The 128653-nt window shown below is 38.1% G+C and overlaps 4 protein-coding genes across 4 annotated transcripts; 2 read left to right on the forward strand and 2 right to left on the reverse strand.

Annotated features, from left to right (window-relative positions):
- Window positions 1-10908: 10908 nt before the first annotated feature.
- hoga1 (4-hydroxy-2-oxoglutarate aldolase 1) lies at window positions 10909-33971 on the reverse strand. The gene is made up of 7 exons (XM_028018712.1): window positions 33510-33971; window positions 32770-32898; window positions 29152-29279; window positions 27607-27741; window positions 15969-16065; window positions 12682-12815; window positions 10909-11180 (listed from the first exon to the last, which is right to left on the reverse strand). The coding sequence occupies exons 1-7, from the start codon at window positions 33706-33708 to the stop codon at window positions 11031-11033; spliced, it is 972 nt and encodes a 323-aa protein (XP_027874513.1). The 5' UTR covers window positions 33709-33971; the 3' UTR covers window positions 10909-11030.
- A 1939-nt stretch (window positions 33972-35910) lies between these two features.
- Window positions 35911-55849, forward strand: LOC114145237 (metal transporter CNNM1-like). The gene is made up of 10 exons (XM_028018711.1): window positions 35911-38812; window positions 44591-44734; window positions 44857-44997; window positions 45453-45622; window positions 45705-45795; window positions 46891-47021; window positions 49751-50030; window positions 51159-51263; window positions 52766-52870; window positions 54269-55849. Exons 1-10 carry the CDS (start codon window positions 37372-37374, stop codon window positions 54346-54348), a joined length of 2688 nt encoding a protein of 895 aa, XP_027874512.1. The 5' UTR covers window positions 35911-37371; the 3' UTR covers window positions 54349-55849.
- A 3182-nt stretch (window positions 55850-59031) lies between these two features.
- On the reverse strand, window positions 59032-69623 carry LOC114145092 (aspartate aminotransferase, cytoplasmic-like). The gene is made up of 9 exons (XM_028018479.1): window positions 69402-69623; window positions 65994-66175; window positions 64372-64495; window positions 63358-63470; window positions 62261-62365; window positions 62027-62177; window positions 61785-61950; window positions 60914-61056; window positions 59032-60073 (listed from the first exon to the last, which is right to left on the reverse strand). The coding sequence occupies exons 1-9, from the start codon at window positions 69508-69510 to the stop codon at window positions 59934-59936; spliced, it is 1233 nt and encodes a 410-aa protein (XP_027874280.1). The 5' UTR covers window positions 69511-69623; the 3' UTR covers window positions 59032-59933.
- A 40604-nt stretch (window positions 69624-110227) lies between these two features.
- On the forward strand, window positions 110228-114778 carry LOC114144016 (homeobox protein Nkx-2.5-like). The gene is made up of 2 exons (XM_028016445.1): window positions 110228-111208; window positions 113720-114778. Exons 1-2 carry the CDS (start codon window positions 110782-110784, stop codon window positions 114367-114369), a joined length of 1077 nt encoding a protein of 358 aa, XP_027872246.1. The 5' UTR covers window positions 110228-110781; the 3' UTR covers window positions 114370-114778.
- The last annotated feature ends 13875 nt before the right edge of the window (window positions 114779-128653 follow it).

A 128653-nucleotide genomic window follows, 5' to 3' on the forward strand; every position in this document is an offset into this window, starting at 1 on the left:
AGCAATGAACAACAAAGCTGCAGAGATACAGAGATATGCATTTCTCATAAAATAACAACACACAAGGAGAGACAAAAAACAAACACGAAACACACAGACAGACAAAGGCGCCCAACGTGGAGAAAAGATGGAAAAAAACTCTCTCGCGTGCTCCGTGTAGTAATCTTATATCAAAGAGGAGTTTCCGTATTTTAATATATGCAAAGAAGGCGTTCTGTTGTTCAACCAATCAGAGACCTGTTTTCGGCCCCAGAAAAACCCCGGAAACTCCCCTATACAGCTCAGAGGTCTGGTTTTTATCTCAGTAAGAGGGCCACTTCGTGCTCATCTCTGTCTGGCACGGGGAGAGGCGCCAAGAAGTCTCTTGCCCCCTATCGGAATGTAAATTTATTACTCTGTCTTCAGCGGGGGAGGAAAAAGCCCTGCTTGTTTAAATGTCTGCTATTGTCAGCTCCCACATGCTCAACAGAAAACTGTTCCAAATAAAAGTGTTGGCTATACCTTTACACATGTTGTAAGTATTTTAGCACTTAAATAATCATTTTCCTTTACACCCCGTTACCGAGTCCTTCAGGAAGGTACATAGCCGAGGTACATAGCAGGAAATGAAAACACTAAAGTTATAGCCAGATTTTCATAGATTACTCGATTAACGTCCTTCCAGAAGGTCTTCAACTGCGGACAGTCCCAAAATATTTGAAAGCAGCCTGCAGAGACCACACCGCACTCCCTCCAGGAACAGAACTGTGACCCACCCAGCTTCGATCTCTGCTTTGGCATAATAAAAAATCTGATTAGATTCTTCCAGCAGAAATTGCGCCATGTTAAAGAATTTGTGGTGGACAGAGTGTTCCTCCAAATCTGCATCCAAGCCTCAAGTAAAATCTTTACATTTGTTTCGTTTCCCATCCATTCTTATACATATATGCTACATTTCTGCAATATTTGCCAATGCTGCCTTTTGTATTTTTGCCAGCATATGAATCCATAAATATTTGTACTATTCCTAGCTCTGCATCCAAGTCAGGGATTTTGATTTCCTTCCTAAAGAAACTTCGGACATGCAAATAACGGTAGAAATCTTCTCTGCCCATCTCATAAGTCCGGCACAAATCCTCAAATTTTGCTAACTCCCCATTTTTAATTATCTTACATAATGCAGTGATCCCTGTTTCGCCCATCTTCTATATTTGTGGTCTATCGATGCTGGGAGGAAACGCGGGTGGTACGCAGGCCAACTCAATACTCCTATCTATTTGTGGAGATTAAACTTTTTAACCACCTGGGGCAACCCATCCAGGCATCCCAGAACAGACTGTATGGAAAAGTCCAACAAAGAAAGCTCAATGTCCTTCCATTTAGCCTCATAGGCTGGATTACACCAGCACACCAGAGGTCTAATCTGGGCAGACAAGCAATAATCCACCAGACAAGGCAGACCCATTTCCCCCCAATCCCCAGACAGCTGCAGGGTCGAGTATCTTACTCTAGGCCTTTTATTGCTCCATATGAACCTTGAAAAATGCTTATCCCACTCCCTAAATTGTCTTGCTGGAACCTCTACTGGAAGTGCTGCAAATATGTACAACAGTCTTGGAACATTTATCTTTATTGTTCAGATTCTGGTCAAGGGGAAGCAGGCTCCACCTGCCCAGGTCCTCATATATTTTCTTATTTATTCGTTTGTAATTAATTTCATATAATTGAGCCAAATTGTTTTGTTAAACCCAAATGCTCTATTTCTACTTGATGCCAATTAAATTGGTATCTATTTATTAACTGTTTGACGGAACAAAATTTGAGTTTTTTGTATGTTGAGTTTATAACCTGCCATATGTTTCCAGGATGTTCATAAGCGATGGAATACCAGATTCAGGATTTTAAATTACTACTAGAACATCATCTGCATACAATTTTGTTTTCCACATTCCCTATTGTCACCCCCTCCAACCCAGACTCCTCTCTAATAACCTGAGCCAATGGTTCGATAAAAGGATTAAACAGTAGTGGGCTTAATGGGCAGCCCTGCCTACATCCTCATTGTAATGTTATTTGATTCGAAAGGCTTCCATTAATTTTAATTCTTGCTTTTGGCGAGGAATACATAGTTTTTATACATTGAATAAAACTATCACAAAACTCAAATCTCTTCATTACTTCAAACAAAAACTCCCACCCTACAGTATCATATGCCTTCTCGGCATCTAAGCAGAGAAGGACTGCACTTGATTTTTCTTTAATTATATGATCAATAACATGAACGGCCCTTCTTATACTGTCATGTGTTTGTCTATTACCAATGAAACCTGTCTGGTCCTCATCTATCAGGAAAAGCATTAGGGTAATTAATCTCTTAGCTAATATTGCAGCAAATAGTTTGTAGTCTATATTTAATACACTAATTGGTCTATACCCTTTAGGATCCGTTTTGTCCTTCCCCACCTTTGGTATGACCGATATAAACGCCTCGGGCCATGATGGCGGAAGAGCGCCCCCTGCCAGGGTGTAGTTGAAAGGAGGCCTTAATAGTGGGAGAACAGATTCCTTCATGGCCTTATACCACTCAGGAGGGAACCATCACAGCCCGGTGATTTGCTGGTCTTAAGATCTGATATTCCACGGTCAACTTCCTCTGCTGATATTTCTGCCATTAACTTGTCGTTTTGGTTTGTCAGCTCGCTCAATAGGATTTTAATTTCCTCCTTTAAGCTCATTCTCACTTGCGACAACTCCTTCCTCATTTCTGATTGGAGGTCCCGCATGCCCTCCGCCATTACTTCACCCACCACCTTTCTTAGTAGGCTACCTGTAGCAGGCAAAGCCTCATCCGCCATCTTCTCTCCTTCCTCGACCGAGTTGTTCCGCAAGCTTTGCTTTCGTGTCGCATTTCCGAGTCCCGAGACTGGACTCGTCCCTTCTTGTTTTTATCCCCACTCATTCTTCTTGATAGAGAGCAACACTTAACACGTTAACACCTTGGATTAGGGGGGTTTTATATCTAGCGATGCAGGACCTCTTTTCTATGCTGCCATACTAATCGCCATGACACCGGAAATCTGGTTTTATCATTTTGAAATCAAAACACACATTTTTTTTCAAATTTAAAATACAGAATTCAGTCTTTATTGGAGGTTTATAGCGACATGAATCAAAATTTCAACGAGAGAAAGAAAAAAACGGATAGAGGCAGGAGATGAAAGGCTTTCATTTCTGAAAGGACGTCTCTGCAAGGATAGCTATGAAAGATCTCAGCCTCTAGGAGTCACATAGTAACGACATGGGTCTTCAAAAAACATCTTATTAGAGATTTAATTATTTGTACTTTTTAGTTAGAAGAGAAAAGAAAGAAAAAATCAGTGGCGCTTTGACCCCACTTACTAAGATCTTCCAGAGAAGGAATGAAAAGCGTCCTCCTCATAGTATCAGACAACCTTGGATAGGTTAATTAAGATGAACACGCGGCTCGAATGTTTTCAAACTCAGCAAGGTCACAGCCTCAAACCACAGTTGTGATCTCAGGAACAAAATAAATAACATGCCTGTTGAATCATCTTTTCATGGAAGCGTCCCATTTTGCAGAAGGACAGGTGGAATTAATAACATCAGAGCCCTTGGTGTGTTTTATGCATTCATACCGAGTCCATTACACATGTGTGGGGTCAGAGGTCGCTTATAGAAGAGTACGCAGTCATCTGCTGTCCATTGAAGCCTCTTCTAGATTAAAGTTTCGTCTCGTTCTTCACACTTCAGCTCGAAGGTTTAGTTTATAATCAACCTTACCCTGGGCTCTAAATTACAATAAAAACTGAAGTAATATTTCTAAACTTCAGAGTTGGGTGACCAAAAGAAGTGGCCACACCTGGGGGAAAAGACCAGCTGCTTGTGATTTTCAATCCAGCTAGAAAAACAAGGGCAGGAGAGCTGCAACTGAATCAAGAGTTGCTTCAATAAAGTGTTAGCTTAAGGTTGTTGACATTTAGTCATGACTCGACCACAAACCTCACTTAGTTTTGTTGGGATTGCACGTTACAGAAGGCAGGGCATAATTATGAAATAAAAGGCAAATGATCCACGACTTTCACTAAATATTTTACAATTCAAAATCTGAAAAGTGTGGTGTGCCTTTGTGTTCAGCCCAGCTGAGTAAATAGGTTTTAGAAACGCCCTTTTTGCTGCAGTTCCAACTGTAAGTCTGTGGCGGCTTTGCATGTCCAAAACCTGACATTTCTAACCAGTCTTTGCTGTAAAATAGAACGAAATCAATCAGATTACATGGAGAATATTCATTTTTAATTCTTGCAACAAATTCTCAGTCGGTATGGACTTTGGCTGGACCATTTTAAACCGTGAGCATGCTTGATCTACAGCTCTGGCTCCAGGTTGAGGAGCGCTGTCCTGCTGAAAGGTGAACCTCTGCCTCAGTGTCTAACCTTTAGCCTTAGGGATTAAGACGTTTCCCTTTCAAAACCAAAAAGTGATTTGGCTTTTAAAAACCAGATTTACTTTTTCTATCATTCCCTTCAGCTGTCCTATAATTCCCAATAAAACAAAGGAGTTTCTAGCAGTGACATGACACAATGACAAAGTTCGAAAAGTGAGGCCATTCAGCGAAGCGCTGCATGGTCTCATGTTTTTTTATATCCATGAAACCGACCATTTATGTTTTCCTTCCTTTCTTCAGATTAATTCCTTGGAAGTAGTGGAAGCTTCACATACTGATTCAATCAAGTAAGACGATTAACTTATAAGTAGTTAAATGAAGATTGGATGTGAATATGAAGAAAAAAGAAAATTAAAGGTGGTGTTTTATGCAAAATTCACTTTTTGCATGTTTCTATACTTCCATTTGGGTCTCTGCTGCTTCTAAGATCAAATAAAAAACCCAGTTTATTTTTGCCAATAAGTTAATGCTATTTGGTATCTGAAAAAAAATGAGCCACTTCAAATCCCTCCCGATTGTTGAGTTGCACTGCGCCGTTACCTAGCAAACCAAGCTGAGTTCAGCCTGTAACCTAGCAACAAAAGTGAGGCCCCAGCACATTTGATCAGCTGGTTTTACCACCATATAAGCTGTACAATGGCTGCTGGAGTGTTTTGTTGTTGTCTTATCATTCAGAAACCACTTGCTGCGTTCTTGTTGATTACACAGGAGTCTCCACTTCTGCTTTTCAAAGATGTACGATTATATAATTGCACATCTGTTTGCAGCCATTTTTACATGTGCGTGTAAATGTACAGTATAGTTGGCCAGCAGCAGATTATTTCAATTTAAAGAGACACCAGACCCTAAAACAGCCCAAAATAGGCAGAGCTGAACAGACTAAAACTTCATTATCTAGAATATAATCAACATGTTTTGTTTACCTTAGCCTGTTTTGGGAAGCATAATAGGTTACCTTCAATATTTGTTGTAAAATTAACAGAAGAACATAAATGCAAGTTAAGCAGTCTATGCTTGTAGATGATATTTAAGGGTGAACCACATTAAAATAAATAATATTAGGTCTTACTTCTCCACAGGAAATAGAAAACCGCAGCTCAGGTCTGGATGTATGAAACTGACTCGTCCCTTTTGTCCTAATATTTAAACACTTGCAGCTTAAACACATCCAGTGTGTTTAAATGTCTCCTCATAAACAGGATGTGACCTCAGAGTCCTGAATGCCAGCTCTGGTTCTGAACACAGACAGCATTTGCAGCGTCTGACGACCCAATGATCGCCCAATAACGCTGAAGTGAATTAGGTGTTAATTCAAAAACAAATCTAAAACATCTCAAATCACGGAACATTTAACTTTGAGGGCAAAGGACATTTCTGGCAGGAATTGTTCGTATAAACACGAGCTGTCCTTGACGGGCAGTAATACAGGCGGTTAGTGACTTCAAACTGAATGGTTCCTCCAACTGTTAGTGCTGAGAGCTTTCCTCCACTGATGCGTCCTTGTCGCACAAGAACAGAGCAAAATACATCACATCCTTTCTTTATGATCCAGTAGGCAGTTCTGAAAATATCTCCAGCTAAGAAAGGTGCTAATTGGACTCTTGGTAAGATAAAAGCAAAGCAACTGTTGTGTGGAAAAAGCCAAAGGCTCCTATTGCCATGGCTACCTGCTACACTTGGCTTTAATTACTGTAATTATGGTTTTTAACTTTTTCACATCAAAGAGTGCTCTGGCATTCTGCAGCAAACTGCAGCGGTGACCTACAGCCCTGCCTCCCACTGAACTGTGGCTGATCTGAAGTCTCTCTGAGAACCTTCATCATGTCTGTGTTTGAGGTCTGAAAAACGTCCAACCTTTACTGTTGAGCAGATAGCCAGTTAATAAGTGACACACACATAAAGGCGACGCACACAAGAATATGTCTGTGCAGTCAAAGATAAACAAATTACAGAGAAAAAGCTTTCAGGGATATTGGCTCAGGCTCATAGTTGTGTCTCAGCAGCACCTGTTAATGAATTGGCCTCAATAATTACTAGCAGTCCTGGAAACATAACATAAAATCTATATTTTATTGCTGTAACAATCTCAAAATATTCATTAACATAATTACAGATATGCCCTCTTTCGCCAAATTGATGTCCTGGCTCATTGACGGTTTGAAATCTGCAGCTGTATGGCTATACGCACTCTGCATACCTTGAGATTTTCCTTTAAGTAAAAAAAAACAAAACAATGTTATGTTTTGTTTATTATCCAGCCCTCTTTACTAGCCCTCACAATTAACAAAATTGTGGAGAAAAATGTGTTTTGTGTCAAAACATCTTGTACTTAGCTCACATCTGTGTGAGTCTAAACGATGTGTGTCCTAAACCTAAATGTTATTAGTGATTTTTCTGGCTATTTGGTGGTTTTTCTGCTCTTTCTTCTAAATATAACAGCTGTGAAGCTAGCTAAAAATGAATACGTGGAGTTTTAGCCCTCCAGAAGTCCTACGAGGAATCGAGTAAACCCTGCCTGAACTTTTTACAATGTCTGGTGGGTTGCCGATTACAAGTTGGGTTTTTTTGTGGTTTAGTGAACTGAAGTGCTGACCAGTCTTCTGGTTGGTCGACCGTGACATCTGCTGCGATTTTGCAGAGCGTCGCACTAAGACTGCGGGTTAAACACTTACATCTAGTTTAAACTTTGCCAAAAACAGTAGAATTTAGGCAAACAGTGTTACTTCATCCCCTCATTCTCTGGGAGGTCTGACACATCACCTGAACCTGTGCGACACACACGATGTGTGCTGGAGTTGTGGATTTGTTCTTATGGGTAAGGTGCAGTGACAGTTTTGTGCATACCCTCCGATAACAACCTGCAGACGCCCCTGTACACAGACGCTCCTCATCTAATCTGTCATTTTACAAAATGTTTCAGGATCTACACATCCAAAGCTGGTTGAGATGTAGCAGCTGCCAACACAACAAAATATTGTTGTGCAAAATATTGAATGCAATAGCACAATAAACTTTTATTTGAAATATAAATTTGAGAAGTAAGCATTCCTTTGCTCCCTGTAATAATTAGACCCAATGGTGTGCTGCACTGTGTAATGAAATCCCTATTTAATACACTGAAGTCTGCTGCTGCGACAAAAATGTGGAAAACCTGAATACATTTACAAATCACTGTATCATAGTCTGCATGTAGCAGGAAAGTCATTTGCATGGAAAACGGAAAAGGTGTACGATAAAAAACTTAAAGGTCTACTATTATGTTTCCTTGAACAAGCTATAAGTCTGTGGTCTATACAAAACATGTTCATTACATTTAATACAAAAAGTCATTCTCAGATATTGAAATTTCACCCGATCAGTTTTGAGCTCATTAAGGAATGCGCCGTTTTAGTGTTAAGTAACGATTATGCAAATGAGCTGCTGCTGGCCAAATCCTACTAGCTCAGTGTTTACAGTATTAGCACCTCAGACACAAACATAAGTACAATGGGACAAACATACGTCTTTGACCCCGAAGAAGATTAAGTCAAGCCACAAACACTGAAAGGTTAAACTGATGCAAATGTATATGCTATTAATTCAAACTCCGAGGACTGAGCTTCGCCTCGTGTCTGAGCCTTGATGTGAAGTCAAGGTGAAATCAGCACAATAATTAACCAAAGACTGTTTTTATCTGCAAATGCGTCTTAAAAAACATATTTGTGAGGTTAGAGGAGAAACACCTCTCTCAACATGTAAAAAACAAACAAAACTCAGACAATCTCGGTGTTTTCATAAACACTGAACGCAATCAGTTGAACTGCGACAGTAAATGCGTAGCTTCACTTGAGCTACAGGACAAGCAGAGGCTAGCATTCAGCGTTAGCTTATGCTACCTGACAAATCAGGCTCAAACCGAACAACACAAAACACACATTATGTACTTACACCGCCATCATGGAGCAGAACCTTCCTTCAGTCCAGGTATTTTGGTAAATCCCGCCTTGTCCTGCTGGTAGTTTTCAGAGGAATCCTTCCTAAACTGATTTCACAAACTAAAACTTACAAACTACAATTTGCGCAAAAATAAAACGAAGCCAAGCAGCTCTGTACTATTCTTCGTGTCTGGGAGAAAATCCTGCGTACTCTGTGTTGCAGCCGATAACAATTTATTTTTTCCCCCATTTCATTTCCAACCGCCGTTACATCGGAAACTGAGCGACTCTTGAAATGAAGTGGGAGCTCCAGTTGGGTTGCCAGGCGAGGGGCTGGGCGGGGCTTGGTTTGGGGTTGCTAGGTAACAAATTGTGCAACAATTTAGAAGTTTTTGACAAGGGTCATTTTGCAGACACCAGCACATTTACTCATTCCCAAAAAAACATCTGGGTGTTTTTTAGTATTATCATTGTTGTTTTGCTCTTGGAGTACTTCTAGAAGCAGGAGATACCCAAACGGAAGGACAGAAACATGCAATTATGTTCAATAAATTGATAACCGATTAAGCTCTAATGGCTATTAAGACTTCAGACTTTCAGAAACCTTTAGGGAAAAGATTTCTGATATAATCTGATTATTGTCTGTTTAAGTATCCCAAGCTCCTGTTGATCATGGTGTAACCGAGTTTTGAGATTAACATATCTCAGCTACTTCCTGCTGAGATATATTAATCTCTCGACATAGAGCAGTACAATTTATTGTAATTTATTAAGAAACCCCGTTTTTAAACGCTGCGTTTTGTTCCAGCAGCAGCATTTGCAAAGCTACTCCAAGACGAACATGTTGAGTCACAATTATTGTATTTAAGTTGAATCTGTTGCATCATTTTATCCATTTTATAATTAAGTCGATACTTTTTTCTTTTTTTACTTTGTATTGCCATTAGTGTATCTCTCAACATATTGTACTGCTCTATGTTGAGAGATAACGTGCTGATTGAGTCTCTTTTCATGCAATGCGAGGAAACGCAGGACTATATTAAGCAAAGCTTTACTCAAGTTAAACACAGCAAGTTGCTGGGAACATTCAATCAGGTCTACCAAGCTACAGTGAAATTGCTAACCATGGTAAAAACCTGTTATTTAACTTAAAATAGAACATTATGATGGTTGAATGGACCCGCTAAATCGCTGGTTAGTGTTTGTGCAGGTCTGGACTACAACAAGAGAGAAAAGTCCAACAATCAACTGCAGGCCTTGTGAATTACAACATAATGAAGGGGTGATATTACTTAGCATCCATCATAGCTTTCCATCATGTGGAAAATTACAGTGTGCATCTTTGAGCTGGGTTTCCATCAGGGGTGACGAGGTTCTGGAGTTACTCGGCTCAGAAACCTGGAGGCTAACTTTTTACGGGCTTAGCTAGAAAGGCACACCGTTTCTTTTTTTCATAATAAATCCGATTTATTTATTCAGTTATTGCTCACTTTCTTTTCTAAAGAAGTAAATTACAGCAATATTGTCAAAAAGTGTTTTTTTGTTTTTTTTTTCATCCAACCTCCTGTGAGTTGTACAGCAGACAATTTGCAACAAATTACAAGAATCTTTGACTAGTGCGAAAAAATAGTCTGAATATTAGCAGAAAAATTATGCAATTTTACCCAAAAAATGCCTTAAAGTAAGAAAAAAGTTGTTTAATGAAATAAAAGTTTCAAAATCTTGCTATTGATAATTTGATGCTAATATGTCAAGAGAAGTACTACATTTTTTATTATCTCTAAACTTACACATTTTAAATTTGTTATTTTTCATGTTGGAGTTTCATAAAATTATGACTTTATTCTCTTATTTTTTTTCCGGCTCTATTGTCATACAACTGTGTTCTTGCAATACCATGACTTTATTCTTGTAATTAAAAAAATAAATAAATCTTAGACTGGCCCCAACATTCCACCATACAGTTGGTCTGAATTCAAAGTTCAGATAAATCACATAAATCACAAACAAGATGGCCGCCCTGAACTATGAAAACCAATAGGAGTGAATTGATTTTAAAAAATCCTGATTTTCCAAACATTAAATCTTCAAAACCAAAAATTCAATTATAGTGTAAATATCTTAGCATACTTGAAATAAGACAAAATTAACATACAAGTAATTTTTCAGCAAGAAATAGGAGCTTCTTTTAAGTCAATTTTTTTTTAGATTGAAAAAGTAATAGTTATAAGCGAACTATAACTTTTTCATTCAATGTTAAAGGAATCATTGACTAAAATCAAGTTCATATTTCTAGCTGAAAAATGACTAATAAGTTAATTTTGTCTTATTTCAAGTATGCTAAGATATTTAGAAACTAAATCAAAAATATTTGCTGAGATTTAGTGTTTGTGCAGTGTACAGCCTTTGGCACATTTTCCATTTTCAGATACTATAATGTATTGATCAGAGCTCTGTGAGGCGTTCAAAGCCTAACAATGTGCAGTACGTTCCAGAGCCCTGTAAAAGCAAGAAGTTCAATTTTAGGGTTTTCCAATAAAATGGACAAAGATGGTATCTGTGTGATCAAATTTTATTTATTGCCGTTTTGATTCCCACCCAGACTCACACAGATGAAACGTCCACTTGCCCATGCGACGCCCGCCCCATGCACACAGGCTCCGCCCACCTCCCCGTCACAGCCATCCATTGGTGGAGAAGTCCCGCCTCAGCAGCTGAGTCTCTGCTTCTGTGAGCGGCTGTAGAGGAGACCGGCAGGCGCCGCCGTGGTAACCAAACCACTCCATCGCCTGCTTCAGGGCAGGAACTCCCAATTTTCTGGTCACCTAGCAACACGGAGTTTCAGTCAATTTCTACACATCCCCATCATTATATGGACTGCATATGGAAACAGTGGCAGTAAAAAAGAAACATGTGAAGGCCTGATATTTGAAGCGGTGGGAGAGCGAGTCTGCCTGGGCCGTGACAGTTAACACTCCTTAATGAACCTGTTTGTAGCCTTAAGCACACTTAGCAGCCAAATCAGCCGGTCCCAGAGCATCTCTGATCAGAGCTCAGCACACACCTCTGACATTCACCACAGAGCTCAAAACAGTTTTTAACTGAACCCATTCTGTTTTTACTCACTTCTACTGGTGAAGCTCATCACTTAGGAACATGATTTGATAAAATGATGTAATTAAACTTAAAGGTGACCGTTTGTGCTTCTTTGGACTAGTTAGGAAAGATCATTGGTCTATGCAAAACTTGATCATTACATGTTTTGCACAGAAATCGTCCTTAGATAATGAGATTTTAACCTGCTCAGTTCTGACTGCTTTGAGTTCCTTACAGATTGAGCTGTTGTATTGAGTCTTGTCACTTTAAATCCAAATTAGCTGCTGCTGGCCATGCCCCCAAATCAATGTTTACACTCGCGCACAAAAATGGCTGCTAACAGATGCGTAATTATGGAACCGTACATCTTTGAAAAGCAGAAGTAGAGCCTCCTGCACAACCAACAAAAATGCAGCAAGTGGCTTTTGGATGGTAAGTCAACAACAAAACACTTTTTCAGCAGCCATTGTACAGCTTATACAGCAGTAAAACCAGTTGACTAGACGTGGTAGAGCTTCGCTGGGGTTGCTAGGTGACGATGCAGCTCCCGTTTGTGACTTAATCGGGAGGTTTTTGAAACGCCTCATTTTACAGACACCAATAAACATTAAGTTATTTACCATAAATTGACAACAGCTTGTTAGTTTTTTAAAAGCTGTTTTCAGAAATAGTAGAAACCCAAATATATAGCAACAAAACATAAAAAATCCAGATTTTGCACATTTTGTCTGCAGCTCCTCCAGAGTAACAATGGTTTTATTGGCTTTTTTTTTTGTTTGATAAAAAAAATCTTTGAAGCAATGTATAACTATGCACCACTTTGGTTTGGTTTGGTTTATAATATCCCAATAAAATTGACTGAAGTCTGCAGTTGTAGTTTGAAAAATGTAGGGAAGTCCAATGGATACTAAAACACTTGTGCAAGCCACTGTTCGTGATAGAAAATAAACATTAGCAATGTTGTGACATGGCAATCTGTAATAATCAGCAGAACTTTTGAAAATTATTTTCTTGTTGCTGTAAATTCTTACAGTTATTTTACTGTAATAACCTCTTCTTTTCTTGTGGTAAATATTTTGTCATATGTTCTGACAGGAGTGAATATTTCACCCTATAGATTCAGCCTTAAAGTGATAAAATGTGATGAAGCTCAGTCTGACACGGTTTGTGGTGGTGTTGGTGCCGGTTTCCTGAACCGGTGGCTCAAGCAGCGCAGCAGATGGTACTCACGGCTGCGTTGGGTTCGATGAGCCGCTGCTGCAGGACTTTGGCTTCCTCCCAGCGCCCAGACCGACACAGACGCTCCAATTCACACAGCTCCTGGCCCAGAACGTTAGCCAGCGCACACACTCCACCGACAGCACCTACACACACACACACACACACACGCCGACACACACACAGGAACCAGTGAGAGTTCAATATAAAATGCTGTCTGCGCACAACATTTGCTTAAATTTCTATATTCAATTAAGATATAATTAAATGAATTTAATTAAATCAACTGGTCTTTTTGACAACTTGACATTCATAAATTTCAAATTAAAACTTACAAAAATGTCCTGTTAGAGTTTGACAGTAACTTATTGCATTTAATTACAGTTAAAGTAATTAAATGAAACTTTTCTGAAAACATTTACTTTTAGGAGTATTTTTGCTATGCTGTACTTTTTATTTTTACTTGAGTAATTTTATTATGAAGTATCTCTACTCTTACCCGAGTAACAATCCTGGTTTTTCTACCCACTGAATGAAAAACAAACATGTTTTAACCAAAGGGTCACCAGACACACACCTGCAGTTTTTGTTAAAAGTTTCATAAGTTTTTTACTAACAGAAAATGATTGACATTTTTTTGCCTGATTTTGTAATTTTTTGTTACTCAAATTAATTGCTATTATTTGTGTCCTTAAAATAACAAAATTTCCCCTCAACTTTATATTTTGGTCTGTCTGATTATGTCATTATTGATAATTTGATCAGTTACTCAGTACTGGAGTAGACTTTCAAACAAACACTTTTTATTGTCTTAGATGGCTACTTTTACTTAAGTAAAAGTATGTTCAATTAGTGCCATTATTACTTGAGTACAATTTCTAGGACTAAGAGTCTGTTCTTCTTTATGATATCAAATAATGACAGTGATTGGAAAATCCCCGAAAACAAAAACTACACCTTTATTTCTGGAACTAGCCATGCTGACATCAAACTGTAAAAAAACATGTGACGTTCCAAAGGAAGGTTGATTTGATCAAATTAAAAAAGACTTGAAAAAGCTTTGAACTGACAAGTCAGCAAACCAGATCTGGGAAGCCGCTAAGTGCCGCAGCGTGTCAGCAGTTTTCATTTCCCATCAAAGCTGCAAGATTTTTATAAGACCTCAACACACAGTCTGCAACATGATGATCATGAGGATGAACTTGGTAATCAGAGCAGCAACACACACACACACACACACACACACACACCCACATTGACCGCATGGATATATGAACCTGTCTGTGCCAACTTGCTAGCTGTGCTAAACTCTGAGCTATTTGTATAATTTTTTTTGGACTCTGTAGGTTTCCGCAGGATTTAAAAAAAGGTTTCATTTGTGATTGCTGAAACATTTCTGTGAATTGGCTGAATGTTTTTGATCATTATCCAGCTCAAAGACCCAATAATTATCTTTTCCAGTTTACTGAATGTTCGTCCTCTTACGTCTTTCCCTAAAATGTCCTGGGATTTCTCTAACAAGGTTTATTTGTTTATTTAAAGATCAGCATTAATCTCTGAAGGCCATTCTTCCAAACATTACAATAAAAATAATTTAGACATTTTGTTTGTGTCCTTCAGACACAAACAAGATCATATTAAAAGCAAGTCAAATGAACTGCTTCAACGACTTACAAACATTATAAAAATACCTTACCACACACAGATTCAATCATATCAGAACTAAGTTCAGTAATAATTATTAAAGTAATGTGCTATTTAAAACTACTCATTTCATTCATTTGATTGTATAGGGATGTTTACATTTTACATTCCCAGGGTTTGTGGAAGGTAAACAAGCCCACAGCATCACAGATCCTCCACTATGCTTAACAGTGAGGTGCTTCTCCACACTTTCATGCTTTTCTTACGGATGCGAGTGGACTGGAGACGATCCAGAAACAGGAAGTGGACTATTGACCCTTTGCAACTACGTCACTAAATCATTCGAGGCGTCATGATGTGAAGTGAGGGATGGGAGGATTGAACAGAGCGACTGAAATTGTTTCCCAAATTTGTTTTTGTCAGTTTATTCATGGCTTCTACATGTTCGAGTCGAGCTAATTTGTAGCACACCTGGTTGGGGCTCATAGACGGCGGTAGGCTACATGACTGTACCGCACTGTTTCCATGGTTACTAACGGTTACATACCTTCTGCATTCTATGATATTTGATATCTTTTCTAATCATATTTACTTATAAAGTACATGAACGTTAATATTCTTACCTTGTAAAAAGTCGGCAAATCGGCGATAACACTGACAGCTGCCCGCCGTCGCTGCCGTATCTTTCCTCATTAACACTTATAAAATAAAGTTTGGTCTTCACCCTTACCTATTTGTGCAGCCGACCGCGCAGCACCCGGTGACAATTTTAAAAGTGAAATCAACTATAAATAGAAGCGATCATAGGTTAATAGGTTACATGTCTGTTTTCAGATTAACTTTAAAGGAGCGCATTGTTTGTTTTGACAACCGTTATGGAGGAATGGGCGGAGTTCTGGAGAGTGTGACGTCAGGTGTAAAGGGTCAATAGTGCAGTGCATTCTGGGTAATTACAACCAAAAAAATGCGTCTTGCACTACAGGGAGAAATGGCTCTTTTTTTTAACCAGGAACAAAAGAGTAATCCCACAACTGCTAAAATTTGATTTACATTTTGTGAAGTAAGTTGCGCTCAGTGTCTTCTTCAGAGGTTTTTGTGTCGTTTCCTTCAGTGGTTTCTGGTGCAGCGCCACCACAGGCGAGGGGGTGGAATAGGTTTTCCAATTTGGATCGTTTGACTCAGAGACAATGAACAACACCAACTGAACATGTAACAAAAGTTGCAATTTTGGTCCGAAATCAAACCAGGTCTACCGGACTATCAGAGCAATGTTTTCAAATTAAATGCTTGGTTTTTCTAGATTTTCTTGTGGGAAATTTTGCTACTGGAATATAAAAGTTTTATATATTCTTGCCAAAGGTACCAACAAATGTTTCATGCGCATCTGAAAACAGACGCCATGGATGTGTGTTTGTTTGAAATCTAAAACTGTGTTTATCCTGACATCTTCTACGCTGATTGGAGAGAGAAAAAACCCCAGATTAATTAGATTCAATAAGAAATGTCTTCACATGTATGGCTGTAGTGTAAATGCCTCTTGTTACATGAAATCTTAAAACAATTAGATATAGTTATTCACCCGGGCTCTGGTTGAAAGGAAGTACAGCTGATGGTTCCCCGTTGAGGAACAACAGCTCCCCTTTGGGGTTTCTTACCAACACAATAAGCAGCCATCAGAAACCCCGCTGAGCCCGCTAAAACCTGGAAATCCTGCGCCTTGGTTTTGTGAACAATCAGGCCAATCCGTGTGATCTGTGGAAACATGAAAAAAGAAAACGAGAAGAAAAAAGTCAAAAGCAGCGTTTCAACGTCAGTTCCTCCCAGCTGCCAGAGTAAATATCTGCCGGTGTATTTAAATCCCAGGAGAGGTTCCCACCGGGGACTGAGACATGCCTAACATCTCACAGGGTAAACAAATCGCTCAGCAAGAGACAAGCATCATCTCCTCTCAGAGCCAAGGTTTTTTTCTTCTTTTTTGTTTTGGAGGAGGGGATCGTTCAAGATTCAAATCAAAAGGAGGAGGAGAACAAATGGAGGAAAGCAGATCGTTCCCAAGCGAGCCAAAAAAAGAGGATTTAACTTCAAACGGTGGTGAGTAGAGGACTGGAGACGCTCATGAATATCATCTCATGAATATCGGCTCCATGTTTTGTTTTGTCTCTTTCAACTTTCTTTTGTCAATCTACAAACTGAAACCCACAATCCAAGTAAACCTGAAATGTTCAAAGGGAGGCCGCGCGCTCCGCAGGGAAAACCTGCTGAATCCTGCCTCAGCCTCCATTAGCGTTCCCACTGACAGAGTATTTATAACCACAGCCTGTCAGTCACTTTCCTCATATTAGTCATTTAAAACATGCAGGACTGTAATTGATCAGTCAGTCAATCAGGTTACAGGAGCTCCTGCTGGTCGCCTGAAAGCTGGAGCACTCTGGTTCTGCAGATAAAGCTCTAATGGGGAAAATAATACCGCAGGAAGACGACCGTTTCCCCAGGTGTCAGGAAGACTTATTAGCTTTTATTTTCTTTGTAGTCTAATTACTGCTGCTAGCATGTAATGTGCAGCTTAAGGGCCTGAGAAAACATACCTGCTAGATTCATGAATTAAGCATTTATTATGCTGTTCAATTAAAAATGCAGTTTATGTTACACCGAAGCCGAAAGCAGATGTTTTATACGTAGACTTTATCTTGATGGTTTTCTAGAGATAACGAGTTTACTTCCTGTTTTCTAAAGATAATGAGTTTACTTCCTGTTTTCTAGAAATAACGAGTTAACTTCCTGTTTTCTAGAAATAACAAGTTAACTTCCTGTTTTCTAGAAATAACGGGTTAACTTCCTGTTTTCTAGAAATAACGAGTTAACTTCCTGTTTTCTAGAGATAACGGGTTAACTTCCTGTTTTCTAGAAATAACGAGTAAACTTCCTGTTTTCTAGAGATAACGAGTCAACTTCCTGTTTTCTAAAGATAATGAGTTTACTTCCTGTTTTCTAGAAATAACGAGTCAACTTCCTGTTTTCTAAAGATAATGAGTTTACTTCCTGTTTTCTAGAAATAACGAGTTAACTTCCTGTTTTCTAGAAATAACAAGTTAACTTCCTGTTTTCTAGAAATAACGGGTTAACTTCCTGTTTTCTAGAAATAACGAGTTAACTTCCTGTTTTCTAGAGATAACGGGTTAACTTCCTGTTTTCTAGAAATAACGAGTAAACTTCCTGTTTTCTAGAGATAACGAGTCAACTTCCTGTTTTCTAGAAATAACGGGTTAACTTCCTGTTTTCTAGAAATAACGAGTTAACTTCCTGTTTTCTAGAGATAACGGGTTAACTTCCTGTTTTCTAGAAATAACGAGTAAACTTCCTGTTTTCTAGAGATAACGAGTCAACTTCCTGTTTTCTAAAGATAATGAGTTTACTTCCTGTTTTCTAGAAATAACGAGTCAACTTCCTGTTTTCTAAAGATAATGAGTTTACTTCCTGTTTTCTAGAAATAACGAGTTAACTTCCTGTTTTCTAGAAATAACAAGTTAACTTCCTGTTTTCTAGAAATAACGGGTTAACTTCCTGTTTTCTAGAAATAACGAGTTAACTTCCTGTTTTCTAGAGATAACGGGTTAACTTCCTGTTTTCTAGAAATAACGAGTAAACTTCCTGTTTTCTAGAGATAACGAGTCAACTTCCTGTTTTCTAGAAATAACGAGTAAACTTCCTGTTTTCTAGAGATAACGAGTCAACTTCCTGTTTTCTAGAAATAACGGGTTAACTTCCTGTTTTCTAGAAATAACGAGTTAACTTCCTGTTTTCTAGAGATAACGGGTTAACGTCCTGTTTTCTAGAAATAACGAGTAAACTTCCTGTTTTCTAGAGATAACGAGTCAACTTCCTGTTTTCTAAAGATAATGAGTTTACTTCCTGTTTTCTAGAAATAACGAGTTAACTTCCTGTTTTCTAGAAATAACGAGTTAACTTCCTGTTTTCTAGAAATAACGGGTTAACTTCCTGTTTTCTAGAAATAACGAGTTAACTTCCTGTTTTCTAGAGATAACGGGTTAACTTCCTGTTTTCTAGAAATAACGAGTAAACTTCCTGTTTTCTAGAGATAACGAGTCAACTTCCTGTTTTCTAGAAATAACGAGTTAACTTCCTGTTTTCTAGAGATAACGAGTCAACTTCCTGTTTTCTAGAAATAACGGGTTAACTTCCTGTTTTCTAGAGATCATAAGCTATTTTCTCGTTTCAGATAACGGGTTAATTACCTGTTTTCCACATATCCTTTTTGCTACTGGTTTTCTCGAGTTAACGAGTTATTTCCCATTTTCTAGAGATAGAGGTAATTTTCCGTTTGAGATGACTATCGATTTTCCAGTATTCCACAAAAACCTTTTCCCAATGATTTTTTTGAGATAAGTTAATTTCCATGATGGCTTTCTTGTGAAAATCAGTTCCACAATAGCCTGCATTTTAAGGGTAGATTCAAGTTTTACAAACACAACAATATATTTTTTTATAAATTTATAGAGGAATTGATTAAAGTCAAAATCGGCAGGTCAAAGTTTTACAAAAACATTGCATTGCATAGTATTTTCTAGTACACTTGAAATAAGACAAAACTAAGTTACAAGTAACTTTTCAGAATGACAAAGGAGCTTAATTAAAACGTTTTAGTTCCACTGGCAGATTATTGTTTCACTTATTATATGGAAAAATTGTTTTGCTTTAAGAGAAATAATCTGCCAGTAAAACTCTTACTTCTTAACGAATATTAGACAATTATTGATTGAAATACATCTTGATGAAAAGATACTTGTAAGTTAGTTTTGTCTTATTTCAAGTGTCCACTGGCAACTAGACAAAAATACTTGGCAACGTTTTGTGTTTTTGCAGAGTAGGCCAAAAATTGGTCACAAATTTTGAATCTTTTCTCCTGTAATAAAAACAAAACAAACAGGAGAGTCTTGGTGTGCCATTCAGGTGCAGAACAATACAAACCCAATGGGAGCGCTCAGGCAGTTTCATGGTTTGGTTTGGTAAATTGGCACTGAGAAGGACAGACCTGCAACGAAGGAGGAGAAACACAAGTATTGTGTTCTTTTTCACTATAAACACTCCAGCGTTCAAAGAACTTAATCAATAATACCAGAGTAAATACTTATTATGTTGTTTTGTTTACATTTTAGACTGACACTGAACTGACTGTCAAACAGGGAGGCAAGGTTTATTTTGTAGATAGTGTTTCATTTTCCCTTTAAATACATTTATTAGTGCATTTATTGTTGTTATTCATCATTGTAAACATTTAAATGTTTAATCCAAAGAATCCCTAAAAAGAAATTCACACACATTGCTACATCATTTGTGTCATTGAATCTGGGGTTTTGAGGTGTAATATGAATTTTATGCAGGTGTTTTAAGGTATGAATACTGTTTAAAGTTGAAGGTAAAGCGAATTCAAAAGCAATTTCTATTGGAAAGGATACATGAGGGTTTTGATCATTTCACAGAAAGAAAATCTTAAATTCATTGCAAGTATTTTCTTCTCGTTGCCATTTCTACCTTTCTTCCAGGAATACATGCTCAAAAGATAAAAAAAGAAGCAGCAAGTAAAATCATTGTGATTCCTTCAGTGAGACAGTTTTGATTGTCTTGAAAGAGAATAGAGGCTTATTTTGCATTATGTTTTCTTAGAATTACGTTCTGTGGATCTTAGTTTTCAGACCTTGGGTTCATTCACCTACAACATCTGCAGCAGAGGAGAAAAGCAGAAGAAGAAACAGTTCAATATGTCCTAAAGTGTCAGAAGCTTTACTACGGAGAATTAATGTTGGGTTAAATGTTGATCTCTCAGTTCAGACTGAAGTCAGATAGAAAAAAATGGGAGAATGAAAAGGCATGACACCTTGTAAAATGTTTCAGTTTTACTTTATTTTTGTCTTCTTTTCATATATATATATATATATATATGTTTTTACTTTAATAGCAAAAGTCTGAAAAGTGTGGTGTGCATTTGGATTCAATCCTCCTTAGTCTGACACAACAAAATAAAAATGTAGTTCAAACAATTTCCTTTGAAATTACTGTAACTAAAAAGTGAACAGAGTTCACGTGTGTCATTTCAATACATGCCACACTTTTCAGTTCTATATTTATTAAAATGTAGAAAACCAAGTATCAATTTCTTTCCACTTTACATTGATGCACTACTCTGTGTCAGTAAATCAAAGTTTGTGGACATCTTCAGTTCTTTACACCAGCTGAAGATGTTTTCCAGTAATTCTGACTAAAAACAATAAGACAAACAAATTAAAGTAAAGTAAAATTTTAAAGCAAGCAGAGATGGTTGAACATCTGAGGCTGCTGGTTATTATGTTTTGGTTAAAAGTTTTCATAAAAGATGTAGGTTGAGAGATTTAATCTATGCTAAGACCATTTAAAAAAAATAAATAGAAACTGTTATCCAGCAGAACTTATCAGACATTAGGAAATAATTTATGTCTGCTGATCTACATAATCTTTCTGCAACTTTCTTTGTTCTCTGACACCAGAAGTGGGAAGAGTACCCAAAAAATACTCTAGTACAAGTAGCACTACTTTAACATATTTTTACTCAAGTAAAAGTAAAAAAATATTTGGTAAAAGGTCTACTCTAGTACTGAGTAACTAATCAAATTATCAATCATTTAATATTTAAATATCATAATATCAGGTGGATCAAAATATAAAGTTAAGAAGAAATTTTGATATTTTAAGGACCAAAATGGCAATAATTAATTTAAGTGACAAAAAATTAATAAATTAGACCAAAGAAAATGTTTCAAAATCAGTTTCCTTCAATAAAAACTTTATGAAACTTTAACATAAACTGCAGCTGTGTGTCTGTCTGGTGAATTTTTGGTTTAAACATGTTTGTTTTTCATTCAGTGGGTAGAAAATCCAGACATTTGACTCAAGTAAGAGTAGAAATACTTCCTAATGAAATTATAAAAGTAAAAGTAAAAAGTACAGCATCGTAAAAATACTACTAAAAGTATTTTTAAAATTTTTTTACTTACTCAAGTGAATGTAATAGAGTAAATGTAACTACTCACTGCCCGTCTCTACCGGCGTTGTTCTTCCTCACGCTGAACCGTCCTGCTCTGTATTAAAGCAGCGCCACTCTGCCATCTCCCAGCAAGTTCACAAACATGTCATTTCCCAAACCAGAAATCCATTTGCAACTTCTTGCAAACACTCCCCACACGGACAAAAAGGCATGAAGAGCCTGACAAGAGCAAGGCGTTCTTCCTCCTTCCGGCACGCAACCCTGCAATCAGACAGCATCAGAGAGCTGGATGCACTTTGGTTTCAGGCTCTTCAGCCGTCACGACTCCTTCAAACGTGAAGAAGCTGCTGACAATCAGTCCGTCTTTTCATAAACACAACAGCAAATTGCTCATTTTTAAACAGGAAGACGATTCAAACCCGTCTGTTTGGTCCTTGGCCAGTTAGTTCCAGAGTTCATGCCCACTTGTTGCATCATGTCTTCCTGCTTCTAGTTTAAACAAGCTGTTTTATACCATGTAACAGCAGTGAATTTCTTTTGGTAGTGGGGAAATATTTGATGATAAAAAGACTCTGAATTTACCTGTTAAAATACAAGGATAATGTAATGTAAACAATATTTTGAATATACTTCTTTAGCAAACAAAGGAAGTTTGATTTGTTCTACTAAACTGCATACAGTAGCTTCAAATTCAAAAACACTTTATTGATCCCAAAGGTGAATTAAATGTAACTCATTGATTCAGATTCTTCAGAAGAGTTATTGTAGATAGTGATGACTGTTGGCAGGAAAGATCTCCCGTAGTGGTCTGTGTTACAGCAAATGTGAAGAAACCTCTGACTGAAAATATTCTGTCTTCTCATAAACAGGATGGACAGGATTGTCCATAATTTTCTTGATTTTATGAAGAATGCTGCATTTTATCATATTTTAAAATTTATTGGGCTGCCACCTTATCGTGGTGGAGGGGTTTGAGTGCCCCAATGATCCTAGGAGCTATGCTGTCTGGGGCTTCATGCCCCTGGTAGGGTCACCCAAGGCAGACAGGTCCTAGGTGAGGGACCAGACAAAGTGCAGCCCGAAGACCCCAATGATGAAGGAAAACCTTGGACTTGGTGTTCCCTCGCCCGGACGCGGGTCACCGGGGCCCCACTCTGGAGCCAGGCCTGGAGGGGGGGCACGATGGCGAGCGTCTGGTGGCCGGGCTTTTACCCATGGAGCCCGGCCGGGCTCAGCCCGAAGAGGAAACATGGGCCCCCCCTCCCATGGGCCCACCACCCGTGGGAGGGGCCAAAGGGGTCGGGTGCACTGTGTGATGGGTGGCGGCCAAGGGAGGGGACCCTGGCGGTCCGATCCTCGGTTGCAGAAACTGGCTCTTGGGACGTGGAATGTCACCTCTCTGGTGGGGAAGGAGCCGGAGCTAGTGCGTGAGGTCGAGAGGTTCCGGCTAGAAATAGTCGGTCTCACCTCGACGCATGGCTCTGGTTCTGGAACCAGTCTCCTTGAGAGGGGCTGGACATACTTCCACTCTGGAGTTGCCCAGGGAGAGAGACGTCGGGCAGGAGTGGGCATACTTGTTGCTCCCCATCTCGGCGCCTGTACGTTGGGGTTTACCCCGGTGAACGAGAGGGTAGCATCCCTCCGCCTACGGGTGGGGGGACGGGTTCTGACTGTCGTTTGTGCTTACGGGCCGAACGACAGTTCAGATTACCCACCCTTTTTGGAGTCCTTAGAGGGGGTACTGGAGAGTGCTCCTCCTGGGGACTCCCTTGTTCTGCTGGGGGACTTCAACGCTCACGTGGGCAACGACAGTGAGACCTGGAGGGGCGTGGTTGGGAGGAACGGCCCACCCGACCTGAACTCGAGCGGTGTTCTGTTGCTGGACTTCTGTGCTCGCCATGGATTGTCCATAACGAACACCATGTTCAAGCATAAGGGTGTCCATATGTGCACTTGGCACCGGGACACCCTAGGCCGCAGTTCGATGATCGACTTTGTCATCGTTTCATCGGATCTGCGGCCGTATGTCTTGGACACTCGGGTGAAGAGAGGTGCGGAGCTGTCCACTGACCACTACCTGGTGGTGAGTTGGCTCCGGTGGTGGGGGCGAAAGCCGGTCAGACCTGGCAGGCCCAAACGTGTTGTGAGGGTCTGCTGGGAACGTCTGGCGGAATCCCCTGTGAGACGGAGCTTTAACTCCCATCTCCGGCAAAACTTCGAACACGTCCCGGGGGAGGTGGGGGACATGGAGTCTGAGTGGACCGTGTTCCGTGCCTCCATTGTCGAGGCGGCCGATCGGAGCTGTGGCCGCAAGGTTGTCGGTGCCTGTCGCGGCGGCAACCCTCGAACCCGTTGGTGGACACCTCCGGTGAGGGATGCCGTCAGGCTGAAGAAGGAGTCCTATCGAGCCTTTTTGGCCTGTGGGACTCCGGAAGCAGCTGATGGGTACCGGCGGGCGAAGCGGCATGCGGCTCGGGCGGTTGCTGAGGCAAAAACTCGGGCGTGGGAGGAGTTTGGAGAGGCCATGGAGAAAGACTTCCGCACGGCTTCGAGGCGATTCTGGTCCACCATCCGGCGTCTCAGGGGGGGGAAGCGGTGCAGCACCAACACTGTTTATAGTGGGGATGGTGTGCTGCTGACCTCTACTCGGGACGTTGTGGGCCGGTGGGCAGAGTACTTCGAAGACCTCCTCAATCCCACCAACATGCCTTCCACTGAGGAAGCAGAGCCTGGGGACTCTGGGTTGGGCTCTCCAATCTCTGGGGGCGAGGTTGCCGAGGTGGTTAAAAAGCTCCTCGGTGGCAGGGCCCCGGGGGTGGATGAGATCCGCCCGGAGTTCCTTAAGGCTCTGGATGTTGTAGGGTTGTGTTGGTTGACGCGACTCTGCAATATCGCATGAACATCGGGGGCAGTTCCCCTGGATTGGCAGACTGGGGTGGTGGTCCCCCTGTTCAAAAAGGGGGACCGGAGGGTGTGCTCCAATTATAGAGGGGTCACACTCTTAAGCCTCCCTGGCAAGGTCTATTCAGGGGTCCTGGAGAGGAGGGTCCGTCGGATAGTCGAACCTCGGATTCAGGAAGAGCAGTGTGGTTTTCGTCCTGGTCGTGGAACACTGGACCAGCTCTACACCCTCAGCAGGGTCCTGGAGGGTGCATGGGAGTTCGCCCAACCAGTCTACATGTGTTTTGTGGACTTGGAGAAGGCGTTCGACCGTGTCCCTCGGGGAGCCCTGTGGGGGGTTCTCTGGGAGTATGGGGTACCGGGCCCTTTGATACGGGCTGTCAGGTCCCTGTATGACCGGTGTCAGAGTCTGGTCCGCATTGCCGGCAGTAAGTCGGGCTCGTTTCCGGTGAGAGTTGGACTCCGCCAGGGCTGCCCTTTGTCACCGATTCTGTTCATCACTTTCATGGACAGAATTTCTAGGCGCAGCCAAGGTGTTGAGGGGATCCGATTTGGTGGCCTTAGGATCTCATCTCTGCTTTTCGCAGACGATGTGGTCCTTTTGGCTTCATCAGATCGTGATCTGCAGCTCTCGCTGGATCGGTTCGCAGCCGAGTGTGAAGCGGCCGGGATGGGGATCAGTGCCTCCAAATCCGAGGCCATGGTCTTGAGCCGGAAAAGGGTAGAGTGCCTTCTCCGGGTCAGGGGGGGTGTCCTGCCCCAAGTGGAGGAGTTTAAGTATCTCGGGATCTTGTTCACGAATGGGGGAAGAAGGGAGCGGGAGATCGACAGGCGGATTGGCGCAGCGTCTGCTGTCAAGCGGGCGCTGTACCGGTCCGTCGTGGTGAAGAGAGAGCTGAGCCAAAAAGCGAAGCTCTCGATTTACCGGTCGATCTACGTTCCCACCCTCATCTATGGTCATGAGCTTTGGGTCATGACCGAAAGAACGAGATCGCGGATACAAGCGGCCGAAATGGGTTTTCTCCGTAGGGTGGCTGGGCTCTCCCTTAGAGATAGGGTGAGAAGCTCAGTCATCCGGGAGGGACTCAGAGTAGAGCCGCTGCTCCTTCACATCGAGAGGAGCCAGTTGAGGTGGCTTGGGCATCTGGTCAGGATGCCTCCTGGACGCCTCCCTGGTGAGGTGTTCCGGGCACGTCCCACCGGGAGGAGGCCCCGGGGAAGACCCAGGACACGCTGGAGGGACTATGTCTCTCGGCTGGCCTGGGAACGCCTCGGGATTCCCCCGGAGGAGCTAGCAGAAGTGGCTGGGGAGAGGGAAGTCTGGGCCTCCCTTCTGAAGCTGCTACCCCCGCGACCCGACCTCGGATAAGCGGAAGAAGATGGATGGATGGATGGATCAGTAATTTATAGGTGTACATTGATGAGGAGTTGATAATTTTTCTGATGATGCACAAGTGCTGGTCAAAAAATTAAATATCATGAAAAAGTTGATTTAACTCAGTAATTCCTTCAAAAAGTAAAATTTGTACGTTATATTCATTCGTTACATACAGATTAACGTTCATATACTTTACAAGAAAGCATAATTAGAAAGGTATTAAATATCACATTATGGAGAAGGTGTGCCCTGCGACAGACTGGCGACCTGTCCAGGGTGTACCCCGCCTCCCGCCTGGAACGTAGCTGGAGATAGGCACCAGCAACCCTCCCGACCCCATTAGGGACAAGGGTGAACAGAAAATGGATGGATGGATGGATGGATGGAGAAGGTGCATGTCTAACCGTTGGTAACCATGGAAACAGTGCCACGCCGTCATGTAGCATAGCATGTATGGAAAAAACTGGTTAGCATCTCGTCTTCTGTACGTTTTTAATCCCGCTCCGGTGTAAAGGGAAACGCTGTTTATGACATAGTGACATAAATCATGTGGTGTGAATTCAGGCAAAGTCTGTAATTTGATCAACACGTCAGGATGGAGGAAATACGGGTCGGTTTCTAAGCTAGCTGTTTCAGGCTTCTGTGAATACCGCCGTCTATGAGCCCCAACCAGGTGTGCTACAAATTAGCTCGACTCGAACAAGTAGAAGCCATGAATAAACTGACAAAAACAAATTTGGGAAACAATTTCAGTCGCTCAGTTCAATCCTCCCATCCCTCACTTCACATCATGGCGCCTCGAATGATTTAGTGACGTCGTTGCAAAGGGTCAATAGCTGAATAAAACCTATTTAACGTCGACGGTGTTGATATAATGAATACTAAGCATCAAATCTCGTTCATTAATTTTGCTCTCTTTTCATTAAAGGGAAATAAACTGGTTAACTTTCATGGTTTCTTGTTTTGTGTAACATAAGCGTGTCAGTTTGTACTGTAAGAAAAACTAAGGCTAGGTGAGGAAAAGATGCTTTATGAAGTTCATTTTGTTTAAATCTGGAAATTAAGTGGATAAGCAAAGGAACAGGAGAAAAAGTGTCTGCAGGTGAAAGGTCAAACCTAAAGGTTAGTTCAAGTTAAAGTGTGATACAACATTTGACCTTGTGTGATGAATAAATGTTATCTTCACTGTAAAGATCAAGTGTGATAACTTTTTCCATCCAGCTTCACTGAAAGCCTCTGCGGTCCTGCACCTCCGTCCATTCATGTGCACATAATTACTTCTTTCAATTCAGTCTTAAAAAACATCGGCCAGCTATTGAATTTAAAAAGTAAGAATCTATACAAAGTCTGAGATATTTAAATTTCTGGGACGCTGAACTGATAAGTAAAATACTGTGCATTCACTCAAACAGAAAGAAAACACAAAGCAACCTTTGCAACCTTTCTCCAACTTTGAAGCAATTGTAATTCTGTTTTAGAGCCAACGTTGAAATCTGGTCTATTCAGCTCCTATTAAACAAAGCGGATTGGTCAAAATTCAGACGGGTTGCAGTGACTGGTCAGAAAAAATCCAAATGGTTACGGTGATTGGTCAGATTTGAGGAAAACTCACAATGACTGATGCAAACTGGGAAAAATGTGTGAATGATGAGTAAATTTGCATTAATAGATCGCAACATTGTGACTTCCTGAAGGGACGGATTGTTGCTCACTGGGTCGAGTCCCATCACTGCAGCAGCAGATGTACGTTCAGTCAGAATGAAAATGGTGTTTTTGTTTGCGTGTTTTATGATCATTCCTGCTGAATGACATTTTGATGTTTCCTGAAAATGAGAACTTGTTTCCAATCAACTTATGTGGTAAAATAAAGATCAAACAAAATGTAAAAAATAAAAACAACAACAAAAAACCCCAAAGATGACCAGAATTTCCTCCTGAAAAACTAAACTAAAATTTAAAAAAAGTATCCTCAGCTTACGTCTCCTCTGCTGTCCTTGAGGCCCAGGATGTTTGGGTGCTGAGACAGCGCCACCACAGCGTCCACCGGCAGGTCCAGGCCCGTGTTGGCCGGGACGCTGTACAGAACCACTGGCACCGGGCTGCTGTCTGCCACCTGCAGGCCGGAGGAGGAATGACATGTCTAAACCTGAGAGCTTTACTTTATTCTCTCAACATGATTTCACTCCTAGTCAACATTTGGTTAACTATTCCAATAAAACTCTTTTGACCCCAATGTATAATGTTAATTATTAAAACTGTAAATTTGGTTTTAAGTAAAATAGAAAAACAAGCCAATTTTTTTTTCATTTTCTGAAAGCATAACAGGCCTTGAACAAATTAATATATTTTAAAAGCTAAAATGTATGAACTCGGTTCTGCTTTTAATGTTTCTGTTGCAAAAGTTTTTAATATGTCCGCAACATTCAGCGTCACACATTTATTTAAAAAAATATCTCCGGGTTTTTTAAGGTTTTATAGCGCCACCAACTGGACTTAGCCTGACAAATCACTGATAAGGCATAACATTATGACCACCTGGTCTGAGAATACACATCCCCACAAGCTTCAAATCTCAATGCAGTGCGTATTCTAACATAATTTTGTATCTGAAACAGGATTATCTCCAGAGATTAAACCCCTTAAAGGCGACCTATTATGTAAAATTCACAATTTGTACACATTTATACTTCTATTTGGATCTCAACTTCTTCTAAAAACAGCCAAAGCACTTAAAAAAAAAAAGAAAACACCTAGATGTTTTTTGGGAATATGATCATGTTTATTGATTTTCTGAAGATGACCCTTTTTAAAAATTATCAGAATGTAACATTACAAATCAGCAGGCACTGCGTTACCTAGCAACGCCAGTGAAGCCCAGCCTGTTACCTAGCAACCCCAGCAGAGCTCCAGCACGTTTGGTCAGCTGGTTTAACCTCTGCATGTGCTGTACAATGGCTGCTGGAAAAAGACAAATGTTTCATTGTTGACTTACCATCCAGAAACCATTTGCTGCATTCTTGCTTATTGTGCAGGAGGCTCTACTTCTACTTTTCAAAGATGTACGGTTGTAGAATTGAACATTTGCTTGCAGCCATTTTTACACATTAGTGTAAACATTGAGCTTATTTGAATTTAAAGTGACAGGAGGCCTTAAAACAGCTCAAAATAGGCAGAACTGAGCAGAGTTGTGGAAAAATGTAATGAACATATTTTGATCTATCCTAACCTGTTCAGGAAAGCGTAATAAGTCACCTTTAACATGTCTATTTTTTATGTAATGCTTAAAATTTAGTCTAATTGCTTAATATTTAATCATTTAATTAAATTCCAATTATCTCTCTATCTCATCTGGCCAACAAAATTGGAGCTTTACTCACTGATATCATGCACTCACCCAAATTTCCTCTTTCTGGCAAACTTCCAGAGGCATAATATTCACTTCTAGTCTATTACTCAATGAGGTACGAATCAATCTTATGTCAGAAGTCCTGATTACGTTTCTGCAGTAAAAGTGCCAGCTAACCTTTGTGAAGTGATGAATGAGCGCCCAGATGTCCATCTTGCCCTTGTAGAAGCACGGGTTCACCACGAGGACGGCGTCCGCTCCGACTGCCGCCATCTTGGCTGTGAGCTGGACGGTGGCTCTGGTGGCTGGATGGAAAAAACACAGAAATAATACAACAGAGTCAGTGGCAGAGGTGGGCAGAGTGCCCCAAAAAACTTTTACTATAGTAAAAGTAGCACTACAACATATTTTTACTGAAGTAAGAGAAGAAAGTAGCCGTCCAAGAAATTACTCGAGTAAGAGTAAAGAAGTATTTGGTAAAAAGTTTACTCAAGTTCTGAGTGACTGATCAAATTATCAATTAATATTAAAAAATTTAATAATTTGACAGACCAATACATAAAGTTAAGTTTAGCATATTTTGGCATTTTAAGGTAAAAATAATAATTCATATAAGAAACAAAAAATAACAAAATCAGACAAAAGAAAAAAAATCCCAAATCAGTTTCTTTCAATTAAAAACGTATTAAACTTTAATAAAAACTGCAGGTGTGTGTTTGTTTCTGGGGAGTTTTGGGTTAAAACATGTTTGCTTTTCATTCAGTGGGTAGAAAATTCAGAAAATTTACTCACGTAAGAGTAGAAATACTTTGTAATAAAAATTCTCAAGTAAAAATAAAAAGTACAGTGTAGTAAAAATAACCTAAAAGTATTTTTTTTTTCAAAATACTTACTCAAGTAAATGCAATTGAGTAAATGTAACTAGTTACTATCCAACTCTGGTTGTTGCTGAAGGATATTCAGTCTATAAGGTTCAAAAACCTTCGGATATAACGTCACAAATCAGCAGGAACTGAGTTACCTAGCAACCCCAGTGAAGCCTGGCCGTTACCTAGCAACGGGCCTGGCTTCAAACACGGTCAAAGCTAAGCCACGAAAACACCTTCATCGTCTTTCATGGATGGTCAAAATTCCTCACAGAACAAAATTCACATTTTGCAACTTTTCTAAAAGACTAAAAACAAAACGAAACTAAAAGCTCTGCAGCGGGGAAACGTTTCCCCTCAACAAGGTAAGAAACTCAGTGAAAATTATTTTAAAACCTTGGTAAGAGTTTATGCTGCTGCTGCAAAGCATGGCACAACCAGTCATTAGGGGTAAATTAATGCCTAATAGAGCAAGGTTGGCTTTTTGTCCTACATAAAATCACCTAAAAGCTGTAAACTGTAAATGTTATATTTACTCAAGCTATCTTTATATGATATTAAAATGTGTTTGATGATCTGAAACATTTAAGTGTGGCAAGAACAGAAAAAAAAGATAAATGCTTAATTAGCTTTTACCTACAAATTAAAGAAAGAAATTTGGATTTCATCAGTTCAGTTTGAGCTAAAGGTGAGAAAACATTTTAAGGTTTCAGACTCTAAATACGATTCATCGTTTCCCATCAGTGAGTCTTTGATTCCAGAGGATGCTATTTGGGTACTGGTGAATTATTAATACAAATATTAATATATCCCTTTTTGAGTTATTTAAGCACAACAAAATCTAATGTGCGTCTTAAACGCATCATGAAGATTTTAAAAAGTGTAAAAAGCTGTTCAGAAGCACAGAAATGTCAAAATATGAAAATCTTGTGCAATTTAAACTTCCTGTTCTTCTCACACGATTCCATAATCACACAATTTCCTTTCAATTTAACTGAAACACTAAAGCTTTAAATAAAAACATGTCTGATTAAAAATGAACAAAATATGTCTTATTGTAATTGTTCTTAATTACTGACCCTCTGTGACTCCAAAGATTGGATGTAACCGAACCAATAATTAACGTCATCAAGAGTTTATGCTGTTTTTGAAAGGATAAAACATTTGCATGTTTCATTTGAACATCTGTGAGGGCGTTTGTGGTAAAAACTGAAAAGCATTTTAAAACTTAAGAAAAGCCTTTTCCTAATGAGATCAACCTAACCGTAAAAAAATTTTTTCACTCTTAAATTAAACTGTAATATGTTTGAAAATGAGAAAAAAACTTTTAAAAGTTGAAAAGTTTGGAATAAAAGCCTGAACATAAACAGAACATGTAAAAAAATGCACATTGTTTTTACTTTGCAGTCAAATTTTTTTCTCTAATTAAAGTCGAACATTAATTTACTAATTATTCAAAACGCTGGATGGAGAGAGTTTGTTTCTTATGTCTTATAATAGAATCTAAATCTAATTGTTTTTAATTATTATTCTGGATGTACAAAGCATTCTGTGAAAAGGAGAGAAACTTCATGATTTGATTATGATTCAGAAAGCAACAACTTGATAAAAAATGTATTGTAAATGTATTATTTCCTCACTCAGCCACTCTGTCACACACATGCAAACATAAACTAAATTAGCGAAACGAAAACAGACTAAATATGAAACAAAACTGCCAAAAAGAAAGAATATAATATTTAATGAATCTATCCATCCATATGAAGAAAATACTTGTGTTTCTGCATTTAATGACCTTCCAAGCAGCCGACCTTGTTTTCACAGGTAAATAAATAAAGAGATTTCTGCCATTCCTGATACGATTTTATAATTCATATTTACACCTGTCTTACTCTAAGGTGGAGCACATTAGCTGCCACACAGTTACAGCACATTTAGTTAATTAAAAAAGCAGTAGATTTCGTTGCACAAAAACCATAAAGCATTACCCAAAAGGCGCCGCACACACAGGGAGGAAATGTGTTACTATTTCAGATCATTTCAGACTTAAATCCACATTGAAACTCAGTTTAAAGGCACTGAAATAAAACTTCACAGTGCTAAAAATCAAATAACCAACACACATGATAATGTCACAGCCATTTCGCCAAACAAGCATATTTAGAGGCAGAGGATAATTTTGGGATCAGGTCATTGCTGCAACATTTAAGTACCAAAATAATAATAATAAAAAAGACTCAATTTAGTTGTTTTTTTTTAATCTACAGTCAGAGGAATCATATAAAATAGTCATATATACCAGGCAATAAATGATAGAAAACTGTAAAAAAAACAGCAACAGAAGAAAATATTGGGCAACATTGACATTCCCCAGAACTTGGACATCATCGAGAATATATGGAAAGCAATTCCTGGCAAATGTTGCCTTGCTGGTTGATCGTTGCCTTGTTTCATTTTCCTCCTAAAATATTTATTTCATACATGTTATATAGTCCCATTAAAGGGGCAGCAAGGTCTGAAATGATTTCTATTCACTTTATTATCATTATTATTATTATTTTGACATGGGTGTGACGGCTTTATGCTACAGTAACAAATGATTAGAAAATGTTGTTACTGGGTCACCGGTTAATTAAAGCTGCCTGTCTGCATTCCCTCTGCTACTGTAGAAAAATTACAAAACTTTATCTGTTACATTTTATGCTATTTACCAGGAATTAAAAATGAGATTAAACGTAACAACCACATTTCTTAAAATGAACATTTTTCATAAATCCTTCACTATTCCAAGTAAATCAGAGATTGATCAAATGCAGATTTTGAAGGGTTTTTTTCTTGTTGTATTTAACGCATCTGAAAAGCGTCTGTTTATTGTTAATGTGTGTATTTATGTCTATTAAATGTCTAAACAGAGTCCAATCCCACCTACATTCACAGCCTGATCCAGCCAGCAGCAGCTTCCCCAGTGGCAGGGATCGTCTGACCTCCTTCACCACCTCCACTCGCTCCTCCTCCGTCAGGTAGGGATACTCACCGTTGGAGCCTTGAACCACCAGACCTGCAGCAACAAAAACTCTTTCAGCGTTAAGCTGGGATTCACACAATGACATCTGAGTCACATTTAGTTGTGTCTACTATCTTCTACTCTTTAAGTCAAATAAAATGAGCAAGTTTTAGATTTTATTAATTTTGTCAAACCTCCAAGAGTTGAATAAACTGGAGTTTTTAGGTTAAAGGCATTCTGATTCTAATTCTAATTTGCATCGTTTTTGTTTTGTTATATTTCTAAATCTGGGCTATTGTTTTATCTATATGTGTTTTTACTATTGCACATTAAATAAATAAAAACTAATTAACTGACAAAAATAGGTTTAGGGTTTGTGAAAATGTTACTGAGATTACGAACAATTTCCTGCACAATAAAACGTAGTACCAACTCAAGAACGGTAGGGGGCGACAGACAAGAGTTTGTGTGTTTCTTTAACGTTGAACTTTGTCTCATTTTTAGGGTAGAAAACAAACAAACTTATTGCAATACTAAAAAACAACATGTATTTAATGCAGACTTCCTGATCCAGTGTTTAACATGTGAAGGATCATTATTGAAGCATTGCGTATGTTGCGGTTCGGTTCGGTTTATCTGAGCTGACTGTGAAGCTGAGCTCCAACCTTTAAAGGGTATCTTGTCATATTTCTGCAGGTTCTCCTCCAGCTTCTGGTAGTCTACGTCCTCCTTGGCGGTGAACGGAGTGGCAATAGGGGGGTAAATGCCGCTGAGATCCAGCCTGGCGGCGCCCACGTGGCTCGCGTTTCGTCTCCACGGTCGGTACCGGACGCCACAGCGTGTCCAGACCCGGACACAGAGCATGCTGAGGCGGTCAGAGAGGCTCGATCCGCCCGGTATCTGTGCAGCTGCTGCAACCAACAATCCTTATCCAGCCCAGTTAATCACTAACTGTCCTTTAAACATTAGTCAGATTCAGGTTGGAACAGCTTTCAAACCCACAAGAAGCCACTCAACTTAAAAAAAAATAAATTGGAGCCGTTTCGCTGCAGAGGTCATGTGACAGAGATTACCTTTGCACTAAAAGCAACCTGCTTACTTAAAACTACCGCCAACACTTTAAAGATTACATTTCTGCATATTAATGCATATTAATGCTCGTCCATGTAGACAAAGCGCCCCCTACTGACGGGTTTGGCAATGAACCAAAACTGACTTCAGCCTGCAGTCACACATTTCTAGGGGCAAAGAGGCATTTTTATTTATTTTTATCCTCAGTTTAGCTAAATTAAAATGGTGAAGACTTTTGGAAATTTTTTTGTTGATGAAATACATTATATATAATAAATTTTTTTAAAAATAGATAGATAGATAGATAGATAGATAGATAGATAGATAGATAGATAGATAGATAGATAGATAGATAGATAGATAGAAAGTCTTATAATGTAAAAATGAATAATTGTATTTTTATGGTTAAGTTTGTAAACAATGACAAAATACATAACATTTTTGAGAAAGAAAAACAGGAGGATGGATATGTTTTCTTCTCTGAGATGTTCAGACAACAAACTTCATATTTGTAGGCTGAAAATGTTCTGCATTTTAATCTTTACACTGCAAACTCCTATTTCAGAAAACAATAAGGGCCCGTTTTGAGTTTAGAAACAAAGCAACCTATTTTTCAAAGTCTTTGTCTGAAAATCTTTGACGGATTCCCCGTCGTGCAGACAAAGAAGCGTAGAAAGAATAAAAATAGTGACAGGAACATTAACGTCCAATTGAACTTTGATTGGCAGGCAGAAAAACTGGGCCATTGCTAATTTACGAAATTACATATAAATTAAATCCTCCCCTAATTACTCCGTTAGTACAGGTGACCCATTTAATGAGCAAAAACATAACCTGGGCTCTGCTTGGAGAAGCGCCGGTAGCCTTTGCGCTACTGCCACCGTGTGGACAAACTTTGAAACATATTTAGTTAATTAAAAAATCAGTAGATTTCCTGAAGTTTGTGCCAGTAATTTGATTGTTCACCGTGGCTCTCACCTCATGCTAGCTCTGTCTTGTCCCATGGATGCAACTTATCCATTTCTGCTCATGAATTTAACACACGCAGTTCAGTAGCTTCCTCCCTTCATATCCACATTTAGACTGGCTTCATGTTTTATTGAATAACAAGAAGATGGAAAGAGGAACGAAATGATTCTTCTCCATAAAAAGTGAAGAACTCCTGGCAAAAGATTTTTCTGCACCTCTAAGGTTTCAATGAACACAAGTCGTCTTTTTTTCTATTTGATCAATCAACAAGAAAAAGAAAAAAGGTTTGAAGCCTAAGAAAGAAGCAGCTCTGGGTAAATACTCCGACATATTGGGTTTGTAACTTAGCAGCAGCTGAGCTGATGGTGTTATTAGTCCAACACTGCTGATCGACATTAGGGTTAACCAATAAATAACAATAATCATCATAAATAAATAATAATAAATACATGAATTGGATAGAATTTTACTACATCAGTTCAGGTGTGCCTCAGGGCTCCGCTATTGGTCCCCAATGCTAATAAAAAATGTTTTTGCTTCTTTTGTCTCTTAATTTTTTTTTGGTACAAATATGTTTCTTATTATTACACAATCTGCTAGTGCCAGCTCTTTGGCTGTTTTAAGAAATCTCATGCATAAATTTATTTGCCCATTAAACGAGTCTAATAATAGAAATAATCTTATTGTTGACTAACGTTAAATATAGTTCAGTAAGAGAAACATCTGTGTTCTGGAAACATTGGTATGTTTAGGAGTGTTTTTATGTAATTTTTATTCTTTTTATTGTTTTTGTTATCGTTCTTTTATGTAATTTGGACTATGAGTCTGTAAAAATTTTTTTATCTGAAACTGTTTTTAGTTGATTATTTCACTGAGGAATAAAACTTGTCTTCTGTTCATCTGTTTAAAGCAGAGACTCGTTTCCAATCACTCATTGCTCCATTTTACCCAGATTGATACATTTTGTATGTTTATGTTAAAATATTTGTCCCAATTGCTTAGAGCAGAAAGATCTTAATATTTTAGTGCTTAATAAAAACATTTATTAGGTTACACTGAAACAAAGGAGACAGAACTATGCATAAAACCACAACAGGAAAATATTGCTTCATTTTTTTAAATCATTGAAACAATGCTACATTTGGTCTGAAGGTTAAATGATCTGATATCTGCCCAGGAACATTTAGTAATACTTTTGTTCAGGCTCACTGAAAGGAAATGATTTGATGTTTGATGTGATTAAATAGTGTGAACGTTTTGTTGGGACCCATAAAGCAGGACAGAGATGCGTTTCTGCATAAATAAACCTGAATAAATAAAAGACTTTAATCAACTTTCCCAGAGAAACATCTAAACAGCGCCCTCATGTGGCCACAAATTCCAATTAAATACACATTAAATAGAGAATATTAACAGCACATTCAATTCCAGGACACTTTGTAAAACTATTAAGTCCAGTTTATATTAAAAAAATATATATCGTCATTTTAACCCAAACAAAGTTACTTACATGCATGCCTATAAAACAATACATATTACTATGCTAGTTTTCTTTCTTCCTTTTCCTCTTTCTGTCTTTATTCTTTCTTTTGGATTATTCTAGAAGAAACACATCAATTTTAATTCAAATTTTGTAAAGTTCTTCACTGTGTGGCCAGAAAATTGGTATAACTCGTGTCTGAGGGTTCAGTTTGTAGTGAAAAAGAACAGATCCGTCATGCCGTGTAAATATGGGCTCATCATAAAAGCAAGAACTCCTCCAAAATACTGTTACTTTGAGCTTTTAAATCACTGAAAACAAGATGGCTAACTTCAAACACCTGCAATTTTCGGATCTGTCAAACATGAATTACCGTCTCTGTGGTTGTTCCAACACTTTTGTTGTTGAATCTGATCACGAGAAGCTACAGTTAAAACTCAAAAAAATACTTTCACGTGGAGAGGATTTTTTTTTTACAATTTTATCGGAAGATAAAGAGAACAAAAAGATGAACATATATAACAAAGAAAGGTAACTGCAGCAGCTTTAGTGCGATAAAAACAATTAAAGATGTTTGAAAAGAATTGAAATCCCCAACAGCAGCAGAAATTATCAGTAAATTAAGTCTGTCCCACTACGGAAAGCCTTGAAAACTTTTGCTCATCAAAAGTCTTGTTTCTGGTAAACTATCCAAGGAAAAGACAACTTTTCCTCTCTGACAGCTGTAAAAAGTGCTGCTGTTTAATCCGCCGTTTGCCTGCAGGATGTCATCATAAAAAGGCGCAGAGATTTTGAAAAGAGCAAAATATCAACTCCTGAGCTCGCGCCTATTATTAGAAAGTGACCTAATGGCGCTGATGGCGCATCTCCTCCGCTGTTTTGCATCGCCGGAATCAGCGCCGTTAAAACGGATTGCTGATTGTCCCTCCTTTTCCCACATGGACCGGAACCAGGCGGCACCACGTGACTCCGGATCCCCGGACTGAGCCAGTTCATCACACCGCATCATGGCTGCGGAGGATGAGGCCGCGCGGTGCTGCCTCAGGTCCCCGCAGTCCCGCGGGGCTCCGCTCTCTCCGTCCCGCTGCCTGTGGCTCCTGCTCGGCCTCTGCTGGCTGCTGCCCACCCCGGCTCTCTGCCTGCTCGGCTTCCGTCCGGAGGAGACCGGAGCGGAGCTGTCCGTGGACGACGGGGTGCTGAAAGCCACGGAGGGAACCCGCTTCATGCTGCGGGTGTACTACTCCACCTCCCCGCAGAGGCTCAACCGCACCGCGGGGACCCGCGCCAACAATGCCGCGCCCTGGATCGCCTTCATCGAGGAGCCGAGTCCCGGCAGAGAGGGACAGGTTCACCCCAAGAGGAACATGTGCATGGACAAGAACGCCAGGACGTCCGACATCGAGGTTTTAGGTTCCTTCAAGTCTGCTTCCAGTCAGAACTCAGTGCTGGTCGAGCTGCTGGCCAAAGACTTGCGAAGAGGGGAGAAGATTAAGTATTACTCCATGTGCGCCTTCGACGGGTCCAAGTGGGAACACTACCGGACAAGAGACTTCTGGGTCGCCGTGACAGAGCGCTCTGCTGTCCCGGAGCTCTGGCTGCAGGTCCTGGTCTCCGTCCTGCTGCTCGGCTTATCGGCTCTTTTCAGCGGACTGAACCTCAGCCTGCTGGCGCTCGACCCGGTGGAGCTACAAGTCCTGCAGAACAGCGGCACCGACAAGGAGCAGAACTACGCGCGAAAGATTGAATCTGTGCGTCGGCATGGGAACTACGTCCTGTGCACGCTGCTGCTGGGCAACGCGATCATCAACGCGTCTTTGGCGGTGTGGATGTGCCAGATCCTGGGCATGACCTGGCTCTCCACGGTCATTTGCGCCTTTGGCATCTTCTTCATCGGGGAGATTCTTCCTCACTCCGTGGCATCGCGTCACGGCCTGGCTATCGCGTCCAAAACCATCTGGGTGACGCGGCTGCTGATGGTGCTCTCCTTCCCCATCTCCTACCCCATCAGCAAACTGCTGGACCTCATTCTCAACCAGGAGATCTCCAACTTCTACACCAGAGAGAAACTGCTGGAGATGCTGCGCGTCTCAGACCCGTACCACGATCTGGTGAAAGAGGAGCTGAACATCATCCAGGGCGCGCTGGAGCTGCGCACCAAGACGGTGGAGGACGTCCTGACGCCGCTGAGCGACTGCTTCATGCTGGCGTCGGACGTGGTGCTGGACTTCAACACCATGTCAGAGATCATGGAGAGCGGGTACACCAGGATACCGGTGTTCGAGAACGACAGGTCCAACATATTGGACATCCTGTTTGTCAAGGACTTGGCCTTCGTGGACCCGGACGACTGCACTCCGCTGAAAACCATAACGCAGTTCTACAAACACCCGCTGCACTGCGTCTTCAACGACACCAAGCTGGACGCGATGCTGGAGGAGTTTAAAAAAGGTGAGGAGCGTCTACAGGACGTAAACCAAAAATCTTTATCAACACACAGCAAAAACATTAAACTTCCAGTCAAGTACATGTATTAGTAATTGAAATAAGACCAAACTAACTTATAAATAACTTTTCAGCAAGAGATAGGATCTTGTTTAGTCAATAATTCCTTAATACCCATGAAAAAGTACCACTTCCATAGGTAGATTATTTTATTTATATTTCAGTTTAAGTAAAATATAAGTTCTAAGTTAAATATTATTAATATTAAGGAATTATTGACTTAAAACAATCTCCTACATCTTGCTGAAAAGTTGCTTATAAGTTCGTTTTGTCTTAATTCAAGTACTATGACATTTGCACTAGAAACCACACACAAAAAAACTCATTTACTGTAAAATTTTATGTAAATTAAGAGACGGTTTTTGACCGGCAGCTAAATTAGAGACCTTTTTTTCTTACAGTGTAGACTGAAAAAACTTGGTAAGATTTTGTGTTTTTGCAGTGCACTCATTCATGTCAACAAAATAAATTCTTTACACTGGCCCTTTATCAGTGCGATATGTAATAATTTAACTGGATGAACACAGTTATGAGTTCAGTAACAATGTTTTTGGGGATGTGAATTAAAACGAGCTGCCAAGGAATCTTAGCCAAATGTGTTTCTATAACCAAACTGCAGTTTTGTGACAGATAATTATTTGCTGACATCTATTTGTAAACAAACCAAGTTGAAACACAAAAAGTTTACACTTTTAGACTGTAACTTGTTTAAAACAACAAACAATGACGATTATTGTTTGTACTTTTACAACGTAAACCTGCTTATTCTATTAAATCTTAAATAATAATTATAAATTGCTACATTTTAATTTATCTATGAGGTCATCAATTCATATTTAATAATATTCACATTCAATCAAATATTAGATGTATGATTTGTGTAAAACTCAAGGCCACTGTTGGTTTGTGTTAAGTAAACTGAGCACAGGCTTTGTTTACTTATGCCTTGGGCCGGCTCTGTGTGCAGGCACAGTTCAGCTGCTCATATTTGCAGATGTGACCGTATTTGCACTGACAACATGTTCTGGTAGTTTGCAATCAGAGGGATGATCCAAATGAATCTCAATAACCTGTTAAAACCTGAATAAATTTGTGTTTTGCAAAGGTTTTCGCACAACTTGAACGTTTTCCCAACTTTGTCACGTTGCAAACACAAACTGCATCGTCGTTTTCTTGGGATTTTTAAAAACAAATTAGTGCATCGCTGCGTCGTGTAGCAAACATGATGCTCGGTGTTGAAAATGTTTTACAGATACAAATCTGAAAAGTGTGGCATGCATTTGTGTTTGTTTTAAACTCCTTTGATTTAAAAGCCCTTGAAGTTTAAGGCAAGTTAAAAACTTTGAACTGACATACGCAAAGGAAGATGTGTGGCAGAAGACAAAACTGCAAATCCCACTGAACTGTCATTTTCCATATTAAAGGCGACTCTAACAACCCTAAACAGAGATATAATGGAGGGTTTAGAAGACTATTCATGTGTTTGAATGGTCTAGTCAAAGTCCAGTTATAAGCCCAATAGGAATCTGGGCCAAGATTTAAAAACTGAATATTTACTACTAAGTACTACTTAGGCAAAATATTAAATATTTCAGTCTGTGCTATATACAAATGCATCCCACATTTTCCAAGTTTTATTTGTTAAAAGTTTGGAAAACCTTTTATCCTTTTTTCCCCACTTCACAATGAGGTCCATAGTTTTTTTATCTGTCACATAAAATCCTTGTAAAATAGACTGAAGTTTGTGGATCTTAATGACAAAATGTGAAAGAGTTTAAAGGGTGGGAAGAGTTTTGCCAGGCAAGGTTCTGGTGAAGCTTTGGATTTGCTTTTTAGGTTTTAATCCAGGGTGGGCCATAAGTTTCCATACATAGAAAAAATAAAACAGTTTATATTCGACAACTGTTTTTATTTTTGTGGGACTCTGTGTAATCGCTGCCCGTCTTGGACCACTTCATGGTTGATCTGCAACATTTCCAGTTTTCTGAAACTTGCAAATAAGTTTTGCCACAGTGTCGTGTGTGATGCTGGTTCCATGTTTTCTGTTAAAGTTTCGTGTGACTGCTTCCCGATCCAGTCATCAGTATAATTTCAATTCTTTGCTTTTTTGTCAAACGCATCTTCTTGAGCATCTGAAATAAACATTTTGCATTCTCCTATGTATGGAAACTTATGGCCCACCCTGTAGTTTTAATGCAACTTTGGTAAAAAAAAAAAAAAATATCTGAACATTTGTATTAATTTCTTTTCTTGTAAAGTGCAGGAATAATTTTGCGAGGTAAAGTAGCCCAACTAACTCCAGATGTTTGATTTGTAATTGTTGGTGTTTTTATCCCATGTTACAAGTGAAATGATCTGGTAACCAATCTAAAACGTTTTCATCAATATGACGGAATTATTTATTTATTACACACCTCTGTATGTTGCTGAAAAGTTGCTTTTAAGTTAGTTTGTCTTATTTCAAGTGTACAAAGATATTTGCACTAGAAATTAGACCAACATTACTTGGTAAGATTTTGTGTTTTTGCAGTGCATGCACATCATTTGTTGCCATGGCAACACAGTGAAATATCCCAAAACGACCCCAGAAAACATTCAGCTCAGCTCTGTCCCAAACAAATGAGTCACTTTATTGAGTAATGCTGCAACCAGGCGACGTTTGGAGGTCGATCAGATTTTTTTATTCCATAATCTTCCTCAGATTAAGTGGATAAATGAGCAAAACAGAAAGCTGCGTGTGTGTTTCAGCAGCACTGAGTCGAGCCGGCCTCTTGCTTCAGAAAGTGTGAGAACCTGCAGCCTGAGCAGGCACAGCCCGCCCTGCACCAAAACGAAGAGTCATGCCCAGTTTGCAGAGGCTCTGCGGTCTCAGTCCGTATTTTTCTGTGGGTGGGGTCCGCTCCAGCCAATCACAGAGCTCCCTGCTTTCCACCGCCTTCCCGCATGCCCATGAATGCTGCAGACTCGGCACTTTTCTTTCTGTTGGGCTTGTGGTGAGGACAGCAGTAAACGGAGGAGGCAGATTCTGTCTACAGGAGACATCAAACAGATTATTAGTCTTTTTATTTTATTTTATTTTTTTAACAATGCAGAGACTTTGCCAATCTGCTAAACCTGCAGTGATTTTTTTAGGAGCTCCAGAAGTTGAATAAATATTGAACCAGCCACATAATCACAATTGTTCCTTTTAAAAGTAACCAGGCTTTCTGCATGTAGATGACCTGGATGAGATAATCTACATAGAGGATTATCTCTTTTACCCTCTGCAGGAATGCTTCCTGCCACTGCAGCAGAAAATGCAGCCAGTTTTTCCTCTTTACTATGAGAATCCTGCAGAAGCAGAAGAAAAAACAAAACAAAAATGACTGAAAGCTCCTTCAATGGTCTTGTTCTCACAATGATTTAGTCTAAACTTCATCAAAAGACAGGAGTGGGAACTATTTCCCAGAATGCTTAGCGGCTTGTTTCTGTATCCTGAGGTGGAAGAGCGTTACATTGATCTGACTCTTGTGTTTTATTAAGGCAAATGTTTATTTTAAAGCTTGAGGATATTGTCCTGTTCACACTAAATGTTTCTGAGCTGCATTCATTGTGATGTTTGATGAAATTTATTATCATATCAGAAATTTTGTTCATGCAATTTGAAACAAGAATTTAAATTGTACTAAAGTAAAAGTTATTTTAACTTGATATTGTGAGTAAAATAATAGAGAAATGTGGCTCTTTAACCAGGTGAGGACAGTTTTTTTCTTGCATATTGTGAAATAATTATTTGGTTTAAATTGCAGCATTAAGTTAAAACTCACAATTCAAGATTAATGAACTTAAAAAACAATGTTTAGACAACTTGCCTCTTGTTGTTAAATCAACTTCATGAACTTTAATTTCTGAGTTAAAACCAAAACAATTTTCTTGTGACTTTAATTGCATTTTCCAGGCAGCAGGTGGACTTTCATTTTTATGTTAAACCACCTTCAAATGTTTTACAGTGTAGAAATCTAATTATTTTGGAGGCACTGGGACACAATGTCACCCATTCAGTGACTAGACGCTGAAATGCCATTCATGTGGATTAAATTAGGATCCTCAGCACGGCCAGGTTTCACAGTAGTGATGAGATGCAGCAGAATCAGGAGAGCGAATATTTGGCCTGAATGCTAAGCAGTGTGAATCACACGCTGCAAGTTGCCAAGTAACAGCCCCCCTTGCTGTGAACAACAACTGCAGCAAAGTGCCGGTATGGAGACGAGCAGCTTCAGCGTGAAGCTGAAGCAAACACATCCCAGATGAGGAATATTTAATCCAAGTCCGAATGCAGCCATCAATTAAACTGGTTTTAAAAAATAATAATTAATTTAGACTGACTAGAGAGCCTAAAAATCTGTTCTTTTTATGTAATTTGCCACTGAACTTTTTGAAACGTCTTTTCTGAACTATTCGCCCTCTGCTGTTTGTCGTGGAACAGAGAACCTCATAAAATATTCAGTTTGCTGCATTTTCACTTCATGCCCTTCATGCTGTCTGGTCTCTTTGCTCGTTTAATATTCTCCGTTAGTTTTTGCATAATTCAATTCTCACTCAGAAGTTTTGGTTTAATGGTGTTTGGCAGAGGAGAGCATTTCTCCATTGTTGCTGCTCATTTATTGTACAAATATATTCAATAATAAACTCAAATTAAATGCATCATGAAAGTCTGATGACTCCAATTTTATATTATCTGTTGTGTTTCTCATAATGAGTTACTCATCTTATGTTTTGCATAAGAATAATTTTTTTTCTCACTGATAATTATTTTTCACTGCACAAGTTGATTCTTTCAAGACTGCAGTTATTCTTGTTGTTTGTGAACCAGAGTTTTTCCTTCCAGCCAACTTTCAGTTAAAATTCTTGGATGCTGGACAATGTGAAGAGTTACTTTATAAATTGTGTTTTGTGGGTAACACTTCTAGTCTAGGCTGGAAAATGGCCATGATATTACACGTCAGTATTGAATAATAAATCATATTTTCTTTTTGGCATTATGTAACATTCTAACTTGTTCAGAATCTAAAAAATGTAAAACATATCTTTCATATCTTTTGTTTTTAATTGATAAACATTATTGTATTTAATGCACAACACAAGCACATAGACAACAATTAGGAAGAAGTATGTTGTGTTGCTTTAATTAGGAGGAATTATGCAAGTGTACAAGTTTGGATTGAACTTTTATTAAAGCTGCTTTTTCTTAAGTTTGATTTTAGTCAAGTAAAAGTAAAAAGATTTGGTAAAAAGACTCAATATTTAAAAATAACATCATCTATTAAATATAAAATTATGTGAAAATTTTGGTGTTTTAAGGACCAAAATGACAATAATTCATGTAAGTAACAAAAAATTTAAAATTAGACTTTTTTATTTTACTCCAAATCAGTTTCTTTTAATAAAAAACTTATAAAACTAAAAACTGCAGGTGTGTGTCTGTGTCTGGTGAATTTTATGTTAAAACATGTTTGTTTTTCAGTCAGTGGGTAAAGAATCCAGAAATTTTACTCAAGTAAGAGTAGAAATACTTCATAATAAAATTACTGAAGTAAAAGCAAAAAGTACAGCCTAGAAGAAATACTCCTAAAAGTACATTTAAAAAAAAAAAATCAAAAACAAAAAAAAATCTACTCAAGTAAATGTAACTAGTTCCTACCCAGCTGTGATTATTTGGGTGAAAGTTACTTGCTGTGATTACAGGAAAGTCTCACCTCGCCATCGTGCAGCGCGTGAACAACGAGGGCGAGGGCGACCCGTTCTACGAGGTGATGGGCATCGTCACCTTGGAGGACGTGATTGAGGAGATCATCAAGTCGGAGATTCTTGATGAGACGGATCTCTACAGTATGTATGCGCACACGCACACACACACACATGCTTGGTTGTACTGTTTGAGAAGTTAGCATGGGATTCTGAGGAGCTGGATGATTTTACACTCATTTTGTGTCTGCTGGTTTATGCCGCAGCTGATAACCGGACAAAGCGGCGGGTTTCCCACCATGAGAGGAAGCAGCAGGACTTTTCCATCTTCAAACTGTCGGAAAATGAAATGAAAGTCAAGATTTCCCCTCAGCTGCTCCTGGCAACACATCGCTTCCTCTCCACAGGTATCCCCCCAGGCACCTGCAGCTGTTTCCAAACTTAATCCAACACACAAGCAGGAAACGGTTGTTCAAAGAACACACTATGCCAATGGGGAAACATGGTGGTGGCAGTATCATACTGTTGGGATGGGATTTTTGACAAAAATCTACAATAAACTCACAATTATGCATTAGCGCATAAGCACACTGTTATTTTGATGGTTCTATTTATGAGTCTAGAGGGCCACATAAAAAGCTACGGCGGGCAAGTTTTGGCCCTCGTGCCTTGAGTTTGACACATACTGTATGTCTTCTAGAAAAGAGACTAAAAATGTTTGTATATATTGTATATATATACTTCTTTTCTGGTTTAGTTTAAAAAATATAACATTGATAATCTCGTTACTTTTGTAACTTGAAACTACAATGTTGAGACATTGGTAGATGGGGCCATGTTACTAAAGCAAATCCTATGTTAGAGGTGGAGCCCTTTAAACCTGCGCACATCTCAGAGAAGATCCTGCTGAGGCTCATCAAGCACCCCAGTGTGGTCCAGGAACTCAAATTCGATGAGAAGAACAAACGAGCTCAGCACCACTTCCTCTTCCACCGTAACAAACCGGTCGACTACTTCATCTTAGTTCTGCAGGTACCGACTGTAATCTTGCTCTTCACCTGCACAGGTGTTTGTGATGTCAGCATGAGTGTTACTGTGGTGTTTTGTTTTTCAGGGCCAAGTTGAGGTGGAGTTTGGCAAAGAAGCGCTGAAGTTTGAGAATGGGGCTTTTTCTTATTTTGGAGTACCTGCCATCATGTCAACTGGTACAAATACACACACATGTTCTCATCAGAACATGTGTGTGTTCTGTGTGCTAATGTTCCAACAGAGTCTGTATCAAAGCTAGATCAAGCAATTTTAATTATAGTCTCCAAATTATTCGTCATAGGCCAGATTGAGTCTTTGAACATCTTGGGACTGTGGCAGGGACTATAACATCTTTATTTCGATTATTTAATTATGTAGATTTTAACGTGTTAGAAATTTTAACACAATTAACCAGATTTTTATATATATATATACACAAAGGTTCCAGCCAGAGTTTTTGCTTAAAAACATTATCTGATGGGACACTGGAAAAGACTTTGGCTATGTGCAAGTTGTGCAAAAAGGAGCTTGTGTAGCAAATAGTATCTCAGTGCTAAACATGTTGCAGTGGTGCAGACGTCCCCAACGCTAATGTCAGCGACCACAGTCCACATTTCCAAAGCATTTTCTTAAAGAAACTTCATGAATAATCAGGGGATCCGGAAACACTTGAAAGCTGAATACCTTTGCACCAATCTGATTGCTGAATTACCTATATAGCATATAAAAACAACAAATATATTTGTTGTTGAGCTTATATATCACTTTGCTCAATAATTTAGAAGCAAAAGGTGTGCTTAAATTGAAAATGTTGCTTATTTTGTCAATATATAAAGGGGTTAACTCAATTAATAACTTGAATTAAGTTCCACCATTACTTGGGACATCTGGCAGAATAAATAGGGAATGTGAGTTTGTAGCCAAGTTCAGATTTCTCCAAGATGGCGGCCTGGCTCAGGTCTGAAGGCTGAGTCTGTTTGTGAGGCCCACACCACCACTTACGTACTAACCAAACAAAAATCACCAAAGAGACAAAACCACAATAAATCAACTTTGTTTTTTCATGGTAAAACTCTATGCACTTTGAAATTATGCATAACAGCTGACGAGTAAACTTGAGTCACAGGCTTAGTTTCCTCCAAGGCAACATAAGATTTAAACACAAACAGGAGCGGCCTACCTTCAACCAATCAGGATGTAAATTGGTTTAAATGTGCAACAGCATATTCTGCCTGTGTTGTTCCTGTCTGGTCACTTTTTTTTCCTGACAGTCCACAGATCGCCCTCTCACAGCTCTGAGTCCATGCTGTACGCCGGAAGTTTGGGTCAGCTGAACGGAGGAGGGAACTTCTACCTGCCGGACTACTCCGTGAGGCAGCTCACCCCCCTGCAGATCATCAAGGTACGCGGAGGTTTGGGGTATTTGTAGAACTTCACTTTCTTCTTCTTCTTGTTTTTTTTTTATGGCGGTTGGCAAACAACTTTTAGGTGCATTACCGCCACCTTCTAGACTGGAGTATGGATCAGATGTAAAGTCACTATAATCTTCCCATAATACCTGTTCTCCTTAGAAAATTAAAAATACTATTAAAAACTACGTCCCCCGATGATCTTTGAAGCAAACTTCTAATATCTAATTTATTTTTATTCCTATTTAAATTTCTAATTAACTCCTCCCTTTCTCGAACATACTTACTACATTCTAAAAAAAAATGTTGTATTGTTTCTAATTTCCCACAATAACTACAGAAACCTGTATCATGTTTATTAATTATTTTAAGAGTACTGTTTAAACCTGTATGTCCAAACCTTAATCTAGATATAATATCTTCTTCTTTTTTATTCCTGCTACATTTCCTAAATTCTCCAACTTTTCTTTGGATGCTATAATAAAATCTGGCATTGCTTCCTTTATCCCACTGTTCCTGCCATTTATCCTTAATATACATTTTACTAATATTTTTAATCTCATTTTTACTCATTTTAATATTTAAATCAACAATACACTTTTTTGCTGCATTCTTAGCAAAATTATCTGCCAGCTCATTCCCTATTACTCCAATGTGAGCAGGAACCCAAACTAATTTGACCAGAGATCCATAACTTTTAATCCTAAACATTAAATGAGTAATATCAACTATAATATCTTGCCTTGATTCTGAATTTTGTTCTACAATACTTACTAATGCACTACTTGAATCTGAACAGATTACAACCGCTCTCTCTCTTGTTTCCTCAACCCATTCTAGAGCCATTAAAATAGCCATTAGTTCACCTGTGTATACTGTCAATTTGTCTGTTATTCTAGAACTTCACTTTTATCTGTACTTATGATTTTATATTTGAGCGAATCAATCATGAACCGGAAGTGTTTTGGTGGACGTTGATGCACGAGCTGTTGCTAAAGCCATGAGTCTGTGTAGCCTTTAAATCGGCACTAGTGATGGGATTTTCGGCTCCTTTTCGAGATGCGGCTCTAATGGTTCTTCTTACTGTGGAGAGCCGGCTCTTTCGGCTCCCAAACGGCTCCCCATATATATTTTTGACATTATTAATTAATTAATAGCTTAAACCTAATTTTATAATATTTTGTTTCATTATTGACATTGTTAAGCACTTATGATGAGTAAAAATGGCGCATAACAATGCTATAGCAATACCGATGCGTGTGATGTCCGCATGTGCCTGTGCAGGTTGTTTGTCGAGCCTGCACGATAGGAAATGCTGACTTTGCACAGTCTGCACTCTGCCCTGGAGCTTGATGTAGCATTAAAATGAGTCCAAATCTTGCTCTGTTTTCTGTCACTCATTTATTTTCACCTATTCAGTTCTCACACTGACTCCCCTTCTTTCTGTGCTTCTTGACCGCTGAGTGAGTGTCTGTACATAAACACCTGCCGACGAACGCTATACAGCTTGGCCAATTGCCTGCCGTTTCCACAAAAGAAGTGGAGATAAACTTTTTTTTCAGTGTTTTCCCACCACATTATTGATTGAAACTATGTGTGATTGGTCAGATGTGTGGAGCACACGCTTGACATGAGGGCAGTGGAGGGACCGAGGGAAAAAAACTCTCCGCTCTAGCAGAAGAGCAAAACGCGAAGGAGAGGGAGAAAGAGGGGAGAGACAGCGAGGCACCGCAGGACAAAAAAAAAACCATGTGGGGAAAAACTATCGGCTCTTGCAGAGCACAAGCACAACGACAGGGAGGCGGAGAGACAGCGATATACTGTAGAAAAAAACCCGGCTCCCAAATAGGATCCTAAAACGGCTCCCATTGTGGAGCCGGTTCCAATCGTTCACTTCAAAGAGCCGGCTCTTAGAGCCGGATCGTTCGCGACCAACACATCACTAATCAGCACGTCCTATGTTTTCATCTATAACGATGGACATGTCGAGAAGAGAATAATTAATGATTAAAACATCACTGGAGCAGCAATTCAGTCCCGCTAGTTTATGTAGAGGTCCGCAAAACCCAGCTTTTATTTTGATATTTGACTTCCGCTTATCGGGAAGCTAATTTGCGTATTAGCTAAATATTGAGCTTGGACCTAAATATTTAGCTACAAGCTATTTAGTTACAAGATAAATTTTAAATATTTGTGTTACTTACAACATATTTAGCTTAATTTCTTAAAATGTAGGTCTGAGTTTCAAATATTTAGTTTGAAAATTAAATATTTAGCTACAAGCTATTTAACTAAATAGCTACAAGTTAAATGTCAAATATTTAGGTTGCTTGCAAAATATTTAGCTTTCATTTGTAAATATAGGGTTAATATAGTAATCCTAAATATTTAGGTCTGAGCTAAATATTTAGTTTGGAAATATTTAGCTAGAAAAATAAATAACTTATTTTGGAACTAATCATTTAGCTTCCTTACTAAATATTTAGTTTGTAAACAAAATACTTATCTTGTAATTTAAATATTTAGTTTGGAAGTCTGACATTTCTAAATGTAGAAATGGTGAAAATATAATTTAAATAAATAAACATCCACATTTTTTCTCTATGACAGGCTAAATAAACCAAATTAATGCTGTTAATTATTTACTGTGTAACATTACAAAAGCCACCCTATAGTCATTCAACTTTATTAATACCCAGAATCCTCTGCTTCTGTGTTTCAGATTACATGTAGCCACTACCAGAACGCGCTGACAGCCACTAGAATGGACACCTCCCCTCAAACTCCTGACGCTGACATGCGCCTGGCAGAGGCCAACACCTCGACCCCTGACCCTTCAGCCACAGGCAACGCTGCTACGCTCATGCCCTTTGAGCCGACCACAGCCACCCTGCTGCCTCCGCCTAGGGAGCCCAGCCGGCCCAGCTCGGCCCGCACCAGAGGACAACAGTCCAGCGTCCCACACAGCACCTCAGTGCTGAACGAGAAGAACCGCATCGTCCGTAAGTATATCCGACTCTAGAGACACATGGAGGTCTGCCGAAAGTGAGCAGTTCAGACTGGATCCAATAGGAGATGATGTGAATCATTATTAGAGCGAGACAAACAAAGAAGCTTCCTGAAACATCATTTTACACAATATTTACAGTTTAGTAACCTCAAACACGCATTTAAAAGGCCACAACTGAGACCAGATGAGCAGAGAGTGTAAAAGTAAATGTCAGAATTCATCCATCCATCCATTTTCTAACACCCTTGTCCCTAATGGGGTCAGGAGGGGTGCTGGTGCCTATCTCCAGTGAATGTTTCGGGCGAGAGGCAAGGTACACTCTGGACAGGTCGCCAGTCTATTGCAGGGCAACACATGCACAGGAAGAACATGCAAACTCCATGCAGAAAGACCCCTGGCTGGGAATCGAACCCAGGACCTTTTTGCTGTAAGACAACAGTGCTACCTACTGTGCCACTGTGCAGCCCACATGTCAGAATATAAACATCAAAATCTAATTAATATATGGTGTAAAGAAAATCAGGACAAAATCCTTCTTGTCACCTGAAAATTGAGTATTATTAAAGTGGCAGATGTGAATTGCAGCTTAAAATTGGGCTGAATACATGCAAAATTGTACTCAAGTAAGAGTAGCACTACCTCAGCATACTTTTACTGAAGTAAAAGTAAAAAAGTAATCCCTACACAGACTACTCAAGCACTGAATAACTGATCCTTTTTTAACTTAACTTAGACGAAAATAAAAATCTAGTTCACAATCAACCAAAAAAATGCCTATCTGGTAATAATAGTTTATAATTCTTTATATCTAGATTTACGATGATTTACTTATCCCTCTTCTACAAAAGTCAGTTTTTCTTGTTTCTATAAGATATTTCACATTTTATTTATTATTGAGCAGATAAATTGAAAAGGCACAAGAAATTTATAGGTAAATAACAAAAAAAAAAGGTGGCCTCCAAGTGCGTTCAGTTTGACGATTTCGTCCCTCAGGGCGAAAAGTTTGGACTCCTCTGGTGTAGGTTCAGGTCCAGTCCAGATGAGCAAATCACAATGTTTGAACTGTGATGGATACACGTTGCTTTTAAATGATGACTCTGTGGGCGTGTTTGTGCTATAGGCAGTAAGTCTGACGGTCAGAAGAGTCCCAGTGATTCTGTGTTCCTCAGGATGGATGAGATCCCATACATCCGAGAGGACAGATCAGAGACTGACACACACTCAGGTTTGTCCCACTCCTCACTGTAAAAACCAGCTTGAAGAAACAAATTGTGGATGTTAAAGAACATAAAATTATCTTTGTTGGAGCTATTTATTCTTTATTTCTTTATCCATTTGAATTTTGCTAGTTTATTCTTAAATTTCTATTTTTTGTATTATTTACAGAGTTTATTTACAGGTTAATAATTGTTGATTCTATTTATCTTTTGTTTTATTATTTTTCTTATTTATTCTTTCTGAGTCAGACAGGAAGTAAGGTGGGTCAGTCCACTTTCTATAAGTGTAGGGGCCTGGTAAAGGACCAGCAGGCATTTGGGTTTGGGGCCTATGGTTTTTACCAGAGCAAGAGAGAACAAAGGAAAGTTTGAACTCTGTAATTGTTTGCTGAAACAATGTAGGAAATAAATCATCCAGAACAATCAACAAGTTTGGACAATGGACCTTCTTTTGCCTGTGTACAGAAAACTTGCCCCCAGTGCCTTATAGTGGCTTGATGGGACTTTCATTGGATGTTTGGTTTGGCAAACAATGGCCACTACATTATTGTTTTGTGTTTCTGTGAATTTATGTGATAAACATTTATACCAATACCATTGCCTCGAAAAATGAAAAGCCACTAAACTTTAAACATTCTCCAGGTCTCTGAAGAAGGCACCTTATACCAAAAATGTATTTTACAGTTTTTCTGTTTCTTTAATTTATGATGTGATAAAAGAAACAGCACATTTGATGTTGATTTACTTACAAGTAGGATTGGACAATAATTCAACAACAATATACATTGCGATAGACATATGATCTCAACAGTATCAAAAGGTAATCCATCTTATAGAATATTCAAAATATAGAATATTCACTGAACTCTGATCCAAAACCGCACAGCATTCTGGGAGATGTAGGCTCTCAACTTCTCACGGCCAGCTAAGTAAGGTGGGTGACATTAACTAACTCACTCACTCTTTGGCTACTTAGCAACTAACTCACTCATTCACTTTCTTGTTGCTTAGCAACAGCTTGTTGAGTAACTTGTGCAGCAACAGTTTAAGGTTTTGCCACTGTGCCTGATAACTTCCTAAAAATAAAAAAACAACAACAGCGTGAAGTGAAAACTGTAATATTTCAGATATTTAAAACATAAAATTAATCAATAAGTATTGATATTGACGGATATGAAACGCTTATTTCGTGACAGGTTTCTCAGCCACATTGTCCAGCCCTACTTACAAGTATGTGCTTCTGACCCCGAAGAAAACTTTGGTTCATCATCCGTTACAATAATGCTTCATGGGCATTTTGCATTTCAAAAAGAAGCCAGAATAACTCACAGAATCAACAGTGAAGAGGTTTACGAATAAAACTTATGATGTGATTAATGAAAACACTTAGACGACTCTGGTTGTTATGTATTGCTATCACATTATGCCTTTTCAGTTAATCCAAAATGTCGCTTTAATGTGTCCTGTCCTGGCAACCAGGAACATTCAGATCTCCGTCTCTGTTTTTCAGACATGGCCTCGGTTCCCATAGAAACAGACACATCGCCTTTCATCAGCAGCATGTCGCTGAGCGGCTCAGAGGACACGCTGGGCAAGAAACTGCTACTCAAACTTAGTTAGTCTCTCTTTCTCATATGTCGCTGTGAGGTCACTTCCTGTAAAGGTTTAATCAGAAGCTAACCATCAGAGATGAAACTGAATCGCAAAAAAGTAGAGCAGATATAACCATGCATGAATGTGCAGTTTATTCAAAGTAGTCTGATTCATTGTTTTGTTTCTGTCTTCAGCAGCTTTGATTCGTAGAAAAACTGCCCGCCTTATATACACAGGCAAACACTCACACATCCTACTGTCTAAACGTACATCAGTGCTTTGAACCTGACTCCTCTGTGTTCCTCTGTAGTTTCTTCAAATTTCCATTCAGCTTCAGTCTAAGGAAAACCCTGCTTAGTTTCCTCTGCAGAGCAAAAAGATGTGTTTTAAAAAAATAACCTAAACAGAATGTGGATTTCTGAGGAGACATTTTATGTAGTAGAGCCAACCAAATAACTGCTCTCATTTATAGTGAAACAAGACAATAAGACAAGAGTTAAATAATTTAAATAAAGGTTGCAGAGTGAGGGTGTGGAACGATGTAAAGACTTCACTAACCAAGAACTGAAAGTATTATTTATTGACAATTGTATAGCAACTTTTATTTTAAGCTTCATCTGAAACTCGTCTACAAAAACAATGTTGTCCTTTATTGCATTATATTTGTATAATGATGAAATTCTTCATCTTTTTACATTTTTGACTGGGGGAAACAGTCAAATAAGTAGATGGTGAAAACTGCAGATTTCACACATATTTCCACATAATTTAACATGTGATACCCTTCCGAAAAAGTGTGAAACCAATGTGAAAACATGCAAATCTCATGGGTTTTTACCATGAAAGGTTCTAAATCCACACGTGATTTCGTGTGCATCTATTGCTCTTATTAAAATAGTAAAATTTTATGACCCATTATGTCAAGTGCAGCAGATAAAACTAAAAGCAGAAGAAAACATCAGTGTCTAAATGACTATATGCTGTATAGAAGAGGGCAGAGTTCACACAAATTGTACTCGTGTAAGAGCAGCACTACTTCAACATATTTTTACTCAAGTAAAAGTAAAAAGTAGCCGTCCAAGAAATTACTCAAGTAAGAGTAGAAACGTATTTGGTGAAAAATCTACTCATTATCAATCATCTAATATTAAAAATTACATCATCAGACAGACCAAAATATAAAGTTAAGTAGAAATGTTGGTATTTTAAGGGTGAAAATGACAATAATTCATATAAGTAGCAAAAAATAAAATCAGAGAAAACAACATTTTTACAAATCCGTTTCTTTCTTTCTTACAAGCTGGACATTTTCTGAACTTTAATTTTATAATAGGTTTAATGGAAATGAACTCAGTTATACCAAAATATGTATAAAAATAATGTATGCATTTTTTAAAATGAACTTTTCTTCTCCTCTCAGGTCACAAGAAACGGAAAAAGTCCCGTGAAGGAGACAGAACCCCAGAGGACATTTCAGAGCAGCCGCTGGTCAAAACCTAGCAGTGACTGAAACAGAGCAGAAGACGCCATCATCTGATGGCTTCATAAAGACTACAACTATCAGAGTTTAATCTGAAAACACACACGCGCACTGACGGTGACTTTAAACGAAACCTACCGGAGTTTGCTGGTCAATAAGATAATTTTTTTGACTTCAGGTTGTGAATTAGAAATAAACAATAGCCTCCCATCTTTACCACTCCACATTTTTCACAGACAGCTGGCATGCGGTGGGTATTTCTAATATTTCTATTGGCATGAAAGTCACAACAGATGATGGGAACAACACAAATAATCCACATACAAAGGGATCAGAGGCTGCCTTCACACTGCAGCCCGGAAGTGACCCAATTCTGATTTTTTGCTTTAATGAGATCTGTATCTGATCTTTTCATGAGTCTGTACAACACAAGTCGGATTTTTTTGCTTTAGAATTTGACCCGGGCCACTTGGATATCCAATATATATCCGATCTTTTGAAATAAATCTGAATGTCCAGGTCGCATTCATCCGACCTGAACGAAAAACAACAACCATGGCGGACTATAATGAGGGTTAAGCTGTTAATGTGCTGGCTCCGGTCGGACAACAAATTCAAAATTTTAAGCTATGCTCCACCGTTGGCATCCATGTTTACTTCAGTAAACGCTGAACACTTCTTCTTCTTCTTTATGGCGGCGGGCAAAACACTGAGCTCACTCTCTGTGTGACGTTATTGCGCCCTCTGCTGCGCTTTTCTACTTTTCATTCCATTGGCTGAGACGGTTGCCAGGCAACAAGGCTTTTTGTTTTGAGAGAGAGCAGAAAATGATTTGCAAACAAGCAGAGATTTGATCCAAGGAGAGACAAGTTTTGAGCGAGAGGAGAAAGGTTTGAGAGAACGCAGTGAATATTTGAAAAGGAGCAGAAGTTTTGAGAGATGAAGTTTGTTTTCAGACGGGAAATGTGTGCTCTCGACTTGTTGCAGTAAAATTCCCCCATAAAATTTGTTTAAAGATTTTATTAAAGCCATAGAAATACTAGGAGTTTAGTCTAGTCATAGTAAATAATGATATCTGCACATCACTCCAAACACACCATCCTAAAAGGGAACTATGTCTTCAATAGTTTATTACCCATAGCTTCATTATTTGAGTAATTTGCTTTGATTAAATTGTTTCAGTTGTTATCGACATTTTGGTGTACATTTCATGTCAATGGAAATATTTGGAACATATTTGCTGAGAAAAAATTTTGAATACTTTAAGTATTTATGAAGGACTAACTGAATGTAAAAAAATATGTATGACTAAGTTTTCATGCACTTCCTGGGTGGAGATAACAGGAATGTTGGTACAGAGGAAACACACCAAAGACTCCAAACATGTTGCTGTTTGGTACCTGCAGCTCCAGGAGACATTCAACGAAACACCACTGCTCACTTTGACTTGATGTTCCTGAGGTCAGGCTTTGCTTCGTGAATTGTCTTTACACATTAAAACCACATAATGTAATCTCTAAATATGTTTTCTTTTTCTGTCTGTCAAGAACATTTCTGTTTATATTGAATGGTATGGAGTTATGTATGGAGCTAAATTGAGACCATAAAGTTTGTTCAAAAGAATAAAACATGAAAGTGAAAAAAAAGGAAACTGAAAGGAATCCTTGAATCAGAAAAGTAGTTTTGAAATTTTTTTCTTTCACATAATTTTTTTCAGTTTCAAATGTTAATTTCTTTTCTGCTTCAAACTGTTTTTTGTTCAGACCTTTTTTCAGTTTCAAAATAATTTTGCTTCAAATCTTTTTCTATTTCAAATCTGTTTTATACAAATTCAAAACTTTTTTCAGCTTGAATATTTTTGTTTCAAATCTTTTTCTTCTGTTTAAAAATAATTTCTCAGTTTAAAATTTTTTTCACTTTCAAAACTTTTTTGTTTCAGGTTCACTTTTTCTTTTAAAAACTTTATGGCCCTGATTTTGATCTGCTAAATTTTCATTTTACAGTTTTTTTCTGTCAGTTTAAATTTTTTTTATTTCATATCTTTTTTTTTTCAGCTTCAAACTTTTTTTTGTTCAAAACTCTTTTTCAGTTTCAAAATAATTTTGCTTCAAATCTTTTCCTATTTCAAATCTTTTTTTTTTCAAATTCAAAACTTTTTTTCAGCTTGGAATATTTTTGTTTCAAATCTATCTCTTCTGTTTCAAAAATAATTGTTCAGGTTCAAATCTTTTTTGTTCCAAATTGTTTTTGTTTCAGTTTAAATTTTTCTTTTAAAAACGTTATGGTCTTGATTTAGCTCCAAGGTGGAAAATCTTGGTATTTTCATTATTTTTTTCCCATTGTTTAAATGTTTCTATCAATTTGTCTTTATGTTCTTTCAGCTTGATGTTCTTTCCGATTTCAGGATCAACCAGTTGCCTGCAGATAAATTAAACAAAGAGCTGAATGTTTGTCTTTAATAGCTTGAAACTGATCATCTTCTATATTCATTTCTATTTCACAATCAGCTGTTAAACAAAGTGGAAGTGTTTGTAGAGAGTGTTAGTAGAGTGACTGGAGCCATCAGATCATTTAGCCTTCAGATCAGCTCAGAAACGTTTCAGAAAGAGCTTCATTGACTGGGTTTCCATGGTTGCAGCGACGTTAAGCTCCGGTTTGTCCTGCTTTGAAGTAGTTTCACTGGTTTGTTTTGACTCTTCCAGTGTCAGTGAAATTCTGATGTTTTTAAGCTTTACATCATGTTATAACATTATTTCCTCAAACACAAACCTGGAAAGTTGCCTTGATTCTTTCATGCATGTTTGAGAAATCCTTTAATCTCCATGGCAACCATTCAGCTGTGCAAAATGCCTGGGTGGACTTAGCCCCGCCTTCGAGGGGCTGCTCCTCCTACGAACTGAAGTTTCCAAGCTTCTGAGCTTCACCACGACTCCCCCAATTCAGCTCCTTCAGACTAGCTAGTAGCTATTAGCAAACGCTAATTTGTGCATCTTCTGAGCTCACTATATGAGCTTCTTCTCAGTGAAACATTGGTAAAAACATTGTGAAACGGTTAGTAAACGTCTTTGTCAAATTTGTTTGAAGTCATATTTGATTTATACAAAATTTTTATAACGACTGAAAGTAATATAGTTACCGTACTTGATTGTGCAATAAAATGGCATTATGTGACTGGAGAACAAAATGCTGCCCCTTTAATTCTGCAGTTAATGCAGGAAAGGTTTGAGTATTGCCCCTTATGAAAGAGCGTCCAAAACATGTTCATGAGAACATGGATGAGCAAGTTTAGATTGCAGTTTGAGTCTGGGCAGCTCTCAAAATTTTAAGTGGTCTCTTAAATTTTTCTGGAGCTGTATATACATATATATATATTTTAATAAAATAACTTAACAGTTGTATTAATGGCTGAATTGATCCTGCATTTTCTATCACATCAATTCATTTAATTTATTTTAGGTTATTTCTTTTCGGCTGTAATCTTTTTCTGCAAGGCAGTGCTGGCAGCTAGCCTTGCAGAAGTATTCATGACTCTTGAATCTTTCCTAATTTTATTTGAAATTGTTGTTAGAAATTCTGCTTGGAGTTTGCAACAAGTTATATCAAGGATATAGGAAACAAAACAGGAAGATATTTCCTAATATATCTGCTTCTCTAGGCTGCCTAACTCCATCACCCATTCAATAAATTAGAATATTATTGAAAAGTTCCTGAACTTTAACATTATATAGAATAGAATAGAATTACTTTATTCATCCCAGCAGGGAAATTATTTTCCCAGCAGGGAAATTATTATATAAATTAAATAATTTAATTTATAAATTATATAAATTAATTACACAAAAATGGATATTTGAAATCCTTAATTTCTGTTATTGTGATTTTCTGCCTAATTACATTTAAAATTAGAATATTACATAAGATCTATTTTTAAAAACAGAAATGCGGTCTTAATGAAAAGTCTGACCCACAAGCAGATAAAAGTCAAAAAGCTGGGAGTGGTACCGTCTGACTCATCGGCTAATGTTAGAGGAAGAGAGCAGCCATCTTTTTCTTTGAGGGTCAAAGTTGCTGAGTCACTTTTCTGCATTAAAGCCAATCAGCACATCATACATAGCATATTTGGCTAGTTACTAATAGATTTACAAACACTTTATAAATCATTAATAACTGTTTATAATGCATTAAGTAAGGATGAGAAGAACATAGTCTTAAATGTTTGGTAAAGTAACTCCAGATAAAATAATACATGTGAACAAATTTGGCTAGAAACCCATAACCAATTTGTCTCCTTATTACCCTTAATTAATGCATTATAAACATTTATTAATGCTTTATAAAGTGCTTAGAGATTAATTAATAACATATTTATTAACCATCCACAAGAGGAGCCTTTCTGTAATGTGGTACCAGTCAGATTATATCATACAAACGTCTTTCTGTCCTCTGAACTCCAGATGATTGTAACAAACCGAAACCAAAGCTGGTTTTGCTGGAAAAGGTTTCTTCCTCTAAAAAGATCATTTTTCTCTCCACTGTGGCCTCATGCTTGCTCATAAAGAGGAACTGCTGTAATCAGAAGCACTTCCTTAGAAGGAAAACTTTTAGCAGAAGGGATTACGATTTGTCATGAATGTGTCTCAAATATAACTTTTGTCATATTGCATAAAACTACATGAAAAATAAGACACTCAATAGAAACGACATGGTATGTGTGTTTAATAATTTATTTATGCATGAACATATTGCAACATGCCTTTACAAACACTGGCACAAGATGAGAGTGTGTCTGAGTCTTTGTGAAAACAGTTAAGGGCACTGCAGGGAAACGTTTAAGTAACAGTGAGGAGGCAGGTGATTTTCTTCTGTTGGCACAGAGGGGCTTAAAGAAGCTAACGGATAAATGAAAATGATGCTAAGATGGCAAAACCTAGATCAGGCACCGGTTTTTCTTCTTCATCCTGTCACGACAGAGAAGATTACTGCTGAGCTGCTGATGCAAACGTAACTTCTTTAGAGAAAAACCATGAAAACAAAAGAACAAATGTTTGTGCGTCTCGTATTTCCTCATCAATATTAAGTAAAATTACTCCAGAAATGGATGCCAACAATGTGCTGCTGCAATACACACAGAAATACAAGCTAAAATATTTGTAAATTGAAATGGTTTAAAATAGGAAAATATAATTTTCTTCATTACTTGTCATTTGTAACAGCTGCAGTTCAGTGCATAAGCATGAAATAGTCGAACCTTGAAGTTTACCGTTGGCTTTTGTTCCATGTCTACAGAGGAAGCACAATAGTTTTATTCTACAGCTCAGTTTAAAACCGATTACACTTTCAGCTAAAATATTTTGGTTTGCACTAACATCTGGAGACAACTAACTACAATCTGACTGTAGCATCCTGGTATAGAGATCTGCTGACAGGGAATAATTTACTGTGCTCATTCCAGAAACTTGATGGGACAAAGGAAAAAAAAAAACCTGGCCTCTAATTGGTTTACCTGTCACACTTTTCAACCAATCAGAGGAGAAGATGAGCAGGTTTGAGGTGCAGACATGACAGTACTTCCTGTGGATACAGTAGCGATTAGGAGTGTGGACGTTTACTGGACTTTGGTGACGGCCTCGTGGATGGCCTGAGAGACGTAGTCGATGTTCTTAGAGGTCAGGCCGCACATGTTGATGCGACCGCTCGCCATCAGGTACACATGCTTCTCTTTGATCAAGTACTCCACCTGTTTGGCTGCAGCACACAAAAAACCATAACAGCTTTAAAAGAATTGGACAGAATACCTGCGATCGATTCAAGGACTGTCATTTTGTTCCCACAATAAAAATGTGGTGGCATTCAAAACACCAACTATGTGGAAAAGATGGAAGCAGTGACAGCTTGCAGGATGTCTGCACTGCAAAAACACAAAATCTTACCAAGTATTTTTGGTCTAGTTTCTAGTGTAAATATCTTAGACAAAACTAACTTACAACTTTTCAGCAAGTTACTTGTAAGTTAAGTAACTTACAAATAAGCCTGTTTTAAGGTAATAATTCCTTAATATTGGTGAAAAAGAACCTGTTTGACTGGCAGATTATTTCACTTGTAACATGGGGAAAAAGTCTCGTTAAATAATTAGTTAAATAATTTGCAAGCGGAATTAGCAAAGTTTTTATCAATATTATATTATAGTGCTGACGAAGCTGTCGGTGACATTTGATAATAAAACATATTACATTATTAACTTTAGAGGTATTTTTCATGAAAATAATCTAGTGTGTGGTTTGGACTGAATGCACCAGGAAGTTAAAACGGCTGTAATAGATATGTAAAAGCACAGGCGGGGTAGAAATGTGTCTCTATAGGACCTGGCTTCGCCGTGACATGTACATTAGTGGCTGATGTTCCACACCCTTTTAAAAACCCATTTACACACACAGAGTTATGTAAATACCTTAACGTTGATTCATGGAGTGAAGCTGTTCCAGATTTTTTGCTAGCATGTTAGTGCAGTGCACAGGTGTTGCTTATCCACACTGAGGACCAAGAAAGAAGCTGTTGTGTTGGAGTGTGTGTGTTTCTTCTACTCACGGTTGAGGCCAGTAAAGCTGAACATCCCGATCTGCTGAGTGATGTGGTCCCAGGTTCCTGGAGTGCCCAGAGCTATCAGCTTGCTCTTCAGCTGATCCCTCATCAGCAGGACCCGGTCTGCCATCGTCTTCACGTTGTCCTTCCTGGAGGGACGGGGACACAAGAAAAATAAGTCAACAGAAAATTTAAAGCTGACCCATTATGCTTCCTTGAACAAGTTAGGATGGGTCTGTGGGCTAAACAAAACATGCTCATTATATTTTTTGCACAGAATAATTCTTAGGCAATGAGATTTCAGTCTGCTGTTTTAGGGCGTCCTGGCTCTTTAAATCCAAATACGCTGCAGCCAGCCACGCCACCGCCCAACTCAACGTTTACATTAGAACGTGACAATAGTTGCTAACAAATAAACAACTGTACATCTTTGAAAAACAGAAGTGGAGCCTCCTGCACAATCAACAAGAAAGCAGCAAGTGGTTTCTGGATGGTAAGTCAACAACAAAATTGTTGTCTTTTCCAGCAGCCATTGTACAGTTCATACAGCAGTAAAACCAGCTAACCAAATGAGCTGGAACTCAGTTTGGGGTGCATAGGTAACTGGGTGGGTTCGACTGGGGTTGCTAGGTAACGGCAAAGTCCACGCTGAATATGATTTATTGGGAAGCTTTTTCCTTCTCCACACACCAAAAAACATTAACCTATTGCCAAAGTATGGCTGGGTGGGTTTTCCTTAAGCAGTAGAGACCCAAATGGACATACGTAACCTGGGAAATGTGAATTTTGGTTAAAAGGTTCCCTTTAATTTTGATTTCTATTCATGTGGAGAACAGCTGAATGTCTCAAAAACACATCAACAGTGACGCCAACGAACCATTCTGCAAACAGCTCAGGACTGTTGAGGGTCTTGCTGACGATTCGCGCTCCCTGAGACGGCGGATTGGACCAGGTCGTCCTCACAATCTTCTCCATCTGGGACAGAACGCGGGTCAGGTTCTCGTTGTCCTTGGAAACCACCGTCAAGTTCCCCACCCTCTCATCTAGGAGAACCAGGCAGAAATATTAGCTTTCTAAACTTACAGAGCTGAATAAATGCTGGTCATGATGTCTACTGACTGTAGAGGCCAAAGTTTTTGGAGAAAGACTGAGCGATGAAGAGCTCAAAGCCCTGCGAGACGAAGAAGCGGATCGCCCAGGCGTCTTTTTCCAGGTTACCAGAGGCAAAACCTTGGTAAGCTGAATCAAAGAACGGAAACAGCTTCCTCCTCTGGAAAACAAAGAAAGAGAGGAATAATAACAGTGAAACTGCGACTTTAACATAAAAACTAAATCAGCAGCTCCATATTTTACCTTCATGACCTCTGCGATGGTCTTCCACTCCTCCTGGGTCGGGTCGGTGCCGGTCGGGTTGTGAGCACAAGCATGGAGGACGAAGATGGAGTGTTCTGGAGCTTTCTGTTCAAACAAAATTAATAAAATTTATGGTGTATTTTTGTTGCTTTTTACCGAATTTCTTGAGTTGATGTAACGATATGATAAAACATTAAGCTGCACAAAGGTTTTATTACTGCAAAAACAAAATCCGATCAGGTTTATCTGGTGTAGTTTCTAGTGGAAATATCCTGAAATAAGGCAAAACTAACGTGCAAGTAAAGAGAAATATGAAAATTTCCTTCAGTTTTTGTCTGGGACTTGTTTTTATTGCATAAAATTAATATGATATGAATAGGCCTGTCACAATAACAAATTTTATTGAATGATAAATTGTCCCAGAAGTTTTTGCGATAAACTATAATATTGCTGTTTTGAGACCATTCTCAAATAATATAATGGTAGTAATAGCATAATGACGCAAAAACACATTCTGAAAGCTCAATCAACTTTAAATTCTAATGAACATTTAACACTGGAACTTTAAGAAATGTTAAAATATCCTAAATGAATAAACAAAACAACAGAAACAATCAAATTAATTATGAAGTCTCTGTAAACAAAATTATCCTTCAAAAAACGGGGTAGTTGAGACCAAAACTAGCTTTTGTCATCTAGTTTTTAATAGAAAGAGAGAAAAACATTAAATCAGGCAAATGGAAATTATTGACTTCATTGTAATTAATCATGTGATTAATTGCTTATGCAACAGGCCTAGATATGATGTGCTAAAATAGAAGCTCCTCTGCATTTATGTCTCTAAGGACTGACACAGACTGAGTTTGTACCAAATGAAAACAAAGCCGTTCACCACATTAGAAAATTCTGCAACAGTGATAATGTTAAATGTTGTGATAATAATACCAGCTGTGATATGTGCCTATTTTCAAACAAAAATAATCAGTAATTATTGATATCGACTGATATGAAACGCTTGTATTGTGATATTTTTTTTAACAGTGAACAGCCGTTATGATGGCAGCCGATGTGACAAACAAATGTCAGTTCCTCCTCACCTCCAAGTCATCCAGAAGTCCAGTCAGATCCAAACCCCGTTTGGCAGCATCCCAGTAGTGGTATGGACGGATGTCCTTGAACCCAGCGTCCGTGAACACACCGTTGTGATTCTCTAGATTCCAACGAGAACATAGAGAAAAGACACGACTTCCTTTAACCTACATGTTTATTGTGAAGTTATTTTAAAAACAGAGGAAGGGGAAAAAAGAGATTCAAGAGAAGAAATGCCCTCAAGAGATGGAAATTAGGTCGATATGGAAGTAAAGTTTCATTACGATATTCTGTAGTATTATTTTGAGAATAATAAAAGTGACAATAAGAATTTTTATTTCTTCTTTTTTGACTTTGACTGTATGTCACAGCAACAGTAGCATCACAAACAAAAATACTGCTCCTGAAAAACATTCCTCATTTGTATAGCATTTCATTAGTCATTAAAAGAATTGTGATTTATATCATTAAACTGCAAATTCTAGCTGCAAATAATCATATTTTCACATTTGTTTATGGTTTCATTGAACAAACAGTGGAAAAATTAGTAAAACTAACAATCCCAGCAATACGGACAGCTTTAATTAGAATTTATTATGACAATGATAAATCTGAATTATTATCGTGATGACATATTTATCATGATAAATGATAAAACGATACGATAAATGTCCATCCTAGGAGAATAGAAACAGCCTTTATTGTACTGCAAGGGGAAAATGTGTGCGTAAAAGCAGCATCGGGTATAAATGTTCACACAAAAAAAGTTCTTAAATATATAAAAATCAAGATTGTAACAATGATAATAATAATAAAAATATCAGACTTGCGAACCAAGAGATGTACAAATTGCTTTTCCAAAAATGTGCATAATGTTAAAGTGTAATGAACAAGTACTAGTTCTCCTGGCAGAAAAAGACAAACTGTTCATAATGCAGAATATCAGTGCATTAAAACAAATGTTCAGTAAAGTTATTTAACAATGAGTGAGCTAAATAGAGCCGATGTGTAATGAAACTCACCCCAGGTTGGTGCTGACACATAAACAGGTGTGCCTGCGTTGTTGACGCCGTTGTACCACCGGCGCAAGAAATCTGCCCCGATCCTCAAGGCTCCTGTTCCGCCCAGAGCCTGGACAGCCCCGACCTGGAAGAGGACAAAACTTAGTAAAGCAAAGCTCGGTTTCTGTTCTGAAAATCCTTTGTGTGCGCAACCACATCATGTTTAATAGCAAATGTGACCCTAAACACCCTGGAGAGAACGCTTTTATCTAAACTAGTGGTGCACTGATTGCAGTTTTCCGGCCGATCGCTGATCTTTAAAAAGCCTAACCTAACAATTCTGATTTCTTTGTTTGAAATGTTGCTAAATATACCAAGAAAGTCAAAGAGTTGGTAACAGTGGGGTGACTATTGCAGTGTTTCCCAACCCTGGTCCTCAAGGCCTGTTTCAGGTGTTTCCTTGCTTCAGCTCAGGTGATTTCAGTTTACAGGTTTTTGCTGATCTGTGCTCAGCTGAATCAGGCATATAAATCAGAGAAACATCTGAAACATGCAGGGCAGCGTGCCTTGAGGACGCTGCCCTGTTGGGAAACACTGGATTATTGCTAACTGTGAAAGTGCAGATATGACCTGATGCCCCGGTCTGTCAGTCAAATCTTGCAGAAGAATAAAGAGGCTAATTTTTAAACATTTACTGAGGTAGATAAGGTCAGTGGATAAGATCGACTTCACATGTAAATATTGACCAACTTCTCAACATTAAGAAAATCGACGCACCCCTAGTCTAAAGCAGCTTAAGATGCATTAATAACACTGGGTTAAACAAATATATTTTTTGGAAGTTGTCTATGCTTTTTCAGCTGAATTAGGACAATTTTTCTTTCTTTTTTTCTCTCCCCTCCAGGGGGTCTTTTTGTGGGCTCTAGTGTCCCTTATATGAAAGTAGGCTGACAGGAAAGGGGGAAGGAGAGAAGACATGCGGCAAATGTCGTCGGGTCTGGGAATCGAACCCGCGTCGAGGACTCCAGGCCTCCAAACCTGGGTCGCGTCATCCCCTACGCCACCACGCCACGCCCCGGATTAAGACTATTTTTCACCGCTGAATCCAAAATTGACATCCATTTTTCTAAATCAGGCCAGGTTTTTATTCTAATTTGATTTAGAGAAATCCGATCATGTGACTAAATTGATTACATTTTTTGATTGCATTTTCGTTAATATTTCTCACCCAAAAAATGTTTTCTAACAGAGGGTATTAGTTAAATATTACGAACTTGGATTTCTGTAACTTGAATAATAAAGACTGATAAGGGTAAGTCCATGTAAATTGATCGTTATGTCTTCATTGTGTAAAATTCTCCATCTCTTTTCTGTCCTGCTGGAATCTCTCCTCCTGCTCATCACTCATTGATTCCAGATTCTCAGGAAACCGATCCACATGTGAGAACAAGTCATTCATTTTGATGCTCATGATGCCTCCATAGTTCAGGAAGTTGGCCTGATTGAGCAAAACCAATGTGATTTTTGGATTCAGCACATCAAAATGACCCTAAAACAGTTGAAAAGCCCAGACAGTTGTTTTGGCTGTTGACCAGGATAATAGGTCAGATCAGACATTTTGTAACACAACATATCAAACTCACCCTGTTCTCCTTGATGGCAGGATTGTCGTCTCCCAGGGCGACCTTGGAGGCAGAAGAGCGAAACTCTGGCAGGCCGAGGATGGGCAGGTACTCGTGGTTCAGGCTGTTATCCTCCACAAGCAGCCGCTCCACCTTCTTCACTACAGGCAGCACCCAGGGCTGGCAGTCATCAGTACGGTACGCTGGACGGGACACAAGCACAGTGACATTTAGGAAAGCCTCAGTTTACCTGCTTCATATTTGTCCCAACTCATGTAAAGGGCACGGAAAATGCAAAAATGCTCTCCTGGGAGGAAATCCGACACTTCCGAGATCACACCTATTTTAGTAATCTGTTACTCTGACGATTTATTGGATGAGAAAATTGGCACATTCTGAGGATTTTTAATTTTAACCCCTTAAAGCTTATTTTATAGAATATTAGAAATACATAAGAAAATACAAATTCAACTATTTTTTTTAAATAAAAAAAACCAAAACATTTTGCCACCTAATATGCAAAATCACAAAACGTCTTTAGTGAAAACCTGATTATTTGTAGCAGAGGATGCATCTGCAGATGAATATTTCTAACATGAACATGTGAAAAGCTCAGCCCTTTTTACTCGACTTAACAATAAAGTTTTTGATAAATTGATTAATAATTGGATTGCAGAAGGTGCTTAATGGAACATTTTTAACTTAATTTGAACAAGATGAAGCTAAAACTATGCCACTTAAAGAGTTTTGGGTAAAAGATTTTGAAACAAAGAAGGTTTTTCCATCTTAAACTCAAAATGTATGTAATTTTTGTACAGTTTTGATTTAATCCTGCTGCTTTGAGGGTGCTACTCTTTCAATAAATGGCTTGCTTTTGAGTCTGTATTCTCCAGTTAATGACAGATTGTTAAATTAGTTGAAAGTTATTCCAATAGTGAATTAATTCTATTATTTATTTCAGCTCTAAAGTTTTCAGGATGCTTTTCATCAGGAGAAAATGGAAGCTACTGGGCTAAATGCAGGACAATCCTGGACAGAAATCTCGTAATAGGCTGCAAAAGACTTCAAAATTGAGCGAGAGTTTATCTTCATAAAGATCAACAATGTTTAACATACAGCCTTACGAGGCAGAATGACCCAGTCAAAGCACAGACCTTAATCCAACTGAGAAATACAGCTTGAAAAGTGATGCTTACAGGTGTTCTCCATCCAACCTGACAGAGCTCGAGCTATTTAAACCTCTACATGCATAGAGTTCTACAATAACTGTAAATGCATGTCACCCTTTTCAGATTTTGACTTGTAAAAACTTTAAAAACCATGTTTAATTCCCCAAACACTTACCAACTGCGCACTAAATACGCTGATAGTAACGTGAGACTAAATGAAACAGGGCAAGTAACTTCTCCAAGGCTCTCATTAACTCTGTATGAACTCCTGCTGCTTCATGCCGGACTGTGGAGCGGCATCAAGTATCAGGAGCAGAGGGCAAATAGACCGGAAAGGTCAGCTGCCAGTTGGTGGATCTGAATAGATTCAGGAAGAGGCACAATAAGAAAGGCCATGGGTACATCAAAGTTAAACTCAACTAGCATTTAATTTAGACTTTTGTGGTTTTATGGGAAAAATTACAAGATGTCTTAACATAAAATATGATAAATGTGAATCAGGTGACACCTGAAGGTGTTTTAAAAGCACCTTTAGGAATGATTTCAGAGTGTCTGTGTTCACCAAACCAGTCTGGTGAACACAGATGTGTTTTGGCAACAACATGAAAAAGTTCATTTAATTGAATCAGGTGATCCAGTCAGATCACAAAAGCAACAACAACAAAAAAAAACACCTAATGATAGACCACACACAAAATAATATTTATGCTATCGCTAGCCCTGTCACACTAACAAAATGTGCTGGACGATAAATTGTCCCAGACGTTATTGCAATAAACGATAATATGTTTTGAGATCATTTTCATTAACATAGTGGCAAGTCTCAACGATCAATAAATTATAATTTCTAATTAACATTTAACACTTGAACTGGAAGACATTTTAAATATCTAAAATAAATAAAGAAAACAACAGAAAAAAACAAATAAAATTGTCCATTGAAAAAAGGGTTGGTTGAGACCAAAACACCAGACTGAAGAGTTTTATCATCCAGTTTTTGGTGGAGAGAGAAAGAGAAAAATGAAAAATCATTCAAATGAAAATTACTGAGCTCACTTTAATTATTCATGCAATTAAATGATTTATCGCTTCTTATGACTGGACTAGACATCATACAAAAGATTAGAACAGATTTCATAGTTTATTGTAGGAATGTCCCAATTACTGGTGTCAAAGTTAACAGTTACATAACTGCTAAACATTTTCCATTTTTTTGGTCTCCTGCTTTAAAGTCAGATCACTATTTTCTCCATCACAGAGCTGCTGAATATAGACTGCCACACTTATCAGTTGCTTAGAAAAAAAAAAATAGAAATTTGGCCTGTATGAACAAACAATGTGTACCCATGACTTTCAAAATAAAAGATTATGACTACAGTTAAGAGTGGGATGCCAATACATGTTCAGATGAGGCCTGTCAGATTAAAAGTACCTTAAAAAAACCTTGAAGCAAGAATTGAACATGCTTTACATTAAGTCCACATTTCAGTAATAAATGTGCTTTTTATATTTTAACTTTAAGTATCATGTTTTCATTACCTGTAAGTGGAAAATCAGAAATAAAGGCTTTCAAACATCCACTTGTGGTCATAATCTATGTAAGTTGTCTCATATAGTAATAAGGTTTCTGAAATAAATTGGCTTTTTAAGAATATTCTAATTTATAAAATGGATTTGTACATGGATAAATGGTTGAATGAACATGTCGAGTTTTGCTATTTTCGTTAAACTATTGTTAAGTTTGTTTAATTCAGTTAATAATTCATTTAAACAGCAAATGTGCAGCACTGACACGATAAAGAGTTGAATGCGTTCATTAATTAGAAAAGGTTTAGACTCATTAAGCAAATACTCTTCAGAAATATTTCTGTACTTTCTTAAACTCGGGAGACTGACTGCTGGTTTGATGGGAAATGAACGACTCACGAGACGAGGCTAAGAGAACGTTCTTCCAGCATTAGACAGATTCAGATTTATAATGACCTAACAGCATAACATACAGAAGAGTATATTAACTTCAGCTCAGCAGCAGCTCGCTAGCTAGTTAGCTTGTAGTGAAGGTACAGACTGTAGCTAGTTAGCTTGTAGTGAAGGTACAGACTGTTCCAAAGAAGGTCAAAGCGAGGAGAAACGATGCTTATATATGCTAGCATCATCGCTCGAGCTCAATTTTGAAGTTTCTGCTCGGCTCCCTCACTGACAGCAATGCCGAGGGAGGTTATGCTAGCTTTACCGTTAGCCGACAGCTGCCTGCTCTTACCTCCAACTCCCAGATTCACCTTCTGGGGGTGGCTGTCCTCTCTGAAATCGGCAGTAAGTTTAAAGACAGCTACAGGCGGGGCCTGGGGGACGTCGCTGAACAAGGACATGGCTCAGGTTAAAGCGAATGATGCCGATAAGAGACGGGGAAAAGGTGCTTCCTGGGACGGCAATGACAGACACAAGCCGGGTTCACCTTCACCCGTCTGGTACAGGACGTAGGCGTCAATCCAACCACCAATAGGAAGGCGCGTACTTACGTAAGTCACCTGAAGCAGCCAATGAGAGCGAAGTAACACAATCGGTTAAAGTAAGCAATGCTTTAGGTTTTGTTGATACTTGGTTTGTGAATAAATAATTTTGATTAAGTTTAATATTGTCAGTTTATTGATTTAATCAATTTATTTTACTAGAAATTAAACGTACCACTTCACATTCATTAATTAAATAAATGTTATACAGTCCAGTCACATACATGTTCAAATTGAATTACCTGCATTTTGTTTCAAACTTATTTATAATACAATGCACTTTAAAATGTTAACCAGTATACAGTTATACAGTCAATTATCATAGGGAGACTGCATTGAGACTTTGACCTTGTTGCAATCCATGATCTTGGGCCAGCATGTGGTGACTGCGGAAAGGAAGTGCTCCCTTCCCAGAGGAAGAAACCTCTTAAAGAACCCATAGACTCACTTATAGCTTTTAAATGTATTAATACTTATTAAAATTTGACAAACAAAACCATTTCTCACATATTAGGACCTAAAACTGTATAATGCATTGAAAAGTTTTCAAATAACCATTTTGTTGTTTTTTCTCGCAAATCCCTTGAGTTTCTCTTTTATGTTTACTTGGTTTTACAGAAAAGCTAATACTTCTGAGAAGTCCTTTTAAACTAAAGAAATATTCACCCTGCTAATATGTTAACAATTTTATGGTTTCTCGTGATGCATGTTCATTGGAATCTGCAAGTTTTATTGATGGAAACATTTACTATATAATCCACAGTAGCCTGCCTCACTGGATGGATGGATGGATGGATGGATGGATGGATGGATGGATGATGGATGGATGGATGGATGGATGGATGTAGCAGTCTTAAATGTGACAGAAAAATAACATGTCAGAGCTGTACCACCATTTGGCCACAAGGGGTCAGTGTCAGCATAGAAACTATTGTGTTTCTTTTTTGTTTTCAAAGTAGCTATAAGATGGCACAGTTACAAACCAGTCACACTTTTTAAGCCTTCTATATTCCATTCACCAAGAGTTACTTAATGTACAAAAGTCTCTAGGATGTCTGGACTTAATGTACATACATCCAAATGTCTTCTGTCTCAGGCAGGGGCACCACCAGGAATCTTGGGCCCCTTGACAAAAAATCAAATTAGGTCCCCCCACACAGCTGCTGTTACAAATTCTTGAGTCTATCTGACCCATCAAAAGTGTCACAATTTTAAAGGCTTGCAACTGTCTTGCTTTTTTTGGTCCAATACTGATACTAACAAAATATTTACTGCTCATAAATTTTACATCCAACAGTCTCATTACAGTGTGCAAGTAGGTTGCTTAAATTTTTTCTATAAGTTTTAGTTTATTGAAATGTCTCTCCCCATGAGCAATAGTCATAGGCAACATGCAAAATATACATGAAGCAATCCAGACTTCTCAAAAAAATGATATGTAGTTGCATTTTATTCAAGCCTCAGTATATAATTTTAATAAAAAATATGTTTTCTCCATATTTGTTAAAGCTGGCACCATGTCATGCCAGTTTGTTATGAGACAGATAATCTGTGAAAACAATCAATCTCCTCCACCTGCTCCCTGAACTACTATTGCAACATTCTGACCAAAACAACCAATCAGAACCAGTAGGAGGGTCTTAGTGCTGTCAATCAACCTCATTCACTCACTGTTAAATGTGCTAATGGTGGAGAAATTACAGGAAAATTGTTTATTTGCTGTCATTAGCAGATATGCCAACTAGACTAAGCATTTACAACAGGCTATGCTAGCTACAGCATGGGGATGAGCAGCCACATGAGATTGTGATTGACAGCACTAAAACTCTCCTGTCTCTGATTAGCTGTTTCTAGATAGTACTGGGAGAAGGCAGAGGAAATAGATTTTTCACAGATTATCTCTCATGCCATACTGTCACAACACAATGACAGTTTTAACAAATATTTTCAAAAATTGTTTTATAAAGGTTACATACTGCAGCTTTAATTTCACTCAGGAGAGGACGGGTCAGGAGGGACGTGGGTTAGAGCTGCTGCTGACTGACTCATCTGTTGTTTAGTGGCAAAAGGTACAGGGACAAACTCAATATATGAATATGTTGATCATTTCTTTTCTTAATTCATTAAATGCTAGTGAAAAGGAGGCAAACAGTAGCCTGCAGCTAAGCTAACTATGCTAAATGGTTGATAATCTCACACAGTCTACCCTCCTCTCTTGGAGAAAAACTGGGTTATAAATCGACACTATTGCTTTTTTCTCTCTCTCCCCCTCTCTATTTAAAAAAAAATTTTTTTTTTAAACCTGATTTTATACTTTTTCTTAGCAGCATAGTAACCGCCACAGTCGTTTGTGTCCTCTACTGACTGCTGCTGATCACCGTTACAGTAAAGCACTCCAACCATTTCATGCAGATCCAGGGGGCTTCAGGGCAAATGTGGATGTGTGTTTTTTGGTCTGGGAGGGTAACATTTAATTTTTACTGCTAAAAACAATCTTCGAAAATACAATATGATTAATTTTGTAATTGACAGGGCCCCAATTTTTTTATTTTTATTTTTATGAACAAAAAATAAATAAATAAATTGTGGCGGGCCCCCTATTGGTCAGGGGCCCTTGGAATTGTCATAACCTTTCCCCACATATAGGGGCCCCTGGTCTCAGGTGATCAGAAAGCATTAAAATCCTGAAAGGTTGAGACAGGATTCGTTTCATTTTAGTGCAACACAAAATCAAGTATTTTTTTAAAATCCAGTTTGTGGCACAAATATCTTAGCAAACTTGGAATAAGACAAAGCAAAATTACTTAAGTAACTTTTCAGTAAGATATAGAAGCTTGCTTTAAGGCACATGTCAAACTCAAGGCCCGGGGGCCAAATCCAACCGTAGCTTTTTATACGGCCCTCTAGACTCATAAATATAATCGTCAAGATAACAGTGTGCTTAAATATAATTTTATCAATCAATTCAAATCTGTTTTTATCTGTTTACTGCCAAATTGCATCAATTTCTCCAGTTTCTCTGGAATTATTGTGGAAATTCACTCAAAATTAATAAATCCTTACATTTCTTTTGCGCTAATCATAAATGTGAGTTTATTGCTGATTTTTTGCAAAAATTGTGAAAAACATTGGCTCTAATTGACATTTTCTTACTTCTACTAAACAGTTGCTTCAGCCCTACTTGATGTTGAGTTATAATCCATAATGATATGGCGATTCATAAAAAAATCACATTTACCATCAAACTTAAGCGCAAATATTTCTAAATTACTACCACAAACACTTTTTTATTGCAAAAACAATCATATTTTAGAAAAATCATTCAGTATTATTTAAGTTGAATAATTTATTTATATTTTAATAGTTTAACTGGTTTTATCAATACGTTCTGGCAGAACCGGCCCTTTAAGAACATTCGTGATCTTGATTTGGCCCAAAAGCAAAATGAGTTTCAAACCCCTGATTTAAGGCAATAATTCCTTAATATTGATTAAAAAAATAACCAGTTTCATTGGCAGATTATTTCACTTATAATATGGGAAAAATGTCTGGTTGTAAGTGAAATAATCTGCCAGCAGAACAAGTGCTTTTAAAAAAAATTAATGTTAAGAAATTATTTACTTAAAACAAGCTCCTATATATTGCTAAAATGTTAGTTGTAAGTTAGTTTTATCTTTTTTTTTCAAGTGTATTAATATATTTGCACTAGAAACTAAACCAAAAATACTTTGTAAGACTGTGTGCCTCAGCTCTGTGTTGCTAAACAGCCCTCCATTCATATCGATTAAGTCCTTGTACTATTATATAAACTGTTAGACTCAGACATAAGCACACACGCCCTCTCTGTTTGCTATTAATAGGTGTAGACACTTGCAGGGATGCTGTTGTTACTTGCCTTCTCTCTGTCCTGTTTCTTTTCTGCATTCGGTTGGAAAACTTTGATGTATAGCCTTGGTCTTACTTCAGTGCAGCATCCACTTCAAACCTACTTTGCAGGTTTTCATGGAGCGACCTCACATCTGTTAAAGGTAGGTTGGTAAATAAAGCAAATAATAATTATAAACGTCATGATTTGAAAGTTATTTTTCCTAAAATGAGGACACAGGTTCTTCACCCGTCAAACTAAAACTGATTTTGGTCGGGATAACAAATGCACTTGCACCACTTGCCACCCATCATTCTGTCATTGGCATGGATGACAAACAAGACGTCCATTTTTTTCCCTCTTCCGTCTGCCTCTCCAGACACACTCCGCTGAATCAGCAACAGTGTTGGGTTTCAAAGGGCTGAGAGGCTCACGCTCCTGCATGTAGCCGATTGAGTCAATTTGTCGACATGATGGATGTTTTGTGGCCTCGGCTGCTGCTCTCCTGCAGACTGCGGGGTGTGGAAGAATCAAAAGCAATTTCGTAGATTGATTTATAATCCTGAGAACAGGTACTGAAACATTTTGGACATTTCCCAGTATATTTTGACAGTAAATCATGTTTTTTTTACTCTCCTAAAAAAAAAAGAGAGAAAAGGTTTTTCTATGATGAAGTTGGCGAAAGCACAAAGATGTTTCCCAGAAGCTGTAACAGTAGAAGAACAAGACAACCTACATGAATTTAGTCATAACAGGCAGAAGCACATGCTTCATCCTGCAGTCTGTGTAAATGACACTGTACAAGCAGCTAAACAGGTGGAGCCATCACACTGTCTTTACTATGATTATCAAGAGTGATAAATTGCTCATTGTTTTAAGCTCCACTGCGTTTCCCACTGAAAGTAATTGAAAACTAAGAGCTGTCCACACACGGAAGTGATAATAATAATTAGTTAAAGCCAAGCAGTTAGATTATCTGACTTCCAGCAGCTGGAGAAACAGGAGATGGTGCAGTTGTGAATTCTCAGTCAGCAGCTGTTATCCTGCTCCAAGGATAGGAGTGGCGGATGGTGTGTTTGAGGCAAATGCAGGGACTGGGATGTTTCCAACACACACCCACACACACCCGCACCCCCCCTCCCCCCTCCCCTCCCCCCCACACACACACCCACACACACTCCCTGTCTCTCTTCAACATATTTCAGAATGCACTGGATCAGAGCTGCTTAAAAAAAGAGCTGAAGAAATGAACCGAACGGGAACGCTGGAGGGTTTTTAACCAGCCTCAACCTCAAATTTCAACATGGCCGCCTCGCATAAAACTTTGTTATACAGCTCTGGAAAAAAAAATAAGAGACCACTTAAAATGATCAGCTTCTCTGATTTTACTTTTTATAAATATATGTTTGAGTAAAATGAACATTGTTCTTTTATTTTATGAACTACTGACAACATCTCTATGAAATTCCAAACAAAGATTTAGGCTTTATAAGCAGAAAATGAGAAATGGTCAAAATAATTAAAAAGAATTTTGCAGTGCTTTCAGACTTCCTATGGTGTTTTCTTGTCTTCTCTATTATCTAATTCCAAAAAAGTTTAAACTGTTGGGTTTAAAACTGAAAAAATGAACCAAAAGGTCCCAAGACGTCAGAACGGGAATGCTGGAGGGTTTTTAACCTCAAATTCCCACATGGCCGCCTCACATAAGACTTCGTTATAGCTGCAGAGACACATCTAATTTGCACTCTAGTATGTGTATCGCAATTAATCTTTTACACAATCCTCTACTGCCTCCTTTTATGACCATGTTGACATGGATAAGTGAACTTGGGACACTTTTGAAATCAGTTAACTTGATGTCTTTCCTACTAGATCCAACATCCTTTTGAGGTTAACAGTTCTTAAAATGTTCTCAACTGCACTTATTTCTTGTTAAACTCTACATGCCATTTAGCTTCTTCACATTCACCTATGATGCACAACTAAAGGCTGGCCAAGAATCCTCCAGAATAACGGCTGTAAATTAATCCCCAATAGGTTTCACGTGGGAAAAAATCTAATGAGCGGTGAAAATATTCTGGTTTGGTGCGAGTGTGTGTGTTCAGGTGAGGTTTAATGTGAGATTCATCCTCTATATGTCTTGCTGGGCAATGAGTGGTTGCCTGTAGGGGAGGTCTGGGACAGGAGAGACACTGTTTGGGGGATCAGGGAGATTCCTTGTCAGGTCAGTAATTATCAGATTTGTCTAGCCCCCAGCAAGAGCAGGATACACACACTCACACACCCCCACACATCTAAAACACCCCTGGTTCTGGCAGTGTGAGTCCGAGAGAGGAGAGCGGCCGGTGGAAAGAGCTGACAGGCAGACCCCCCGGGGAAGACGAAACCCAGAGCTCCTCTTGACAGCTGATTAGAGCTTCATTCTTCCTGCTCATGCTCAGAAATGCACGCTGGAACAGGTTCTGATGTGTTCATGTGTAAACACATCACAGGGCAGTTAAACAGGTCCACAGAATTTGCAGAAATGTGAAGAGACAAATGCACCCATTAAGAAAACGCTTAAATCCACAGACTGCTGCATTTCTGGACACCTCTAATGTGGCTCGTCAGACTAGCATGAGGAAGCAGAAACAGGGGAGGAAACCGGCACCAATAAAGAAGATTAGATTCTGATTCATCCCACGATGGTTGGCTTGTTTTACAGTTAATCCGCTGATTAAGAAACTAAAAACATCCAGCAGGGAGATTCAGTGGACCCCAAACAAACAAACAGACAGACAGGTGTGTTACATAGAAAAACAACACTGAATGTTAGAAGCTGAACAAAATTAGCCTGAAAATTAGTATTGCTACATGACTTGCATGAGGGAATCAACCTCAGGGCAGCGATTCCCAACCTGGGGGGCCTTGGAGCGCGCAGGGTGGGGCCTGGAGTTTAATGGCACACAGATTACTACCATGTTTTGCACATAATAAAATAATAACATTAAGATGATCAAAAGGAACAATTCAACTTTACTTCAACATATGCTACTTTTACACATACCTGCACTGTAAAACATTTGAGCCGCATTTAGTTGTGTCTCCTATCTTCTAGTCTTTATGTCAAATAAATTGATCCATTTTTAGATTTTGAACCTAAATGTGAGTTTGTGAAAGATAAACTTAGTTCTGTTAACGTCTTATTAAATTTGTCAAACCTCCAAGAGTTGAATAAACTGGAGTTTTTAGGTTAGCACTTAAAAAAACTGAAAGAAGAAAAAGACAGGAGTGGGAACTATTTCCCAGAATGCTTAGTGGCTTGTTTCTGTATCCTGAGGTGGAAGAGCGTTACATTGATCTGACTCTTGTGTTTTAAAGCTTGAGGATAATGTCCTGTTCACACTAAATGTTTCTGAGCTGAATTTATTGTGATGTTTAATAAAATTCACCATCAGATCAGAAATTTTGTTCATACAATTTGAAACAAGAATTTAAATTATTCTAAAGTAAAATAAGTATTTATTTAAATTTGATATTGTGAGTGAAATGATAGAGTTTGTTAAATCAACTTAATGAACTTTAATTTCTTAATTAAAACCAAAACGATTTTCTTGTTGACTTAACTTGCATTTTCCAGGCAGCAGGTGGACTTTCATTTTCAAGTTAAAACAACTTCAAATGTTTACAGTGTGCCTCTTAAAGGGGAATTTATTAAATTTAAATCAATAAAAATACTTATAAATACATTTCATGGAGTATTTTTAAAATTTGCACACATATTGACTCTTTACACTGAGGACAACAGGCAGATACAGCAGCCTGAATCGAATATCTCCCACCTTTATGGTTATTAACATGGTACATCATAGACAGGTCATCCATTGAACACATCGACAGAAACCACACTTTCAGGAGGACAGGGCCGGCCAAAGCCTTTGTGGGGCCCGAAGCAGATTTTCATTCAGGGCCCCATACATCAAAAACTGTGCAAACAACAAATTTTTTCAAGTAATGAAATTTCTAATTTCATTACTTGAAATGAGAAAAATTTGAATGTCTTTGCTCATACACTAAATACAAGACAAGTAATCATTTTCATATTCAAAAACCAAAACCTTTTATTGTCTATTGTGAGTCACTAAATGTTGTTGGATAAGTATCTTAAGTACATTGCAAAGCCACAAAATCTTACCACGTATTTTTGGTCTAGTTTCTAATATTTAGTATATTTGAAAGAAGACAAAACTAGCAAGAAACTTTTTTTAGCAAAATATAGAAGCTTATTTTAAGGAAATAATTCCTTTATATTTATGACAAAGCACTTGTTCCATTGGCAGATTATTTCACTTATGGGAAACATGTCTTGGTATAAGTGAAATAATCTGGCAATTTATCAATATTAAGGAATTATTTACTTCAAGCAAACTACTATATTTTATTAAAAAGTTATTTGTATTTTAGTTTTGTCTTATTTCAAGTGTACTCTGATATTTAAACTAGAAACAAGACCAAAACTGTCTAGTAAGATTGTATGTTTTGAAAATTAGCAAACAATAAAATACGATTAAAACAACTGAAAGTCAAACATTTTTCATGCTTCAGCTGCCACACGTCTCATTTTAGCTGCTTGTTGACCAGAGCAGCTGATAAAGTTGCTTTCCATGGATCCTGAACACTTAAAACCAAGACAGTGGAGTTCTTGAGATGAGTTGGAGGTGAAAAGGAAATGAAACTATTCCTTCTTAATTGAGCATTTAGTGGGTATACTTCTATAACAGCTGGTCTGAACATGTTTTTAAAATAAATTTGGACCCAGAAGGTGCGTCAGGCCCTCCTGGATGTCTAAAAGTGTGTTTTGCCTTTGACACCTAATGGAGCTTGGTACATCTGCAATCTGCAGGTCTTGTTTCCTCTGCTGTCAGCACGGTAATTTACCCCGCTAAGCAGGGATCAGGACCTTTACTTACTGAACGTGTAGGCTGAGGTTCGCGTTGTGCACTGTATCACTTAAGTTTGCATTTCCACTACCCCTGTTTTCTGACTTTGTGTCTGTGTTGAGTCTCACTGATCTCTGACAGGAAGTGATCCGTGTCGCTGCGTACACATCAACAAACAGGACCCGAGTCTGTGGGGAGCCGGAGGAACAGAAGACGGCGGCGGTTCAGGCAGGCGAGGGAGGTCAGAGGTCGATGTGGGAGGGGGCTGCTGACTGACGGACTATACAAGCAGTGTGTCTGCTGTTTGTTTGACCAGAGGCCTGTCCTGACATCAGACCTTAGAGAGGAGAGGAGAGGAAAAAAGACGAGATGGTGCTGGATTAATGGGTGGAAGCACTAAAAGATACATCTACAGGGAGTGACGATGATATTATAGTATTTTTCCTCCTTTTTAATATACTTTAATATTGCAAATTCTTGTGATAGACAAGTGGTGGATGTCACAAAAAACTACATGAAGTATACCTTGGTATTCAGCCCCCTTTGCTCTGATACCCATAAATAAAATCTCCTTCAAGTATTAGGGCCACTCTAAGAAAATAAAACAAATAAAGTTACAAGAATAAAGTCATAAAATTAGGAGAATAAAGTCTGAAATGATTACTCGGATTAATAGTGATGAATCGATTATTGAAATAATCATCAACTAATTTAGTATTAGCATTGATTAATTGTTAATTGGAGTACACAGACTCAAAAGGAATAACAATTTCTGAAGTTTAATGTGTTTCCAGCCAGATAGTGCCATTTTAGTAACTATGTTACCTTCAATTGTCATAAAAAGCTACATCCAAAACGACTTAAGAAATTTGACTTAGTAATTTAAAAACGTGACATTAGGTCTCTGTCTCTTTAAAAACTCCTCTTTCTGAAAGTCTGTATTCAGAAAGTCATCACAACATCGCTCTTCTATTAACCCGTTAACAACGTTTTTACCAGAATTGCACTGAGAAGTAGCTCCTATAATGAGCTGCAGTTGTTTGCTAATTGCTGCTGGCTAGTTTGAAGGAGTTGAGTGGGGAGGGCTGCTTTGTAATGCAGAACAATTCAGCTTCCAGCTACCACCTAAGTCTCTCCTCTTAGACCGACAACTATTGCAGATTTGCAAGATTTGCTAGCTTAACAGAAATTCTCAACCTGCGCTGCACATTACGCTGCTTTTGTCAGTGCTGCCTTCAAAGAATGTGGGAAATTTCAGTACCAAAGAGCCACACGGGATCCGCCAAAGCGGGAGCCACAGGTTCGTCACCTCTGATCTATAACATACTATCTATTACATTAAGATTTTTTTCTGCAAAGAAACACAAACCCATGTTTTTATGGTTACTGGTCTCGCTCTGCTCTCACCAGCTGGCTGCTGTCATCAAAGTTCCTCCGGTTCAAGATGGCTGAAGTTTGGAAACAGCCAGCTGCTGTTCCTGGATGTTCAGGGTTCCTTCTGGGAACAAACGCCTCTCACTGTAATGGATGGGAACTGACCCAAATCTGGGTGAGTTTGAAAAACGTGTCGTCCAGCTACAAAGCTGTCAGTAAAAATATATGTAAAAGCACCAAATGTGTCATAATTGTTAAGAAAAATGACAAACAAAAAAATAACAAATCTAACAGAATTTTTGTTCAACAAGCAGAAAAAGTCAGCCATAATTTTTCTTTTGTCTATTTTTTTATTTTGGAAAACTTTAAGAGCTTTCTTCCAGCTGCTTTCTTATATTATTTAGTTAAATGGTGAATAAAAGTTCAAGAAAGTTAGATTATTTCTTGACTAAAGAACGAATAAAACTTTCTTCATTCAACTTCCAACATTCTGCTTGATGAAACAGAAACTGAAGAGAAAACCAAACAATATCTAGCTTATTCCACTGAACAGTGACAGGAGGGTAAAGTTACTGTAGTAAGAGCAAAAGATTGACAAATAAAAACAGAAAAAATAATACATTGTCAAAAATCTTACCAAGTGTTTTTGGTCTAGCTTCTAGTGCAAATATCTACACTTGAAATAAGACAATTGCACTGCTACAATTTAAATCAAATAATTAATTAAATAGCACATTTCTCTATTATTTTCACTGACAATATCGGCAGAAATAATCCTGTAAATGTACAGTAAGACACTGTCATTTTACTGTAAATGTAACTTTATTTTGACAGCAGATTACTGTTAAAGTAAATACAGTGGTGAACTAAATATAATGTAAAACACTGGTGTCTGTAGCTGCCAGAATTTTACTGTAAGTTTATTTCTACTGCAGTAGTAAATTACAGTGTTAGAACTGAAGAAAAATACTGGAAAAAAATGAAGAAAAATGTCTACTCTAGAAAAAAATACTGTATGATAATTTTTCCAGCTGAAAAATTACCAGGTTCGCTTAAAATAAGGTATTATTTTAAGTCAGTAATGCCTTAACATTGATGAAAAGTACTAATTCCACAACATAACATTTGTCCTATACGGAAAAGTGTTTTTGTTTTTTTTTTGCCTAAAAGATATTTTGGAAAGAAAGAGGTGGTGGTTTTTTTATTCTATCAAAAACATTATTTTAGGAAGGCAGTGACGTCAAATTGTATATGGTATTGAGCCATATTGTATAGATTTTTTTTGTATTGAATTAAATCACATTTGAAATGATTCAAATAAAAGAAAAGTCTTGATTTATTTCTTTAAAAATAAAATAGACACATTTTTCCAGGGGTGGTCGAGGCCCCCCTGAGTCCCCTTTGTGGATGTCACTGTGAACAAATCAGCTTACATGTGGCTGTGTGTATGAAAACGTAACACTAAAAACATATAGATGTAAAAACTCTGAGGTTTGATGTAAAACTTTAATAAAGAGTCAAAAAGACAGCAAACCGCCTGCACAGTCTAGAACACAGTGGACTGAAACTCCATTTTTTATGTATAATTTACTTTCCCCTAAACATCACCAGGAAAGACATCTGCTGTCTAAAAGCCGTGGCGCCGCGGGCCAAAAGCTTGGCTCTCGCAGCGTTTTATTTACAGCACTAGCGTGTGACGGGGGATCGGCGTGGTCCGTCCCAATAACAGATTGTCAGTTTGACGCTGACGCCACACGGAGAGACACGGCAGCCTGAGTTCATCTCACTGAAACGCTGTTTACATCCGGGAAGGTCTCAGGGCCACAAATACACACACAGCACATGCAACGAAGTAAACACTCATATAATCCCTTTTTCTCTTGCTTTTTGCATGGAATGACTTAGGATTACGTTGGAGTTAAACTGTTTCTCTTTAGAATAAAAACAGATTTTATTGCTATTAATTAATTCGGCCTAAACATGATAAACGTTGAGATCCATCTTTCTGTTTTGTTTTGTTTTGTCTCAGCTAATAGTTTTGAATATTTCAGTCTGCTGTGAGGACATTTGGGATTTTAAATGGTCTCTGCAGCACAATAAATCAAAACCAACATGGAGTCTATAGATAGACTTGTTTAAACATACTGTCACTACAACATGCAGATGGACACATATACACAACAAGACAACTTCCTTTCACATAATTAACAGCCCCTCCACAATAGCACCAATAATAGTTTCCCATCTCTAAGCTGGTGACAGCGGTGACCTCTCCCTGACCTTTAGTTCCTGGTCACAGGAGCGCCGAACAACTGTTCTGGATTCATTCACATAATCTAGGCAGGCTGAAGACATCTTTGAAACTGAAACAGACGACATCTGTCCTGTTTAATCAGTGTTCAGGAGAAAGGTCTGACATCATTAAGATAAGGTAGTTCTACGCTAGTTCTATGCATTATGATAAGCTAGGACTATCTACCTTATCTAGCTTATCTAGAACTAGCTAACATGTGGCTGTGTGTATGAAAACGTAACACTAAAAACATTTAGATGTAAAAACTCTGAGGTGCTAGCTAACTAGATAGCTAGCTAGTTCTAAGCATTAGGATATGCTAGAACTAGCTAGCTTATCTAGCTTATCTAGAACCAGCTAGATAATGTTGGAGATAGATAGTTGCAGATGGTTCTAATAAGCTAATAAGCTAGCTTATCACTTTATACTTTTACGATAGTAAAAGTAAAATAGTACAATAGTAAAAGTACAATAGTACAATAGTAAAAGTAAAAACTACAAGAAATTATTCACATCAATTGTTTAATATTTTACATCATCAGACAGACCAAAATATAATGTGTATTTTAAAAAAATAAAATAATTTATATAAATAACATACCTACAAAATAACAAACTCAGGCAAAAGAAACATTTTTCCAAAGCTGTTCTTCTGATAAATTAGTTCTAAATTAGCTTATCTGGCTAGCTACTTCTAAGCTAGCTTAGAACTTTTCTAAGCATTAAAATAAAATAGAACCAGCTATCTTATCTAGCTTATTCATTTTTTAAATTTTATTTTTAATTTTCTTTATTATTAGTTCTTTAAGTTAGTTTTTTTTTACAAGCAGTGAGGCAGGAAGTTTGACTTTATTTGCTATGTCAGAAAACCTCTGTTATGTCAGGATGAGGCTTTGTTTGAATTAATTATTTTATTACAACTCTTAATTACAAATATTTATGGAAAACCTTGAATATCATCATAACTATTGAAGCTAAATTTAAACAGCTTTGGGACAAAGCGATGCAGCAGACATCCTGACGCGTGTCACTGATCGCTGCTGTTTATGTTCTCACATCCCAAAACAAGCTGGAGGTGGCCCAGTCTAATCACAGCTGCGGCACGATCAGCCTCGTCTCTCCTCACTGCAGAAATCTCCACTGACAGAAACAAGGAGCCACAGATTTAATCATAAAGTCGGGCAGATTTAGTTTCGTGTGAAATAATTGCTATATTCGGCTCATCTTGACTCATAGCAAACAGGCTAATCTGAAACCACAAGTGGAAATCACTTAATATGCTTCCTGAATATGACAGAAAATCTCTTCATTCTCTTCACCTGATCTGCCTGATTATTAGATATACAAGAAAAAAAAAATCTCCAGGTTTCATTATCTCTGTGCAACAAATTTAAAAAACTGCTCTGTGTTTTAGTTATAAGTTGGTAGAGTTCCCAAAAATTGCACTAAAGTAAGAGTAGCACTGCTTCAATATATTTTTATTCAAGTAATAGTAAAATGTAAGAGAAAAAAAGTATTTGGTAAAAAAGCCACTAAAATACTGAGTAACTAATCAAATTATCAGTCATTTAATATTTAAAAGTTACATCATCAGATGGACCAAAATGTAAAGTTATGTGGTAACTTTAAAGATCAAGATGAAAATAATTCATATAAGTAACAAAAAAGTAACAAAATTAGACAAAAGAAAGATTTTACAAATCAGTTTCTTTCAATAAAAAATGTACGAAACTTTAAAATCCAGAAATTTTATTCAAGTAAGAGTAGAAATAGTTCATAATAAAATTACTCAAGTAAAACTAAAAAGTACAGCATAGTAAAAATACTACCAAAAGTACTATTTAAAAAAACTTTACTCAAGTAATGTAATTGAGTAAATATACTGTAGTTACCCAACATTGGTTATAGTATTAAGAAATTTTACTCAAGTAACAGTAGCGATATTTCGTAATTAAATGACTCAAGTAAAAAGTACAGCAAAGTAAATATGTTTTTTTCTTTTTCTTAAAAGATTATTCAACTAAAGGTAACTGAGTTGATGAGAGTTATTTTTATTTTTATTTTATTTTATTTTTTTGCACCTTAAACACATTGAACTCTGATCTGGTATCAGGCCCAGATCAGAGTTTTGACCATGAGGTAAAGAGATAAACAACATTTTCTTCATTCAGTACCTTTTCTTGTGTGATTTGTGGCTTTAATTTATGTTTTTAAACTTCAGTCGTTATTTTTTCTCTTCTGTTAGAAACTGAGACACATTAAAAGACAGAGCTCAAATAAAATCAAACATTAATGTCACCAGGTCCATCTATTTACCATTCCTGTGAATCAGTTTATTAAATTTCTCTTGCGCAGCAGGAAGCGCGTGTGAAACTCTGTGTGGGGGGAATTTAATTGCTTCCGCGATCCCAGGAGCTGCAGCACAAACACCCTGGATCCTATCAACGCTGCGGCCCACCTGCTGGCCCAGAGTCTGCTGGTCCTCTGGGAAACAGGCTCTCTGTTTCACACATCCTGCAACAGCTGAGCTCTCAGGTGCTGTGGCAACAGGAAGCAGCGCCGCAGTTTCTCCTCGGCTGGTCAGTTGGTGAGGAAATGACCTGTGGTTAAGAGTCTGATTTAATTTTCATATGTGGAGTTTCCAGACGGAGATAAGTCGGTGGGAGGAGTTCGACGTCCAACTCAAGGATGATGCTGCTTCAGCAGCTGCAGGACTGAGTCCCTCCTCATCATTCTGCTGCGGACAGAAACCTTGACTTTCTGACTTAAAGGAAAACATTTTCCTTTGAATTAATTCCACTTGCTTTTTCAGCATAAACTGTAAACTTTTTTATTATTTTACATTTGCTTTATATGCAACCAGACACACACTGTAAAACATTTAAAGGTGGATTAACCTGAAAATGAAAGTCCACCTGCTGCCTTGAAAATGGAATTTATGTCGACAAGAAAATTGTTTTGGCTTTGACTCAGAAATTAACGTTCATGAAGTTGATTTAACAAGAGACAAGTTGTTTAAACATTGTTTTTTAAGTTCGTTAGTCTTGAATTGTGAGTTTTAACTTAATGCTGCAATTTAAATCAAATAATTAATTAAAGAGCACACATTTCTCTATTATTTTCACTGACAATATCAGCTACTGTAAGAAATAATCCTGTAAATGTACAGTAAGACACTGTCATTTTACTGTAAATTTAACTTATTTGTATTATATTTATTATATTTTTTGACAGCAGATTACTGTTAAAGTAAATACAATGGTGAACTAAATATAATACAAAACACTGGTGTGTGTAGCTGCCAGGATTTTACTGTAATTTTAGTTCTACTGCAGTAGTAAATTACAGTGTTAGAACTGAAGAAAAATACTGGAAAAAAATGAAGAAAAATGTCTTTCCTAGAAAAAAATACTGTGTTGCACTATTTTAGTCACAATTCTTGAGAAAAAGGCAGAAAAAGGCATTAAATAATAGTATTCAACTGTACTTTATAATAACAATATGTTAGATTCCTGCAATACATTTACTGAAATTTCTAAGAGTATATCTTTTTATCCTCTAATAGGATCTCAAACTGATGCTAAATAAAGATGCTAATTATTAATTTTCTGATTTTACGAGGTTCATCCTCATTCCTTCATAGCAAAATATAGTTTTTCATCCTCAGCTGCTCACAGGACTTTACAAACAGCACCGCAAATTTTTTTTTTTTCCAAAAAAAGATGAAACAATATATTTTTCATTCAGGATCTGAACCCAGGATGTCAAGATGCACCAGTCCTCAGGAATCTATAAATATATGAAAATTATTTCTGTAAAACCATTTATTGTGTAATATTTCACATCCCACCATGTAAAGCTTTGGCCTTCTCTTCTTTCCCTCATGTTTTTATCGTTCATAATGGATGCTCATCCATTCTCTGCAGTTACTAAGGTGTGCACACTCATTCCCATTAGGCAGCTGGTTGGACGTGTGACCTGGTTGACCTGAACTGGATTAACCAGCTAATGTATCTGTGGCTTGATTCTGCAGGTCTAATCATAGCAGAGGTAAAGTATCTGCTTCTATCACACACACACATGCACACCCCCCCACACGCACACACACACACACAGTTGTGTTTTCATCACTTGTGGGGACTTAATGTTGACTTCCATTAATTTCTACATCCTAACCCTTACCTTGACCTTTACCCTTAACCTAACCATCACAGACCTAACCACTAACCCAAAAACAATCATTTCCCTCGTGGGGACCAAGAAAATGTCCCCACAAGGAGCAATGGTCCCCATAACCACATTGTAGACAGAAATAGGTTCCCATAAGGATATAAAAACCTGGTACACACGCCCACACACACACCGAGGGAGAGAGAGCTTAAACCCACTGCAGCTCTTATGAATGTCAGAGTCAGTCTGCCATGTTCTGATGCTGCAGTTTAATGTTGAGCTGAGTCTTCATGTTTTGTTGTTCTGCTGAAGTGAACTGAATGTCAGAAGAAGGAAAACATGTCCAGATTGTTTCTGTTTTTCTCTATAAAAGCTGTTCTGAAGCCACTTTAATGTTTAAGTTTCACTGAGAAGGAGAAAGAACCCGGTGCTCAACAGGACATGGCATTGTAGTAAAAACAAACTTTTAAAGCTTAAAGCTTAAAGCTGCCACGTGTAGCTTTCATTTAAAGCTTTTTTCTTTTCTTTGGGCGTGCCGTGGTGGCGGAGGGGTTAGCGCGACCCACATTCAGGCAAACATAGCCTCGACGCGGCCGTCGCGGGTTCGACTCCCGACGACGTTTACTGCATGTCTTCCCCCCTCTCCTTCCCCCTTTCCTGTCAGCCTACTTTGAAAAAAGGGACACTAGAGCCCACAAAAAGACCCCTTGTGGGGCGAGAAACAAAAAACTTTTTTCTTTTTACATATTTGTTAAAATTGTCACTATGTCAAGACAAAATAAAATAAATCTGTGGAAAAAAATCATGCTCCTCTACACTCTTAGAAATTTCAGTAAATTTATTGCAGAAATCTAACATAATGTTATTATAAAGTTCAATCCTATTATTTGACATATTTTTCTGTTGTTAGAATCAAAAATGATGACTATTAAAATAGTGGTGCAATACAATATTTTTTCTAGTGTTTTTCTTCATTTTGTTCAATATTTTTATTCAGTTTTACAATAATTTACAGTAATTTACTACTAATACAGTGTTTCTACTGTATTTTAGTTTTACCACTCTATTTACTTTAACAGCAAATTACTTAAAAATTAATTACAGTGTTGAACATGTACATTTTACTGTAATTTACTGGCAGCTAAATTCACCAGTATTTAACTTTTTTGTTTTACAGAGTCTATACTCTCTATACTATACTGTATACTGTTTTTACAGTAATCTTCTGTCAGGTACAGAAAATGTAAATTTATTGTAAAATGCCGGTGACTGTAGCTGCCAGCATCTTGCTGTAGATCTACAGGATTATTTCTTAGACTGTACAAGCAGAAAGTCACAGTGTTCAACATTCCTCATGACCATAACAGGAAAGATCCAAACTGGAAATGCCAAATTATTTATGATTTCAAATGACTTATTTTGGTTTCCTTCCCTGTTTTATTACATTAATGTGATTTGTTTCATTGTAACGCCATGTCTAATGTTGAAATTGTGCTTTTTATCTTGTTTTGGTGCTAATTGCTCTTCTCAATTAGTTATTTTTCTGGTTAAATAAAGGTTAAACAAACAATATAAAACTTGTAAAACACAGAAATAATATTTGAAATTCTGTAAAATGTTTCAGATGAAGAAATCACTTTTGTTTTTCTCTCACTGCAAAGGTGCATTTGCATGTTTTATATATTCAAACATCAGCCATTTTGAAAGATGCTAACATTGTCCAGGCATACACACACTTACACACATGATAAGTGAGATGGAGATCTGCCAGTGTCCTTACTTCTCTCCAAAGCTAATTACATGTTTAACAAGCTAATTAGTTGATTTGCTGGACTAAGTTTCAGCATCAATTTCAGCTCAGAGGAAACCCGACTCTGCGTTAACCTGACAAACACATGCTGCTTCTCAAGGGAACACAATGCATGCTTAGCGCAGGCCGAGGCGCCGAGCCGCACAGTTTAACCGCAGATCTTTGACTGCCTCTCATTACCATCAATCATCCATCCTTTGTCTAAACTTCAAGGGCAGGGCGGCTGGAGGAAGGCTACACAGAGACACAAGGATGAATAACCATAGAGAGGCTAATTTACCTAAGAATAATAAACAAGCTTTATTAATGGAGCAAAACGTTTTATGAACAACAGCTAAACATCACAACATGACATCATTTATTTGGTGGTAATACTTTATGTGACGCATAAGAATGACATGACACTCTCATAAACACGACATAACATCTATTATGAACATGAAGGAGCCTTTATGAATGTCTATGACTGTTGCCATGAAGCGTGATTGGGTAAATAATTACATTTTTGTTGCAAAGTTGCTCTAAACGTTGGTTTAAAAGTCCATTACCAGTGCCAACTTCGTATTATTTTGTAAATTTTGACACTTTAATGAAAAAAGTGGCACTTTTAATGGACTTTCAATGCAAATTTTAACCCTTTTATGCATGAATTATAATCCTTTGTGTCAGAATTTTTTTTCCCAATTTTTTGGGATTTTCTTAAGGCATAAAAAAGGTAGGAAAGAAAATTTGTAAAAAAAATATATAGTTTCTTTTTTAGGTGATCAATTGTAATTTTCTCCACATACAAAGTTGTTATTTGAAAAATACATCAGTAGTATTGTTCTTTAGGGGTTATCTGATGTCACATTATTTTTATTTACCTGCAAGAGTCGTCTACAGTAGAAGGAGGGACAGGGTCGGTTGGCAGGCTTTTTGTCTGTCAGCCACATTGGATTTAACAAAAATAATTTGTATTTTCAGCTGATGGCCAGTAGTTGATAGTGTATTTTATGATGCAGTAGTGTCCACTTCAGTGGTCTGTGTGCATTTATAATATAAAAATCCACAAGAAGCACAAGAAAATGGCTTTTAGATAGCTGTCCACTGTAGTGACCACTATGCATAAAAGGGTTAAAGCAACTTTGCATTAAAAATGTCATTACTTTCTGAATGGCACTTGATGACAATAGTCATAGACATTCATCAAGACTTCTTCGTGTTCATGACAGTGTCATGTCAGTCTTATGCTCATCCTGCCAAATAAAGTGTTACCTATTTTGTTCAGCATAATCCAAAGGCTGAAGTGGTGTTATGTGTTTTCAAGACACAATCAAGTAACTATGTTAACTTCGGTTGTTATAAAAATGCTATATATAAAAATATGACTTAAAAGAAATGTGACTTTGTAAATTTACCCTCTGAAATTGGTACTCTGTCTCTTTAAAAACTCCTGCTCTCTCTCTGAAACTTCACCTTCAGGAAGTCATCACAATGTGGTTCCTCTATTTACCCTTCATTAGTGTTTTTTTTCTACCAGTGTTGCACTGAGAAGTAGCTCCTATAATGAGTTCAGCTGGTGTTTGCTAATTGCTGCTGGCTAGTCTAAAGGAGCTGAGTCTTGCACTGCTGAATGGTTGCCACAGGAGACTGAAGGATTTCTCAAACATGCATGAAAAAATCAAAACAACACCCCATGTTTGTTCTGCATGAGAGAATAACTATATAATATGATGTAAAGATTTTTTTTAAAAAGTGGATTTTGCATCATACGGTTTTGCCTGGGTGGACTTTTCTACGCAGCTCCTCTATGGAGTTGCAATCTCCAAGCCAAGTTTCCAGATTATAAAGCATTCCTCCCCTCACTCAGCTCCTTCAGACTAGCAGCAGCAGTTAAAAGAAATGCAGTTAAAGGGTTAATAGAGGAGCGATGTCAAAAATCTGGTCCTAGGACTTCCTGAGTGCCGGAAAGTAACAGGAGCTTCTTAAAGAGACAGAGGCCCAATTTCAAGTTAATTTTTAAAGTCAAGTTTGAGATACACAGCAATTGTATAACAATTTTAAACATTTTTAAACTATTCTTAAAATTATTTTTTATTTGTTGGCATTTTTGATACTGTTACTTTTCTGTTGGGATGTTTTATTTTTATTTAATTTACTTATTATTATTATCATTATTATTAATTTTTCCTTTTTAATTTTTTTTTTCATTTCATCGTCTTAATCTTTGGTGCAGTTTTAAGCCTGTCTTAAAGTACTATGTAGATAAATTTGACATTGGCAACAACCAGTTATTGTCAATGTCAATCTGGTGACTTAATTGTGCTATAAATTGTCACCATGTTTCTTGAAAATGTATTCAACTCCACCTTCCTTCTCATTTTTCTCCTTATTGTGTCTTTCTCTCATCACAATCTGGATGATTGGATGGAGATTTACATGATGTGTCAGAGAAACTTAAAGGTTTTAATCGTTAAGATCCTGCTAATGTGTCTGTGGAAGTGAAAGCGAAAGGAAGTTTCCCTGAGTAACACCAATAAACATCCTCTGTTCCTCCACCCTGCTGCTGTCATGCTGGGGAATCTGAAACATGACAAACTCCCAGGCAGCAGGGGTGCAGGCAGATTGGGGTTGTGGCCACAGTGAGGCCTCTCTCACTGTGGCTCTGTATCCAGGGGCCTCAGTGGTTGGAATGATCTATAGCCGGTGTCTGTCCGGCCGGCCGGGAGCGGGTCCGTCCCGTCGGAGGGCGCAGCCCGGAGAGGCCCGTGTTTAGGCTGGTCCAGGAAACAGACCCCTTCCTCCGACTAAACAGCAAAAGGCTGCTGGGAATTCAGTCCTTTGCCATGAGAGAGGTCACCAGCAGGTCAGGCGCTGCAGGGCCGGCCTGAGGCTGAATGGGGCCCCGAGCAGAATTAGATTCTGCTGACACCACAGCGCCACCCTAGTTAAATGTTTCACACCTTCTGCATTCATGGTAAAACACTGAGGAGTTAACAGTAAATTCCTTAAAGATGGCCCATTATGATTCATTGAACAGGATACAATAGCTCTGTAGGTTATACAAAACATGTTGCACAAAATCATTCTTAGATAATGAGATTTTAACTTGCTCACTTTTGCCTGTTTTGAATTTCTTTCACAATGAGCTGTTTTAGGGCGTCCTGTCACTTTAAATCAAAATGAGCTGCTGCTGGCCACGCCCCCAACTCAACATTTATACTCGCACATGAAAATGGCTGCAAACAGATGCACCACTGTACAACTATACATCTTTGAAAAGCAGAAGTGGATCCTCCTGCACAACAAACAAGAATGCAACAAGTGGTTTCTGGACGGTAAGTCAACAATAAAACACTTGTCTTTTCCAGCAGCCATTGTACAGTGGTAAAACGAGATGACCTGAGCTTTGCTAAGGTTGCTAGGTTAAGGGCCGTGTCTGCTGATTTGTGACATAAAGTCCAAAAATCTTTTAAACGACTCATTTTTCAGACATCAAAAAACATTTACTCATTGCCAAAAAATGACTTGGTGGTTTTTTAAAGCTCTTTGGTTGTTTCTAGAAGCAGTTATGATCCAAATGGAAGTACAAAAACCTGCAAAAAAGGAATTTTATATAATAGAACCCTTTTAAATCAAATATGTAACATCAATTTATTTTTATTTATCCAATAAACAGCAACTGTGAGGAAGCATTTTAGATGGCAGAAGCTGTGACTATACAACGGACGTTGGTTTATTTCTCTGATTTACTTATTAGCTGTTGCTGCCGCATCTAATCGCAAAGTAGAAGTGAGCAATTTGTTGTGTTTATGTCCATTAATGGGAAAATGTGAAAGTGTTAAATATATTTGAAACCATTTACAGTGTGCATGAGAGGTAACAAGCAATTAGCAAACACCTGGTGGAAATACTAGGGCTCATTATACTTCTTAGTGAAACGCTGGTAAAAATGTTGTTAAAGGGTTAATAGAGGAAGATGAAGGCGGAGCTCCAGGAAAGGCAGGAGGTTTTAAAGAGACAGAGGCCCAATTTCCAGGTATTAAACTACAAAGTCAAATTTCTTTTACGTTATATTTGATATATACATAATTTTAAAACAACTGAAGGCAACACAGTTACTCGATTGTGCTATAAAATTACACCATGTACCTGGAAAACACGAAATACTGCCCCTTTAAGAATCTAACCTTTTTGTGAGTTGTCTGTTTTGAGTGAATACAAAAGTCACTTCATTCTTGATAAAATTTAATACAAACAACAACAGAAATTTATTCTGTGGAAAATTACCACCTCACCTCTGAGCCTGCATATAAAAACAACTTCACTTAAATAAAATAAATGGTGATAAACCAGAAAAACAGAGAATCTGCTGGTTATTCTCTGCATTTTCCAAACATTTTGACGGAGCTCAGACTGACTTTTGGATCCTTAGACATCTTTTCTCCAGCCTGTGGCAGAACTGATGTACTCATATCTGTGTGCTTTTAATATCCAGGAGCAGTGAGATGGATGCAGGCTGAGAAGCTGCAGGGAACAGCCGCGTCTTCATGTGGACGTCATTCATCAGCGCCGACAGAGGTCGTGTGAGTGGGAACTTTCCCTGCATCGTCTAAACAAGTGGGCTCCTGCAGGACAGCAGGGAGTTTTTAGAGGCCAGATCCAGATCCTCATCCTGATTTTTATCTGCGATCTGTTTGTTTTCGCTTGAAATAAATATACAAAAAATGCTTTTGGGTCACAGTAAAGGAAAGTCACATAAAAAAGGTTTGCTCTTTTAATTTTGTTCTTTAAAGAGAAAAATTATTGACGCATTAAACATCAGGAGGGGCTCAGCTCTCCATATCTTGTTTTAAAAAAAGGCAAAACATTTGTGTTTGCTTATTCTATGATCAAAATCATCCCAAAAACTTGCCAAATATTTAAAAAATATATTCAAATACTTGTGGGATTTCTGCAGTGTGAACATTTGCAACAAAAATATATTTTACAATGTTAAAATTCAGGATCTTGTTTCATAAATTAAACTGAAAAAAGTGAAAAACATGTAAAAATTAAATAAGTTACACTGTAAAAATGACTTTTAGATCATTTTAAACACTAGCCATTAAATAAAAAAAAATTACCAGGCATATTAGTTTAAAAGTGAAATGAATAATAATGGTTTTATTCCAGCTTTCCCTACTTTATTTAACTGAACATTTTGGTTTACTTATTGTGAATCAGAGGTTAAATTTTTACTTCATTTAATTTTTCTTTCCTGAGAAATATAATACATAAACGCCACTGTAAAACCTGACAAACTGTTCATTTAATAATAACAATGTCCCTTTGTCAGCACAGAGTTAGATTATAAAATAATATGTTTAAAAACACGGAATAATTCAGATTAAAAAACATAATTGATATGCGTTGAGTGAAATAAAAATATTTGATGCTTCGACCTGTTGCATGTGAATTACACTATAAAAATGGGGCATGAAATTAAATACATGTTATTTTCTGTTCTGTTTTATTTTAAATTACCATCATATGAACAGATAAAGAAGAAGGAGACAGAAACCTCTGACTGTAAATGTTTTAGGATTTTTTGTTTTCCATTTAAGTTCTAATCAGAAATATTAATATTTATATTGTAGGTATTTAATAGATTCATTAAATACATACATGTGCCAATGGCAGAGGTGGATGGAGAACCCAAAATTGTCCTATAATAAGATTTCAGCATATTTACTCATGATATTACGCAAGAGTAACATATTTGGTAAAAGTGAGTAACTGATCAAAAATATATTTATAAATTACAAAATCGGATAAAAACTAAAGTGTAAATTCTGTGGAACTTTTGGTATTTTAAGCATCAAAATGAAAATAATTCATATTAGACAAAATAAACATTTTTGAAATCAGTTTCTGATGTAATTAGTTACTCTGGCCAATCGTAACGCAGCTTTAATTGGTTAAATTGTAATATTTTGTCTTCTCAGTTTTGGTTTTAAATACAGGAGATTTTTTTATTATTATTTTATTTTAGTTTTGTATTTTTTACTTTTACTTGAGTGATTTTATTATGAAGTATTTCTGCTCTTACTTGAGTAAAACTTCTGGCTTTTCTGCCCACTGAATGAAAAACAAACATGCTTAAGCAAAAATTCACCAGACACAGAGACACACCAGCAGTTTTTATTAGTTTCCAAAGTTTCTTATCGAAATGAAAATTATTTGGAAAATTTTTATTTTGCCTGATTTATTTATTTATTTTTTTGTTACTTATACAACTTGTTGTCATTTTGGTTCTTAAAATACCAAAATTTCCACTTAACTTGATATTTTGTTCAGTCTGATGATGTAATTTTAAAATATTAAATAATTGATACCTTTATCAGTTACTCACTTGAGTAAACCTTTTACCAAATACTTTTTTTTACTCTTACTTGAGTGGTTTTGGCTGCTTTATCTCTAGGGATATCTGACAGAAATGACTCCCTGCAGCGTGATTTTTCTCTTTCCATCAGATCAAGCAGCCTCTCTGGAAACTTCTACTTAAGCAACAACAAGATCATAAATCGCAGCCCCTCAACAAGATGTTTCCTCCTGGAGTAAAACAATGGAAGTGGGGGATTAGGGGCCAATGATGGTCCCTCTGCATGCAGGCATGGCCGCGCTAATATGAGCAACAAAAACAACAAAACACACATCCATCACGGCTCCGTGTTCTCCGGCGCGTTTATATACAAACCCCCCGGCCCTAATGCTTGCGCCTTGGAGATAATTTACTTTATATGCATGCTGCAGAAGAAGAAACAGAGAAAAGAGAGGAGGAGAATGAGGAGGATGAGGAGGAGGAGGAGAGTCGCTCTGCTTTAATTTCCCACATAAATCCGGAATTCCTCGGGCGGTAAAAGTCGGCCGTTTGTCAGCGGAGTCCGGCGTGGCGGCTGACAGAAAACGAGAAACAGAAGTCCTATTAGGTAAACCATTCAGCGCCGCAATTTATACACAGCGGGCCGGGAGGCTTCATAAACACAGCCGGCGCGGCTGAGTCACGCCGTGGACGTGCGTGGGCTCGGTGGGAGAGAGAGAGAGAGAGAGAGAGAGAGAGAGAGAGAGAGAGAGAGAGAGAGAGAGAGACATCCATACACGATTAGAAATAAAATCTAAATGAGATCATTAGTCAAATTGTCTGTTAGCTGTTAAACACAAACGTACAGAATCAGAAATACCAACTGAAATCTGACCAAATTAACATGCACGTTGTTACAGTTGGTTGTTTTTATTTAGTTTTAGCAGCTTGTTGCACATGTACAGCTGCTAAACTCTCAGCTGCATCGATCCAGATGAAGTTTCACAGCTGCAGTCTGCATGCAGTGGGTCCTCTGCATGAAGCATTCACTGAGCTTTTTATTTATAATTAGGGCATGAACACTTACTGGAAAAGTAATTAAAATTTAAATGCTATGTTAACCATTTTCCTCCAACAAAGACGTGCAGATCTTTGGAAAAGGGAAGAGGTAAAGAAACTACTGCAGGAGTTTCTCAACCGAAAGTCTGATAACTTTTACTAAATTAATGCATTTATTCATTTAAAAAACCTCATTAGCAACTCACCAAAAGTTCAGATGACTAAACCATCATGTGGTCAAAGTTCATTAAAGTTTGGATTTGTCACCAATTTAAAGTAGTTCATGTTGAACGGCGCCTATAAATTCTGTTATATTTTCATTTAAATGTCTAATATTTAACATCTTTTGTCGTTCTGTCTTTGGAGCCTGACGTCAGGTGATAGTGGCCGCTGTTTGACCGCTGACGTCACTGCTCTCGTCCAATGAACCTGCAAAGGTGGGACTGCCTGAGCACGCGCGCGAAGTAACCTTTGTGTTGACAATGAATGAATTGCTTTCAGCAGCTGCTGCTGGAGGCGCGTTGGTTTGTGTTTTAACTGTAACGCTGCCGTGTAAAACCCGAGTCAGCCTGAAATGAGCGGTGCAGCTTCCACAGGCTTTGTGTTTGCGCAGAAAGAGCGAGATCGGCGCACAGGAATGCGCCGCTTTTTCTTTTCAGCCAGTTTGAATGATCTGCTCGCTCCCAACGTTTTCCTGCCGAACTCCCACGAGTGTTAACGGAAGCACAGATGATATTTTCGCAGTTTCTGCATTTCTGCGTCATGGCCACTGAAAATGTGTTGATGTGATAAAGTATGAAGTCAAAACACAACAGGGTCTTTATTTTCTTGTTCATTTTCCTTTATTCATGTCTGGATAGTTTAAAAAAAAGAAAAGATTCTAACGCAGGAAGAGCAGAACAAATTTATTTCCCACAGATTTACAAATAGATGAAAAAACCTACAACATTCGAGATAGTAGTTATATATATATATATATATATTTACAGTGAACTCAAAACAGAGCGGAAAGCTTTATTTAGTCGTTTCTGGATTTTTTATATTGTATGAAAAACAATATGATGTTCTTTTTGTAGTTTTATAAATGTAAACAACAACAAATTGTGATGTTTTGATCTGATAAAGAGTCTGTTGGTAATAACTGGTCAGCTGCGTTGAAAAGGAAATTATTTGAAGGTGGATCGACTTGAACAACAAACAAACAAACAAACAAAATAAATAAATATTGTACAGTTTCTGAAGAAGGTAATCCTTGAAGCAGATTATTAAAAAACAATAAAATGATATTATTTATAGAGAACACACACCAGACCGCCGTCAGCGGTGAGTCCAGGCCTGCAGGAGGTTTTACGGACTCCTCCTTTACCTACAAAAGAAAAGTTCTGCTTCAACATATTTGCACTCAGCTAAGTTTTAAAAAAAAATTTAATATTTACAAGTGATGCTGTGAAACAAAATGTAAAAAAATAAAAAGAAGAAGAATTAACATTATTACAAAATAAAAACTCGCTTCCGCCACGGCGGAGATTCAGATGTTTCTGGAGCAAACGTTTTATGTATTTATTATATCCATTAATGTGCGTCACACGTTTTTAGTAGAATTGAAGAAAATTCTTTGTAATAATCCATAACATAAGGAGGCACGAAACTTCCCTTTGAGGGTTACAGATCATCGCTTTGCTGGCCGAAACTTCCCGAAGCATTTCGTACAGAACCAAACACATCAAACGAAACTACAAGGAAAGAAAATGATTGCTTAGTTTCATTAAATGATCAAATGTTGTCATTTTATTGACCCCATAATTCATGAAAATACTTAACTGCAAAAGAAAGTCAACAGTTTAAGAAGATGGTTTCAAAATGGTTTGATGTTCAGGTAGGAAATGGAAATAAGACTTGGGCAAAAGGGGCAACGAAACGGGGGAAACCACTTAGTGTGGGTGAAATGACCCGGAGCGAAGCGTTCAGATATGGTCAGGAAATGTTGCCCTTTATGACGAAGTGAAGAAGCTGGTGTCCTTTACGGTGATTTAACAAAAACACAAAACAAGAAGGTCACAAAGCAACACGATTAAATGACGGAACATCACGTGTTTTAAACTGGAATCAATACGTCTGGTCTTCTTATTGTTTCACATGTTCACTGTCACTGCACGTAACAAATGTTACCCCCCCCCCCCACACACACACACCCACACACCCACACACGTCCAAAAGGAGCACATTAAAGGAGGCCGGCTGAGATTATCTTCTCCTCTCTTCTCTCCAGCCAACCATTCAGAGCCGCCTGGCGCCTCCGCTGGCCTGCAAATGACAGCAGACAAGAAGGTGTAGCATTTCCTATTGTCACCTCCACCATCCATTACACACGCGCGCGCGCACACACACACACACACACACACACACACACACACACACACACACACACACGAAGAGAGGAGACTGGCTTCAAGTGTTTGTCTAACCTTTGGTTTATTTGGATGATGAGGATATTTTCCCCGTAAATAAGCTGAACAAGTTACGTAACGGGATGCGGCATTAAGTTGCGTTCAAAACCAAAGCAGGTGAGCGCAGAATAACCTGACTGAAGGAAGTGACGGTGAATTTTGCAGTTAGACCTTCATGAATGTGACCTGAGCATCAGCTGCTCATTCCAACAGAATCCTATCTGTCTTTGTACAGAACCAAATGAACCTGAAAAGAAGTGCTAAAGGGAACATATTGTGCAAAATTCACTATCTGTACGTTTTTTGTGTGCTTCCATTTCTGCTTCTAAAAACAAACCAAGTTATTTTTTCGGTGTCTGGAAAATAAGTCTTATAAAAAATTTTAAAAAACCCTCCGGATTAGCAATCCCAGACCAGCCCACCCATCACCTAGCAACCCTAGCTGAGCGCTAGCACGTTTGGTCAGCTGGTTTTCTGCCTTGTTTGGATTTAAAGTGACAGAGACCCTAAAACATTCAGAAAGAAGCTCAAAAAATGCTGAACCTATCAGACTAAAATCTCATTATCTAAGAATTAGTTTATGCAAAAATATGTAATGTACATGTTTTGAATAGAGCCAGTGGCTCCAGGGCCGGCATCCATGTTTTCATTCTCTCTCTGGTGGTAACAAGCTTTCAGCATGTCAGTGTTCTTCTTAGGCCCTCTAACGAGCTGTTACTGGATCAGGTGCGTTAAACCAGGGAGAGAACTGAAACATGCAGGATGCCGGCCGACTTTGGGCATCCCTGTCATAGACCTATAGCCTGTTCAAGGGAGCACAGGTCACCTTTAATGTCTTGCTTGCTATTTCTTTTTTATTACTTTTTTTTTTGCGTAAAACAGGAAGTCCAGCAGGGCTCTGTTTTAATCAATTTAACATGTTAACTTTATTTTATTTCATTGAAATGTTTGTGCTAGCAAAACGCAAAGCAGTATATGACTGTGAAGTGGAAATTAAATAAAAAACGACTTAAATGATTTTTAAATAACAATAACAAAGTGATTAGTTCCCCACTTTTTTCACCTTTATACCAGCTTCATACTCTGTAAATGTTGCCCATCTTCGTCTTGCTAAAGTTTAGGCGTCCATGAAAATAACATTTAATGTTTTCACAGAGACTCGGTCAGATTTCAGGTCTGGGCCTGTTCATCTGGTTTTTTCTCTCTTTCTGTAGGTGTAGAAGCAGATCAATAGTGCGTGTGTTTTTTGTATTCTCTCACTCCTTCTTCCTCTCCTCTTATCTCTTTTTTATCTTTTCACACAAGCTCTCTTTTCCGTCTCCAGATCTATTGCATTAGAAATAAATCCAAAGCAGTTTCTAATAAAGTTTTATAAATGTCAAGTGGTGCATCACAGCGTAAGTTGTAATGTAAATCTAATTGGTTTCTTGTTGGCACTCAGACATCATCTGAATGCTACAAGTAAACAAAAAAGGGATTTGGGTTTAGCCTTTAACTAGGCCAGGGAGTATACTTGGAGCCGAATCGTCCCATTGCAGCTCAAGTTGTATGTCTAATATTTTTGCTCCACTCCTTCCTTAAGTCTTTTGACTTTCTTCTAGAATGATTTGTTTTTAGTTTCATCTTATCACCTTTCATCTACTAAACTGCTTACATGACCCTGCTTGAGTAAAGCCTCCCCACAGCATGACCCTGCACCACCGTGTTTCCCTGTGGGCAGAGTGATCAAGGTGATGTTCTGCCTTATTAATACTATTTTTATTTTTGCCTCTTGTAAGCCAAAAAGTTGCATTTTCGTCTTAACTACTCAGAATACCTTCTTCACAGTTCTTGTTTTTTCCCTACATGCAGGATTTCGTCTGGATTTTGTTCAACAAAGGCTTTTCTTTTGTCAATCTTCCATAAATGATCTATTTAGACTCCGCTTTCCAGTCATTTCTGTGTTTACCAAGATAAATAGATAGAGATAGATAATGAAAGTTCAGCAGCAGCCTCTCCAGATGGGACAATGGACCACTGTTTGACTCCCAACTGAATTCAGTGAAGAAAAAACAAATATTACCAAGTATTATTGTCTGGTTTCTGGTGCAAATATCTTGATAAGCTTGAAATAAGACTAAACTAACTTACAAGTAATTTTTCAGCAAGACATCGGAGCTTGTTTTTAATGAGCAGTTCTTGAATATTGATTATTTTTTAAAAAGTACTAGTTCCACAGGCAGATTATTTCATTTATGACATGGGAAAAATGTCTCGTTACAAGTTAAATAATATTACAGTGGAACTAGTACATTTTTAAAATCAAAATTAAGGAATTATTTACTTAAAATAAGCTCCTATATCTTGCTGAAACGTTACTTGTAAGTTTGTTTTGTCTCATTTCAAGTGGACTAAGATATTTGCACTAGAAAATAGGCCAAAATTACCTGGTAAGATTTGATGTTTTTGCAAATTACACATTACTATTATCACCACAGTATTATCTCTTTCTTTAGTTAGTTATTTTTACAATTCCTTTTCAAATCTTAGTCAAGCTTCCAGAATTATTTCTGATTTGACAAACCCTTGCTCTTTCGAGACTTTTGCAACTTTCCCCTTTTTTGTTTAGTAAAACCACTTAGCTCGGTAAAACCCCGGGGGCATTGCTTGTTTTTATGTCGGAGAGTTATTTGAACAGCCTTTCCATATAGCCCACCTTCTCCATGACACGTTCTCCCACTGACTCAGTCAGCAGTGGCTTCACTGGAGCTGAAGACAGCTGTCTGCCAAAACAAGCAGTCAGGAGAGGCTAAAAGGTTCCCTAAAGCTGCCGGATAGGGAGAAACAAAGATAAAATCAGGATCTGCTTCATTGCCAGACGTTAAGTTTACCATCACAGTCTGGTTATTTGTTTCCTGTCAACATGCATTCAGTTTGCAGAATTGTTACAATGTTAATAAGTCTCTATTGGTGACTTTTCAGAATTGAAGATGGTGTTGATGCAGGTTCTTCCAAAACCAATGAAAGCAGGAGTGTAACAAGATCTTGTCGTAAATGATCTTGTGATATTGACTCATCACAATGTTTCTTGAGTTGAATGGTGCATAGCAAACTAAAGCCAATTGAAATCGTCATGATGAAGTTGTAATAGGCGATGCACCAAAAACTCTGAAACTATCCATTTGGAAGCATTTTGTGTTTCCAATAGGAATAAAAAACAGCGGCAGAGTGAAAGACAAGACACAAACAATATGTAAAAACAGAAAATTGTTGCTGAAAGATAACAACCAGTGGCTTACCCCAGCCAATAAAAATGCAGAAAAAAAACCCAGTTTGAACAAATTTGATCTTTCTATCATGACACCCTTACCTAAAAGTTTTAGAAATGGTTTTCTTGTAAAAATGTCGGATTTCTTTAAAACTTTGGTTAATTTTCACTGATCTGACATGTAGGAATAAGAAATCACTTATTTCCAAAAATTCACTTCAATTGGAGTTATACATAGCAATTTTTTTTTTTGTTTCATTATAACTGTGTAACACTCACGATGTGTTTACAGTCAATAGAACAGACAATAAGACCAGTGCTGGGTTTGGCTACAGGACTAGAGAAATGTGCAGGTGTATTAATGACCACAGACCAGTAAATAAGTTTAAACTGCTGGCTTATTATTTGTTGAAAAGAAAAGAAACAACAACATTACAAACAGTTGACGTACAATGACACAAAATTCAATCCAAAATAGCTTCACTGTTTCTTTCAGAATATTTTATTTAATTCCTGTTTGAAATTTAAACCTAATGTTAGGTATTAAAGGATACTATTTATTTAAACCTAGGTTATAGTTCTATTTAAGTTCAAGTTGACACTGTCAATACATTTAGTTTACAATTTGTTTGTTTTTAATCTTTTTAAATCTATTTTAGTCATTTAGTGTTCTTTTTAAGAAGTTAAGGTTTTTTAATTTCCCGTTTTAACCATTTCTTGTTTCTATTATAACACAACAGACAATTTTACATTCCACACACTAACAATGGATATTGAATGTGGTTCAAGAAGAGAAAAATTAAAAAACAATAAAACACAAAAGAAACAATCCAGCAAAAAACCGAATAACTCGTACTTCAAATCAAAGTATTTTCTCTCTGATGATCCTGAAGGGTTAATCCCGTTTCTCTGAATCCACTGTTTTTTTCAGCAGGAAAACACGGGCAGGTCATACCAGTTTGGATGATTTGCAATGTCCAGCAGAGGGCGCAGCTCCTGCTAGACGGCCGTTACAGAGCCCTAAGATGGGTTACAACTGGATCAAAAAAAATCAATGTCTGTATTTTTAAAAAATTTTTAAAAAACAAACTGTTTAAACATGTAAAAATAAGTTTAGTAAGTTTAGTAAGTAAAAACTAAATAAATCTTCAGTTTTGTAAATGTGGCAACTTGTGGCAGTGTGTGCCAAAGTCAAAACGCCGAGGTATTTTTAAAAGCTGCATCAATCTTTGATTTCCACAGGTGGATCAATGGTCTCCAAAAGTTTGTAGCCTTATTTTTAATACTACTAAAAGGTTTATTTTCTGTATAATGTAGTAAAAAAATTCTGGCAAACGACAACAAAATCCAAATTGTTTCATGTTCCATCCACATTTTCTCTGAAACTATAAGAGCTGCTGTCATACTTACACTTCAAATGGAGTCTCTTAAGAGTCAGCTTTATTTTGATTCCAGGATTATTGAGGCAGAGCTTGTGAAGCTTATGTTAAGCTGCTGGGTTACGCAGCAGGACAATGATTAAAAAAAATATCAGAAAGTACTGATGTGAATGGTCAACATCAGTGACGTGCGATCAGGGGAGGCAAGTGAGGCATAATGGAAAAATATCATAAAATAATTTATATTGCTATTTTTACCCTGTGGTTTGTACTGTAAAGTATTTATTTTTTTTATTTAGCTTCACCAATATTGATAATTTTTTCTTCAAAATCGCTGAATTTTTGCATTTTCCCATCCCAGGTGAGGCAGCAGCGAGCTGAGCCTCACCTGGGATTGTGCAACCTCTTGCTAACTGCACTGGCTGCCATTTGAGGAGAGCGTGCTAATCCTGTCTGTATGTAAAATGGTTAAAAAACATTTAATGAATGAACTGATTTTCCATAATTTAGCTTATTTATATAATGTACGGTGTTTTTTTGTCACCAACTGTGTGTGTAACGTGTTTCGTGTGCTGAGGAGCGATCAGAAACGGCAGAGAACAGATTCGAGGTGAGGCAGGCAGTTCTCCTGCCTCATGGCAGGGGGCGCTCATGATCCCAGACATTGTGACTCCACAACCGCAGAGTAAGACAGTAACAACGAGCTAGCCATGGAGCTAGCCATACAGTAAAGTGCAGCGATATATTTATAGTTTTCTCCTCTTACCACAGCAATCACGTATTAATAATTGCAAAATAAGCATTAAGCCTAAAACCATATTACTGCAACAGATTGAATGTTCTGCTCTTTGTGTGGGAAATATTTGAGTGTTTTTTTAGGGGTGTCACTCGGTGGAAAGTTTCTCAGTGTGAGTTGCAGAACTTTTGTTTTTCCAACATTATTACAATACATAACATGCCACCATCATGCAGATTTAGGTCTGCTGCTTTGCTGAATGCAATATGAAGGTGAAGAGGGAGTGAGCAGCGCTGCGCCCCACGCTGACTAACTGCATCTTAACACCTGAATTGAAGTGACTTACATTGAGCTATCTATAGGCTGGAAGAAAATGTTTTCGCAAAGCAACTCAGGTCTATTTTTCTTTTATATGCTTCTTAATTTCAAATAGCCCTAAAACTATTAATGCACACAAAACGTTTTTAATTTCCATGTGTTTTCCATCACTGGGAAGCTCAGAATCAACACTTTCAAAATGTGTAAATAACTCGAAATGCCTCCAGTTGTAGAAGTGCTAGTTCATGGTTTTATGGTGGACCAGACACATTTGTTGCCTTTAGAAACAACAGCAGACTTCACATTAGGGTGAGCGAAGACAATCAGAAATAGACTAATATTTTAATTCCAGGCTGTATATATTAAGGTGTGGTCTGTGAGTGTTTGTTAAATGGGTTGAGCCTGAAACAATTAGACTCACCACCGGTCGTTTCAACAGCTTGATGACAGGAAATAGAGTCCGAACCAGTTCTTAGAAATAGGGGGAAAATACTTTTTTTCCCAGAGGATTAAGTAGGTTTGGATAGTTTTTTCTTTCATAAATGAAATTATTTAAAAACTGTTTTTTGTATTCACTCAGGTTATCATTCATTTTGAAAAAAAATAACTGATGAAAAAAAAAAGAAGAAGAAATGTGTAACTGTTGTATATATTTTCTGTTTGGAGCGATCGCTCATCTGGGCGTCAGAAAACGGCGCTCAGACTGGCGTCTTTGGATTTAATGCTTATTTAAAATGACTGAAGGTGACTGTGTGCCAGTCTAAACACTGCCCGGCCTTTCTCTTTTTTAACAGGGATGAGTTGATGATGATGTGGCTTGAATTGGACAGAGTCGCCGTGGAGTCTATGCAGAGACATCCACATATATCAGACTGTTTCCAGCTCCCTGGAAGGAGCTGCATGCTGGGATATTTACAACCTGCAGGCCTGCACGCTGAGACACAAAGGCAGCAGAGACCTGCATCAGCTTTTACACTCACATCTACGTTTTCTATGCTTAATGAGAGACTGTGCACAAATGAGAAATGTTTTACATTTCAAAATATCTTTCACTGCTTACATGTAACATCTGCATCTTCAATTCGTCTTTGTTTGGATTTGAGTTTTGACCTTTCAAACCTTCACAAGACGTCTTATTTGTGTAAAATATGTAAGTTTACGTTTCAGTCATTCATTGCACAATTTTACCGTCATATCTCTGAGACTGAGAAGCAATAAATCCCAGTGCAAAAGTATTCATACCCCTGGGCAAAGAAATATTTTGTCGTGTTACAAACAGAAGCTTTAAGGTATTTTCTAGGGGACAGTAAAAAATTTGCTTCCATGTAGATGAACTCTGTTTAATGCTGAAGGACATTGGTTACACTGGATGCTAAAATAATTTACCATCCTTCTTCAATCAATCAATCAAGTTTATTTGTGTTACACATTTCAGCAGCAAAAACAGTCAAAAGAGGTTTACATCATAAAAACATCATAAACATATCTTACAGTCACCAAATGCTATCCTTAAAATGAGCGTTACACATTAAAATGTTGGTTCATTTTCCATTTATGATGTTTCAAAATCAATTCCAACCAGCTGGGTTTTTAGTCTGGATTTAAAGGAACTCAGTGTTTTGGCTGTTTTGCAGTTTTCTGGAAGTTTGTTCCAGATGTGTGGTGCATAGAAGCTGAAAGCTGCTTCTCCATATTTGGCTCTGGTTCTGGGGATGCAGAGCAGAACCAGAACCAGAAGACGTGAGAGATCTGGAAGGTTGCTATGACAACAGCAAATCTTTAATCTATTGTGTTGCTAAGCCGTTCAGTGATTTATAAACTAAAAACAGCATTTTAAAGTCTATTCTTTGAGCTACAGGGAGTCAGTGCAGGGACTTTAGAACTGGGTGATGTGATCTAACTTCCTGGTTTTAGTCAGAACTCCAGCAGCAGCGTTCTGGATCAGCTGCAGCTGGAGGATTTTTTAGGCAGACCTGAGAAGACACTGTTGTAGTAATCAATGTGACTAAAGAGAAACGCATGTGTTACCGGTAGACTGCTGCGTTGTGATCAGATAAACCACCAGACACCACGTCTGAATTCGGAGGCGGTTTCTGTTTATTCAACCTGATAATCGGGAGATGTTAGCGTTAGCTCATAGGATGTACTGCAGATCTCCAGCATGATCTATACAAAAATAAAACTGTTAGCATGTTTTGATAATGCTATAAGTGAAACAATGTGCCAGTTAAACTAAAACTGGCATTATGGTCAAAATAAAATGAAACGTTTAGCACCATTAAATGTTATGAAGGTGTAATAATGACTTAAGTGAACATACACCTATCATTAGTACACGCAAAAAAATAAACCTTTGAAATATATTAATAAAAGGATTGCAGTGGATTGTGAAATGTGCCTCTTCCCAGTGAAACAAACAACAAAAGATAAGAGGAAATGAAGAACTTACATTGATAACAGTCCTGGAGGACAAAAGAAGAAAAAAGTGAGGTGGAGCAGGAGGACCAAACCCAGTCAGATATGAACAGACAAAGGCATTAAAAAACACATTTTGTGTGATTATACTAATATTAACATGGACCTAGTTACACATGGATGAGTTTCTCTAGATCACACATGTCAAACTCAAATCCGGTCCGTCAAAGCATTTTATGTGGCCCTCTATTCTATACTAAACACTGCGTGTGCTTAAATATTATTTTATCAATCAAATCAATGCAGTTTTTTATCTGTTCACTGTCAAATTATATCAATCAGTACCTCCAGTTTCTTGAGAATTATTGTGGAAATTCACACAAAATTAACAAATCCCCGCACTTTTTGAGCTAATAATTGGAAGTTTACAGCAGATGTTTCTCAAAAGTTGTCAGAAACTTTCTTACTTGTTCTAAACAGCTGCCTCAGCTATAATTGATGCCAGATTATAGTCCATGATCTATATAGCGAGTCATAAAAAGCTGCATTTACCACCATGAGCGCAAATATTTCCAAATTAGTACCACAAACACTTAGATTTTTATTGCGAAAAGTCACAAAAAGAATCACCAAATCCTGGAGGGACAGAAAAGACGTTCAATAATATTTAATTTTAAGAATTCCTTGACATTTTAACAGTTTGTGAACAGGTTTATCAATCAATGGCACAACCGGTCCTTTAAGAGCATTCATGATCTTGACTTGGCCCAAAACAAAAATAAGTTTGACACCGCTGGTCTAAATCTTGCTGGTCCTTTAACCCTGAAAATGTTGTCCAGGTGATAGAAGGCCGACTTTGTAACCGTCTTTATGTGACTCTGAAGGCTCAGGTCAGAGTTCATCTCTACACCCAGATTTTGGGCCTGATTACTTGTTTTTAGCTGCAATAACTGAAGTTGAAGCCACTTCACACAAAAAACTGTTAAATGCATTAAAGTTTGTGACCAAGTATGAACAGGTTCAGGAAGTATGAATGTTTTTCTAAAAAACTGTAAATGACTGACATACACAGCTTCCTGATTCAAAGATATTTCAGGTCCCAAATGTTCCCAAACGTCCGAGAGTCGCAATCAGCTCGCTTTGACTGCAGCATTTTTGTGCATAAACACAAATGTTCCAACCTGTCAGAGTGAGATATTCTGTAAACATCTAGGTTTCTTCCCCTAAACCTCTACGCTCAATACTTTTCTGTTACGCCAAGAAGTTTGGCTTTCTGCTTCTTTGCCATACAAATAATCCCCCTGATTCAGAGAGTTGGCCTTACATTTAGTGTTTTGAAAGTGAAATAGTTATTTTTAATGTCTGGAAACTGTATTATGATGAGAAAGCTTCTACTGTTTGAGCAGCTCACATTTTAGAGCTGCAGAAAAGAAGAAATGGAAAGACAATCAGTTTTAAAGGAGTTGGAGAGCTTGCGAGTAGAGACATGACTCCTGTTGAGCTTTGAGTAAATAAATCATGAAATCTTTTGAATGATCTAACAATCTCTTTGTACTTCTAAGTAAACTGTATTTAAGCTTTCTAAGCAAGCACAGGGTTACAGTAGAGAGGAATGATTTTCTTTTAACAGGAAGTAACCACAAATATACAGGAAGTGAGAAGTAGGGAGCATTTCCAACCAGATATAGATCAGGACAGCTACAGTCACACTCCAAAAGTTACAAAAAGGGAAAAAAATATGTTTCAAAAATAGATTTGTACAATTCAAATATATTTTGTACGAAGAAAGAAAAGGTTTTAAAGAATTTACTTGAATTTCAAAAGTTTTCTTTGGCAAAAGAGTGATTTATCATTAAGTAGTCCAAACGTTTTAGAAAATTAAATGAAAAAAATTTAATAATTTGTTAACAGAAAGCAGCAGCAATTCCCAATGAATTAATTATCTGATCCAAACAGAACTCAGTTCAGAATCCACCGGGTCTGACCTTCCCGTGGAGCATGAAGTCAAGGCCTCTGGTGGGATTTCATCCACCTGCGGAGGGAAACACGGCGCGGAGGGAGACGGAGGGGTGACAAGCAGGCGAGCAAAGAGGAAAGGAGCTGATAGGAGCAGATTAGGGCGCGCTAAAAACGTCGGTAAGTTTTCGTGGAGGAATTTTAATTGCTGCTTATCGGCCCAGTGCGGGTATTAATGCGACAGGCAAGATAAGGAGGACAGCGGGCTGCACGGCCGCTGCAGAGCGAGGCAGGCAGGGGACGCCTTCAGTCAGCTGGAGCTCAAAATATGTTATTTTTCAGGCACACCGGACGAGCTTAAGGTTGTTTATTGGCATGTTAAGCTCTTCCCTCATGTGTTGTGCTCTGTATAAGCACTGGAAGAAAATGTCCATACAATACAGCTGGTAATAACACTGGAGGTGAGTCCAGATTCATCATGGGAGCTAAACTACGGAGTTATTTCACTTAAAAAAAAAAAAAAAATCTGAACTGAATTTTACAGCTTTCAGTTTCTAAATGTATGGCAAACCTGATATTTATTATTATTATTAATTATTATTATTATCAGACAGCTGCAGCTGCTCGTGTTCTCACTAAAACTAGGAAAGTAGAGAGCACATCACCACGTTTCTAAAGTCCCTAATTCCCGCAACTAAAAAATAAAATAGACATTAAAATATTTGTGTTTTTAAATGACTGATTTAGCACCAGAATAAATCAGATCTGTTGTTGTTGTATCAACTTTCCAGACCTCTATGTAAAGAAACAGCATTCTGTTTTTAAGCGCCAAAATCTGGAGCAAACTTCCAGAAAACCGTAAAACGGCTGAAACACCGAGTTCATTTAAATCAAAGTTAAAACGTCTTTGTTTAGAATTACCTTTGAATACTACTAATAAGTGAAAATATAATTTATTTGAGTCTTTATTTACTCTCCCGTATCATGACAACGCATTGTTCTCCTATTTTCTGTTTTAACCATAAAGTCCTTGAATCGTCTTGTTGCTGAGATGTGATGTAAATAATCTTGTCTTGCTTTACCTTGCAAAACCCTTAACTTGTATGAGACTGTATGAAATAAGAGCATATTAGATTATTTTTTCTAACAGTGTGTCGGTATCCAGTGTCATGTTCACGGGTCAAAACCGGAACAAATTGTTGTATAATTACAGAATGAGAACCAGACACAGACATCAGGGTGTGACAACAAGTCCTCTCAAAAGTTACTTTTCAAAACAATAATAATAATTTTTAAAAAAAACTTTACCACTATTTCTAAACATGACAAAGAACGCGCATTGGTTTTCTTTTTATTAAGTTAGAGCTGTTTTGAATGAATTAAATTTTTAAAAGCTACAAGCGTTGTATTTACTAATCAGCTGACTGGGTAAATTAACAAGCAAACAAAATTACGCCGCAGAAAACATATTGAGCAAAAGATGGTCTGAAAATCACATCTCAACTCAACCGTTTTAGTTTTGCATAAAAAATTACAGACATGTTATTTGAGGGATTGTAAAGATCGTGTCATATTTAGCTACACTTTGTTTATATTCTTTAATAAATAGAAGCAACAGATCATTCTATACATGTTGGTTTTACATCTTTACAGTCGCACAGTGAAAATCCCAAACGTAGACATTTTACGCAAACACGCTGTCAGTAGCGGTTCGCCCTTATCATGTAAGATTCGCCACTGCTACAGTCTGAAAGTGTGTATTTATGTTTTCTTCTGTGCGTGAAAGTGTAAAAAGATAACACATTTTGAGAGAGTAAAAAGTGTTTCACAACGGGGGTTTGGATTTAGTTTCATCCCGCGCAAGGCTGTCCTACATGTTTAGGATGCCCAAAGTCGGTCTTCGAGGACCGACATTGGGCATCCATTAGAGGTTTCCCTGCTTTCATGTGCCTGATTCAACTGATTGCAGTTCAACAAACACCTGTTAATCAGTCATCAATTGAAATCAGCTGGACTGAAGCAAGGTAATACCTAAAACATGCAGGGCAGAGGACCAGGGTTGGGAAACACTGGATTAAATCACCACATTCCAGCTCGAGTTACGATGTGTTGCTGTGAAAGTTTAAAATCAGATAAAGAGCTAAACTTCAACGTCTCTTCCATAAGTTCCCCCATTTTGCACATGTAAAAAAAGTAAACAATTACAAGCAAAGGCTTTTGGGAAACCTTGGCCTTGAAGCTGCTGGAAGAGTCGCTCCTCTTCCTGAGGCCTACTGATACATGCAGGAACCCATGTTAGCACTAAACAGTTTGCTCAGCACAAAGTGAAAGTCTAAAAGAGTTCAAAGTAGTTACATTTGGGGCTGTAATAAACAAGGGAGTTTTAATGTTTCCCGGCCCAAAATGTGTGCGTAAAATGTGTCCAAATGCGCTCCCAGAAACGGCGTCTGTAACCGCGTCCAGCAGATTTTTCCATGTGAAAAATAAAACTGGGGAACGTGCGGTTACGTCACGTACTTCCCACCTTCCCAGGGTTCTTCCTCCGTCCCGCATGGACTTTCTATTTCACACACACTCCTCCCCCTCGCTCCAAAAAGAGGCAGAGACGCTCCAACACTCCGGTCCGAACTCTCCTTACAAAGCCCGACATTATATCTGTCAGAGAGGAGGGCTGCATGGACGAACCCGGCGATAATAGCCGTGATTTACCGCGATTTATGGCCATGAAGGATTCCAGAAGCTTAGCGGACCTCCAATTACCCACGCTTCCGAGGTGGATTGTTTGCTAGAGAAAGAGCGGGGACTGCAGAAAGGGAGTGCATGTTACTCGGCGGGCTTCATTTCGTCGATGCCGGAGAGCTGGAGCTGGATGACATGATGCTGCAGAGCCCGCTCACCTCCACGCCGTTTTCCGTCAAGGATATCCTCAAGCTGGAGCAGCAGCAGCAGCAACAGTCCAGCTCCCTGGAGCTCCCGCACCGCGTCCACAGCCAGCAGCACTTGACTCGCTCTCCGTCCCAGCATCAGCAGCAGCCGCAGCACTTCCAAAGCCCGCCGTCATGCATGCTGGCCGTGCCTCGGGATAGCCCGTCTTTCTCGGACAGTGAGGACAACCTGGCGTACCTCAGCGCGCTGGCGGTGCGCGATGAGGAGCGCGGGGACCCCAGCCTCTCCCCGAGCATGTACGTCCATCCCGGGCTGCAGGGAGCCAAGCTGGAGGCCGCAGAGCTGGAGGCGCAGGAGAGCAGTGAGTTTAAACCACATCCACGCCGTCCTCTGACGGAGAGGAACTTCAGTAACCGGCGTTAAAGAATGGAATCATTTGGCTGCAAAAACTGATCCCATATTTCACTGAGGGATTGTTGCATGTTGGGCTCTACTGTCATTAACTGATGTTGGTCAACAAAACATGCCTTCCTAAAATAATGGCCTGAGTAATTTTTCGCCTAAAGTGATTTTAGTATATAAAAAAATCACAACCACTTTCCTTCAAAATAAAATAAAAATAACTTTTGACAACAAGAAAGAAAGAAACACTTGGGTCATTATTTTAGAAGCTGAGGAAATCTGTTAGGGGTGGGCGATATGAACTGAGAATTTTATCACGATATTTTGTCGTACTGTTGTGATAACAAAAAAATCTGATGGAAACTATTTATTTCTTTTTTTAGTTAACAGCATTCATAGCACCAAAGACTTAAATGCTGGTCTTGGAAAAATATTCCTATTTTGATACAAACTTCTTCAGGACGCCACAATATTAAAGAATTAACCAATCAATTGTATCTGTATAGCACATTTCAGCAACAAGGCAGCTTAAAGCGCTTTACATAATAAAAAAACATAAAAATAAAAATATCATACAGGCACCAGTGATTATATTTAGTCGAGTGCCATCATCAAAATCATCAATACACATCAAATATGTTGGTCAATGTTCCAGTGATTGTGTTTTGTATGTGAAAATTAGTGAGTGTTTATTTAAATATCTTTTCGAATTAACTCATGTTTACTGATGGTCTCATGAAAAAACTGTAGAAATCGGTAAAAATGTATAGTTTATTTAACATTAACTGAAGTTTATGTGATAACGATAAATCAAACCTGTTATATTGACAAGAAAAGTTTCACGATAAATGATAAACGACATGATAAATGCAATTTATGTTAATCTGTTTAAAGCTAAATCATAATAATTAATTGTGGTGGGGGGTTTTTTTTGTTTTTTTTTTAAATGTACTCGATACTGAAAACGGATGTCCCGAAAAATATGTCTGGATTTTATTAATTTACTTAAATAATTTTAGTTTATGAATTCACCTGGGCATTGTAGTGTGAATTATCGCTTGGCATCCACCAAAAAAAAAAGAACAATTTTGTCAAATCTACATGTAAAACACAGTAAATTAAACTAAGACTATTGAAAACAACAAGATTCAGGGATGATTTTCTACCTTCCCTCGCCGAGCAGCAGGTTCCGACGTTGTTCCAATAAACAGCTATCAAATGGCGGGAGGCTGAGACGGATCCAGGGAATTGCGCACATGTCAAACACTTTCTAGTGGTTCGGCTGCGCGCCTCTTACTCCGGGCTCTGTTATGATGTGTGGACCATAAGCCGACAATTAGTTTAAAGAGGCTTGTAAAAGAAGTGACACGGAGAAGTAGCGCTGATAAACACAGACGGGATGGATATCGACTGTTCAGCTTCGAGACGTGCAGACATTTTATTATTAAAAAAAAATAGGAAACGTCGAAGATTCATTAGGCTGAAAAAACTGTTTTAGGAGTAAAATTAAAATAAATAAATAACGCACGATTATCAACAATAGAGGAAAACATTATTGTGATAGAGACCAATTAATAACTAAGTATTTTTGCTTTATTTTACATTTTTACGTTTACAGATACAAAAAAATGGAATAAAAATAATGTGTTGTGGCAACCTACACTGACAAAATAGATGGTTAAAATTTAACCAATAAAATCACTTTGAAAGTTTTTTAAATTTTTTTTATCCCATCTCTCAATAGACATATAAATTAGTTCATGCAGGCAATTATAAAACGTTCTTGCTTAAATAAATTTGATCAATATAATTTGCTTTAATCAGGTTTGTACTTGCATGTTAAAAACAAACAATAAAGACAGAAACTCCTGAACTGGGATTAACTAATCTTAAACATTACATGTACAAGCTTGGTGTGTTTGTAAATCACTTAACGCCTAAAATTGAATGCCCTTCAGATTAAATTTTTATAGTGTATCCTTCCATTGTTGACACATGACAGATGGACAAATGTGGGATTTGTGGCAGAGTTTATCTGTAGTGGCCAATGTATGAATGTGTGTTGAATAAATTACATTCTCAAACAGTATTTCAAAAGGTCTTGCAGCCTGAGGTGAGATGTGACGTTTCACCGTGACAACGTGATGCGCTCCTGAAATCCGTTCCGAGTTAATTTGTGGCGAGATGTAGAATTATTCCCACATTTTCTTCTTTTATGTAAATGCCTATTTTATTTAAATCAGCACCAAAGTGCTCTGCAAAAACGAGAATAGATTGACGGGAAAAAGTTAAATAATGAAACTAAAACATCACAGCAGAGAAGTTAATTCAATACCAACAAATAAAAATAAGTTTATTATTATTATTTTTTTTTTTAACTTGGCTTGTTTCTCCATCTCATTTTCCATCTTATGTCAGTAAAGTGCTAGAAACAAACAATGATGTAACTCGACTCTCCCGTTTCACCCAGAGAACTGCGGCTTGGTGTCCCGGGAAGACGCAGCGGAGGGCGGGCTCGGTGAGTCGGAGAGGCCGGTGCAGAAGCAGAGGAGCCGGCGGAGACCCCGGGTCCTCTTCTCCCAGGCGCAGGTCTTCGAGTTGGAGCGGCGCTTCAAGCAGCAGCGCTACCTGTCCGCCCCGGAGCGGGAGCACCTGGCCACCACCCTGAAGCTCACCTCCAACCAGGTGAAGATCTGGTTCCAGAACCGCCGCTACAAATGCAAGCGCCAGCGGCAGGACAAGTCTCTGGAGGCGGCCGGGCAGCAGCACCACCCGCCCCCGCCGCGGCGCGTCGCCGTGCCGGTGCTGGTGCGAGACGGGAAGCCGTGTCTGGGCGGTGCGCAGAGCTACGCCGCTGCCGCCGCCGCGCCCTACGGCTCCAACCCGTACAGCTATAACGGATACCCGGCTTACGCCTACAGCAGCCCGGCATACAACAGCAACTACAGCTGCTCGTACACCAGCATCCCCGCCCTGCCGCCGTCCAGCACCCCGAACGCCTTCATGAACATGAACTTGGGAAACGTGGGCGGCCTCGGCGGCTCCACGCAGGCCCAAACACATCAAGGGACAGCGGTCACTTCCTGCCAGGGCTCCCTGCAGGGGATCCGCGCCTGGTAGCCTCTCCGGAACAGGACAAGTGTCCTTTCTTTTTTATCAAACTTTTTCCTTTTCTTCTTTTTTTTTTTATCAACTCATTTGGTGCAAAATGTCTGAATGGCAGTATTTCCTACTCAACTGTTCGGGCCAAAGAACAAGACTTTGCGTGGAGGCTGAATGTCACTGCAAGGTGGACTTATTATTTTTTCTTTAAAATTTTTGGTCCACGAATGTGCGCCCCTGGTTAGCGCCGCAAGGCAAAAGCGCAAAGGGGGAAATGGCGCTTGTCCTACCAGAAGCCCTAACAGATTTTTTAAATAATTGGTATTAAAATTAAACTTTTTGTTTTTCTAGAGACGAAAGGTGTTTTGGTTCAACAGAGAATTGTTAGTCTATTCACATTTATTCAAATAAAATATTAAAGAGCCAAGGCGTTTTGATTGTGTACTGCAGCTCAGATACTCCTGCGCGCCTAAATACATAAATATTAATGTAATACAGCACGAAGGAAACAAAATGTGTCGCCTCCATAGGGTCAGAGATTTAGATGCTCGGCTGCAAATTGGAAACTGAATTTTGCACATAAACATGTTAAGAGGGGAGCTGCTGGAGGAGGCCGGGCCACGGGGACTCTTTGTCCCTTTGCCAGGCGCCTTGAAAGGAGGAAGTGTTTCTCCATTTGAGCTCCTTAAAAGGACGCGATTAAGCACCTAAAATACCCCCGAAGAGCGAGCTGCAGCCGGGCTTGGAAAGCAGGAATAATGGCTCTTATTGGATTGTCGGACAAAGGGTGTGTGGTAGGCAGAGCCGACCACTCAGCAAAGACAAAAGCGCACCGGGGCCGTGAGATTGACGTCCTAATATTCCCATTTGAGCGACAGGCAGCGGGTTATTCTGCGCAGAGAAGGGGACACAGAGGGAAAATGTGGTCACTTTTGTTCTCCTTCAGGAGGGTTTTTCTTTCTTTCTCACTTTTTTTTTTTGTCAGCGCAGAAAAGCTCTGCGGAGATCCCCAGCCGAGAGGCTTCAGGGGCCGCCGGGCTGGAGGTGAAAACAGCGGGGAGGCATTTGTCTGAAAGAAGGGGGTATTATTGCTACAAGTTTCACCATTTACACCGATGAGGAAAATGGACGGGGACATTTTTGGAGAGGGGAGGAGGTTCGCGTCCTCATTATTTCAGAGGAAGGGCGCTATTTCAGGCTGCAGAGCGAAGTTATTCTTTCTCACAGGTGACTCCCACAGCAGAAATCCACGGCTCCTCAAACAGAAGTTGAGAATGAAATTCCCCCAAAATAAAACACGATGAGCTGAAATGAAATAAATGGCCAGGAAGGGAAGATGCGCGTTCAAAAGAACTTTGGAAACGGCCGGCTGTTGATTTATAGACAACAGACAATTCACAAAGAATATCTCAAGACATTATACAAATAAAAACCTATTTACTTGTCCACAGATTCAAAGTCAGTTACATAAATTCGAGTTTTATCCTTTTGTTGGAAACTAAAGTTAATTCCAGTTTATTAATCCAACTGGTAAAATGATTTAACATCCAGCTGATCTCTCGTCCTGAATGAACAGGTTTCCTCTTCAACTGTAAGTACAAATTCATATTTTAACTTTCGGTCTTTTTTTATTTATTTATTTATTTTTTTTGCAATATTTTTGTTGCCATGACAACAACCCCATTATGCCGTATAAGTTTCCAAAATGGGCGAGCGGCTGCGCATTTTACAGATCATGAAACCTGGATTTATCTTGAGTTTTAAAATAAAATCCAGGTTTGAGTTTCCCTTTTATTTAGAGAAATGAGGAAAAAACTGCAGTAAACCAACAGCTTTTCATTCATCCCGAAAAAAAATAGTTTAAAATTGGTGCCATATAATTAGCATCTGTTCAATATTTCTGATTAGAACTGATGCATTTAGACACCTGAGTAGTTTTTGGATAGAAGTAGTAAACTTAAGTAAATGTCTAATAAATTCAAACAGGTATTTATGATACACTGACGGAAAAAAAATTTAATTCTAACTATGTATATTTACTAAGATCATTTTCAATCTTTTACTTTGCCCTTTATTAATTAAAAGACCGAAAGAAAAGCGGAACTGGTTCTGATCGTAAAATCTTATTTACTCAGTCATAAACGTTTCCAATTTGCAGCATTTAAACATTTTTCTGAAATCCACATAAAGATTATTGGTAAAGAAGAATTTGAACAGTTCTGAAAATGACAAATTAATGCGTTTTATTACGCGTGTAATAATTCATTTTCTTGCATCGTTTCATTGCTGACTCATGCCGGATATAAATGGGTGGCAGCGTAAGGATGACGCTGTATGATTTTAATCAAAATATAATATTTGATCAAAAGTTTCACCAAACCGCCGCCTGCAGTGAGTGGCAAAATGTAACTTTAAAATGTTAGATGTTAAAATAAATAACGCTCTGTAATATACTTAATAAAGACGTGAAGAATATGAATGGCTAATATTATGACATCCTGTAAAATTTCCTGTTTTTTACTTTGTAATTAAATGTTTCATTTTGACCAAAACTAAATGTTGCCTGAAATGTTTGGGACACAGAAAAAGCAGAAGCCACATCCTGTTCTCTGAAACGGCCTAAATTGCGGTTTTATTCCGGTGCAATTAACAATCACTTCCACCTTGCGGCGACTCACACGCGCCTGGAGCCGGTTCTGGTCCGAACTCAGTCCCAACTCGTTCTTTTTCTAACACCTGTCCAGGTATTTGCTGAACTTATCGTCGGGGAAGACAAACTGTCCAAAACGTTGTGTGAAAATGAGAGTGGGGGGAGCGTCAATTGCTGTTTTCTCTTCGCGTAATTGTTCCTCCAGTCTCAGATCAGTGGTTTCCCAAGGCCATTCTTGTGTAATTACAGCCACACATTCGCGTCTTAATGTGAAAAACAGCAACTACAAGTCTGTGGACAAACATCGCGAGAATATCTTCGGCATCCAGGTGGGGATTTCTTTTACATCCCCAGCAGCCAACGCGATACGCCAAGTGAAAACGCCACAGGGATATCGTATTGCTTTTAAAACATTTTGACCGAAAATCAGTGAAAATTGCTACATATTGACAAGTTATCAGGTTTCACCTTTGAGTGTTCGTGAACTGAATGTCTCCGCGGCTCCTCCAGGTGTCTGCGCCGCGGACCAGCTGATCCGCTGTTTGGGGCTAAACAGCTGTGGAAAGGCCCTGATCTCGCCCCCTCCTCGGCTTTCTGCTGCTAATGGGGATCCATTTAGGGGTAAACACGGGGAGCCGATAAGCTGCGCGCCCAGAAGTGCTGCCGGGCCGCGGGACAGAGACTGATGGACGCAAATAAAGGCGAGACACGGAGGCGTCTGGCAGCCAAACACCATCACGTTTTAGAGCCGATAACAGCAGCATGTGTATCTGTTGCTATACTATTTATAATTCCTTGTTATATTCAGTCAGACCCGGAATTTTTTTATACCATACAGGTTTATGGGGAAAATGGATCTGTTTCTCTATTTTTATTGAAATTATTTCAGATTGATTTCCTTCTTATCAAAATCTTTACTGGCCCCACAAGCAATCAACCCCTTCAACACTTTCTTTTCTTGGCAACTTTGTGAACTTTTTTAATGACAGTTTAGTGATGAGCTTCAAGATTTTGAGATCGGAAGATCTCTTTGCCATGACCCCAATTTTCACAGTTTCTCTACCAGATTCAGAACTTTTAAACTACTTCCAGTCCGAAGAATCATGTCAGTGAAGTTCAAATCATTTTAAACCCAAAGGAGTATGAATAATTATGCATTAACATTTTATTCACGCTAAATCAGCAAAAAAATTTTAATGTTTTTGGACATTTCGGATCACCTGAATTATGTCTATTTGTGGGCAGCTCCAGAAGTCCTCTCTGTTGGACAGACAATGGATGGGTTTCTAAAAAATAAAAGAAGCAAAATGGTTTACATTCATCTCCTTAGTTTAGGTGTTCAATAGTCTTTTAAACAGACTACACAATCCCTCCCTACACAAGCTTACAGGGCTTTTGCCCATTTTGGGACAAAACAATCATTGTTTTCTTTCAGCTTCCTGAAAACAATATGCGCAGCATCATTGTTCATTCGGAAGATCCACCAGTTTAACTTCCTGGAAGTTTCCAAAGGTGTTGTTTCTATATTTATACATAATATTCTCTCCTATAATGCAAATGGCAAAAGTCTTCATGCAAAACTCCAACACATCACCCTACTTCTCCTTCTAATGTAATAATGGTTATTGTGGCCAAACTGTTCAGATTTGGTTTCATCAGGCCACAGGACCTTTCTGCAGATAAGAAGAACTATGATCGCTTGTGTTTCTGGAAACTGCTCATAAAAACGGTCTCACTATAGATAAAAACACTTTTACCAGTTTCAGCTTCACAAGGTCTCTTACTTTTGTCCTGGTATTAATATTTTCCATCATTTTTGAAGTAAGTTTTGAGATTGTAATATACATACATCCATATATCAATATATATAGAAAGAGTTGCATAGAAGTATATATATTTGTATTTTCAAATATTTATTTGTTAAGTCTTTTAAAATATAGATTTTTAAAAATTATTTTAAAAATTAAAAAATATGTTTTATTATTAAAAAAATATATATAAATATTTATTGTAATTTTATTGTAATTCTTATTACACATTTTTATTTTTCTCTTAATTAATTTCTCCTTTTTTGTCTTGCAGCATTTTTATTTAACTGACTCATATGCAGGTTTTTTGGCAACACATTTTACAAATCTAAAAAAAATAAAACGCACAAGAGCGCACCGAACAATTTTTCCGAACAAAACACCCAATTAAGTTTTCTTCAGTGACTAGACTTATGTCATACCAAACACAGAGAGAAACCCGGCAAATCATTTTGATCTCCTTTAACTCCACATCATCTTACAATAACTAATACTTTCAGCTGCATCAGTAGGAGTTATTGTTCTTGCTGAACTATAATCATAGAAATTGGTGTTAACTCGCTGTGGCACGGGATGCTTTAAAAGCCCTTACACACTTGAGAGGTCTTACTAAGTGTATCATTTGCTGCAGAAAGGCTGATTTGTTTACTTTTCAGCAGCCGCCCCCTGACACACAAATCTCAGACGAACACACACATTTTCACACACCAGTTATCACTTTGCATTCAGCTGGCTTTGTATGCCTGTTGTAGTTCACAAAGACTTTCCACATAGATTCAAGCCCAGAACTGAAAATCCCACTTTCTTGCTGACACAACTCAGGAAAAATGTTTAACTTTAACATTATTTTCCTAATATTTACATCAAGATTAAGAACGTTTTCCTGGTCATATAATTTTCATCGCTCTGATCTAACGGCTGCAATGTGAGAAAATACCAAAGGATTAGCCAAAACGGGGGCGGCAAGCTCAGTTTCATTTGGGCCAGATCAAAAGTCTGAATGTTCTTAAAGGGCCAGAGAGTACTGATAAAACCCATTAAACTGTTAAAATACTAATAAATAGCTGTTTGTTTCAGCATTCAAAAAGTGCTTCTTAAAATTAAATCATATTGAACATCTTTTCTCACTAATCAGTCCATCCAGGAGTTTGATTGTTTTTGGTTTTTTGGGGGGTTTTTTGCAATCAAAATCACAAATTTTGTGATTTAGAAATATTTGTAAGGAATTTTTGCAATATTTGCACTAATGTGTGAGGTTAAATGTGACTCTATTACTTGCCTTAGCAATCATGGACTACCAGGCTTAAGCTGCAGTCACTCAAGCTCAATGATTTTGAGAAAAAAATTGCAGTAAAATCAGAAAAAATGTGGAGATTTGTTGATTTTGTGAGTTTTGAGGATTCGTGACAAACTGGAAGGATTTATTGAAGTAATTTGGAGTCTAGAGGGCCTCATAGAAAGCTGCAGCGAGCCAGATTTGGCCCCCGGGACTCGAGTTTGACACATGTGAGCCAAAATGATTGTGATAAAGATTGATTTCCTTAAAAACAAAAATTCATTTCCCATGCATAGAGTAAGTGCGATGCAAACTCTATCCAAACAGCACTCTGCATGATCTCAGTAATGCAGTGCAGTCACGTATCAGCCAAGTATGAGTCATCAAGCAGCTCCAGCTCACTGTTCAGAGGTTGTATTTGTATTACCATGGTAAAAGTGTCTCGTTGTGGAAATCTGTTAGCCTGCTGTATGAAGTAAGTGCTGAGATCACGGCTCTCTTTATCAGTTTGGACCGTGTTCCTCGGCTCACTTAATGCTCTGCAGCTGGGCGGGTTTCCGTTTGAGCTGCACTCAAACGGCTCGGACCATTACTTAGTTTGTAAGCGAGACTCCCGCCATCAGTGGTCAATGAGCTGCAACAGGCTGCTGCTCTGAGAGCTGACAGGCCCGGACAGGCAGCGTTCAAACACAGAAACACAGAGAGGTGCTGAAATGCTGCTCCCTGTGAAACAACCAGCTACCAGCACAAAAGCACACAATCTTACCAGGTTTGGCCTAATTTCTATTGCAAATATCTTAGTAAACTTAAAAGAAGTCAGAACTAACTTAAAAATATATTTTCAGCGACAAATATGTGCTTGTATTAAGTCCTAAATTTTGATGAAAAAGTACTGGCTCCATTGGCAGATTATTTCACTTGTAACAAGATATTTTCCCCATGATTTTAGTGAAATAATCTGCCATTGGAGCTAATACTCCTTCATCAATTTTAAGGAATCATTGACTTAAAACAAGTTCCTATATCTTGAGAAGTTACTTTTGAGTAAGTTTTCTCTTATTCAAGTGTACTGAAATATTTGGACTATAAATTAGACCTAAATACTTGCTAAGACCAACCAATTCAGCTGCAGTAACAGCAATAATTTTTTTTGCTGATGACATATTAAGTCAGATGAAATAAAGTTTTCATAGGAAGATTTTTGCAGAGCTGAAACTGGATCTCCGATGGAGGAACTCTAAATTCTGAGTTTCACCCAATTCCATTTTAGTTTTTTTTATGTTAGTAATTGAAAAATAAATAAACAGAACAAAGTGGAATAGTTCTGTTTCTTTCTGTTAGTTGGTTATAGTTAGGTTGTTAGTTGCAGTTAGAAAGAAAACCAGAAATCTGGTAAGTAAATCTATAAATCATCTGCATTCTGGATGATACACAAGACATGAGGTCATGTCGCAAACACTGAACCCATATAAGCATGAGCAAGTATTTTTTTCTTGCAAAAATTACAATTGATGTTAATTTTAATAAATACATAGATATTGGTGAGATTTTTTGGTCAGTTGGTTAGTTTGAATAAAAAAAGCTAAAAAAAAAAAACAGAGGTAGGTTACAAAGAGAAAAAGCAGAGTATGAAAATAGCATTTAAAGAGGCAGTATTATGTACTTTATAGCACAATCACATTGCCATGTTAACTTCCGTTGTAATAAAAATGCTATATATATCAAATATGACCAAAAAAATGTAAGTCTGTAATTTAATGTCTTGAAATTGAGTCTCTGTCTCTTTAAGAAGCTCCTATTCTTTCTGTTCTCCTCTATTAACCCTTTAGCAAAAGTTTTAACCAGCGTTTCCCTGAGAAGTAGCTCCTATAATGAGTACAGCAGATGCACAACGCCCGCAGGTGTTTGCTAATTGCTGGTGGCTAGTCTGAAGGAGCTGAGTGGGAGAGCCTCAGGAGAGGGCTGCTCTTAGGTGGAAGCTCAGAAACGTGGAAACTGCAGCTATGAGGAGCTGCTGTGCCTTGAAGGCGGGACTAAGTCCATCCAGGCATTTTAACTTCTGAAACATGCATGAAAGATCAAGGCAACACTCCAGGTATGTTTTGGATGAGGGAATAACTTTATAATGTGATATAAAGCAAAAAAAATTAAATTAAATTAAATTTCACATAATGCTGTACCTTTTAGCTTAGTTTTAGCTTAATGAAAAACAATCCGATGGAATACATTTAGTTAAATCTTTCCAATATTTGTGGAAAATAAAAAGTATTGCTTTGAAAATTAAAAGTAGTATAAAAACATCGTACCTTATAATAATAACAGCAAGCTCTATTTGCAGAAATTCTATGAAGATACCAATAAAACTAGATGCAACAACTACTAGAGTTAGCTTTTTTTGCAGCCTTCATATAAAATATAACTAATTTCTATCTGATTTTCAGTTTTAAGACTTTCAGGGTCACATGTGACTGCAGCTTACAGAGCCTTGGCTGAAAAGGATGAAGCTATTCTGCAAGAATGCGACGGCTGAACTTGAACTTTTGTTTAGCAGCAGTAAATCTTGATGACATTGACCTTTTAGCAACTGGCTGGATGGAGATTTCAGGATGAAGGAGGCAAAAGCAGCTACACTGTTTACTTTCTAAACACATAAACCCCAGGAACTTTATTTGTCACGATTGAGCTTTGTACATCTACAGGCTGAATTTTTTCAGTTTTTCTTTGCAAAACATCCAAATCTCATTCAAACTGGATGAAGAACATGAACAACAGTTTTTGAGTCTCACAAGGATTTAGGTCTGGACTTTAACTGGGCCATTCTAACTACATGTTTTTAGTCACAAATTTGTGATATCACAAATATTGTGATAATTACATAATTATAAAATTTTACAGTTGTATATTATATTATATAATTGCATTATATAACTTATTAAATTAACCATGTTTATTAGATAATTCAATTCATTAAATAAATGTCATATTTCATAAATTATATTACCAGATATTTTCTTGAGTCAAGGATTTAAGTTCTTCTAAAAGTAAAACAAATAAATATAACTTGATAATGTGAGTGGAAATAATGCAGACGTGTGCTTGTTCTGCTAGGTGAGGTCTGTTTTTTAAATAATGTGAAATAATTTTTTATCTTAAATTGTAGTATTAAGATACAAGAACTTAATCCAAGTTTAATGAGCAGAACTTTAAAAAAAACGACCATATTTAGACAACTCTCTTCTTGTTAAATCAACCTGATGAATTGAAACTCCGAGCTGACACCAAAAGGATTTGAATTTTGAAAGCAGCGGCTGAACTTTTACTTTTAAGTTAAGCCACTTTTACTTTTGCCTCTATAAACGGCCAGAGCCCTTTAAAAAACCCACCCTGCCATTTTCTGGCAATAACAATGGTTCTTAGGGGTCTGGAAAATGATTTGTTTCAAAAATATTTCTGGAACGTAAAGTCACAAATCAGCAGGCACTGCCCATTACCTAGCAACGCCAGCCACACCCAGCCTGTCGCCTAGCAACCCAAGCTGAGTTCCAGCTGCTGGAAAAGTCAAGCGCTTTGTTGTTGACTTGTAACCAAGTGTAACTGGACCCTTCCTGCGTTGTGCTGGTTTAATTAAGCCCTGAAACGGTTTTTCTCTGGAATCGGTGGTTTTGTTGGTTTATTCTGACGAGAACAACAAACAGAAAACAACCGTGTTTTGGGCCTCCAAGTCCTACACAAGGACATTAAGGCTACGTTCACACTGCAGCCCAAAGTGACCCAATTCCGAATTAATTTTTTTTGCCGTGTTCGTTCACACTTCCAAATATATGCGACCTGTATGTGTTTTCCAGTGTGAACTGCAAACAAAAGAATGTGTCCTGCACAAACAGTAGAGGGCGCAATAACGTCACACATACAGAGCCAGCTATGAAAGAAGAAGTGCTGAGTGTTTGCGGAAGTAAACATGGATTATTAGTGGAGCACAGCTTAAGATTCTGAAGTTGTTGTCCGACCTGAGCAGCATATTAACAACTGAATCCTCATTATGGTCCGTCGTAGTTGCTGTTTTTCTACCCGCTTGCGCAGAATAGTGACGTTTGTGGAGTATCAGTGACGTACAGGTCAAATGAATGCGACGTGGACAGCAGGTCACATTTAAATTGGATACGTATCGGGTATCCAAGTGGCCTGGGTTGCATTCGAATAAAACCAGATCTGTGCTGTTCAGACTGTCACGAAAAGATCAGATGCAGGTCGCAGAACGTAAACCCCGCCCCTAAAAAACACAGAGTTAGGTCACTTCAAGCTGCATTGTGAATGCAGCCTCAGAAACCGCTTGCTGCATTCTTATTGATTGTGCAGAAGGCTCTACTTTTGCTTTTCAAAGATGCATGGTAGTATAATTCCACATAAATTAGCAGCAATTTTCATGTGAGAGTAAATGTTGAGTTGGGGGGCGTGGCCAGCTGGAGATTTAAAGAGACAAGACGCCCTGAAGCAGCTCATTCTGAATGGAGCTCAAAGTATTCAGAACTGAGCAGACTAAAATCTCATTATCTGAGAACGATTTTGTGCAAAAAAATGTAATGAGTATGTTTTGTATAGACCATAGACCTATCCTAACCTGTTTAAAGAAACACAATAGGTCACCTTTAAACTTAATCCATCAGAAACTTTATCTCTGTCCTGTTTGCTGTGCACCTCGGTCTTCGTGATGCTATTTCCTGACCAACATTTTCTAATAAACATCTGAGCGTCTCTGTAATGTTACCTGTTTATTATTTAGTGTGTCAAACTCAAGGCCTGCGGGCCAAATCTAGACCATTGTAGCTTTTTATGAGGCCCTCTAGAGCAGGCGTGTCCAAAGTCGGTCCTCAAGGGCCGGCATCCTGCATGTTTTTGTTCTCTCCCTGGTTGTAGTAACAACCTTCTCAGCTTGTCAATGTTCTCCTAAGGCCTCTAATGAGCCATCATTGGATCCAGGTGCGTTAAACCAGGGAGAGAACTAAAACACACAGGATGGCGGCCCTCCAGGACCGACTTTGGACACCCCTGCTCTAGAGTCTAAATTACATTAATAAGTCCCTGCAGTTTTTCACAAATCCTCAAAATTCACACAAAATCAAAAGTTCCCCACATTGTTTTCTGATTTATATTGCGGATTTCTTTCAAAATTAGGCAAAAACAAGGGGTTTAATTGACTGCTACCTCAACCTTACTTGATGTCAGGTTATAGTCTGGGACCGATACGACAACTGACTCACACATTGTCACAAAAATTGTAAAAAGTCAATACAAATATTCTTAAATTGGCACCACAAAATCACAAAAACAATCAAAATCCTGGCTGGACTGATTAGTGTGAAAAATGTTCAGTATTATTTCATTTCAATAAACACTTATTGAATGCTGAAACAAACAGCTATTTATTGATATTTTAACAGTTTAACATGTTTTATCAATGCATTCTGGCACAACCGGCCCTTTAAGAACATTCAGATTTTTATTTGGCCCAAAACAAAACTGAGTTTGCCACTCCTGATTTAGCGGCATCAGTCTGAAGGAGGCTGGAAATAAAACACAATGATTTCCATTTACAAAAGGCTGTTCGTTTATTTTTGGGAGGGCGGTTTGCGTCTCCCTTTAGAACAGCGTTGGACCTGATCTGCACCAAGATTTGACTGTAAGCTCTGGATTATCAATCTAATACAAAGATATAAAGTGAGGAGCTTATCTGCAGCCAACTGCTAAGCATCAGTGGAGAAAGCTTTGAGCTGATCTCCATGATCACAGCCTGTGGGAGTCAAGCTCCACAATGAGATATCCACCAATCTGAAAAACTGACACATGCAAAACCTTTATAGAAGTGCTCTGTGGAGGCTGCACAGTGTCTTCTCTGTCTCAGACCTTAGACGTGTAATGCACATTGACGTCAGCTTAATAGATTTTGTAATGAATGGGGATGTTTGGAAATGTGTTTTTTAACTCGTTTCCCGTGTGCCGAGGTGGAAGATGGGAGGAAGGCCAGCCAACGGAGCGGCTTCAGCTCGTCCATCAGCTCCAGAAATCTAAATATTTATCCTGTGATACACATTTATCCATTCACTGGTACCGCTTTCTGGGGCTAAAACATTATGTTTCTGGGAAGATACACAACCACACCATGTTTATCCAGTGCTACCCACTGAGATTTGTCCTAAACTGTCACTGCGTACAATAACACCCATAAATTGTGGTGTGTGTGTGCGTGTCTGACTAAAAATCGTTAATACGCATCTTGCAAAAGCTGGGAAATTCTGGAGTCAGAAATATAAATGAGAAAAAGTGGCATAACCTTAAAGATTCACTGTAAAACATTTGAGCCGCATTTAGCTGTGTTTACTATCTCCTAGTCTTTAAGTCAAATAAATTTAAAGGTTTAGATTTTGAACCTAAATGTGAGTTTGTGAAAGATAAACTTAGAGCTGTAAGTTGTGTTAACTTTTTATTAATTTTGTCAAACCTCCAAGAGTTGAAGAAACTAGAGTTTTAGGTTAGCACTTAAAAAACTGAAAGAAGAAAAAGACAGGAGTGGGAACTATTTCCCAGAATGCTTAGCGGCTTGTTTCTGTATCCTGAGATGGAAGAGCGTTACATTGATCTGACTCTTGTGTTTTATTAAGGCAAATGTTTATTTTAAAGCTTGAGGATAATGTCCTGTTCACACTAAATGTTTCTGAGCTGAATTCATTGAGATGTTTAATAAAATTCATCATCAGATCAGAAATTTTGTTTATGCGACAGCCAAACTCGCAAGCAAAAATTTTGAATTTATTTGCAGATGAGAAATGGTCAAAATAACGAAAAAGATACAGCGCTTTCAGACCTCAAATAATGCTAAGAAAACAAGTTGATATTCATTTAGAAACAACAATACAGATGTTTTAGCTAAGGAAGAGTTCAGAAATCAATATTTGGTGGAAAAACCAGGAAGTTTTCAACACGGTTTAGTGCAGTGGACTCTTCTTTTTTTCCAGAGCTGTATTTTCAAACAGATTTATACAAAACATGCCAAACTTAAAGAAGGTGAAGTGTGTGTTTGGTCCAAAGCTCAACATGTTTTGTCTTTATGAACTAAACATAGACAAACCTTTTGTCTAGTTTATCAACTCAGGGGGTTTCAGAATGTGATTAGGGTCTCTTTTTACCTCGTTTGTCTTTGTACTGCAGTGATACACGCTTGCATGGAGTTGACCTTGGCTCTGACCAGGCACGCCGCCATGTGCCTCCAAGACAAGGCCGTGACCTTCCTTGTTGAGCCGTTTCCGTCCTACTGAATGGATACCCTCACATTCATGTCACTGCCGCTGAGCAGCAGCAGAGAGGAGGGGAAGCAGAGCAGGGCGGTAAATTGAGCTGACAGACGTGAAAAGATTACATTTCTTCTTGTAGGCCACAGGCAATCACAACAAACATGAGGCGCCAGGAGGAAACGGGACCTGACGTAGAGACAAGATGGAGGCCGTGCTAATCCACCCCAACTTCAACCAAATAACTGAAAATCAACCTTTCATTGAGGCATCTTAATATAGAAACTCAAACGATCGTGGCCCTTTTTGGCACTAAAATCAAGTCAATTAAGTTTAATTTGAAATTGCATGTTTTTGTTTGCATTTATGCTAACAGTTTGTGGTTGGAAGACTGGTGGAGATGGAAATGGATTTTCTGCTGCAGTGAAACTAAATTACAAGCAAAAGTGGGCAGAAGACACAAACATTTCACTCAAGTACGTGTAGCACAACTTCAAGATATTTTCCTCAAGTAAAAGTAAAAAGTACCCATCCAAGAAATCACTCAAAAGTAAAAAAGTATTTAGTAAAAAGTTTACTCAAGCACTGAGTTACTGATCAACTTATCAGTTATTTAATATTTATAAAGTACATCATCGGATGGACCAAAACATGAAGTTAAATGGAAATGTTGATATTTTAAGAACCAAAATTACAGTAATTTATAAAAGTCACAAAAAATAGTAAAATCAGGCAAAAGAACAAATTTTCCAAATCAGTTTCTTTCAATGAAAAACTTCAGAAACTTTAAATTACAGCTGTGTGTCTGTGTCTGGTGAATTTTGGTTAAAACATGTTTGTTGTCTTTCAGTGGGTAGAAAATCCAGACATTTTACTCAAGTAAGAGTAGAAATACTTAATAATAAAATTATTCAAATAGAATAAAAAGTATAGCGTAGTAAAAATACTCCTGAAAGTACAATTTTAAAAAAAAGTTACTCAAGTAAATGTAACTAGTAACCCAAATCTGATTACATGTGCTATGTCTACGGGTCGACTAAATGTTTAGTTTACAGAGTAATAGTTGTTAATGTTTGTTTCCTTTATTATTTTTTAATTTTTTAAAAATGATCTACGAATAACATTGTAGAGCCCAAAGACGTATCCCAACCTGTTCATGGAAGCATAACCGAAATAACATGTTATTCTGTCACATTTAAACCGAAATGCCAGTAAATCAGTAACTTTGATTAAGAAAAAAAAGGAAAAACAAAGAGAGAAAATGGCAGCAGTAGATGCAGATAAT

Source organism: Xiphophorus couchianus, chromosome 5, assembly GCF_001444195.1.
Source record: "Xiphophorus couchianus chromosome 5, X_couchianus-1.0, whole genome shotgun sequence".
In the NCBI taxonomy this organism is placed as follows: Eukaryota; Metazoa; Chordata; class Actinopteri; order Cyprinodontiformes; family Poeciliidae; genus Xiphophorus; species Xiphophorus couchianus.

Bases quoted from the DNA above. Each gene is read 5' to 3' on its own strand.
- LOC114145092 (XM_028018479.1), bottom strand. From the start codon at position 69,510: ATGTCCTTGTTCAGCGACGTCCCCCAGGCCCCGCCTGTAGCTGTCTTT. The intron at 64,496-65,993 runs GTGAGTTTGATA...GTCCTCTTCCAG, and splicing joins CTGCCATCAAGGAGAACAGG to GTCGGGGCTGTCCAGGCTCT. The intron at 61,057-61,784 runs GTTCGTTGGCGT...CCGTCCCTCCAG, and splicing joins CCTGAGCTGTTTGCAGAATG to GAAGGACAACGTGAAGACGA.
- LOC114145237 (XM_028018711.1), top strand. From the start codon at position 37,372: ATGGCTGCGGAGGATGAGGCCGCGCGGTGCTGCCTCAGGTCCCCGCAG. The intron at 44,735-44,856 runs GTATGTATGCGC...TTTATGCCGCAG, and splicing joins TGATGAGACGGATCTCTACA to CTGATAACCGGACAAAGCGG. The intron at 44,998-45,452 runs GTATCCCCCCAG...ATCCTATGTTAG, and splicing joins ACATCGCTTCCTCTCCACAG to AGGTGGAGCCCTTTAAACCT.
- LOC114144016 (XM_028016445.1), top strand. From the start codon at position 110,782: ATGTTACTCGGCGGGCTTCATTTCGTCGATGCCGGAGAGCTGGAGCTG. The intron at 111,209-113,719 runs GTGAGTTTAAAC...CGTTTCACCCAG, and splicing joins GCTGGAGGCGCAGGAGAGCA to AGAACTGCGGCTTGGTGTCC.
- hoga1 (XM_028018712.1), bottom strand. From the start codon at position 33,708: ATGCTCTGTGTCCGGGTCTGGACACGCTGTGGCGTCCGGTACCGACCG. The intron at 27,742-29,151 runs GTTAGCTGGCAC...TCCGGCCTGCAG, and splicing joins TCATTCATCACTTCACAAAG to GTGGCAGACAGCAGCCCGGT. The intron at 11,181-12,681 runs GTGAGTACCATC...CCGTGTTGCTAG, and splicing joins TCATCGAACCCAACGCAGCC to GTGACCAGAAAATTGGGAGT.